Source organism: Panicum virgatum, chromosome 6K (assembly GCF_016808335.1).
Source record: "Panicum virgatum strain AP13 chromosome 6K, P.virgatum_v5, whole genome shotgun sequence".
NCBI classification, from domain to species: Eukaryota; Viridiplantae; Streptophyta; class Magnoliopsida; order Poales; family Poaceae; genus Panicum; species Panicum virgatum.
The window spans coordinates 7,023,339-7,167,517 of record NC_053141.1 but is presented as its reverse complement, the minus strand read 5'-3'; the positions used below and the strand labels follow the sequence as shown (position 1 = coordinate 7,167,517).

Genomic DNA, 144,179 nt, shown 5'->3' with positions numbered 1-144,179 from the left:
TACAACTGCGATCAAACAAGAATCCAATGGCAATTTCAAACCAAAATACAAGGCAAAAGAAGTCAGCTGCACACTTGAGTCAGTATATGCCAGAGGCACATCCTCGGGCAGCGGAGGCCTACTCTGATAGTTTTTGGGATTAATTTGCACGAAAGATACCAGATCAACTCGACTACTCGACAAAAAGTACTTGAACTACACTTCAGTCGACTACTCGAAAAAAGTACCTCCCGAGGACGCCTCCCTGCACTAAAACTCCCAGCAATATTGGTCGTCCCAGCCACGTTCTTCAGCAATCGCATCACCCGATCCTTCAGATCATCCTCAGTAATCTTGGATCGGCTATAACGGGAAGGATCTGTCCCTCCCGTATACTGAAAGCCCAAATGGATCTGCCGCTGTAACGGCTGGATCCTCCGCATTGACCAATGCGCAATCACAGAAGCACCGCAAATTCGGTGATCCGCCTTCACCCTCTAAAATTCTCCAAGGAGAAAATTGACCTGATCTACATTGCTGCCCCTGGAATTCCAACTAGGCTTCTTCATAGGGGGGCCAGGAGTGCGAAGGGGAAGAGAAGAAGAAAGGTTCCTAACATAGAACCACATCTCTTTCCAGTCAATGACCTTGTCACTCAACTCATTGGAGATGTATTGGGGTTTCTTCCCTTGACGGAACTGCAACCCAGCACCCCCAACCACATCTATCTTCGACTCACTAGGCTGGGGTTTCAGATGAAAAAAATACTGGAAAAGATCAAAGTGGGGCTCAATCCCCAGAAAGGCTTCACACAAATGAACAAAGATCGAGATGTGAAGAATAGAATTAGGGGTCAGGTGATGCACCTGAACCCCCCAATGATGAAGAAGACCTTGGAAGAAATCAGAAATGGGAAAACCGAGCCCACGAAGAACATGAGAAAGAAAAATGACGGATTCGTTTCCTCCCTCACGAGGAAAAGACTCCCCATCCGAACGCCTCCAATGGATCACATTCTGGGGCTGAAGAAGGTGACCTTCTACCAGATCCAGAAGATGCGAGTCGGTTCACTTACTTGACTTCCACCCATGGACCTCCACCTCGCCAAGGGCAGCGTCGTCCACCTTCTCCTTCGAAGCAGATCTCTTCGGCGCCATTGGAACAAATCTCTCTTACTTCACGCTCGGGGGCTAGCGGTGGCTAGTTTCTTGCGGCACTCGGAGGCAAGAGAAGATGAGTCTGGCGGCGGCGGAAGAGGGCTAAGGAAGCGTACTAAACCTAGATTTACTAGAGCAGTTAAATAAGCAGAGCCAGTGGCAGTAAGGTAAAATAACAAGAACCCCAAAGGTCACGCACCGGCTTCAGAGTTATTTCGGCCAACAAATCCAGACTCCTTCATGGAAAAAGAATCAGAGCAAAAAGCAGAGATTTCCATTCAGGGATTACATTCCAGTAAAGGAAAATACACAGATCTCAATAGTTTCACCACTCGAAACCACTCGATCTCAATTACAAAGCGGACAGCCCAAGGGCTGATACAAAGATACAAAGTTCGTTACTCCCAAAAGGGGAGTAACCCAGATACATTCAAGGAAAAAGGCTTGTTGCAAGAAGATATGGATGGATCCAGAACATCACAAATCCTCTTCTTGCATCTGCTCTTCTCCCTGATATGTTTTGCAACAAAAACAATGACATCTCTCCAGAGGCCATCAGGGGGGAGACAACCACAGTTCCCACCCAAAAGCTTCTGATACGGCTTCCACCAGCTCCCCACCTAGACAACTAGGATGGCTACGATGTGAGGAGCAAAGGCGGCGGCCTGAGAGAAAACAAGTGTTTGTGCTGCTCGCAAACACTCTTCTAGCACCTACAAGGACAAATCGAGTACTCCCATCAGGAGGTCGAGTACTCTCAAGCAAAGAACTCCACTTGGAACCCATTGCTACAATTGCAAAGACTAAGGAAACAAGTGCCAGAGTCACTGCTTAAATAGAAGAAGCAGGGAGGTTCACGGGCGAAACAGAAAAGATTCTACAGCAGTACTCGCCATGTGGACCCACAGGCAAACAGTACACCGCTCTGCCACCTTTTCAGAAGATTCGCTGCAGCACTGATGAGCTCAGAAAGATTGCGGAGGACACGATATTATCTCCTGGACCCTTAACCTCAAATCACGGATTCGAATCCAAGACTCGGGGGCTGCGGAATACGTGTCATAAATGGCAATTTTTTCAAAAAGTTCCAAACTCCAGACAGAAGATCAAAAAACCCAGAAGACCAAGTTGATCCTCAGCCCGATTCATCAAATCAAACTAAGGCTCGGGGGCTACTCCATATGGAGCGCGAGTACATCGCGCGCCATTTCAGAAGAAGAAATTTGGGGCTAGAGCACCTCATAGCCTCGATGCAGCCAGGGAAGTATTCGGAAGACTACTCGAGGCGCTCAAAGGACTCCAAGCCTAAGCAATGAATTCTAGAAGCACTCAATGGACGTCTTCAGAAGTACTCAACGCATGCAGGACTCGACTACGAAGAGCTTGGGGGATTGTCGGACCCAGGATAGTGGGACTGCCCACGGGCATATAACATTCTAGAGTAGGGAGTAGCACATGGTTATGACCTACCTCTTGTTATATCTACCCGAATAGGAGTAGAACTAGTCGACGGTCTCAGGAACTAGCCGATCCTCTCGGACTAGAGTCCTAACAGAACTCGACTAGGATTTCCATGTAACCCTGCTTCCCTCGGTCATATAAGGGCGAGCAGGGACACCTCCAAAGCATCGAACAATATCTGAGGGAATACAAACCACCACACAGGACGTAGGGTATTACGCTCCGGTGGCCCGAACCTGTCTAAATCCTTGTGTCCATTGCACCATCGCATTCTGATCTCGGCGAGTCCCTACTAATAACCACTCTCCTCGGGATAACCCTCGGAGAACCCGATGGTAAAACACCGACACCATGTTCGAGAGTTCCTTTGCCAGCATTTGTATCTCATGAGCCTGCTCTACTACAGATCGGTCATCGACCATCTTGTAGTCATAGAGCTGCTCCATCTTATATAGCTCAGTGCCAGCATCGGCAACCCCGAACTTAGCCTCAAGTGCATCCCACATGTCCTTGCCCGTAGGCATGTCCATGTACACCTGCAGCATGCTCTTTGCCAGTACATGTTGGCGGTCATTTTTAGTGATTTCTACCGCCAATATTCCTTCGGATTTCAGGCTCTCAGGACCATAATACATCAAATTTCACTAACATTAATGAGTTCCACGAGTTTTGGTGATTATTTGATTTAAGGAACACAACATATGAATTTGAGCCAAAATGGGAGAAAACCCAAGCCGGCCGGCCTACTCCTACACCATTTCATCATGCAACTCCTCGAAAGTGGTCCTAAGCACATTATAAAGCAAATCGCAAGTGTTCAACACAAGTACTTTCAATCAAGATCGAAAGGCATGCACCAAGTCTATTCGGGTCCACAATCAATGACAAACCATTCAACAAAGGCCCGAACCGACTTGAGAAGCATCACAAGACCCTGGATTAACATGACACAGCAACGGAGGACCGAGACGTGCCAGAGCCACGGAGACCGGCCTAGGTGAGGCCGGCCGGCCTAGGAACCACATGGAAAATGCCGAGCAGCTCACAACCGACTCCAGGAAACGATCCAAGCCATCCAGAGAAAGTCGGCGCCAGATGGCGCAATCCCCAGGCTGACCGGCCTAGGGGAGGCCGGCGGGCCCCACCTGTCAACCTCTGGAGCTCCCCCTTGGTGTGGAAGTTAATCTCAACCGCCTTACCGGCTTACAACCGACGCCAACCTCTGAACCGACCTTGAAGCACTATAAATAGAGCTCACTCTCTCACTTGTAACACACACCATCCATTAGAGAAAAGTGTTCACTCTTGAGCTCTCTTTGTATTAGAATAGGGAGAGAGTGAGGTGAGAAGCTTTGGTGCAAACCAAGCTTAAAGGAGCGGGCTCGAGTTCTCTCGGGTCTTACTCCATCTTTTGTACCCGCCTCGGAGGAATATATCTTTGAATAAGTTCTTCGTCTCAACTTCAGTTTCTCCCTAGCTTTACTTTCTGCATTAGTTACTTGTTTAATTACTTTCTTTGATTTGCGGGATCCTAAGTCTACGTAAGTAGCAAGTTCTACTTATCTGAGGTTACTTTCTATCTAAGTACACGGTAGGAGCAAGTAGCTCGATAGTTGTGGGCGTCGTGTCCAGGCTTGGCTAGCTATCTCAGGTTGTGTTCCACCCCATGGTACCGTTGTGGTAGGCGGCAGGTGGTGACAGCCCTGTCCGTCCCTCGTAGTCCACCATGTTTGGGTGTTTTCATAGCAGTAGTGCTGACTGCCGTTGGACTCCCTTCTCACCCCAGTCTGAGTCCTTTCCTAAGGCCGCCGAAGCAGATCGAGTCAGTAGTTAGCTTGTCACTAGGTAGAGTAGTAAGTTATCTAGAGTTATGCCCTCTTCCCTCTTACCTTTTCTCTTTTGGTGTGTCCGATTGAGTAGTTCTAGATTTGGTGAAGCTTTACCATTCCTTGGATTCGATATCCCAGGTATACTCCTTGGTGAAGGCTACATCGGTCTCTGTACGCTTGCGGAGTAATTCATTTAGGCTAAGGAGTGCCAACAGTACATTGAGAAGAGCCCCCTGATCAGGTTATCTGCCTCATCAAACCTCCTTTCTTCCTCAGCCGAGAGGGGAGGTTCGATGCGCTTTCCCCTGACCACGTGCTCACAGTGCATAGCAGTGAACCACAGCGTAGCCGCGTACGCCAGATCTTGTAATTTGCCCCACCATCTTGCAGGGGCAGCGGTTTCAATGACGCAGCAAAGCTAGCACTTGAAAATGACCTATCAAGTTTTTGGATTGTTGAATATCTAGCCATTTTGCAACATGCTTTAATCCATAAAAATGATGTAATAGATACTAACATGAACATGAGCATCTCAACATAAGCATAAGTATTCTCTATTGTACTACTAAACATCGGTGTCCACAGTTCTCCTCGTCTGCACCACGATGGCAGCGACGGTTGGAGAAGCGGCGTTTGTCGGCAAAGAGCGGAAGGAGCAGTCGTGCCTGAAGGGGCACTCCCCAAAAACTTGATCGTCTGCCTACCCGTGCAGGTACGCTGACGGACGGAGTTTCGAAGGCCTGCTCGCCGGAGTTCTCTGGCCGGAGATGCAGAAGCTTAGCACAAGTCTGAGAAGGGTGGAAGAAGAAATGGAGAGCACACTTCAGACATGAGCGCCAAAACTTGGCCCATCCAGGCAAGCAGCGGCACGGCCGGCCAAGCCAACGCCCATGGCCGGTCGCTCGCGCGCGGGCGGCTTGGCTCGGCGGCAGTGCGCGCGTGTGGATTCCCATGTCTTCCTTCAACTTCTCTTATGTGAGTATCTCACAACTCACTATTTAAGTTCAATACCTCATTAGTGTTAACACAATGTGGTACTAATCCTCTTGCCACTTAGCAACCATTGTGGGCCTTTGAAGTTCTTTGATTAATAGACTAATGGTGGGCCAAGCCCAATTAGTCCAACATTTGTCACCATCCGAGCATATGAAAGTCATGCATATACTTTGCATATACTTTGACGACAATATCCTTTGAAAAACCTAAAGAGGCTGCTATGGGGAGAGGGCTCTCCCTGTAGGACTCGGTCGAGAGCCTTCCACCCCCGAGCCAACGTTATCCCTTCCTCCGTCTGAGTGAAAAAAAACTAAATTACTCCCCTCAACTATAGCCAAAGTCTAGATAACCCCCTAAACTATAACTTAGTTCAGTTTACCCCCTAAACTATATCATTTAGTTCATTTTACCCCATAATACAATTTATCTTTTTTTTTTCTTTATAAATAAGTTGAATTTTAATTTCAAATTTTGCAGGATAGTAGTGGATATTGTTGGACTAATTGGGCTTAGCCCACCATTAGTCTAGTTTAATCAAAAGAACTTTAAAGGCCCACAATAGGTGCTAAGTGGAAAAGGGATTAGTACCACATGGTGTTACCACTAATGAGGTAATCAACTTAAATAGTGAGTTGTGAGAAACTCACATAAGAGAAGTTGAAAGGAGACATGGGAATCCACACGCGCGCGCCGCCGCCGAGCCGAGCCGCCCGTGGCGTGGGCGTGGGCGTGGGCTTGGCCTTGATGGGCCAAGTTTTGGCACTCAGCCCAATAGCTAAACCCTAGCCGCCAGCAGTCCCTGAAAAACCCTAACCGCCAACTCCTAACTCCCAACCACCCTGTCCATAAAGGGGGGGGCATGTCTGAAGTGTGCTCTCCACTTCCACCCTTCTCAGACTTGCGCTATACCTGCACGGGTAGGCGGGTGATCAAGTTTTTGGGGAGCGCCCGTTCAGGCGTGACTGCTCCTTCTGCTCTCCGTCGACAAACGCCACTTCCCCAACCGTCGCTGCCATGGCGCAGACCAGGAGAGCTGCTGCTGACGCCGGCGCCAGCGCTGGCCCAGACGATGAAAGTGGTTCTGGTGGAGCTCATACCGCGGGCACCGGTACTGGGTCCACCCAAGGGTATAAACTGATATCTTCTCTGTTTAAGCATTCGATTAGTACTATGCTACTTGTTGTTTTGTTCAGTAGTACAGTAGAGAATGCTTATGCTTATGTTGAGATGCTCAAGTACATGTTAGTATCTGTCACATCGTTTTTATGGATTAAAGCATGTTGCAAAATGGCTAGATATTCAACAGATATCACAATGAATATTTAAAAAATTGTTAGAATTTTTTCACTGTTAGTTTTCATATAGTTTTGAACTGTTAGTTTCCAGATGGTACATCATAGCCATTCTTTCTTAGCAGATAAAATCGCAGTGATACTAAATTCAGATCTTTAACATCATAACCAGAATTGTAAACAAAGTGCAAGTGCTCAGCGATTTCAGCCTCATAGTGATTATCCAGTCCGAGCCGCTGCAGTGTGAATATAAGATCCAATATTTTTGGTACTTCATTTGTGCCTTTTATAATCTTCCTGACTTCTTCCTTTAACACCTCAGCTCGCTCTTTCATGTATGCATGCTGCAAGAGACAAGCATCAATGCAATGCCATCGTTACTTGAGGTGCAGTTGGCGGCTGGTAAGTCAGGAAGAAATCACCCCACAGGCTCGGGTGAAAGGTAGGAGCCTTTGTCAGCCCCTCATCACGGTTGGAATGAAGTGCAGACATCTTCTCGGTATGAATATTAGTGTTGTTTTTCTTGATGATATCTGTTCTGCAGCTAGATTACTTGGTGATTCTCTATTACGTGCATACAGGTATTTATAGAGGCATGCATGAGTGTGACTGGGACGCCGTTCAGTGTTTTGTTTCTGTCTTTGACAGGGTGCCGTGTCTGGAACAGACATAAGGGGATCGCCTATGTTAAAGTAAACGAAATCCAGTTAATTACTGCAAATGACATGTCTGCTAGTGGTTCTGTTCACAACGACAACGAACCACAGGACCACTAGTTTTGGTTTTGATGGCATCTGGCGGCAAACCTTATCAGCTAAATCGAACGAAAGCAGAGTTTGAGGTGCAAAACTCGCAAGAGATATAAAGAGAGAAACGTGTCCACAGTTTGATGAGTCATGAAGCATATGCCAAAAGAAGAGTTTGAGGCATGAAACATGTATAAATGCCCTGGTTTAGGATTTCGAAAGAGCGAAATTGCCCATAATGTTATTTGCATGGTTCAAGTTTCATCAGTGGTCACTTTCAAGTACACAAAGGGAATGTACGCTTTCCAAGCAAGATATCTGCAGGCTTCCCTCATTAGATTTTTTTTTTTTGAAAGCACCCAGAGCACTGGGGAGTCATGTAAGAATTTTGGGCGCCCACGCTGACCGGACTCAGCGCAGACGAGACTGTCTGAGAAGTCTCAGAACGTGTCATACAAGGCTTACACACACCACCTCACACACACCACACCAATACACACCCACACCACCTCGGTACCCGGTGAGGCACGCAGGCTGCGATTCCCAGGAATCGAACCCGCGCCTGGCCACTCGCTCACCTAGCGAGCGGACCAACTGAGCTACACTCAGTCCTCTCCAAGAGGGAGAATCGAAATGGCAAAACTAGCGTAGTAGAAGATTCTCAATAGGAACTGGCCGGTGTAAAAGCCAGTAGGTGACCATTGGATTAGGTTTCAAATATTTTAGGGAATATGTCAATCTAATCTTAAAAAGATGTAATTTCTCAGTTTTCCACCTTCTCAATTCAATTATTAATTGTTATATACAAAAAATAATTAGTAGATATTTTTCAGCTAGCAATAAATAAGATCAAATATGAAAAAAAATAAGGGTAAAACTCTTTGGGCCGAATCTTAGGATGGGCCGGGTGAGAACCAGTCCACCCCCTAGGTTGGCCCCTGCTGAAGGGGGGTCTATACATCACGCTGGCTCCCGCCTCTCTCAGCTCCGGTGGCCTCCGCCCACAGGGACTATGCATCGCGCACGTGATAAAAGGGCTGGCCATCGCCTGAAGCACAAGAGCCATGCTAATTAATGATTCAGCCCATTATAATTTTCGGTGCACAAAAGATGAAATTGGATCTGGTCATTAGCTGCTATCTAGGGCCAGCTGCGTGGGAGGTTACACTTATGTATTGACTATTTTTTCTTTTATTTTTTATTTATTTCACATTTTTTTTCATTCATTCTTCCTCCTTTCATTTTCTTTTTGTTTTATTAACTATTCCTTTTTTAATACTTTTTATACCTACATGTTTCACAATATTTGTTCCATTAGTATTTTTTAGCCTCTTCTTTTTCTTGACACTTCATTTGATTTTCTAAATTATTTCCTATCTAATGTTTTTTTATTTTTTCTTTTATTTCCCATTGCATACTTATTTTCATCAATTCGTTCTATATCTATCCTTTTATTTCATTTCTACTTTTCTTTTCATTCTTCTCTTACTTCATATACATACATTTACCATTTTCTTTGTGAGTTCATATAATCCCCTCTAAATCTAGTTATTTTAATTTTGTGTATTTGTAGAATTTATTTCATATGTGTATATTTTATGTTCGGATGTTCACTTTGGAGTCTTAATTCATAGTGCTAGATTATTTATTTTTTATCATATTTATTTCTCTTGTTCTTTTCTTTATTTTTCTATATCTTTTCTTTCTTTTTTCAATCCTTTGTATCCATTTATTTATTTTCCCTGCTTGATTATGAACCTCATATACATAATCTTTATTCAAATTTGTAATTTATCTTTTTTATAATTCGTAACAATCTTAATTGTTAATTAATATATCGACACTTACATGTTAGAATACTATAATACTACTTACTTCTATTTAAGAGCGAGCAATGCCTAATGTATACTAATTTGTTTATATTGTAGATATTAGTTGGTGTACGAAATAATTTATTTATTTTATACAATAACTAGTTTAGCATGTGTATATATGCTTATAAGAATTTTTTTTGCAATGTAGAAGTACTTGTTTCTCATGCAAAATTATTTCTCTACATGTAACTAATTTGTTCATAATATTAAATTATTTGTTCGCTTTGTACACTAAATTATTCGGTGATATTGACTCATTTGTTAGCGATATTTATTTTATTATTTAGCCTATGTTAATTAAATGTCCGTGATGCTTAATTTTTTGTTCATAGTATATTAATATTTGTGTGTCATGTTTAATTTTTTTCTTATAAATAAATATTTCTTCATAGTAACTGAAATTAATTATTTAGTATTTAAAATATTTTTAAAAAATATCATGCGAATACATACAAGTGAGGTCTTATTTTGGAAGATCTTGTTATAAAAAAGATAATTGTGCAATCCAAGTTTATGACAAGGAAAATAATAGTGCAATTCAAATTTAATTTGGATGCATAGTTTAACAATTAAAATTTTCTTTTAGATTTGGATTTGCATGCATGTGGATGACATCATCTTCGTTGTCTTATTTTATATGCGTGTGCAGAACATATCTCCTATTTAACTGACAACTTGCATGTACCAAATTTTTGTTCGTGATGTTCAAATTTTGTTCGTTGTGTACTATTATTTGTTCGTGGTGTTCAATATTTTGTTCACAAAGAGATTTAAATTTGTTCGCAGTAGTCGTACTTCTGAGCTTTATCAAAAAAACTATTTGAAAAATAAAATTCTCAAAATATAGTTAAGTGTGGTCTTGTTTTAAAAATCTTGACACAAGAAATACAATGGTGCGGTCGGAATTTAATTTGGACATTAGCTCTACGATCTATGGATATTTTTTTGGTTTGAAACTTGTTTTGTGATGTCATTGTTTTTGTCCTTTCTATATGGATGCACATGTTCTTTCTCTATGTGCTACCGTAATAAATAGTGGACCGTACCTAACAAGTCCATTTAGTAAATTGGACTGTGTGCTTTGCAGATGATGGATTGGGATCCCTTCGGGTGATGGTTCACGGAACCGTCACCTGAAGCGATGGATAATCGCGCCCGCCTCCGCGGTCCATCACCACCGCCACACTAACTAATCTCGCCGCCGCGCCGTCCGTCCACTACCGCCGCCACCTTCTCTCGCTCTTGCCTCCGGCCACTGCCCACCAGTTGTCCGGCCCCGGCCGGCCGGCGGCGCTCCCGCGCCGTCTCGCCCTCCGCCGGCTGAACCGCCACCGCCCCCAGCCCCCTCCTCTTCTATAGCCGGAGGCCATGGAGCCGCCCCGGACCCCGACAACCTGAAACCTAAATGCCGCCGCTGCCCGCCACCACCCCGGCCACCAGTGATCTCACCGGCGGCCGCTCCCCCCACCTACCACCCCCGAACCCCGACCACCCCCCTCCCCCAACCCCGCGGCCATCACCATCGCGGGATCTAAAGGAAGAAGAAGCACAGTGCCACATGGGCCCACCTACAGCACCGCAACGCCTCTTCTGCGGCGCGTCGCGTCCCACTCGCACGCGCAATGAATAGAATCCCCGCTGCTGAAGCCTGTCTTTGCAGACGCCCCGCCAGCTTGGCCTCCGACAAGGCTGCTGCCGAGAGTCGTCGCGTTTGTCACCAGCGGAAGATTCTTGGTGAAATGCTGCACCAGCAGCCAGCAGATAAGAAATCGACCAAATTCTGCACAGCTGAGGGAAGCAACCAAGCATAGCGTCGACTGTCATAGCAGCAACTACACATGCCAATAGATGTACACTTCCAATGAAGAAGAATGCATAGAAATGACAACCCAGAACTTACATGTACTCTGCTAGTCTAAAGATACAGACATTGACTAGTCTAAAGACTTAACTCTGGAATCAGTGGAGGGCAGTGCGCTTGACAGATCGACACAAACTTTCCATTCATGTGTTGTGGACTCGGACACAATTCTCCTGTCAAGCTGATCGATGCATCTCACATTCTCTTGAGTATGGAATTCTGTAGGAAACCTGGAAGATACGTTCCTGATATCCAATCTCACTGGAAATTTTTCCTTCTATCTTTTGTTTCGCAAGGAATTCTAATATTTTAATTAGCACTTGATCTCGTTTTGTGTGATAAAAGATATTACTTTGGGGGCAGAAAGATATATTATTGACAGAATGAATGAAAGGATGAAATATGTTTTAAAAGTAGAACTAGGCATTGTCAGTTAGATGTTAGAACTCAGTCAGTCCAAGGGAGCTAAACATGAAAAATGGACAGCGATACAAACAATCCTGACGGCACGCCGTTAACGTCCCATACATGTGTTGTGGACTTGACAAAAAAGTTTCCTGTGCTATACCACTACTGGAAACGAGATTTCCCCTTTATATTAGGTCCTGAGGAAAAGCTTCCACAGAAATTCTCACTTGAACAAGGTTCTTTGGACTTTGAAAAATAGGGCACTCCGGAGATTTTGGATACAACTGATAAATTAGGCACGGCGGCCATTCCGGACAAAGAAAAATATATAATAGCACGGCAGTATTTATTGGGCTCAGAGGGAAATTTGGACGATTTCTAACCTGGCCCCAAATTTCATTGAAAAAGTTACTCTGACATTTCCTAAAAAAAAGTTACTACATCATAACTTAACGAGTAAAATACATAAGAGTTCTACCAACTTGTAAGGGTGTGTCATTTAGGTTCATAAACTCTAAAAGTGTATTTTAAGACCACGGAAATGTAATACGGTACACATGTTGTTGAGTCTCCCTGTGACATCCCCCACCTTTCCCAACCATCACCCCCTCCTCTCCACCCATATTACGAGGCCATATCTTGATCTAAGCTCCAGAACTCACCAATGGCATTCCGTAAGCTCCCCTCTAAATCCTGATACATGTCAATAACCTCTAAAATAAATCTTTCATCCCTCCTATCTCCTCTCCATATGCTCTCGATTCAAAATTGGGACTCAAATTTCACCTTTCTGGCGAAACTCTAGCAATGTGTGGACATCGTGTAGATTCATGTTGGTATGATATTAGTGCATGAAGGCTAGGTGGAGGAGTATGGACATAGGTGACACAAATTACAAGTTTATGGACCTAGAAATGGACTTTCAGAGTTTGTGGACCTAAATGACACAAATTACAAGTTGATGGACCCAAAAATACAATTTCGAAGTTGATGGACCTAAGAGACACCCTCGTACAAATTGATGGACCTTTGGTGCATTTTACGACATGACTGCATCGATGTCTTAAAAAGACACATTAGCATGCTCTACATGGTATACGATCTTGTCATTATCTGCAGGTGTTACACATGTTAAGCTTATTGGCCTCTTTTATTGCTGATGATGGAACGACTCACCATAGGCCCCAACTCGATTTGGGTATGCTAGGAAATCAAAAGACAAAAAATAACTTCAACAATTCCCTTTAGAACCAATAATTTTCAGAAACTTATATCCATCTCGCTAGGTTTGGAGTTTACACGCCTTCCTATGTTTGATATTAGTGCTAGATGGCTATAATTAAGTAGTGGAGCAAGCCAATCAGCTACTTCTGTTTTTCCTTCTTCGTATTTCGTTGGCATTATGCTGCAGATGCATGACTAAGAGCATCGGTCGTGGAGGGACCTTGATGCCCCACAGCAGGGGTGAATTAGGTTTCCTAGAAAGTAAGACTCAAGTTGCACATACGAAAACCTATATAGTTTTTAGCTAAATATGCACTAGATTTTCTACGAGGTGGTAACACAACCAAGGTGCTCTGTTCTTTCACTGTATCGTGGCTCCCGTGGATTATAGGATAATCACATCTTAGAGAAACTATCAGAATGTGTCACGACTGCAACGCTGTATTTATTGTTTTATATCTTGTGACCCTGAATTATGCCAAGCCACATATATTTTATTTTCAATTACCAAGAGTTCACACAAAACATGTGCATTATCCATATGCGCACGCGCACTCAGCTCTATAAATACATGTACGCAACCCACCTTAATCACCTTCGAGAGACTAGACCGTGAGGAACGAGAGTACTCTATCCTGCCTGTGATGAGTGAATTGTCAACCGTGCGGTGTGATCGTGCGCTTGGTCTTTGGATTGCAGGTACACGGGCGTCGAGTGTCGACGGGGAGCTGCCGTGGAGGTGCTGTGGCCGAAGGACCGTGCGGTGGACGGCGGTGAAGGGCGGCCGGGACCGGAGCTCGGACCGGGCGGCAGCTATGGCGTCCACTCCTGGATCGAGGGTGCAAGCGGCGACGGAAGGCGGGTTTCTTGGTTTGCGCCACAAAACCAAGGAGGCGAACGGCGGTTGAAGACACCAAGTCGTGGAGGCACGGGCGTCGGTCTCGGGACTGGCGGAGTCGACGGGCGTCGATGGCGTCTAGGGCCTCGCTACGGGCGAGGAGGTGACGGGCATCGGGCGGCGTCTAGGGCCGTCAGAAGGCCGAGGCGGGAACGGCGTCTAGGGCCACGGCGTGGAGGCGGGAATCTTCCCGCGCGTGAGGTTTTGGCGGTTTTCTCAAAACCGGCCACCTACCCGGGTTTCGCGGACCCTCCAAAACCGCGGACCAGATCTTCATCAAGATGGCAGCACATGGAGAAGACTTCGTTTCGAAGAAAGAACCTCAGCCGTAAGATGGGATCGTGTACAAGGGGATACTGCAGACCAACCGGTCTGACCGGTCCCTGGCACCGGTCTAACCGACCGGTCTGACCGGTCCATGGAACCGGTCTGACCGTTCTCTGTGGGCATAAATACCCCTTCACTTGTGTTAGGCTAATTGCGGCTTTGGTAATCTGTTCGTGGACTCCTCTGTTCTCCAGGCCGCCGCCCCTGCGTCTCCCTCCCCCTGTTCTTCTCTTTAGAGTAGGATTTGTTATGGATTTGTGAGACTTTGTATCGGATTTGATTGGAAAAGAAGGCCCCATCCTCCTTGTGCCCTCTGGGCTTTTGAATCAATCCAATTCCGTCCCTCTTGTGCTTTTTGTGATGGATTTTCGTTTCAATTTTGGTGCACTAGATTGCGACGGTTCGTAGAGCTCTTTGGAGTGATTCTCGTGCTTCTAACCTCGTGTCAAACCCTCTGGAATCACCAGTGCTTCAGAATTGATGTTCTTAAGCTTTTGAGAAAACCCCAATCCTTCTTGATCTCCCCTCGAATTCTCGAGTTTCTTTGATTTTTAGGTCGAGATCTCTTGGGGATATGTTCACGGGGTAGAGCGAAGCTATCCCCCAAGATTCATCGATTTTCGTGGTCGTTTGATCGAGATTCACAGTTTGAATCTATGTTTTCGGGGGGTTTTCTGGGTGCAACCGGTTAGACCGGTAGGCAAGACCGGACAGACCGGTCTGCTAGCTTTTGCACAGCCGCGACCGGTCAGACCGGTCCAGTGCACCGGTCAGACTGGTCCTGGCAGATCAGTTCTGCAATTTTTCGATTCGCTTCGGAATTGCTTCTGAGTCTTTGCTCGCTCGTTCTGGGCCTTTTGTGTTGGTTTAGCTTTTTAATAGCTATTCCAAACCTTGGTCAGAACTCTTGAGGGTTTGGGTAATTTTGGGATATAGGCCGACGGGTTGAATTTCGAAAGAAATTTTGATCGGCTCCCATTCACCCCCCTCTGGTCGCCAGTTTCGGTCCCTCAATTTATATCAGAGCTCGGTTGAGGTTTTCAGTACCTTAACCGGTTCGAAAACCACTCGGCGACCATGGCGAGTCTTGGTAAGATCCCGGTGTTTTCCGGCGAGGATTATGCCTACTGGAAGGTTCGCATGAGAGCCTTCCTGCAGAGCATGGGAGCCGATGTCTGGGAAATTACCACGAACCAGCTTTACGAGGTGCTTGCTGTTCGGACCATACCTCTCCAGGTGACCCAGCACGAGGCCAACACCAAGGCCGTCAATGCCTTATTCGCTGGCGTTTCTCGTGCGGAGTTCTCACGCGTCCAGGGTTTTCAGAAAGCAAACAAAATTTGGACGTGCCTTGAGAACTACCACGAGGGTACACCTCAGGTGAAGGCCAGACTGTTCGAGACTCACCGGTGTGAGTACGAGAACTTCACACAGGAGCCGGGTGAGAGCATTAACTTTATGTTCAGTCGTTTTCAGTCGATTGTGAACAAAGTCAATACGAACAGATCTGCTGGTGCCCTTGAGTACACAGAGCACGAGAAGGCTCTCAAGTTGCTCTACGCACTTGACCGCTCTGTGTTGGATCTCAAGGTTAACACGATCATTGAGTCTGCAGGCTATGAGACTCTGACGGTGAACGAGCTTTTCAGCAAGCTCAAGGCCACAGAGGTGGATAACCAGACACGAGCCAAGCTCAATGGTGCCCCTCCTTCCAAGAGCATCGCTCTTGTGACTGGCCCAGGTGGATCGAGCTCTAACGCTAACTCTGCTCTTGGCTTTTCTCTTGCCTCTTTGCCTTCTGTTACAGATGAGCAGCTGGAGACGCTGGGCAACGACGACTTGTGCCTCCTCATCAGCAAGTTCCAGCGCGTCTACCACAACAGGCAGAGGAAGAAGAACCCTGGGTGCTACAACTGCGGCGATTTGAACCACTTCATTGCCGATTGCCCCAAGAAGTCTGACGGTGGCCAGAACAACCACTTCGACTACTACCGCCACCGCGACCGCGACGAGGGAGGCTCCAACAAGGAGCATCGGCGCCACAAGCACCGCAGTCGTGACCGGGGAGGACGCTTCGACAAGGAGTCGCTCAAGAAGCGCTTCCAGTACAAGGCCAAGAAGCGGGAGAAGGCCTTCCTGGCGTAGCTCAGCGACCTCGACAAGAGCTCCGACACCGACCGCTCTTCTTCATAGGCCTCCGACGACGACGACAAGAAGAAGAAGAAGCGGGACAAGGAAGCCACCGGCTTCATCGGCCTTTGCTTGGCGGCCGGTCGGCGCAAGGGTTTCTGCACCATGGCGGGTGAAGCCGATGGTGCTCGTGCGTCTTCAGGTGGAAATGCTACACCAACGCACGCCGACTCTTCTCCTGGATCCGAGAGTGATTCAGAGGTAAACTCCACGATCGACCTGCTAGATACAGAGGTTAGGGAGTTGTACGCCGCTCTCGACAACCAGAAAAGGCTGCTTAAGGAAGCAGCTAGAGAGCGTAGAAAGCTTAGGGCTGAGCTGGCTTGTGCTAGGGAGAAATCTAGTGAGGATGAGTGCGCTGGCTGCATATCTCACATGAACGATCTTGTTGCTCTCCGTGCCAAGCATGATGAGAACGTCGCGAACTTAGATGTTGCTAAGACTTCGCTTTCTGACGTGTCTTATGAGCTCGCTAAGGCCAAGCATGAACTAGAACTGGTTAAGGACACTCCTATTGCTAGCGATGTGCTTGAATGTGATGAGTGTCCTATCTTTAAGTCCGATCTAGCTTCGTTGCAGTCCAAGTTTGCTACTGCTATGTGCGAGCTAGAGGAGATGAAGTCTAGGCCAGTTTTGCTTGGTGCTTGTAAGCTTTGTCCCACGCTTAGGTCGGAGCTAGATGAGAAGAACGCTTTGATCAAGTCTTTTGGGAAGACTAAGGTCGTAGAGTCTAGCCCACCTATTGACTGCTCTGTTTGCCCTGGTTTTATTGCTGATTTAGATAGTTTTGCGGTAAAGAAAGCCAACTTAGAGAATGAGAATACCTATCTTAGGGCGATTCTGAGTTGGGTTTCTAGCAGTGAGCCGCAGTTGGGCATGATGATTAAGCAGTTCAAGCGTGGTGATGGGTTTGCGGTCGGTTACTCATACAAAAAGTCAGACTTTGACAGGTTGTATGGTAAGATTGGCAAGGCTGCTGGAAACACTGCTAGCACGAGCACGCAGCCTACGCTTGTTGACCCCGCGGATGGTGTGCTTAAAGAACCACCGAAAGCACCTCCGCAGAAGCAGGTTTGGGTTCCAAAGCCCAATGAGCTGAGGAATCCCCTCGACACGCTCCCTGCTACTGCAGCCCAGGTTGCCCAGAAGAAGGGGGCTGCTCCTCCCCGTCCGCAGGCTAGGCCTCCACCTCCCAAGCGCGAGGCGAGGTATCACTGCGAGTTCTGTGACAGGGAAGGTCACCTGGAGGAGTTTTGCTTCAGGAGGAAGCGGGCTGTGAGGCGAGAGCAGGAGAGACGGAACACGGACATGTACTCTGCTCGGGTGCATGGTCCTCCTCGGCGTGGTGATAGGTAAGATGCTAGGGCGCGCCGTGTAGGTGGAGGACATGGAGACGGTGGTGGTTACCATGCTTCAGCGGGTGGTCGCTTTGCCGGCCGTGCTCCTAGTCGTTTTCAGTATGGCTATGGACCACGAGACCGAGGATTTGGAGGAGGTTTCGAGGCACCACGTTTTCCTCGCGGTGGTGTTCATCAGCCTCGCGGTAGACGGGACATGGGATATGCTTTGCCTGATTTTGCTTACCCTTCTGTAGAGCAAATGGCTCGTCAATGGTTTGCTTCTCACTTTGCTAACCCCAGTGTCGAGACGTTTGCTCCCCCTATGTCTCGTTGGTGATGCAGGTTGGTGGCTTGGAGAACAAGTGCTCCATGGATCTTGGTCTTATGCAGGTTTGATCAAGACTTGATGGTTCTCCAAGGCTGATGGATAGCCCATGATGGCTTTTGTATCCTATGTATATTTGAGTTTGTCCTTTGAGTTCTTTGTACATTCTCTGTTTGTGTAGCTTTTGCTCCTTATTTCTGGTGGCTAGTTCAAGTATCTCCTTCATATCGTCTTGCTACAGTGGTTCATACTGTTGAGTGCCTTAGGTTTGTTCTAGGGGTATTTTTGTCTTGGTATCTACCTAGATTTCCTATTGGTATCTCTATGCTTGTGTAGCCTGACTAACGCCTAACCATATGCTTGAGCTTGTTTTCTCTTGGTACTTGGCTTCTTCTTGTTGGTGTCTAGCTTTGTCTTGTGCTAGGTCCCAGTCTGTTGAGGGGGAGCTCTACCCCAAGTTGATGACCGTGATCCGGAGTTACTGCGCCGGCTGTAGGCTCCGGCCCCTTCTGCTTCGACTACCTCAGCTCAGGAGGACGATCCAGTACCACTACTTCCACTTCGATCGTTCACCTCTACAAGAACCTGTTCAAGCAGAAGGTGGATCCGCTGAGGACGCAGGGGAGGTGACCTCGAGCTTGCTATGCTCTAGGTCCAGCGGGATCTTCATCGAGGTATGTAAGTGTTTGAGTTGTACGATTTCTTCCTAGGATAGACTTGTGGTTTTTTGATTGTTACCTTTTTCATGGTACTCAGTTGGATCCATTTTGGTCTAGTCCTGTGTGTCTTTGAGCCTATGTGTTTGCTGAGTGCTTCATTTGCTTAGCTTTTGTCTTGTCTTTGTCTTTCTCTTAGTTTTAGCTTGGTTAGTTGCATTGTGCATATGCATTGTACATGTTTGCATTTTGCATTGCCTCACTTGCACTAGCATTCTTGTATACATTGCTATGATCTTCTAGTGGCTGCTAGTGTGAGTTGATAAATTTGATCATGTATAGCTTGCTCCACTGTGTATATGACATCATCTGAGTTATGCTATTTTGATTTGAAAATCTGAAAACATGATCACCCTATTTTGGCTACTAGCATGTTAGGGCGTGTTGATATGCTTTGCTATCTTATTCATGCTAGTATAGTCTTTCGTTCAGTAATTCATACTTGAAATGATCTAAATCTGATAAAATTACTTGAATTGTTCCTGAAATAGATTGAAAAGATCCAGGTGGGATTGCTTGTCGCACTGATCGAGCTTTCGGGACGGCTCACTTTGCACTTGTGAGAACCCGGGCAAGGCTGTGCATGACTGAAACGAGTGCCTTAAGCTTCTGATTGTCTTTGGCATAGGCTTGGCCTCGTTGCTAAGTAAAGCATGACAAGCTTTCAACCCCTGGCATTAAGAATTGCTTGATATAAATGTGATCGAAAAATGAATGTTTGCAACTTATTTTTGGTTGGTTTGGCTCACCTGTATGAATATGATTAGCACTGCTTTTTATTCCCTACTTGTTGGTGCTAGATCATGGGTGATGTTTTTATTTCTCCTAAACTGAATTTGCCTAGCTCTAGACTGATATGATATACCCTGTTGAGCTAGATGCAGGTCTTGTTTATGGATGCACACGTGCTTGTGACTAGATGTTGCTCATATCTTTATATCCCTGAATGCTTTCACTTACACCTCCTGCATTGCATTCATTGCATAGCATCTGTTCAGGGGAAGTCTCAGCTTCAGGGGGAGCTTTAGGTCTTTTTAGACTTGATGTGTGCATGTGCCAACAAGGGGGAGAATTTTGGGAGAAGTGATCGAACAAGGGGGAGACTTGTTTGATTTTTGAAAAACTTGTTGTGCACAGGGCTTTGTGAGTGCATCATTTTGGAAGAGTTGCACTTGTGAGAGAGAGGGAAAAACTTTGCTTGGGGAGTTTCTGTTTTGGTTTTGGCTCCTGTTTTCCTCGTTTTCCCTTCTCTTCCAGCATGACTGCGTCGAGCGTTACCTCTGTCTTTGAGGAGTCATGTTTTGGCTTTTGATCGATTGCGTCGAGCCGTTGCCCTTGTCTTAGGGGATCGATCTCTGCTTGAGTAAGTGACTGTTTCTGCTTTTCTGAGCTTTGTGTCACTTGCTTGAGTTCTTCACTTTCTTGCTTCTCTTTTTTATCACTTCTCTGCTTTCAGGTGGTGTGTTGACAATGCACTCATCAAGGGGGAGATTGAGGAATGAGAGTACTCTATCCTGCCTGTGATGAGTGAATTGTCAACCGTGCGGTGTGATCGTGCGCTTGGTCTTTGGATTGCAGGTACACGGGCGTCGAGTGTCGACGGGGAGCTGCCGTGGAGGTGCTGTGGCCGAAGGACCGTGCGGTGGACGGCGGTGAAGGGCGGCCGGGACCGGAGCTCGGACCGGGCGGCAGCTGTGGCGTCCACTCCTGGATCGAGAGCGTAAGCGGCGACGGAAGACGGGTTTCTTGGTTTGCGCCACAAAACCAAGGAGGCGAACGGCGGTTGAAGACGCCAAGTCGTGGAGGCACGGGCATCGGTCTCGGGACTGGCAGAGTCGACGGGCGTTGACGGCGTCTAGGGCCGTCAGAAGGCCGAGGCAGGAACGGCGTCTAGTGCCACGGCGTGGAGGCGGGAATCTTCCCGCGCGTGAGGTTTTGGCGGTTTTCTCAAAACCGGCCACCTACTCGGGTTTCGCGGCCCTCCAAAACCGCGGACCAGATCTTCATCAAGATGGCAACATCATGGAGACGACTTCGTTTCGAAGAAAGAACCTCAGCCGTCAGATGGGGTCGTGTACAAGGGGATACTGCAGACCAACCGGTCTGACCGGTCCCTGGCACCGGTCTGACCGGTCTCCGCGGGTATAAATACCCCTTCACTTGTGTTAGGTTAATTGCGGCTTTTGTAATCGGTTCGTGGACTCCTTTGTTCTCCAGGCCGCAGCCCCTGCGTCTCCCTCCCCTTGTACTTCTCTTTAGAGTAGGATTTGTTATGGATTTGTGAGACTTTGTATCGGATTTGATTGGGAAAGGAGGCCCCATCCTCCTTGTGCCCTCTGGCTTTTGAATCAATCCAATCCTGTCCCTCTTGTGCCTTTTGTGATGGATTTTCGTTTCGATTTTGGTGCACTAGATTGCGACGGTTCGTAGAGCTCTTTGGAGTGATTCCCGTGCTTCTAGCCTCGTGCCAAACCCTCTGGAATCACCAGTGCTTCAGAATTGAAGTTCTTGAGCTTTTGAGAAAACCCCAATCCTTCTTGATCTCCCCTCGAATTCTCGAGTTTCTTTGATTTTTAGGTCGAGATCTCTTTGGGATATGTTCAAGGGGTAGGGGCGAAGCTATCCCCCCAAGTTTCATCGATTTTCGTGGTCGTTTGATCGAGATTCACAGTTTGAATCTAAGTTTTCGGGGGGTTTTCTGGGTGCCACCGGTCAGACCGGTAGGCAAGACTGGTCAGACCGGTCTGCTAGCTTTTGCACATCCGCGACCGGTCAGACCGGTCCAGTGCACCGGTCAGACCGGTCCTGGCAGATCAGTTCTGTAATTTTTCGATTCGCTTCCGAATTGCTTCTGAGTCTTTGCTCGCTCGTTCTGGGCCTTTTGTGTTGGTTTAGATTTTCAATAGCTATTCCAAACCTTGGTCAGAATGCTTGAGGGTTTGGGTGATTTTGGGATATAGGCCGACGGGTTGAATTTCGAAAGAAATTTTGATCGGCTCCCATTCACCCTTCCTCTGGTCGCCAGTTTCGGTCCATCAGACCGATAGACATTGAGATTGTCGAAGTTGTGCCTCGTTGTTGATGGGCACATCACCTAGCACTGAAAAGAATAGTGCTGGTTAAATCATGAATACATTCAGGTGAGCTACAATTCGTAATTGCATTGATCTTAGAGACGGCAGAAAACGGAGAAAGAGAGGTCAACCGCGTGGCCCCGGAATTTCGTGCATAACAATATTTAGCATATCACTCGCAAGTTATTGAGTATCCTCCGCCTCTGCCACAAGCCTATAGTCCTGCCCATCTTACCCACCGATCCTTGGCTTACAAAGATATTTTTCTGTTAATTCAATTATTAATTGCTATATACAAGAAAATAATTAGTAGATATTTTTCTGTTAGCAATAAATAAGATCAAATATGAAAAAAAATGAGAGGGTAAAACTCTTTGGACCGAATCTTAGGATGGGCTGGGTGGGACCCGGTCCACCCCCTAGATCGGCCCCTGCTGAAGCCCTGCCTTTGCAGACGCCCCGCCAGCTTGGCCTCCGACGAGGCTGCCGCCGAGAGTCGTCGCGTTTGTCACCAGCGGAAGATTCTTGGTGAAATGCTGCACCAGCAGCCAGAAGATAAGAAATCGACCAAATTCTGCACTGCTGCGGGAAGCAACCGAGCACAACGTCGACTGTCGTAGCAGCAACTACACACGCCAATAGATGTACACTTCCAATGAAGAAGAATGCATAGAAATGACATCCCAGAACTTACATGTACTCTGCTAGTCTAAAGATACTGACATTGACTTGTCTAAAGACTTGACTCTAGAATCAGTGGAGGGCTGTGCGCTTGACAGATCGACACAGTTCTCCTGTCAAGCTGATCGATGCATCTCACATTCTCTTGAGTATGGAATTCTGTAGGAAACCTGGAAGATTCGTTCCTGATATCCAATCTCACTGGAAATTTTTCCTTCTATCTTTTGTTTCGCAAGGAATTCTAATATTTTAATTAGCACTTGATCTCGTTTTGTGTGATAAAAGATATTTCTTTGGGGGCAGAAAGATATATTATTGACAGAATGAATGAAAGGATGAAATATGTTTTAAAAGTAGAACTAGGCATTGTCAATTAGATGTTAGAACTCAGTCAGTCCAAGGGAGCTAAACATGAAAAATGGACAGCGATACAAACAATCCTGACGGCACGCCGTTAACGTCCCATACATGTGTTGTGGACTTGACAAAAAAGTTTCCTGTGCTATACCACTACTGGAAACGAGATTTCCCCTTTATATTAGGTCCTGAGGAAAAGCTTCCACAGAAATTCTCACTTGAACAAGGTTCTTTGGACATTGAAAAATAGGGCACTCCGGAGATTTTGGATCCAACTGATAAATTAGGCACGGCGGCCATTCCGGGCAAAGAAAAATATATAATAGCACGGCAGTATTTATTGGGCTCAGAGGGAAATTTGGACGATTTCTAACCTGGCCCCAAATTTCATTGAAAAAGTTACTCTGACATTTCCTAAAAAAAAAGTTACTACATCATAACTTAACGAGTAAAATACATCAGAGGTCTACCAACTTGTAAGAGTGTGTCATTTAGGTTCATGAACTCTAAAAGTGTATTTTAAGACCACAGAAATGTAATACAGTACACATGTTGTTGAGTCTCCCTGTGACATCCCCCACCTTTCCCAACCATCACCCCCTCCTCTCCACCCATATTACGGGGCCATATTTTGATCTAAGCTCCAGAACTCACCAATGGCATTCCGTAAGCTCCCCTCTAAATCCTGATACATGTCAATAACCTCTAAAATAAATCTTTCATCCCTCCTATCTCCTCTCCATATGCTCTCGATTCAAAATTGGGACTCAAATTTCACCTTTCTGGCGAAACTCTAGCAACGTGTGGACATCGTGTAGATTCATGTTGGTATGATATTAGTGCATGAAGGCTAGGTGGAGGGGTATGGAACTAGGTGACACAAATTACAAGTTTATGGACCTAGAAATGGACTTTCAGAGTTTGTGGACCTAAATGACACAAATTACAAATTTATTGACCCAAAAATGCAATTTCGAAGTTGATGGACCTAAGTGACACCCTCGTACAAATTGATGGACCTTTGGTGCATTTTACTCTAACTTAATTGCTAAAATAGCCTACTTATTCAGAAATTACAATTACTATGATAAACTACGACATGACTGCATCGATGTCTTAAAAAGACACATTAGCATGCTCTACATGGTATACGATCTTGTCATTATCTGCAGGTGTTACACATGTTAAGCTTATTGGCCTCTTTTATTGCTGATGATGGAACGACTCACCATAGGCCCCAACTCGATTTGGGTATGCTAGGAAATCAAAAGACAAAAAATAACTTCAACAATTCCCTTTAGAACCAATAATTTTCAGAAACTTATATCCATCTCGCTAGGTTTGGAGTTTACACGCCTTCCTATGTTTGATATTAGTGCTAGATGGCTATAATTAAGTAGTGGAGCAAGCCAATCAGCTACTTCTGTTTTTCCTTCTTCGTATTTCGTTGGCATTATGCTGCAGATGCATGACTAAGAGCATCGGTCGTGGAGGGACCTTGATGCCCCACAGCAGGGGTGAATTAGGTTTCCTAGAAAGTAAGACTCAAGTTGCACATACGAAAACCTATATAGTTTTTAGCTAAATATGCACTAGATTTTCTACGAGGTGGTAACACAACCAAGGTGCTCTGTTCTTTCACTGTATCGTGGCTCCCGTGGATTATAGGATAATCACATCTTAGAGAAACTATCAGAATGTGTCACGACTGCAACGCTGTATTTATTGTTTTATATCTTGTGACCCTGAATTATGCCAAGCCACATATATTTTATTTTCAATTACCAAGAGTTCACACAAAACATGTGCATTATCCATATGCGCACGCGCACTCAGCTCTATAAATACATGTACGCAACCCACCTTAATCACCTTCGAGAGACTAGACCGATAGACATTGAAATTGTCGAAGTTGTGCCTCGTTGTTGATGGGCACATCACCTAGCACTGCAAAGAATAGTGCTGGTTAAATCATGAATACATTCAGGTGAGCTACAATTCGTAATTGCATCGATCTTAGAGACGGCAGAAAACGGAGAAAGAGGGGTCAACCGCGTGGCCCCGGAATTTCGTGCATAACAATATTTAGCATATCACTCGCAAGTTATTGAGTATATCACCTGCATGTTAGGGTTTCTCACGTGCAACTTTTATTACGTAGTCTTACAAGTAGGGGAGTAGACAGTTTAATTTCTAAGGTAAAGAAAGTCTCCATTTTTGCTTTACAGGTGTCGGTTTCATTATAATTACCCAAGGCGAGCTCGCAGCCTCATCATCACTCATCAGTGAGGACACGCCCAAGGTGTCTGAGCTTGAGCAAAACAAGCGCCACATTTCAGGGGAGCATCCTCCCTTAAAGGGCGGCATGCCCCCATCTTGAGAATCACATCAAGATCTCATTCTTTGCAGTCCAACTTCAGTGAGAAGAATATGTGATCAGAAACTTTCAGCTGCCTAGCTAGAAGACACAAGCATAGCCCTTCAGATGATGTACCCACAGGATTCTATATGCATGCATGCAACATATGGGTACCCACTTCATTCCTATATATATGCATTTAGAATTGTTGGGCTCTTGGGGTGAGAGCAAGCTTACATACCTTAAACTAGGGGTTAGCAAGCTTGGTTTCCCATCTACAGGCAACTCTCTCCCCACCTGCAATGAGGAGTTCCATGGTGTTTGCCTCTGTCACCCTCCTACTTCTTGCTACTCTAGCTCATGGTAATGATGCTTATTTTTAGCTTCAGGATCATCCAGTGAGATGAGTATATTTTTGGTACCCGTTTACTGAGTTCAGCTTCATGAATTTGTACTAAACTGAGTATGTGCTGATTGTAATTCTATTCCATTTTCCTCTTTCTTTAGGACTTCGGGGGCTGGACATGCACGCAGCACCGAACAAGAAGGTCAGTAACCGTCAGGTTACTCTTTTAGCATTCTTCGTTCCTTGCTCTCCATACCATGTATACAGTACACACATTGAGAGTGACATCTTCCTCTAGCATGTCCTGTGACACTTGCATGATGTGTTGTCTGCGTGCTTGATGTGTGCCACAGGGGGAGATTCGAGCTGACTTCGAGTGGCCACGACCACCGTCGTCTTCCGGCGGTGGTCCGGCAGACAGCGCATCCGGCAGCCGCCACGGCACGACACCGCCGAGCACGGCTCCTGCTGCGGAGGAGGGGGACGGCGAGAGGAGGAAGAAGAAGATGAGGGCTCGCCGTGAGGTGGCGCCCAGGTTAATCCACGAAGACTACGCCGAGCCCAGCGGACATTCACCCAACCACCACCGCACCATACGATGCGGCCCAATGTTAGCGTTGAGCAGCTAGTGAAGTAGTGAGTGCGTTTCAGTTTTCTCTGATGGACATGCTGCTGCACGCAAGAGTGTCCAGTCCATGCATGTTGTAGGCGGAGAGTTCATCGATGCAATTTGCATGTAGAGAAGAGAGAAAGGGACCAAGCTGTTGAGTTTCCACCAATACTAATTGATCAAGCTTGAACTTCCAGAAAAAGAAAATGATTTGTTCTACTACTACTCCCTCCGTTGCAAATTATAGGTTGTTTGACTTTTTTCAACTCCAAGTTTGACCAATCATCACTACTAGAAAAACTGTCTTTGGCATCGGAGAATGCCTTTGGTACCGGTTTTCTGAACCGGTACCCCCAAAGTGGTAGCAAAGGATGAGCCTTTGGTACCGGGTAAAACAACCGGTGCCTAAGCCTTCAAAATTCACACAAAATATTCTCTTTGGGACTTGAACTCGCGACCTCTAGCCTCGCACGTTGCTCATTTACCATCTCAGCTACACAGTTGTTCTGATCGAGTAGGAGATATTTTCCTTTTAAAGTAACCAATGGATGAGACTAAGGTACCGGTTGGTAGCACCAACCGGTACCTAAGGTTCATCTATAGGTACCGGTTGGTGATACAACCCGGTACTAATATAAAAGTTACCACCCGGTACCTATGGAGAGCCTTAGGTACCAGTTGATAACATCAATCGGTACCTAAGGCTCATTCATAAATTCCATCCACCCCAAAAGTACCGGTATGAAGATGAACCGGTACCTATGCTAGCATAGGTACCGGTTCATCTCCATACCGGTACTTTTGGGGTGGACCTAAGACTTGTTTTCTAGTAGTGCATCCTACCCCCATAATACAAGCCAGCAGCCGAGGAGTAGGGGTATTATGTGTTTTGGCGGCCCCGAACCTCGTAAAATCTCGTGTCCCCCGCGTGCTTACACCATCGTGTTGCGATCCCGTCGACACCCCCGAACAAATCTACTACGTCGGTACCCCCGTCGTAGGCCGTTGAACATCCTTTTTCAACAGGCTCGGCTTTGCAGAAAGCCAAAAGTAACATGTATTGCTGTGGGGAAACCGGCTTACAATGATAACATGGCAACTTCCAGCTCTCTAACATTACTTTTAACACCTCCACACTCCAAGCCGGGCATCAACCCACGAGTAATCTCTACATCTCTAAAGTGAAAAGATTTCTAGAATTTTTTGGTTCTTTCGTCCTCCAATATGGGCCCACCTGTCAACCTCATGTTGTTGCATGTTGGACCCAACTCCCAAGCCAGAACTCGTCAGGCTCATGTATAATATATCTCGCTGACCACGTCAATCATTAACCTGATTACCCGTGGTGATCGATGTCGCTCTCGTTGGAAAGGAAACGTTGCTGATCGATCCGTCCTAATACCAGGCGCTCTCTAGCTCATCGGTCGAGAGCTTGATCAGCTTAGCTTGAAAGCGCACGCACACTGCCGCCCGCGTGAGCGCACGATCGAGTTCAATTCGCTGTGATGATGCGTCATACAATGTTTCTTAATTTTAATAGAGCTTCTTGATCGAGCTTGGCTTTTGAAAGGTGGGCGTTGGCCGTTGCTTGTCTGTACTCCATGTTTCTCTTCCTGAGTGTACTATAAATAGAAAAATAGTAAGTAGAAAGAATCGAAAGATCAATAATGTAAATGCACTTATGACTTCATTGATCGAATGGGTGTCACTACTACAGAAATGATCTTTGGTCCTTCACATTTGTCCCGACTGGTATTGGACCCGGGACTAAAGGGGTCTTTAGTCCCGGTTCCAACGGCTAGGGGACGAAATAGGTCTTTAATCCCGGTTGGAGCCACCAACCGGGACTAAAGACCCAACTCTTTAGTCCCGGGTGGTACCACCAACCCAGACCAAAGGGGTCTTTGGTCCCGGTTGGTGGCTCCAACCCGGACCAAAAGGGTCTTCATGTGTTAGTATAAAGGGAAAGCATCACATCCAAGCTCACATGTGATGTGTAGGTTGTGTGGTAAAGAAGCTACGCGCAAACCGAGACATCTCAGGTTCGAGTCCTAGGTTGCGCAGAATAGTTTTTACTTTGCCACATGATCCTTTGGTCCCGATTATTTGACCTGGGACCAAAGATCGGGGAGCTTTAGTCCCGGGCTCCCTGTCCCGGATAAAAAACCGGGACTAAAGGAAGTTGTTGCCCGGGATAAAAAGCAGTTTTTGTAGTAGTGTGTACCTTAATGGACCGGTTTTGAGTCTACTTGTAGAAAGGAAACCCAAACGAAAAAGTCCGTCGGTGACCCCTCGAAACCGTCCCATTAATGCGAGTTGATTCTGACATGGGCATGACGTGGGCGGCGTGGCTCAATGAGGCGCGGTGTCGAGACGACGCTAAGGCAGGCGGTCACAGCGGGGCACGGGGATGGGCACTACTAGAAAACGGGCCTTGGGCACTGGCTGAGAAAGGCCAAAGGCACCGGTTTCCCAACCGGTGCCCCGCAACCGCGACCATTGGCCTCTACTTAAGACACCGGGTTTTTCAACCGGTGCCTTAGGCCTCCATTGGTACCGGTTGGAAATACCAGCCGGTACCAAAGAGGCTGCTTCGCTGACGTAAGGTGGCAGCCCCTTTGGTACCGGTTGGTATTTCCAACCAGTACCAATGACATTTTCCCTTTTTTCCCAAATTCAGTTTTGTTTGTTCTATTTATTACTGTTTATTCTTTTATAATTGCTAAACGCACTCAAGCTCTATAGTACTCTACGTTCATTAGTTGTTCGTGTTCGTTTTCAGAGAATATTTGAAACTAACTAAAAGTGAAATGCGAGCATATAAATAAGCTAATTACATGAACTAATATATTTACAAATTTATAAACATCAAGGCATAATGTTTAAAAATATTTACAAATGTACAAGTCATGTTAGCCGTCCAACTACTAGTCCCCTCAGGATGTCGATGAAAGTCCTCTATCGATGTGACCGTCGTGGTAGAACTCGCCTCTAGGATCCAAGATCTCGTTCAAAATGAATCCGGCGAGCTGCTCGCACACGGCGTTGATCCGATCAGTAGAGTAACATTCATCCCCCATTTGAGACATCTATCATTTAGGAAAAAAGCATTAACATTCTGTGCGTTAGTACAATTATGAAAATATACTAGTGAACGGTTTGGACGTACTCTCGTTTCTTCAACAGTAGCCTTCCCGCATGGAGTCATGATGTGCAAGTAGTCGCATACGTAGTACCCGCACCAATCAGTTCCTTGTTGTTGTCTCGCACACTTAAGGAGAAACAAATAAATTACTCAATTTAGAACAATTTGGGATTATATACTTAACTAGACAAATCTTTATGAATGACCATACCGGATAATCCATGTTAACGTTCAGTTCGGGCCTCCATTGACCACGTCCTTTGTTATTTTTCACAAATTTTTTCCAAACCCTACGCTCAAAGTTAAGTTTGATATTCAGGAATTGTTATTAACAGAAAAAAGATTTGATTGTGCAAACTGAACTTACCTGTTCAAGAGGTCTATGATATGTTGGATTGCGGAATATGGATTTCTCATTGAGTCAAAGACTATAAGATTGCCGGTCTCTACAGAAAGTATGAGTAAAATCCAATGATAACTGCAGATATAGATAGGATATATACATAACTGTATTAGACAACTTAGTATTTATTTAGTAATATAACAGAGGTTTGAGTCGATCAAGGCTTACCCAAAGTTGTATGGTATGAATATATAGGATTTGTAACTTTGCCTAGTCAACGAATCGTACATGTTTTCGCACGTTTCCTTGTAACTTTCGTTGATCAATTTCTCGTTGACTAGCAAAGGAGACATGAAGCCGATCTGATGGTGCCATCCATGTTTTTGGCTTCTTTGGATCTCCGGTCTAAATGATGCAATACTAATTTTATAATGCACACATATAATTATGTTCTTGTTAACAAAAAGTATTAATGTAGAGGTAAGTGATTCTTACAAAACCCAAATGGTGATGATAGAGGCGTCGAGGGCTTGTCGATGGTAAATGTGATATAAATTTTGGAAGTACACCCAGAAGTCGTCCTCCCCGCGGAAGAAATCATGGTCACGATACTTGACTCCAAATATTTTTCCCTTCGTCTTTCGCCATTCGCAGGTACCATCTATGCAAATTGAACATCTGCGTGCCTAAACTTTTCTTCTCTTCCTCAGTGACAAACGGTTTTCCATGCTGGAATGGAGTAATAGTGCGAGCGACAAGGATTTTTGCCTCCACATGCCCCGTTGCCTCTTCTAGCGTTAATCTAGTTTCAGAAAGAAATATTGTGGCCTGTAGGTCCGCCTGGAGTTGTATGTCCGTCGGGTGTAGGAGTGGCAACCCTGGCACCCGGAGGGGCTCGAGTTCTTTTTGTTGTGTGCCAAGCTGAGGAATGGTCTTGCCACATTTTTTTCTTCAGATTTCTCACCTTGTGTGCCTTTGTCAGAGTACGATCATAGTCCCAGGGTAAGCTTTTCGGTTTTGGTGGGTTGTCTAGCTTTGCGAGAAGCTTTTTCCCTAGTTCTTGAGGTACCTTTTCCCTCGGCGGGGGACTTTAGGCTTCAATTGTTCTTTTATATATCGAGCAGTTTCTTCTTCCAACTCCTCAGTGGTTTTCTCGTAGGTTAATTGTCTTTTAACCGTTTTCTGCTTCTTCTTTGAGGGTCCAGCCGCTGGGAGGGATGCTGTCTTTTTCTTTCCCTTTTCTAGTGTAGGAGGAGTTGGAGTACTCGTGGCCCTTTGCGCCGGCGGAGACGGTGGTGAAGGAGGTGGTAGTGGGGACGGCGGTGAGGTAGGCCGCGGAGACGGGCGATCGGTCTGCACGGGAGCCGTTGTGCTTGCAGTAAGTTTGATGTCTGCCTTGCGCCATAGAACGACCCCGTGCAGTGCGTCTCCCAATGTCTTCTCTCCATCCCCTCCAACGAAGTCGAGCTCAAGATCCTCATTGTTTCCAACTATCTGCTCGACTGTGACGGAGGTGTAGCCAGGAGGTATTGGCCTTCCATGAATTGTAGTAGAAGGATTCAGGGGCAGGGCTGACCCGTATGCGACATGAATGGATATATTTCTTGCTCGCACATGAAGCTCGCACGGTGTCGGCATGGTGACATCATCCACTGGATACCTCTGGTCATCTACCGCCGTTGGCTCAATCTGGGGTTGCTGTTCCGCTTGTACGTCGGGCGCCGCCGTGGATACACAGCTGCTGCGTCGCTGAGAGGCCGGGCTTATCACAACATCCGGGTGCGACCCAGCAGTGCCCCTTTGGCTCAGAGCTAGCTACACCGCCTCATTGACCCTGGCGTCCATCTGAGATTCCAAGGACGCAACCTTCTCATTCATCTTTTCTTCTATGGCACGAAGTTTCTCTTCCTATTCGGCTTTGCTCTTTCGGTGAGTCTTGTAAGAGGGATCTCCGGCCCAAGCAACTTTCCATGGGACCACGCCGATGCCGCGGGCTCGTCCAGGGTGTTCCGGATTCTTTAATGCCCTTGTCAGCTCATCATTCTCCCTTTGAGGATGGAATGTTCCTTGTTGAGTCTCATCTATTGCAGCGACTAGATCGCGGGACACTTCTTGCATATGCTCGGGCACGACCAAACTTCCATCCAACTGGTTTAGTGTCACGCCATTAGAAAATAACCACCACTTGGATCTATCCGGCCAATCCCAAGTCGTCGGCCTGATGCCTCTATCTATAAGGTCCGGCTCCATCTTCTGCCATTTTTTAACTGACTTCTTGTACCCGCCAGCCCCAAGGTGGTGGCTGTACTTCTTATTTGCAGCATTCACCTTGGCTTGTTTGGATTTTTTTTTGGGCTTCCTCTGATAGTTTGTATTGTTTGAACTCCTCCCAGTATGGTTTAACCTGAGGAAGATCATCCCAGTTCGGCTCCTTATCCTTCCCTGAGGAAGATCATCCCAGTTCTGCTCCTTATCCTTCTTGATGTAATTGGTGTACAACTTCTTCTTGAAAGTTGCAAAGGCAAGGGCCATCTTTCTCAAGGCACATTTCTTCACAAGTTCTTGGTCAACTCCTTCAGAAAGAGTGAACATATCCTTGAGTTCTGCCCATAGCATTTCCTTCTGATGTGCAGGCACGGCGTGTTGCTATTCTTCGGGTTTGGTCGTTTTCCATAGTCTTGTGGTGATCGGAATTCTTGCCCGAACAATAACCCCACATTGGTTGACAAATTTTGTGCTAGCATCCTCTGGAGCACTTGGACAGCCCTCTGCGTCCACTTCTCTGACGACCTGTCTTCCCTCCATTTTCTTGGTTGGCCGGCGTCTCCCTTTTGACTGGCTTAACGAAGTCGATGCGGAGCTCGACTAAATTACAGAAAAGATATGTTAATCGCAAAACTAATCTACCGAAGTCACGATGCATATAGTTTTTAGATTCGTACTGGAACATGCTGCTGTTGATTGGGCGGCAGCGCAAAGTCATCATCTTCTTCATCGGCATCTCCAGACATATTCAGGAACGAATCAGCTGTCCGTGCATCTTCTTCAGCAATTGGCTGGGTGGTGTTAGCCCTCGTATCTTTGTTTATTGCGTCCAACATGTATTGCCCGGCAGCCTGCTCATCACCGAAGGGGTCCATCCTTAACTGAAACCGTAAATATGTGTTAGAGTATGTGTCCATCCTTAAATGAAGCAGGAGATCCTTAAATATGTGTTTGAGAGAGTGTGTGTGTATGTTAGAGGGACAGAGAAAGAGAGAGAGTTAGTGAGTGTGTGTGTGTGTGTGTGTGTCTGTGTGTGTTAGTGTGAGTGTGTGTGTTAGAGTGTATTAGATAGTGTGTGTGTGTGTGTGTGTGTGTGTCGTGGAACGGGGTCGAGGAACCGGGTCGAGGAACGGGGTTGCGAGTTAGAGAGCGAATACGAAATTACTCGTCGTCGTTACTCGTCGTTACTCGTCATCGTTACTCGTCGTCGTTACACATACGAGTTACATGAAAACAGCAACAAAAACTATGCTAGAACTATTCTACGCGTTACAACGATCGCGTGGACATAAAGAACGCCTAAAACGGAGCTATAACGCGAAAACTAGGCTTAAAACAAGATCTAGGGGCTTAACTGTAAGAAAAACAGAGTTTCTAGGGGTTTTTTGCAAAAAACTGAGGACCTAAACATAAATAACGCATAGATCTAGGGTCTAACTCGCAAAACTACAAGGGCTGGACGGCGGGTTCTATTACTGGAAAGTTCAGGGGGGTCCGTGCAAGATTTTGGGCTGAACTGCAAATACTTTTGAATAGGACAGGAGCGCAGGTTGATACTCAGAAAGTACAGGGGCTCTTTAGCAAAATTTCAAGGCCGAAGGGGTACGCGCGGATCTGATCCGTTGGATCACGATCCCGCGGCTCAGATTAGATCCGGATGTGATCTAATCTCGTTCGTGGGCTGAGGGTCGGGCGGCTGGGATCGACTGGGCGCGCGGGGCGGCGGCGGGGCTCGCCGGCGGCCTTCAATCGCGGCGGAGCGCGGCCGGAGTTGTTCGAACTCGGTGTTTCCGGGGTGAATCGAGCTGGGGTTTGGGTCGGGAAGGGACTACGCGACATGCGTAGTCCACTTGAGGCCTTTGCGGGCCTCGGGGTGGTCCGTGGCGGCGTGTGCTACGACGGCGACGGCCCTGCGCGGCGGGGTTCACCGACGTGTGGCGTGCAGGCTGCTGGGGTGCGCTACGGGCTAAAGCAATCTAGCGTAAAAGCATGGCGGGGACTAGAGGGTGCTCACTGAGGCTTGAAACGGTCGGGGGCGTGACGCAGCAGGGTTGGCGGCGAGCTCCGGCAGCGAGGATGGTGCGGAGCTCGGGAAAGGGGCGCTGCAGGGCTTGCTCCGGGCCTCCGGTCTCCTCGAATCGATGCGGTGTGTTGCTGCGGATGTGTACAAGGGGTCAGCGTGGCCGGGGGATCGCCAGCGGCGAGTAATCGCGGCGGCGCATAGAACTCACCAGCGCGGAGTTCCGGGGGAAATCTCGTGCGCGGTGCTCGTGGACGGGTCGATGCAGGGGTCCTCCGGGCCTCTGGACTCCACAGGGAACTTCGGGATCGAGCTGCGAAGCCGGTGGAGGGGTCAGGGAGGTCGGCTGTGCGCGCGCGGAGATGGAGGGCGGCGGCGGTCGACCGGAGGAATGGAGGAGCGGTGGAGAATTGGGAGGAAGAAGGCAACGGGTTTATACCCCTGGCCAAAGGTACCGGGTCAAAAATTCAGCCGGTACCTATGTAGGCCTTAGGTACCGGTTGTATCTCCAACCGGTGCCTTAGGCGAGACTTAGGTACCGGTTCTCCGCACACCCGGTGCCTTAGGGCCCAACGGGCGGGAAATGAAAAGCCCCTATGGTACCGGGTGGATTAACAAAACCGGTACCTTAGGCCTTTTGAAGTTCACTTTTCAATCTTCTTTGACCCCCTTTGAACGGAATTCGTCAGTGTCTCAATGGTAACTCATGGAAATTTGGGCTTCGCGGCCACGGTTCGACTCCCGCGCGACGCCCCACTTTTTTTTACCCAAATAGGACCTTAAGGTACCGGTTGGATTTTCCAACCGGTACCAAAGGTTATCTTTTCTTTTCCCCTTTCTTTTTCTCTTGTAAATCTATTAATTGCCTCATAATTCGTAATAAATCTGATATTTGCATAATAAATCTGATAATTGCCTAGAAAATCAGATAATTATCTAATAATTTAAATAATTGTCTAATAGTTAAAATAATTGTCTAATAAATTTGTTATTTGCTCAATAAATTTATTAACTGCCTAGTAAATCATTCAACTAAGAAAATATTAACTATGGTTCTAGGTGCACAATAATAAATCATTTAAATGTACAATAATTTTAATTACTACATAATAAATCATTTAGGTGCATAACTAATTATTTTAATTGCATAATAAATCAAATAATTGCATAAGAAATCTAATAATGTTCACAGAAAATATTACAAGACATAATCATTCAACTAAGGGAATATTAACGATGGTTCGCTTTACAATCGTCCCTTCATTATGATCATGACGTGCGTACGGAGCCTCCTCTTCGGCTAAAAGAATACTTGTGTCAACCTCCACTGCGAATGGAGTCATATCTTCAACCTTATTATATTCTTCTTCATTTGTGACATCGTCGACTCCCACAATTTTTTTTTCCTGCCAGAACAATATGGCGCTTTGCCTCATCTCCGGCACCTACAAAACTTGATTTATTCCTAGACTTGTCCTTTCTCGTTTTGCTAGACATGTCCTGCACATAGAAAACTTGAGTGACATCTTTAGCTAGGACGACTGGTTCGTCTCGATAGCCAATCTCTTTGAGGTCTACCGTTGTCATTCCGTACTCGTCGACATCGACACCTTTTCCTGTGAGTTTAACCCATTGACAACGAAATAGAGGTATCTTCAACGGCCCATAGTCGAGTTCCCAGATCTCTTCAATGTAACCAAAATATGAGTTCGTTTGGCCACTAGAGTCGGTGGCATCTATACGGACACCACTATTTTGATTGGTGCTCTTGTTATCTTGGGCTCTTGTATAAAATGTGTAACCATTAATTTCATATCCTTGGTACATCAGGATTGAATTTGCCAGACCCCTGGCCAGCCAAGCTAGCTGCTCATGAATTTGATCGTTGGCCATCACTTCCTTCTGCAACCAGGTGGCGAATGTATCGTTATGATGTTTTGTAATCCATGTCTCAGACTTCAAAGGGTATATACTTCGCACAATTTGCATGTGCTCCTCCATGTATGGAGCCACCAAGGCTGATTGTTGCAGAACTGTGAGATGTGCTTTGCTCAACGTGGCATGATCTGTGGCATTTATTGATTTTCTTCCAAGTGTGCCCTTTCCAATCAGCCGCCCCTCATGACGTGATACTGGAATCCCAATTGGGCAGAGTTCTTCCACATAGTCAACACAAAATTCAATGACCTCCTCTGTGACGTAACCCTTCGCAATGCTTCCTTCTGGACGAGCCCGATTACGAACGTATTTCTTTAGTACTGCAAAGTATCGTTCAAAAGGGAACATATTATGAAGGAAAACAGGACCGAGAATACCAATCTCTTTGACCAGGTGAACTAGAAGATGTGTCATAATATTGAAGAATGATGGAGGAAATATCATTTCAAGACTGACTAAACTTTGGACAACATCCTCTTGTAGCCTGCTTAAACTCGATGGATCGATTGCCTTCTAAGAAATTGTGTTGAGAAATGTGCATAGCTTTATGATTGTTGCTCGAACATTAGATGGTAGAATACCTCTAAGTGCAATTGGAATCAATTGCGTCATCAACACGTGACAGTCATGGGACTTTACGTGTGCGAATTTCTTCTCTTTCAAGTTCAGTAGCCTCTTTATATTCGAAGAGTAGCCTGATGGGACCTTGATACTGCTCAAATAGTCGAACATACTTTGCTTCTCTTCCTTACTAAGAGTGTAGCACGAAGGACCTAGATAATGACGTCCTTTATCCCTTTTTCTGGATGTAGGGCGGCCCGTTGTTTCATACGTTGAAGATCTTGCCGCGCTTCCAATGTATCCTTTGCCTTACCGTAGACACCAAGGAAACCTAGAAGGTTCACACAAAGATTTTTTGTTAGGTGCATCACATCAATTGCGTGGCGGACGTCTAAGACTTCCCAATAAGGTAACTCCCAAAAAATACTCTTCTTCTTCCACATAGGTGCACGCCCGTCATCACTCTGCACTGATTTGCTGTTGGGTCCTTTTCCGAATACTACTTTTATATCTTTGACAATTTCAAACACCATTTTCCCACAACGGTGCCTAGGCTTGGTACGATGATCTGCCTTTCCATCGTAGTGAGCATGCCTCCTCCTTAATGGGTGCTTGATCGAAAGAAATCGACGATGACCCATATACACGATCTTCCTACAGTGCTTGAGGTACATGCTGTCGGTTTCTTCTAAACAATGGGTGCATGCCCTATAACCCTTATTGGATTGCCCGGAGAGGTTACTTAGTGCTGGCCAATCGTTGGTGGTTACGAAAAGCAATGCACGCAGGTTAAAATGATCCTCTGCGTGCGCATCCCACATACGAACACCCTCATCTTTCCACAACAATAGAAGATCCTCAATCAGTGGTTTCAGATACACATCTATATCGTTACCGGGTTGCTTCGGGCTGGGGATAAGCACCGGCATCATAATGAATTTCCGCATCATACACAACTAGGGAGGAAGGTTGTATATACAGAGTGTTACAGGCCAGGTACTATGACCACTGCTCTGCTCACCGAAAGGATTCATGCCATCCGTACTTAAGCCGAACCTTATATTCCTCGCTTCATTTGCAAATGTTGGGAATGTTCTGTCCACTTTTCTCCACTACGACCCATCAGCGGGGTGTCTCAACATATTGTCTTGCTTACGTTCTTCTTTGTGCCATCGCATCAATTTAGCATTCATTTTGTTCATGAACAAATATTTCAGACGTGGTATTAGAGGAAAATACCACATCACCTTGGCAGGCACCCTCTTCTTGACACGCATCCCCTCAACGTCGCCTGGATCATCTCGAGGGATCTTATACCGGCATGCGTTGCGTACAGGGCATGAATCCAAATTTTCATACTCACCTCGATATAGGATGCAGTCATTAGGAAAGCATGTATCTTCTGTGCCTCTAATCCTAAAGGACAAACAACTTTTTTTGCCTCGTATGTTGTCTCCGGCAAGGTGTTACCCTCAGGGAGTAAGTTTTTAATAAGTTTCAGCAACTCCTCGAATCCCTTGTCAGACAAACCATTTGATGCCTTCCATTGCAATAATTTCAATGTGGTACCCAACTTCTTTTGGTCTTGTTTGCAACCAGGGTACAACAATGTTCTGTAGTCCTCCAACATACGCTTCAGATCTCTCGATTCCTTTTCTGTTTCGCAACCTTCCTCAGCTTCGCGCAGCATCTGACCAAGATCATCTTCTATAACGTATCCTTCAGTATCTTCTTCAGGCTCACCCATTGCAGTGTCGTTGAAAAAGGAATTATAATTGGCTGCAAAGTCAGGAATCGTATCCTCTTCTTCTACATTATTATCCAGCTCAATTCCTCTTTCACCATGCTTGGTCCAAACATAGTAGTTCGGCATGAAACCACTATTGAACAAGTGACTATGGATGGTTCTTGATGATGAGGAATCCTTCTCATTCTTACAGAATTTGCATGGACAACGAACGAAACCGTCATACTTGTGTTTCTCGGCCGCTTCTATGAATTCATGCACGCCATCAATGAACTCCTTTGAACGCCGATCGGCCATGTACATCCATTGCCGACTCATCTAGGTCCACAATACATTTATATACATCATTGTAGTGTACAAATAATACATTCATACTATATTAAATTTGAATTCAAATATATAATTGATAATGCTTATAACTATAATAAATAGATACTATTCACTTATCAAATAAATTAAATGATAACTGCTTCTAAAAACCAATTGCTAAGTTATGGAGAAAAATAACTAACCTTTTTTGAAAAAAAAAATCGCCTCCCCTCCCCTCACTCAGCTGCCATGAACAGTGAGTTCACGGCAGCTTGGAGGGGGGAGGGGTTGGGGTATTTATAGGCGTGGCTCAAAGGCACCGGTTGGTGCTCAACAACCGGTGCCAAACAAAAGGCATAGGCACCGGTTGATGTTACTAACCGGTGCCTTTGTTGTGGGCACGTGGCGGCACCGGGCCATGACAAAATCCGGTGCCATTGTCCACCCTTTAGGCACCGGTTGGTTCCACCAACCGGTACCTATTCCTCCTTGTGCTTTTGGTACCGGTTGGTGGCACTAACCGGTTCCTATATTGAAGTTTTGGTACCGGGTGATGCTTTAACCCGGTACCAAACACCTTACCTTTGATCGCCGCTGGCCAAAGGTACCGGCTGCTTTTGCAGCCGGTACTGATGCGTGGCATTAGTACCGGTTGCAACAGCAGCTGGTACATTTGGCCTGTTTTCTAGTAGTGGGGGACGCCTGGACCCATACGTGAGAGAGAGAAAGGTGAAAGAGGAGGGAGAAAGAAGAAGCTAACATGAGGATCTCACTGCCACATCAACCGAAACCACCATAAAATCAGCTCGAAGGGTCAAAATTGAATGATTTTGATAGTTGGAGGGTCATCTGTGTCTGGTTTTTTATTTCAGGGGCCAAATGTGGACTCCAGTGATAGTTGAGGGGCCACCGACGGACTGACATGTGAGCCCTACTGCCACGTCAGCTGAAACCGCCGTCAAAACCGCCTGGGGGCCAAATGTGAACGGTTTCGATAGTTAGAGGGCCACAGATTCCTGGTTTTCGAGTTCAAGGGCCATTTCCGGACTACACCAATAATTTAAGGGCCACCAACGGACTTTTTCCAAAAAAAAGCGCTAAGCACCTAGGTGAGGCCCAGCTAGGGCCCAGCTGGCCTGCCCTGGACATCTCCTGATGTGGGCGCACTGTACTGCATACAGAGTGTGTGTGGGACTCTACTTCAACACCTATGTGTCAGGGAAGAACCGCGGGCGACGCGAGCCTCCTTGCAGCTGGCGGTGCGAGGCGGCGGCGAGGCGACGTGCGGGCGGCTGATGATGGGACAGCGGAGCGGCGTGAGGCGGCAGCGACGGCATCCCTTCCTTCTTCCCCTTCGTCAAGATTCTCTCCGGTGATCACTTGTGTCCTCTTCTCTCCCCTCCTCTTGGATCCGCGGTGCAGTAGGGTTTTATGGATGGATGGATGCGTGTGCGCCGCTGATTTGTGACATGCTGAACCGCTTCGGCTGGATCGTGACATCCAGCGAGCCAACCACATCGCTTCAGCTTGTCTAGATTATCTTTACACGAATGTCATTAATGAGCTGCATCTCCATGTAGGCATTGAAATTTTTTCTGTCCACTAGTAAGATGCCCGTGCTAACGCCACGGATAAATTGCAGACTTACAAAATAAACACGGATTCCAAAATTTTCCAGCAGACCGTCCGCCATACACCGGCTGACCGTCCGCCATTCAAAAAGTTCGGGTGCATTTCAAATGTAAAAAAAACACATGATGCATAATCCAAAATGAACTATCATCAAACCATGTCATACATAGAATTTTGATGTATCATCTTAAGAAATGCTAGACAAAAAGCATAAACTATCTCAGAAGGACAGGCTCAAGGCTGTCGTTTCCCCTACTTTTTGGAAGCTAATCAGAGCTTGAAAATTGGTATTAGGAGTTCAAGACATGATAGGCTAATGCAATCCCATGCTCTCAGTTGGAGGAAGTCGAAGATTGAAGCCAACCTCTGGTTCTCAACAATTCAAGGTTACAAAGCCCTGCATCAAATTCACATTATCCTTAGAGACTCAAACAACCACAATATGAATTAATTGTACAGCGATGTTAAATGTGTTGCATGCCACTACCCACTATCCAATAACTGAAACTTTGCTAGTGCAGAAATTCTCTACACGAGCATTTAATAATCTCATATATATAGATATATATCATAAGATTTTTTTTCATGTGCACTTCAACATTAGACTTTACCTCTGCATGTTTTTTCTTGCGATGGAGAGCTGACCAACACCAATGTATTTCCAGCCCTGATAGTGCCATTTGAAAATCATAACCCGTCTGCCAGCAATGTTATAATTATTTACAAAGGTTGGAAGAACAAGAGCATAAACAGAATGAACACACAGGTACCCCCACTTCATGTTGAATTGAAAAAAATCTGGCCTGGGCTGGTCCACCGAACCTGCTTATCCACCGATCCAGACCAGCCACAACATGCAAGAACCAGCTGCGGCTGGGGTTCTTTCCCACCCAGTCGAACGGGGCGTTGATATTAGTTCATCTCACCAGGCTGCTGTTACCAAAGTGACTCATCGTCAGATCAACATACAGGAGTGACACATCACTCCTACTCTGCAAAGCATATTTTCCGCCTGAATAGATTAAACATCAAGGTAACCAATTTCCATAAGTAGTAGAAACGGTGGTGTTTTGACCAAAGGAAAAAAATTCATAGCAATATATATAGAGCATAGGCAACACAAGATATCCAGACTCTATGATATCCACAGGCAAACCTCTACATAATACTTTCAAAAAATAATTAAACCAAATGACGCCATGATATTGAATCCAGACAACTGACAACTCGCTTTCAAATGGTTTGCCTGAGATGTGGCCACCATTTTAACTATTTTGTGCAAGAACAAAAAAAAATGATTAGACTCTGAACCTACAGATTAGCATGCACACACTAAGTACCTATCTTCACATCTAAACAGATGCTATTAGCCTATTATTAGTCAGACAATCATTGGTTAGTATTCAGCTGAACTTAAACTACCACAACTGTGTCACGTACTAAATACAGACTATACATGTATACGCACAACAGGACCAAACAGGACTCGAACCAACCACCGCAAAACATGCTAGTTCCCAAAAATCTCTGAGCGTTATTTTGGCTTTTGGTTTTTACAGCACAAAATAATCCTCACAAGGTATGAAAATTGTCCCCTAAATGGTGTTGAGAAGACAACCACCAAATACCGAAGAGTTGAGTTTCTGTAAACCAGGAAAGATATTATGTAGCAAACAATTCTGAATTTGGACAGATCTGTAATTGGAATTCCAATTGGACAAGACTGAATTTTGTCAACATACATGAACTTTTTATAATTCAGTGCCTAATTTGGCCAGTCAATCAGCAACGCACCCTTGCAAGAATATGCATACTGCATATCAGAGGCTTGCACTGAAAGAAAAAAAAACTTGTATCAGTACTTGCGAGGTGCTTGTAATTGTGCAAAAAAATCTCAGTACTTGCAAAAGCTAGGTCATAGTTATTGCCAAAGCTCACAAAAATTAGCAAAATAGCACAGCATATCAATTAAATCTTCTCCACTTGAACCGTCCATCTAAAACACAATATTCAGTCTATTAGTATAGATGAAAGAAAAGACATAAACTGAGGGTTTTTAATGGTCACCTCGGCGTCATTTGCAAAGGAGCAAGTGGTCTTGAGGGAAAGGCCATTGTCCTCAGCATGCTCCAGTCAGACGGGAGAGGAGGCCTATTACTTTAGGTGAGACCTGTATGAAATACCATCGGAAAAGCAATTTCCAGAGGAACTATCAATATAACAGTACATGCTCATGAAGAGGAAATAATATGACTGAACCATAGCACAGCTTTGTACAACCTTAAAGTTAACAAGCTAATTTCAGTAGATATATTATGCACTGATGGTAAAATGGTTATACCATTATTATCAATAAAGTTACACAACAAGCAAGGGAACAAACAATAGTTTGAATGGCAGTAACAAACAGGAGGATTACATCAAGAAAAGAGAAATTATCTGTAAAATCGTACTGCAGTTTAATCCTTCAGAGAGCAAAATAAACAATAGAAGTTTGGGGGAGAAAATCCTTCAGCACCAGATGATCCGATGGGCGTCGGATGAAGGCGTTGGTGCCATGACGTAAGCAAAAGGTGACTTCGCAGAGCTATAGCCTAATAAGGAGTTTTCCTGAGCCATTTGACGTTGCTGGAGTTTAGGAGACGCATATAGACACAAAAGAGAACCTCCAAGGCCTTCAGAGTGCTAACTGATCATATCTAAATGTTAGGTCTAGAGAGTGAAAAAGCAAGGTGTTGCTGCCTTATGGTTGGTTCTAGAGTGCATCACTGTTGTAGTCTTGGTGTGCCGGCTTCTTGGAGTCTTGGTGGCTCACTGGCAAGTCATCGACCCTCCGGCTTGGTGTGGAGCGGTAACGTTGCCTTTATGAGGGGAATGTGGAGACCCCCTCCCTCAGTGGAGACGTCAGTAAGGTGATCGTGAACTTGGCGTGGCCTAGCCTTTGTGGCAAGTCAATGGACATCCTAGAACAGATTTAGTGATCGAGAAGCAATACTCTTAGTGAATGCTTAAACAATGTGGACTAGTGATGGCTTAGTGCCTATCGATACGACAAGATAAATCCTTGTTATGTTTTCACATTTTTTTACTTGCAATTTGTGTGGCTTTACTTTCTTAGCATCTTGCTAGAATTGGCTCTAGATTGCAAAACTTACTTTGGGATGAGAGTTTCACACTAGATAGTATGTTCTAGTTTATATTTTGTGCAAACTAGTTGGAGACCATATGTTAAGGTTTTAAGTTGTCTAATTTACCCCTCTTCCTCTTAAGCTACGAGCACCGATTATTTTCGTATAGTTTTACTATGCATCTATATTTGTGGAAACGACCTACACTTTGAAATTAAGGAGTACTACTCAAGCGTGCGACCCACAACCGTAAACATCTTACTAATCCTAGCACAATTCAGTTGAGAAAGCGTTTCATTGAAGATGAAGACCTGCACACGCATGATTTATCGGAAATCCAGTTCCGCGCGCGAGCGCTAGCAAGGATTCTGGCGCTCGGTCCTGATCAACAGCTCGCCTTCACGTGGGTGGGCCCATCAACGATTTTTTTTTCCGTCACGCGATCTCTCTTCTCTTTATCTTTATATTATCTGTTCACTCTCCTTCCCTTTCTCCATTTCCATTCTCTCATCTCTCTTCGGATCCCAGGGGAGGTGATCCCGGCGAGCACGTGGGGCGTCAGTTCTCTTGAAAAGTTGTTGTCCTGAAAAACTTATAAATATAACTTTTTTATAACAACTTATAAATATAACTTAGATAACTTTTCTAGTAGCAAAAATTTTCTATCCTTGTCTAGTAGCAAAACTTTTCTAACCTTTTCTTTTTGCTCAAGTTTTTGATCTTTCCTGCATAAGTTATATCAACAATTTTTTCGTTCAGTGTTGCATTTGCACAACTTTTTCTCCAATTTTACTTGTTATATTTTTTTCTCAAAAAAGTTAATTATACATTTTGTTTCTATAAAAGTTATGTATGTAAGCTTGCTATATAATTATGCTTAGTATTATTATTTTTACATAAGTTTGTTGTATAAATACTTTTTATTATAATATTTGTGCATATTTTTTTATAAATTTATGTATATAAATTATATATACAATTTAGATAGGCACGGTGGATGATCGGTCACAGTGGATCCACACTAGGCGCGGGAAGAAAAATAGGAAATGCATGGCCGCGGTGTGAGGAAAGCTGGAAAAGGAAATGATACTTACGTCACATATACATGCGCGGTTGACTAAAAAGGAAATATATACTTTGTCGGAAATCGTTTGCTACTTTGGCTGCTGGCGCGCGCGTCTTAGAGCAAGTTTAATAGTTTTCGCCGGCCGCCGGCTGGGAAGCGCGCGGGATGGTGGTGGCCCCTGCAGCCAGGTCGCTGCTCAACCAATCGCAAAACGCGCAGCGCATCTCTGCCGGTGTCAGTCGGCGTTTCGTTCCCCGCCCGCTTCACTCTCTCTCATCTGCCACGCAGGCTCCCCGCCAACCATTAAACTTGCTCTTAGCCGGCCCCATGATTTACTATACATCTTTAAATGAAGACTTTGACTTGCGAACATTGTGTAAAGAAATATCTGACCGATCCATATACCCTTCCTATTACCCTGCCAGATGATTTACTAAACATCCTGGAAAATACCGCATGCGTGCTTGTGGAATTTTTGCAAGGGTTAGGATGTAGGGAAACGGGTAGGCTACGCTAGCATCACTACCGCATAAACCCAAGATACTTGCGAGTAGAAGATCATAGATCGTTACCACTAGACGCGCAGCGCAGCGGAAGAAGTCGCGCGTCGATGTAGAGGAAGTAGTCGATCACGTCCCACGAACCGAGCTCCTCGTACTTGATCCCAGCAGCCGATCAGCGCAGCAGTCGCAGCAGCGCCTCCACGGAGTCCACACGTACGGGGATGAAACACCGGGCGTCGGTGTGCTAGCACCGCACGCACGGCAAGGGCGGCGGCCGAGAGAGAGGGAGGGCGGCGGCTAGGGAGGTGGCGCGGCTCAGGTCATCGCCCCCCTAGCCCCTCCCTCATATATATAGGGCGTACTAATGGGCTTCTATCTCATAGGCCCATTAGTAACCCTAATCCCTCTTGGATCAATATCCACTTGGGCCTTTAAACCGTATTGCGATGATGGGCTCTTGGGCATATCACCAACAATCTCCCACTTGCACTAGAGACAATCATACATGCAAGCTTTCCAACATTCCAAACCCCTTAAGTGTGTGACCCGTTAGGTTCATGTGTAGGTGGTCGTGATCGGAAATCATTTCCGAATCACAAGTCAATAGCGGCACCTAGCAGGGCATAGTGACTCACAAATACACATAAAAACCATATCGGCCGAACCATAGATATACTCATACACCGATCCCTTTGCCACACGATACCAGTCAAGCTCAAAGCGAGATGCGTGCCACCTTTGTGATAGCTCGACCATTCTCTCGATCTAATAGTGGATTCTATTCATAACTAACCTTTAGTCATCATGATTAACTCTTTAATCACTTTGGCATGGCCATGCACTTTCAAATCCAACTATCTCGAGGGGCCCAGAGATATCTCTCCCGTTATCTAGGAGGGGCAAATTCCATCTTGATCCGCTCACATCCCATTCCATGTTTCATGACATACATGTAAGCTGCTTTTGTAACTACCCAGTCACGGAGTAGCGTTTAGCAGCCCCAAGATGCACCACTACACACAGTGAGAAACAATGGCGATCTCAGGTCTAAGGATTCAGTAGGTATAACACTCAAGAACAACTGATGGCACATACAAAATAACAATCCCAACATTATCTTGGAGTGGGTCAATCCAACACCATGTTCACCAACATGTGTCCACATCATTAATCCGATATCTCCATATCCATGATCCGTGAAACATGATCATCAATTAATGCATGTGCTAGTCTCAACGTCGTTGTTGTCCCACATAACGACATAAACTAGGGATAATTTAGAATCATATCATTTTCAACAAAGAATTTCACGAACAAGTCACATACTTGATAATCAATGTAAAATAATCATCCATGGAACAAATAACAATTATTTATCATTACATAAACATACTCATGACACAAAATCTCCCACGCACACTAGAATCACTGATGTAAGTATCTAATACCCATAGATCTCATGTGCGCCTCATGCTTTGATTGTGGGAGAGGCTTCGTCAACGGATCAGCAACGTTTGAATCCGTGTGCACCTTGCAAACCTTCACATCACCTCTCTCAACAAAGTTACGGATGAGGTGATACTTTCGCAGTATATGTCTGGACTTCTTAGTTGTTCTAGGCTCCTTTGCTAGTGCAACGGCACCACTATTATCACAATAGAGGTCCACTGGACTGGACGCACTAGGAACAACACCCAAGTCAGAAACAAACTTTCTGATCCAAACAGCTTCTTTTGCAGCTTCGGAAGCTGCAATATACTCGGCCTCTGTCGTCGAATCAGCCACCGTATCTTGCTTGGAACTCTTCCAGCTCACTGCCCCACCATTGAGGCAGAAAACAAAACCGGATTGCGATTTGGAGTCATCTTTGTCTATTTGAAAACTAGCATCGGTGTAACCCTTTACAAGGAGCTCATCTTCGCCTCCAAATATTAGGAACATATCCTTAGTTCTTCTCAAGTACTTAAGGATACTCTTTACAATTGTCCAGTGAGGTTCACCGAAATCTGACTGATACCTGCTCGTAACACTTAGAGCAAAGGAAACATCTGGGCGCGTGCAAAGCATAGCATACATGATCGACCCTATGGCTGAAGATGAGGAATCGTACTCATCCTCTTTTGCTCATCAGGTGTCGTAGCACACTGACTCTTGCATAGAGTAATGCCATGTGACATTGGCAAGAAACCTTTCTTGGAATCTTGCATATTGAACCGATTCAGTATCTTGTCAATGTACGTGTCTTGGCTCAATCCAATTAGCCTTTTTGATCTATCTCTATAGATCCTAATACCCAGAATATAAGCCGCCTCTCCTAAATCCTTCATCGAAAAACTCTTTTTCAATGAGGTTTTAACGGCTTCAAGCATTAGAATATCATTTCCGATCAGTAATATGTCATCCACATATAGGACCAGAAACACAAGTGCGCTCCCACTAGCCTTTTTGTAAACACAAGGCTCATCTTCATTCTTGATGAAGCCAAACCCTTTGACTACTTCATCAAAACGAATATTCCAACTCCGAGATGCTTGCTTCAATCCATAGATGGACCTCTGAAGCTTACATATTTTCCCAGCATTTTTAGGATCGACAAAACCTTCAGGCTGTGTCATATACACATCCTCACTTAGATGTCCATTAAGGAAAGCGGTTTTGACATCCATTTGCCATATCTCATAGTCATAATATGCGGCAATTGCTAGGAGAATCCGAACAGACTTTAGCATTGCGACGGGTGAAAAGGTTTCCTCATAGTCAACACCTTGAATTTGTCGGAAACCTTTCGCCACCAATCGTGCCTTATAGATGTGAACATTTCCATCCATGTCTAATTTTTTCTTAAAAATCCACTTACAGTCGACAGGTCTTACACTGTCAATCTGATCGACCAAGTTCCAAACTTGATTATCATGCATGGATTTTAACTCGGATTCCATGGCTTCAAGCCATTTGTCGGAGTCGGGTCCCATCATTACTTCTTTGTAGGTCAAGGGCTCATCATTTTCCATCAATAATACATGGCGCTCCTCCGTAATAAGGAGGTTGAGCTTGTCAGTAGCGCGACGTGCCCTTATAGACCTTCGTGGGGCTGGTGCCTCAACTACGGGTTGTGCAACATCTTGCACATCCCGTGGATCTTCAGTGGGTGCTGAAACAGTTTCGGGTGTTTCCTGAATTTCTTCAAGTTGCACCTTGCTCCCACTAAATCCTTTTGAGAGAAACTCCTTTTCTAAGAAAACACCATTGCGAGCGACAAACACTTTACCTTCCGCCTTATTGTAAAAATAATATCCTTTGGTTTCCCTAGGATACCCCACAAAGAAACATTTGTCTGACTTTGGAGTGAGCTTATCTGACATCAAACGTTTGACATAAGCCTCACATCCCCAAACTTTGAGAAAAGATAATCCGGGACGCTTCCCAGTCCATATCTCATATGGTGTCTTCTCAACAGACTTACTTGGAACCCTATTCAGTGTGAACGCAGCAGTTTCAAGAGCATAACCCCAAAATGACAATGGAAGATCATCTTGGCTCATCATGGACCTAACCATGTCCAACAAGGTTCGGTTCCTCCGTTCGGATACCCCATTCCATTGAGGCGTTCCGGGCGGAGTTAGCTGCGGAATAATTCCACATTGCTTCAAATGATCACCAAATTCAAGGCTCAAATATTCTCCTCCACGATCAGATCGCAGAAATTTAATTGTCTTGCCTAATTGATTTTGTACTTCATTCTGAAATTCTTTGAACTTTTCAAACGATTCAGACTTGTGCCTCATTAAGTAGATATAGCCATATCTACTAAAGTCATCAGTGAAAGTAATGAAGTACTGAAAACCACCTCTGGCTATTGAGCTCATTGGTCCACATACATCGGTATGTACAAGTCCCAACAAGTCACTCGCCCTCTCACTCTGACCAGTGAAAGGCGCTTTGGTCATCTTTCCAAGCAAACAAGACTCACATGTGTCAAATGATTCAAAATCAAATGAGCTTAACAATCCATCTTTATGGAGTTGTTCAATGCGCTTCTCATTTATATGACCTAAGCGACAATGCCAAATAAAAGTGGGATTCAAATCATTTGGTCTAAGCCTCTTAGTATTGATGTTACAGACAGATTTATCCTCAAGATCAAGAACATATAATCCATTCACCAATGGACAATGAGCATAAAAAATACCATTGCAAAAGATAGAACAACGTTTGTTCTCAATTACAATCTTAAAATCACCAACTTCTTCCAAACATGAAGAAGAAATAATGTTCTTGCTCAAAGCAGGAATGCAATAACAATTATTTAATTCCAAAACTAATCCGGAGGGTAGAGACAAGTGGTAGGTGCCGACCGCCAACACCGCAACCTTTGCGCCATTGCCGACCCGAACGTCCAACTCGCCTCTTGCAAATCTTCTAGTCTCACTTAGACCCTGCAACGATTTGCAAGTGTGAATCATCGATCCAGTATCAAATACCCATGATTCACTAGAAGATAATGCAATATTTATTTCTATAACATTTATACCTGAAGTGGAAGTCTCACTTCCCTTCTTCTTCTTCTTTTCTTCCAAGTACTTCTTGCAGTTCCTAGACCAATGTCCCTTTTCATGACAGTGGAAGCATTCATCTTCAGAAGTAGGGCCAGATTTGGCCTTAGGTGCTGGCTTTAGCTTAGAGCCCGAGGACTCACCACCGGAACTCTTTTCCTTGCCTTTACCTTTGGGATTAGGAGGCGTCCAATGCTTCCTCATTTTGTTCCCCTTCTGAATCATCATCACATGATTGGGATTCTTCTTAATGCTCTCCTCTGCTGTTTTTAGCATCCCATGCAACTCACTCAATGTTTTATCCAAGCCATTCATCTGAAAGTTCATGATAAAAGGCTCATAGCTCGCCGGGAGCGACTGGAGAATAACATCAGTAGCCAAGTCTTGGTGAAGTTCAGAACCAAGTCTATCCAAAGTCTCAATGTAACCAATCATTTTGATCACATGAGGACTGACTGGGCTACCTTCTGCCAGCTTGCACGCAAACAAGGACTTTGAGATATTGAACCTCTCAGTCCTGGCTTGGTTCTGAAACATCCCACACAGCCCCTCGATCATGGTATGAGCATCTGCATGCTCATACTGCTTCTGCAGATCAGGGGACATGGTGGCGAGCATCAGACAGCTGACATCAAGTGAGTCATTGTAGTGCTTCTCATAAGCTCTGCGATCAGCAGCAGTTGCATTGTCAGGGAGATCATCAGGATATGGCTGCTCAAGAACATACTCCTTTTTCTCTTGTCTGAGAACAATTCTCAGATTGCGGTACCAATCAATAAAGTTTGTTCCATTCAACTTTTCTTTCTCAAGAACAGAACGCAAATTGAAAGCGGAATTGTTACTGGCAGACATGATCTACAACATTAAAGTAAAGCAAGATTTCAGCACTAAGTTTATGTAAAGACTTTCATTAACTGATTTAACAAAAGACAACCTACTATATCAAAGTCATCTTCCCTCTAATGACATATAGTAGTTCAAGATCCATAATCACTAAAATTCTAGTGAGCTTTAGCATCACGGCTAGAAAAGTAGTGATACAGGTAAGTAACAAATTACTAATCACATCTCTATGCGACTCTTGTTTGTTGGGTGGCATCCAATGCCCCGGCCCCAACCCTATGCCTTAAAGCCCAAAACTATTTTGATAGCTTTGCTGAGTAAACCAATACTATGCTTGTGAATGTCCGACATCCACCCTATACAAAAGTGATAGCTGAGGGTACTCTACTTTGGTAAAGCTACCACACAACGATCAAAATTTATAGGTGCAGCTATTGGTAAAAGGCATCAAAAACTCAAACTTTTCTGAGGGAAGCTATTCTATCATGATTAAAGCGTCCACCATATGTAAAAGCATGAAAGAATAGTATGACAGAAAAATAAACATCACAGGCATATAATCATATTATATTGTGAATAGTATGGCCTCTTGCATCACAATGGGCTCCATCGCCATGGCTCCAAGGTGACCTCCATTGCCATCCGTCTTGTCTTGTGGTGATCATCATCGCCATCATGATTGAAACCTCAATGAAAAGATACTAAGCTACTACATCTAATAGCTAGTGAAATAATTACATGAGGATTCAAACATCACAAGTCGACACGCAGGTCGTTATACAATAATGGTGCAACCTCAACCCGGTTGTGTTAACTTGCGACACGCAGGCCGCACAAATCATCACATACATCATCACATGACATTGAGGCCATACCATCCACATCACACCCTGCAAAAACAAGTTAGGCGTACGACGTGTTCTACCAAAGTAGCGCTTGGGAAGCCGCTACAGCGAGAAAGCAACGGCGGTCAGCGGGCGGGGGGTCGAGGGGGGGAGCCGCCCCCCGCGGGTCTCAGGGCAGCGCCCTGAAAACCTCACGGAATTACACAGATCGCATCTATGGAATCCCTATGAAAATCTCATCAGAGTGATCGCATCACCTCAAATCCGAGCCATTCATAATGCCTCAATTTTCACTAGGTCAATCACCTTGACCGTGCAAACTTTGCACTTGAGAAGATTGCATCTACACATGACCTTGATTTGTTGGTTCAATCTGCTGATTATGCACACAGTTAGTCCCGATGGTGATTCCAGCCGGTAGGGACATGTCGTATGCATAACAGAGAAAGAACACAAACTAATCTTTTGTCACATGCCGCGCAATCAACTCGCTCCAGTTTTAATCCCTTATGACCAATTGATCTAATCAAACCGTGCAAAAGTAATAGATCCAATCTACTACAACAACATATCACCTATATGCAAAAGATCCAGACCAAAAACTACGCAAGATGGCTCTGGTACCACTGTAGGGAAACGGGTAGGCTACGCTAGCATCACTACCGCATAAACCCAAGATACTTGCGAGTAGAAGATCATAGATCGTCACCACTGGACGCGCAGCGCAGCGGAAGAAGTCGCGCGTCGATGTAGAGGAAGTAGTCGATCACGTCCCACGAACCGAGCTCCTCGTACTTGATCCCAGCAGCCGATCAGCGCAGCAGTCGCAGCAGCGCCTCCACGGAGTCCACACGTACGGGGATGAAACACCGGGCGTCGGTGTGCTAGCACCGCACGCACGGCAAGGGCGGCGGCCGAGAGAGAGGGAGGGCGGCGGCTAGGGAGGTGGCGCGGCTCAGGTCATCGCCCCCCTAGCCCCTCCCTCATATATATAGGGCGTACTAATGGGCTTCTATCTCATAGGCCCATTAGTAACCCTAATCCCTCTTGGATCAATATCTACTTGGCCTTTAAACCGTATTGCGATGATGGGCTCTTGGGCATATCACCAACATAGGATAGTCAGAGAAACAGACTTTCACATCCGATGCAACTAAGTTTTCACTGAAGACGACTGAAGACTCAAGAGAGGCTGATTCGCCTGGTTGTCAGTTGTCACGGCAAGCTTTGGGAGTTTGAGGATGCACGGCACACACATGCCAATCGGGTGCAGTCCGCGGCACGCACGCTGGACCTTTGGTGCCGTATTGCCGTTGTACTTTCTTTTTATTAATTTTTCGTACGATTCAGAAATAATATTAATCCAAGCCAAGTTTTGAAATTTGCGTGTTTTTTCCCTCAAATACCCAGGCTGCGTACCAATATTACAAAGAAAAAGAGTTTAGACCCGCACAACATATTGCGTGTATGTGTATGTCGATGGGGTCTGCTCTTGTGTTGAAGGCTTCTCTGAGTGTACATCTTTAAAGTGAAAACTTATCTTATTTTTCTTCCGTCACTGTTGTAGGCCTATTCTCCGTCAAAAAAAAACATGTCTCTCTTTTCTTAAAGGCAACACAGACTTTATCTACGAGGAATAAACCCAGTTAAGAAAAAGGCTTGGAGGCTGGTTACAGGAGTTTCGGTAGCGCCTTAGGTTATAGGTTCGACTTCCTATTGTAACGAATATTTTAAAATTTAGGCGTTCTGGTTTCAGTGATAAGCGATGTTCCTGTTGATAGCGAGACACCTTTTACCGACTCGGTCTGCGAAGATGCTCATAGAAGGAATTGCGCTTGTGCGTTCATAGAGATAAATGTGTGTGTATTGTGATTGTCTAAGTTGTACTGTATAAATCTTAAAAAATGGAATTAAGTCATAACATTTGTCGATGACTAGCAATGACAAAATGTCTAATGTTGGGCTGGTGGGAGCCTTTTGTTGGGCTGAGCCTACTTGACTTCTAACAAAATGCCAGTCATGCTCCCAACAAAAATGCTCTCCCTGTACTTGACGACTTCACGGCCAGACATCTACAGCTAGCAGTGAAATAGCCAGGCCCAGCCCAACGAAATGCTCCCACCAGAAAGAACGCGAGTACGGCGAAGCCCCGGCGCCAGGCGGTTTGTCGAAGCGAGCAGAGTGCAGGACGCGAGTACGGCAGCGTCCGACGGCGGTGACTCCGCCCGGTGGACGGCGGTGACGCTCGCCGGAGAGGAGGCTGCACAAGGTCCTGGATGGTCTGCACAGCTAGCGTGCAAGCTACTGAGGAACAATACAACACCGTATCATATTTATAAATATGTAACTCTATATCGCCGAACCAAACCGTGGCCTCCGGAGGCCTAAGTGATATTTCTGCCAATTCCATGGCTCCACGTCTCTGCTGTCTGCCTTCAATTGTTTTGTGTCTTCTATGTGCTTGACGTGTGTTGCCGGCTTCTAGCTATGTTTGTGTCTCCTGCTTTTGCCTAGGCCACTTTTTGGTGCGCCGTCTCTTGCATCGTCCGTGTCTGCCTATTATTTTGGGCTTCTTTCGTTCTCGTGGTTGGATCGTGGCCTGCTTCAGGACTGCGTACTCCGCACGCCACATCGCCACGCCCTTCGTCGGTGGCGTCGCTTCCATCTCCCACCTATGCGTCATTTTTTTTTGACTGCGCCGCCGAGTGGAGGTCGTCCTCCGTGCCGCCGATTAGATGCATTCTCTTCTTTTCTTCTCCTCTCTGGTCACCTCTGAGATTTGCCAGCCTTTTCCCAGCTGCCCGCCTGGCATTTTCGTTACACTGCTCCACCGGATAGGCCTCATGGGTTCGGTCGCCGACTGCTCCTTTCCCTCTTCGTAAGTTCCTGTTCCTTTTTTCTTCAATTTATCTTTGCTGAGCACTAAGATTTCCTACCCATTTCCTGCCTGCTCGCCTTGCTTTCTTCTTCCACCTTTTCTATTGTTGTTTATTGTAGGTTTTTTTTTACTTATTTTCCCCTCTTCGGCTTCTTAGATTTGCTTTTTTTACTATTATTTCCAGTGCTGCTGTCAGTGTTGTCGCATTTCTTTTTTTTTACTTGTGTTTTTCTCTATACGAATAATATGATGATGGAATATTTTTCTTTCTTTGTGCCAAGATCCACCTCTGTGCTCTAGCCATTGTGGTTCCGGGGCCGGTGCCGCTTCTGTTGGTGTCTATCAATTTCAAAGTATAATGATCTTTTTTTCTGTGTTTATATTATTCTATTGTGCCTGTTCTCAGCTATAATATTTTCTTTTACTCCTCTGGCTGCTGCGACTATTTTCCCCTTCTGGCGATAGGCTCTGCAACGAATTTTGTTGTTATTTTAATCGTGTTGTATGCATGCGAATCTTATTTGCATCATATCATTGCCAGTCGTGTGCCCATTCTATGTAGTTTGTTTTTATCGGTACCCCAGGATTGGGGTACCCCGTCTTGCTGTGTCTAGGCAAGAAGAGCTTTATAGTTATCTTTAACTACGTCCAGCAGCCGAACCCCTGCGGTCCGGAAGCCCTGTTCACCCGACAACGGTCCCGGACCCGTCCTCTGGTTGGGAAAGGTCCGGGAGCTCCACGTGTTCCGGAAGAAGCAGGCGCTCAGCCCGAACAGCCGGAGGCTCCGGACCTCCCGTGGAGGTCCGGATCCCCGCGAAATCCCGAACCCCCTTTTTGGGGTCTCGGACCCCCGGTATCGTAACCAGACCCCTCGCCAAGGGAAGGAATCGACACTCCGCCTCGGGGTGGTCCAGAGCCGCCACGTGTCTGAAAGAACAGACACGTATATAAAGCCACTTGGTCTCCATATTAAGGTTCATCTACCACTGTATTCATTGCGGTAGGAGGACGTCCGCATTGATGTAGTAGAATCCGAGGCGATTCTTTAACCAGGGGGGCACTATTGATCGCGTATTACCAAGATGCATAGTGGGGCTGCTGGCGCCGCCCACGTCGCGCCTGTCAGTCTGCCATAACAGACGGATACGACGGCTCGGCTTCACCCATTATGACGCCTACATAATAGCCTCAACAGGTCACGCCGCAAGCTACGTTCCCCCAACGGGCACCTTGCTGACGGGACAAGAGAAGACCACCCTTTGTCAGAGGGTCAGCAGGGCATGGAAGCATATCAGAGGAAAGATTCATAACCACTGTAGCCATTTAAATACTCTGCGCAGTATGCTGCACAGTCATGTTGGGCCCACTTGTCGGGGGCCCAACGTCCTATGTATCCGCACCCCTTGATCTATAAAAGGGGCGCCCGCTAGAAGGAAAACTCAGGCTGGGTAAAAGCCAAGGCCCGGCAGAGGGTAGATTCATACACAACCAAGATCAATACCTCTCCCAGTGGATGTAGGGTATTACGCTCCGGCGGCCCGAACCACTCTAAATCGTGTGTTCTTGTGTGCTTGTCTCAGAGCTAGATCAGCCCAATCGCCTAGTACCTTCCCGAGTACTCCCTCTCTGGGAATAGGCGGGTGCGCTCCGCCACCCGGCAGTGGGTCCCCTAGAAATCCCACAACATTTGGCACCGTCCGTGGGGAGGTCAGGTGCTGGCTAGATCTTCAGGCTTCTGGGGCTGTGTTCATCCTCTGCAACAGCGAATGAGAAGATGAAGGAAGGCAGGGCGTCACCCACGCCACATGCCGTGGCACTAGGGCGCCAACGCCCACGGTACGGCGGCGCACGGCAGCGGCGTTTGTTGTGCGTCGCCACTGCGACACCTCAGAGCCGGCGCAGCAACGCACAGCGGAGGTGCCGCTGGGCGCTGCCGCCCCTACGTCGGCTCAAGGTTTTCTCTCAAGCAATGGCCATGCTTCCTCTGCGGCGGCATGGCGTCGGCTCAAGGCTTTCTCTCAACATGGAGCCTAGAGCCGACGGCCATCCCGGAGGAAGTTGGCCGTGTCATCGTACTGTCTCCGGCACCACCCGGGGTGCTTGGTACTGCTGCAGACAGGACCCCGCTAGGCGCGGGGGCCCCTGGCGCGAGCACCAAGGACAAGCCGGCGAACGACCGCCCTTCTCCACACTCCGTGCTCGTCCATACGAGCACACATTCTCCCACTGCGCCAGGCCGAAAAGCCAGTTCCTGCCGCAGCGAGTGGCGGGCGGGATGGCTCCCGGTGGCGGACGGCGGTGGCAGGGGGCCTCTTCCATTCAAAGCCAAAGAATTTGTCTCATGCTACCTAAGCATATGACAGCTCTTAGGCAAGGAGTAGCCCCCCGAGCTCCCGAGGTGATGCTGGATGATGCAGTTCAGGCACATCCAGGGCGCCTTCACCTCCGACGACCATGAAGAACCCAGGAATAGTGGTACCACTTCCAATCAGAGAAGGACATGCTGTATAGAATATAGCCGAAGGTTACTCCTAAAATAGGACTGAGGAAATTCCTCCTTTGTAATAACGTGGCGCCTACGTGTGAGTCCAGAGCGGTCAAGGCCCGACCTTGTAAACCCGACCTCTGGCCCTATCGCACAAACAGGCAAGCAACGGTCCGGAGCGGTAGAGGTCCGACCTCGTAATCCCAACCTCTGATATATACCGTGACAACCACAATAATAAAGGAGATTTTCTTTCTCAGTTTTATCTAGGCTCCACCTTGATTACATTTATTCGCCTTGGTTTAACTATTTCTTTCCTCTTAAGCAGAATCTTCCTTTTATTGCTAACAATCCAAGTTAAGTTGTTGGCTTGAGGCCAGGTGGGGACACCCCTTCAAGCTGGAAGGCAGTTCGGACCCCTAAGGACCTGTTCCGGAGAAGTAGTACTCGTATCCTGGGGTAGAGAAGCTCCACGTAGCTTAGCCTAGTAATGTACCATAAGTTTACGTACTTCACTACCCTGTTACAAAGTACTCTAGTATCCGAGACTGCTGTCTTTAGAGGTCCCGAGCTCCCTTCTAGTATAAGGCTTGGTTTCTCGCATCTTACTCTCAGATCCGGTGATATATTTCATCGGATCGTCAGCAATGACTCAAGTCCACTCCGGTGGCCCGCTCCGGCGGAGACCGCTCGCCACGGTCGACTCAAGTCCACTCCGGTGGCCCGCTCCGGCGGAGACCGCTCGCCACGGTCGACTCAAGTCCACCCCGGTGGCCCGCTCCGGCGGAGACCGCTCGCCACGGTCGACTCAAGTCCACTCCGGTGGCCCGCTCCGGCGGAGACCGCTCGCCACGGTCGACTCAAGTCCACTCCGGTGGCCCGCTCCGGCTGAGACCGCTCGCCACGGTCGACTCAAGTCCACTCCGGTGGCCCGCTCCGGCGGAGACTGCTCCCCACAGTCGCCAAGAGCCGGTTCCGGGAAGTGGTGCTTGCTCCCTGAGCGATCCGAGGTCCGTGTAGCCGCTTAGCTTGGTTCCGCACCCTAAGCATACACCTTCGTCGCCCTGCGGAGAGCGCTCTAGAACCTGAACCAGGCAACCGGTGTACCGGCCTCAGGGGTCCGGGGCACCCGCTCTTTGCATGAGCACACCGACGCAATCAAGTTTGTGTGGAAACACATCACGATAGTAGGACCCACCCGCGGGTTCGTACCTCTCCCGAGGTGGGCCCGGGGGCCACTGTCGGTACCCCAAGACTGGGGTACCCCCTCTTGCTGTGTCTAGGCAAGAAGAGCTTTGTAGTTATCTTTAACTACGTCCAGCAGCCGAACCCCTGCGGTCCGGAAGCCCTGTTCACCCGACAACGGTCCCGGACCCGTCCTCTGGTTGGGAAAGGTCCGGGAGCTCCACGTGTTCCGGAAGAAGCAAGCGCTCACCCCGAACAGCCGGAGGCTCCGAACCTCCCATGGAGGTCCGGATCCCCGCGAAATCCCGGACCCCCCTTTTTGGGGTCTCGGACCCCCGGTATAGTAACCGGACCCCTCGCCAAGGGAAGCAATCGACACTCCGCCTCGGGGTGGTCCGGAGCCGCCACGTGTCTGTAAGAACAGACACGTATATAAAGCCGTTTGGTCTCCATATTAAGGTTCACCTACCGCTGTATTCATTGCAGTAGGAGGACGTCCGCATTGATGTAGCAGAAGCCGAGGCGATTCTTTGACCAGGGGGCACTATTGATCACGTATTACCAAGATGCATAGTGGGGCTGCTGGCGCCGCCCACGCCGCGCCTGTCAGTCTGCCATAACAGACGGATACGACGGCTCGGCTTCACCCATTATGACGCCTACATAATAGCCTCAACAGGTCACGCCGCAAGCTACGTTCCCCCAACGGGCACCTTGCTGACGGGACAAGAGAAGACCACCCTTCGTCAGAGGGTCAGCAGGGCATGGAAGCATATCGGAGGAAAGATTCGTAACCACTGTAGCCATTTAAATACTCACCGCAGTATGCTGCACAGTCACATTGGGCCCACTTGTCGGGGCCCCAACATCCTATGTATCCGCACCCCTTGGTCTATAAAAGGGGGCGCCCGCTAGAAGGAAAACTCAGGCTGGGTAAAAGCCAAGGCCCGGCAGAGGGTAGATTCATACACAACCAAGATCAATACCTCTCCCAGTGGATGTAGGGTATTACGCTCCGGCGGCCCGAACCACTCTAAATCGTGTGTTCTTGTGTGCTTGTCTCAGAGCTAGATCAGCCCAATCGCCTAGTTACCTTCCCGAGTACTCCCTCTCTGGGAATAGGCGGATGCGCTCCGCCACCCGGCAGTGGGTCCCCTAGAAATCCCACAACAGTTTTCTTTCATTTTGTGATTGCTCTGGCTGATGCTCTTATCCTAACAGTACGAGGTGCTCTTTGTGGGTGTCTATATTTTGTTCCATTGCATGCGATCAGTTGTAAGGCCTTCGTTTTTGTCATTTTATTACTATAGTGATTAGTTTCAGCCTGCAATAGCTGTCGTGTTGGTAAATTATTGGCATGTGCTTCGCTCTTGCTGTTACTAGGTTCACAATTTAGTTTAACAATTTAGCACCGTGGCCTTCTTGCCTGGCAGAGTGCACATAGGTGGCAACAACATTGCACTGCCCGCTCAGGCAGCCCATCAACCAAAGCACTGTACAGTATATAACTGCACGAAACAGTATTGCCATACTACCATGGAGCAAGACCTGATTACCTTCTGTCACACTCACACAACAAACACATGTGCCCGTACTATTCCACACTTACCTTTCACAATTGATAAAATATGGACCCAATCTACCTCAGCTACACACAAGCTCACCATGGCCTCAAGCCCTCAACACATCGCCCTTAACTACATATAAATTTTCCCCAAACTTGCTCCAACACTGATGCTGAGGTAGAATCATCTTTGTCGTATTTGGCACCTCCTGCGTGCACTACAGCAAACGAGCGCATGCCACATGACCATATACACTCATCACCTGCAGGCGCGGCGTTAGCGCGCCAATTTTCCTAGTTCTCTACACCACTCGATCATTGTAGCAAGGATTAAAAACAGAGCACCGTATGTATGACACGCCTGCTGCTTCGCCCATGGTTAGTGAGCATTTCTTGCTCTGCCTTGATTAGCTGACTTTTATAATTTGGTTAACACACACACCGATCTTTTTTGATCTTTAGGCTAGTTGGTTATGTCTGTTGGCTGTTGCAGCTTCTAATAATAAAATATTTGCACGGATATTATTGACAATGTTTGAACTAATTCATGAGGGTTTTGATTTGCCTACAATTCGAAAGCCTAGTCAGTCCACAAGTCTGCTGTTTCTAAAATTGTATCCTTCCTGAAGAGGTTTTTTTTATCGAATACGCAAGAGAATTGCGCATCTTTGTATTAAGATAGAAGAAAGAGTTTTTACAGCGCGCTAGAGCGCACTCCATGCAATTTAGTTTTGTATTACACGTAACGAGAACAACAAAAAATGAGAGACTAGTGATAGTGAACTACTCTCCCCCGAGACAACCCAGTGTTGCTGCTCCTGCGGTGACCCAATTTTCGGCTTCAGCTTTTATCTTGGAGAGCAGTTGACTCTGTTGCAAGCACGCCATGCGGAAGATTCTTGCATTTCTATCTTTCCAAACTTCCCAAGTGACCAGTGCGAAGAGTGTGTCAAAACCTTTTATGTGTTCGTTTGCCCAAAGGAGGCGCACCTCCTCCCGGCGATCCTGGAGGGTTACTCCTGCTCTAGGATCAGGGCAAAGTTTGTCAAAATAAGCAAGAATGTTTACCCACAGTTGCTTGGTGAAGGAGCAATGTATGAAGAGGTGCTTGCATGTCTCCGGCTCCTGACCGCACAGCCGGCAATCAGCCACCGTCTCTGCGATCCCGTGCCTGTGCCGTCGGTCGTCGGCGGTCCAGTGTCTTCGCATGAACGCAAGCCAGAGAAAAAACTTAACCTTCAATGGGGCCCAAGTTTTCCAGATGAGCTTGTGACCGTGCAGGGTTGTCGAGCCTTGATGCAGCATCTTGTATGCTGATTTCGTTGTGTACTCTCCACTGGCGGTGCAACGCCAAACAAACTGATCAGAGACAGCATCTTGCAATTGTACTGATTCGAGTCTATGCCACAACTGCAGGTACTCCACGACAGCCTGAACTGCAAGGCCACCTTTGATTTCTTTAATCCATTTCTTTGCTGCGAGCGCTTGGGCGACTGTTTGCCTCTTTTTGACTCGCTTGGATACCGCCAGACACAGAGTGGGAGCCTCTTCCTAAAGAGGTTGGCTGGCACAGGATGCCGAAGCCACACACTTCACATCGTCTGACTATTAAACCTTTCACCGGTATCTCCAAGTCCAGGCATCTGAACTTTATGTAATCAACAAAATGAGAGCTCCAGGCTTGAAACTCACAAGAGAAGAAAAAAACGAGTGAAGAGGGGGTCGAAGCATATATATCCTGGTACAGATTTCGACAAAAGTGCAATTATATCTGGCTCAAGTTTTATCAATGGTCAGTTTCAAGGTTCGTTCACTCCTCGTCCAATGGAGGGAGTAAAAGATTCTTGCCAAATAGAAACTAGGCTGTGGACGTCAGTTCACATTAATGTTTGGACAGAACCGGACATGCCAGTCCGTGTCCACACCCCGGTCACCTTCAGAGGCTCAGAGCTCATGAACCACTAAACTATTAGTAGTACATTACATTACATTACATATGAGAATGTGTCCTTTTTCACATGTAAAAAAGATGCCTAACATACCCATCAATAGTGTTTGAAGTAAAGTCTACCTACACTACACCACAACACCGAAACAGGGACGGACGGTCCGTCGTTATAAGCCGTTATATCAATGGACGGTCCGTCGGTATAAACTTATACCTACGGACAGATCCCGTCGGCGCTAGTCCCATCAGTAAAAACTTTTACCGACGGACTCTACTTATACCGATAGACCAACCGTTCGAATAGCATTTACCGACGGACTGCATGTGACTAGTTATACCGACGGACAGTTTGATGTTAAAAATTTTATTACCGACTGACCATCCAACGCGATAATTTTAATTATAAAAAAATAAAAAATCCTTTAATTGTAATTTAATTAGTACAATGAGATCATTCATTGATAACAAGGTCTCAATATATTTCGAGACAACATTCAATTCCATGAGTTGTCCATACAACATAGTCATGTATTCCACATAATCAGACATATTCTTCATAGATGAATATATATATAGCAGCACATCATCCATACAAGCCATGAGTCAAGATAACAGCTAGCAGTTCATATATCTATAGTCTAGCTGCACAACCATTGGCATTTGTTCTACAAAAGACATCATATTCAGAGGTTCATCCTTCCACCAAAATCACAGCCCCAAAAGATCCACTGAAATCACCACAGCTTCCAAAAGATCATCTGAATTTCTGGCTTGATGTTGACAATTTTGCTACTTCCACTATATGTCAGCGTAGCAATAGCATGCTAGTTAACTAGCAGCGCCTAGTGGTTCCTGAAAATAAAGAACAATATGAAATAATAATCAGCCTGATACTAATTAATGAGTCAACAAATGAAGAAATAATCAAGATCCAACAATAGAGTTCAAGCTGCAGATAAATTGCTTAACAGTTTGGTTCAGTTTAGCAGGTTGAAATAGAGTACATCAATATCACTCTAGCAGCCAATGAGAATTTAGATAAATTGCTTGCAGAAGCCAACAGAAATAATCAACATGTTGTATCAGCCAACAGAAATAATCAAGCAATAGGTCAAAACTTTTATCAGTCCATCCTCCAAGAAGTTTGATATGAAGCAATCTAATGAGGAAACGAAGCTTTGTATAATTCTTGCATGTAGGGTACAACTCTTGACTATTTGCTTCTACCAACTTATGAATCTCTTGTAGTTCATCACTAGGCTGCTGAATAGAAGTGTTGTCTTCAAAATCCCCTCTATCATCTAATCCACAAGCTATTCCCATGATTCACATTAGAAGGGTTTGCTTCTCCATGTAAATTCAATGTTGTGTACCCTTTTACAAACCCATCACATATCAAGTGCTCGCGTACATCACTTGCATCTCTCCAAAATGAGTTAATACACTTTATGTAAGGGCATAATATTTTGCCTCCTACTGTAAATGCATAAGCTAAAAAACTGTTCACCCCTTGCAAATATGCCCTTGTGTGCCTACATGCAATTTATTAAGTTAAGTCACATATTAACTTGACACTACTTTCGCATCTGTGAAATAGTTGTGATGTACCTAGCCTCACTATTGATCCAAGTTTTATCCATCCGTCTTTATGGAGATCAAGCTACTTCCAAATTATATCTTTCAACACTAAACAATTGCACAACAGATAGCTCAACAATGTAACAAACAGTAAGCATAAAAGGCAATGCAACAAGCGGTAATAGGTACTAGAGAAAAAAAACTTACCTTAACACACAAGCTCCTTCACCTAATAACTCCTCAGCTACAAAGGTTGGCTACTATGAGTGTTGTAGATGCTCCAAAACGATGTGCAAGCTGCTGGCAATATTGTAGAGGCAACCCAATATAAGTGTACAAAAATTTAACAATGATAAAGAAAGATGGAAATTTGTAGTACATGGAATATTATATCTTACCTACAGAGCAAATCTTTTATGTTAATTTCTGTCCTGCAGAGTGAACACAGTCCTAAACAGTCTCCTGCTGAAGAGGAAATTTGTAAACTCCCAAAACTAAGTAGCAAAATTTGGTGCCTATTCTATAGATCTGTACTGTACTGACCTAAAGCAGTGTACTAGATTATCAAATAACATCGAATCTATTTCAAACAATTAATGTAGCATTTTATATAAAAAAGAACATAGCTTTATTACCTTAACTGGACTTCAGGAGGGCAGCAATGCTGCAGGTAGCTCCAGATAGCAGCATGGTTGGGGAGGCAGCGCTCAGTTGGGGGACAATGCCGAGAGCCTGATTTGGGGGGACAACACCGACAACCTGATTTGCATCTGGAATTGCAGGCACGGGATAGGGGCTCGATCCGTTGCGTCCGGAGCTCAGTTGGGGGATTTGGGCGGGATGCAGGCACGAGGACGGGGTGGACAGCGGCGAGGAGGGGGTTCTGAGGACGGGGCATGCTGCAGCGAGGAGGAGACGGGGCACACGCGTGCGTGAGGAGGAGGCAGGGTGGCGCTGTAGTGTGGTGGGCGGGTGGCGATGAGGAGGAGGTGCGCTGTGCGCGCAGACGAGTGGGCGAAGGCGGGCGGCGGCGAGGAGGTCCTGGTGGCGGCGCGGGCAGCCACGGGAAGGGCAGCCACGGCAGCGTATACAAGGACAGGCTGCGGGGAGGCGGCGGCGGCAGGACGGCCACCGTCGTCGCCGTGCTCTCCGCCACGCCGCGGCACCCGGGCTTCGTCGCCTTCGTCGGGGTCGTCGTGGCCCGGCCGGCAGCCGCCGCAGATGAGGGCGGGCGGCGGCGCTGGGTAGGGCGGGCGGCGGCGAGGAGGTCCTGGTGGCGGTGCGGGCGCGCGTGCGAGGTGGGCGGGTGGCGGCACTAGTTGTGTGCGGCGGGAGGCAGGAATCGGCTGAGGAGGTAGGGTTTTCTTCTTTCGTGTGTATGGCCAGATGGGCTAGAATTGGTGGGCGCGCGTGCACACGCAATATCAAAAGTTTAGAAATAACCGGCGCCAAAATGGATTTTACTTTTACCGACTGACGGTTCGATGTAGTACAAAGATTTGCCGACAGATCATTTACAGATAAATATGAATACATTTACCGACAGATAATGTATCTGTAAAACAAGAATCACCGACGGACCATTCATTGGTAAGTTTTACCTACGGATTGTCCATCGATAATATTGCACTTTTACCAACTGACTCCTGTCGTTAATTTGGTGTTGTGGTGTAGTGCTATCTACGGGCAGTACTCCAATGCCCCATCATCGCTGGTTTAAAATGCTCATCTCGGCTGGTGTGTGTGTGGGTGGTGGTGGTGGGCGGGGAGGGGGAGGCTGGATTTAGCTCGATGGTGATGGAGGGGACCATCACCGCCGGTTTTCGCCAGTTCCAAAACCGGCGGTGTTGCCTCCATCACAAAACAAAAAAAATAGGTTGTCGTCGCCGTGCTCCGTGCCTTCATCGTCCTGCTTCGCGCGCCACTGTTGCTCGGCTGCCGCTGTCGTGTGCTGGGGGCCGTGCTATATTCCGCATCCCGCACCGAGCACCGCAGCTCCGGATGTGGCCAGCACAACCTCCCCGAGCATCGCTGCTCCACACACGGCTCCACACTGTGGCCACGCGTGCTACTTCGTGCCGCCACCGTGTTGCTGTGGCCTCTCATCGAAGAGGGAGATAGGAGAGAGGAGAGGTGGAGGGGAGGCGGGCGAAGGGAGGGGAGCCGGCGGGAAGGGAGAGGTGGCAGACGAAGGGAGGGGAGCCGGCAGGAAGGGACAACCGGCGTGGTGGCGGCGGAGAAAGGGAGGTGCGTGTGGGAGTTGGCGGTGAGGGATGAGGAGGGGAGCCAGCTCCGCCCGACTGCGGCCACACGCACCTCTCCACATGGAAGGAGGCGCGGGGATAAGAGGGGTGGGGGAGGTAGGGAGCCAACAGGCATGGTGGATGAGGGGAACCAGCGACGACAGAGAATGGGAGGGGATCCGGAGGGAGAGAGGATGGGAGGGGATTGGAGTGAGAGAGGGGACCCAGGTAGAGAGAGAGGAACCGGTATAGGAAATGAGAGGAAGAGAAAAATAGGGGGGAATTGCATCACTGTCGACCGACAGTGATAGAATAGGTATCACCACCAGTCCGCAATACGACCTAGTGGTGATGTCTGCTATCACCGCCGATTCCATCTAGACCCGGCGGTGATCGATAGATTGTCACCACCAGTTGGTTCAAACCAGCAGTGCTAAGGCGTTTGCAATGACAAGTTTTGTAGTAGTGAGGGTGTTTGCAGATGGAATACAAGGTGTCTGCTTTTGGAAGGTTTTGAGAGAGTGACTTTTGCCCAATTTTGTTGGCAATGTAGTAGTCTAAGGGCATCCCACCCTGCATGTAGGATTATTTTGCATAGCATTAAGTATATTATCTTATAAGATTTTTAGCTTATGTGGTATCATAATAAATGGGAGAGAGAGTAGAGAGATGAAGAAATCAGGTCTCATGCTAGGTCTAGTGTCAACATGAAAATCGATTCGATAAACACTATCAAGTTGTGCATTGAGCTGGAGTGAGGTGGTGTCTTCATAATAAGTGGAGAAAAAATATGGTAAGTGGAGGAGAGAGAGCGTTAAATAGGAATCCACACCAAGTGTTGGTGTTTTTATTATCAACCTACCGAGGGGATACCCCGAGGTAGTAGATTGTAGGAAAGGTTTCGCTGAGATCAGAAACTCGAAGGTGCACACAACACAAGATTTAGACAAGTTCAGAAAATAGTGTAATACTCTATGCCATGTTTGGTGGTTTGCATTGCTTGATGTTGGAATATATTTTGGAGGTGTCCCTGTCATGTCTTATATAGTCTGGGCGGAGGGTTACAGGTATCCTAGCCTGGTATGAGCTTAGAGTCCTCCTCGGACTATACCCAAGTAGTTCTCTTTTATATCAACTAGTCCTACTAGTATCTGAGTATTTTAAAAGAAGGCATAAGGTAGAAAGATACATGCCACGTTAGTAGTCCCGTGGCTTCCGGTCCGACGAGCTTCCGAGCTCTTCGTAGTCGACTAATGCAGGCTTTCAAGTACTTCTGGAAACATTTACGAGTTCTTTGTTATGATATTTACCTTGGACCATGTCTTCCAAGTATTTCTCTTACTGTGACGAGGCTATGAGGTTCTCTTGCTCCGAATATCTTTCAATCATCAAGAAATAATCTTTTCGTGGGGTGCGATAAAAATCGCACTCTATATAGAGTAGCCCCGAGTCTCAGGTTGAACCGAAGAATTAGATTGAGAGTCAAACCAGTGTTTTCACCTTCCAAAATATTAAAAACATCTTCTAGATGGACACGTCACATAGCCCTCGAGCTTTTGAAGCAAATTCCCTATTTGGAAATAAGTGTCAAAATGCATCGCGGCTCTTTCTTTAGAAATATGAAATAATCTCTAATTTAATGGCTAGATTAGACCTCGAGTTTAAAATTTGAAAAATCCCTCATTTTGGGATAAAATCTCTAAAATAATGGTTAAATGATTAAACTCCGGTGAGAAACCCTCAAAAGCCGCTCAAATTGGATCTTATCCAAAAAAAATCCTGCTTACCATGAGCTATTAAGCCTATGCTAACAAAGGGTTATTGATGGTGGATGAGTACCGCAAGCAGGGATTCGGGGGGACCCCATTTAGAGATCCGACCAGAGGTGTAACATGTAGCAAGATTCGTTCGGTTGCAGAGATGGGTGACACAGGGATATAGATATATTCAAGTCGTCCGGAAGCGTAACACCCTACGTCCTATGAGTTCTTGGTTATCCGTAATCACTGTGTTCGGCTGGTGGATTGAGCCTCCAGCCCTCCAGCCTCCAGCCCTCCAGCCACCAGCCAGATAACAGTGTTTTTCTCTCATACCACTCCAGCTCCAGCCTACCGAACATGATGAATAGCCGTTCTCCTCTCCTGAGCTCTCTGGGTCTCAAAGGATGGGATCCCTTTACACATCGCCCTATTCTCCTATTCATAGTCTCCATCTCGTGTCGAGGAAGCCTCTCCTGCCGAGTGTGAATGCGGCGGGGCTGTGATGGACACCGCCTTGTAGGTGGTGCCTGTAGACCTTGTAGGTGGTGCCTTTTTTATTTTTACATTTTTCAAAAAAAAAATTTACAGAAATATATTTTTGGATTTAGGTTTTACAGATCTAGACCCCTACCGCCCGGCAGGGGGGCAGCAGGGGGCCTACCGCCCGGCAGGTGGGCGGTAGAGACCTATATGTAAATAAAAATAAATTTTTTTTGCGCAGAGGTCCTTGGAGGGAGCCTGCCGCCCCCCTGCCGGGCGGCAGGCCCCCTGCCGCCAACTGGTGGGGCGGCAGGGGGCCTGCCGCCCGGCAGGGGGGCGGCAGGCTCCCTCCTCAAATATAAAACTCCAACCCTTCCCTCTGCACCCTCATTTTCTGCCCACGAGATCCAGAGAGGGGAGAGGGAGAGAGGAGGGGTGAGGGAGGTAAAAAAAACCGGCGAAGCCCTGCAGGATTTTTGATCCGAACCGCAGGTAACCAATATTTCTCATCTTTGTCATTCCAGATTTTTTTTATTTAATTTTATGATTAGTATTTTTTATTGTTGTAAACTTAGGGTTCAGATTAGTGGTTATAATTGAAGGCATAGTATATTTTTAGATATTAGATTAATTAAAATGAAGTCTTTGCACTTCCAGATATGTCGAGCAAAGTGGCATTTCAAGTTCATTACGGTGACTTCTATAGAATTACTCATGATTCCTATGGAGTAAATCTATCAGCATTGGAAAGAAGACAGTGCAGTCTAGACAAACCCCTAGAGAGGAGTTTTGAGTCCATACGGAAATGTCTTCACAAGATGTTCAATGTGAATTCAAAGACCCATTTGCTTACGGTTCATACCTTGACTTCCTGGGAAGCTAATGGGGATTTCTGGGAGTTGACGCATATAAATAGTACGGAAGAATGGCAACATTACATGCACACAGCTCTTGAAAGTGGGTGGCCTCTCGCAATGGTAATTCAGAATCACCAGAAGACCGGTGATTTAGGTGAAGGGTCAACACACACAACATCTGACTGCAATGAAGAGATGGAAGAGGATAAAGAAGAAGAGAACGTGCAAGCTCCAGAACCAGAACCACAAGGTTTAGCAGATGAAGGCGAGCGGATACCTGGAATTGTGGAGGATATGGAGAAAGAAGACCAGGATGCACAAATAATAGAGCAATGTGGGGACTCATCAGACGATGAGGACGATGAGCGCTTCCCAGTGCTAGGTGAATGGCGTAAAGAGGGTTTTGGTAATCCAGTGGTACAAGATATTAGATGTCCGGAGTTTGAATACAGAGTGAATAAGGTCATACAAGGGGCAAAGTATCGTACCATTGAGGATGTGAAGGATGCTGTGAAGCTCTGGGCTATATCTCTGAGGAAGGAATTCAGAGTACTGAAGTCTAGCAGCAAAGAATACGAGGTGAGGTGTGCAGATAGAGACTGTACATGGCGAGTGCATGCATACAAGGGAAAGTTCAAGACACACTGGGAATGTTCAATTGTTACACCACATACTTGTAGAATGACAGGTGTAGTGGGACATCATCGTAATATCACATCAACTTTCGTGGCTAAGAAGATGTATGGGGTGATTCTTGACAAAATGGATTATGAGCCTGCATTGATAATTAGGGACATCGAACAGAATTTCCAGTATGTGATCAGCTATGCAAAGGCTTGGCGAGCTAAACAAAAAGTATTTGAGATGAGATTTGGCACTTATGAAGCATCATATGACAACCTACCTCGTATGCTTGAAGCAATTGTGCAAAGAAATCCTGGAAGTGTTTTTGATACATACAGTTTACCGTGCTTGTCAGGGGGGCCAAGCATTCTGCTGCGAGCTTTCTTCTGCATTGGAGCATGTGTGAGGGCATTCATTTACTGCCTTCTTGTTCTGTGTATTGACGGCACTTTCCTGACAGGGAAATATAAGGGAACAATATTGACGGCAATCGGAATTGATTGCAACAAGAAGATAGTTCCCATTGCCTTTGCCTTTGTTGAGAATGAGAACACAGAAAGCTGGTACTGGTTTCTTGAATGTCTGAAGATTCACGTTGTTGCTGGAAGGCCTAATGTTTGTCTTATCAGTGATAGGCATGCAGGTCTACTTGCAGCTATAAGGCAGCTCCAAGAAGGTAGTCAATTTTCACCTCCTATATGGCCAGATGTTGTCAATAGGTGGTGTGTGAGGCATATGGCTGCTAACTTTTATGAGCGGTTCAAGAATAAGGATCTGATGAATTTGTTCAAGCGATTGTGCACTCAGAATCAGCAGAGGAAGTTTGATGCTTTGTGGGTTATAATTGATGACATGAGTGCTGAATTGCTTAAGAGCCAGGCCTCATCATCCAGCAGGAGGCGTTCTACAGATTCATTAGTTGGACATGCTAAGCCATTTTCACAGTGGATTGATGGTGCACCTAAAGAGAAATGGTCACTTCTGTATGACACAGATGGGAGACGTTATGGGATCGAGACGACCAACCATGCTGAATGTTACAATATGGTAATGCGTCGTGTTCGTGGATTTCCTCTTGTTGGCATTGTTGAGTTCATCATGTATGGATGCATAAGGTATTTTCGGGAGCGATACACATCAGCCGCTCCCTTACTTAATGATCCAGGAGTGCATTTTTGCAGAAGGGTCAATGAGTACATGGAGAAAAAAGTTGAAAAGGCTCGATTTCACTCAGTCATATCGATGGGCACAAAGGAGCAAAGATTTGAGGTATCATGCAGGGACAGGACCGGACAGGGTGTCCGCAGACAAAGGGTAATTCAAGAAGTTTTGATAACCATTGACGGGAGGGTGTTCTGCCGATGTCAGAAGCCAAAGGTGCATCACTTACCATGCTCCCATGTCATCGCGGCTATTTCTGTATCTGGGTTAGATGTTGCGTCATATGTTTCTCAATATTTCACAAAAGAAGCCACAGCACAGACTTGATGTCATGAGATATACGGCATTGGTAGTCTAGGCCCATTCACTCAAAAAAATCTCCATCCAATTCTCATCCCTGATGCAGCTACGAAGCGGGGCATAGGCCGAAGGCAGACACGTCGTATCCGGAACGGAATGGACAAGGCCGAGGCTGGAAAGAAGAAAAAACATTGCAACTTGTGTGGAGCGGACGGTCACACTTACAAGAAGTGCCCACAGCTATCAGTACCCAATGCTACTGCCGAGGCTGGACCTTCCAGGAATCCGACGGATGGATCGGCTCCACCTACAAGAATTCGCCGCATCTAGTTGTGCATTTATTTGTGTGTACGAAATTAAGTATATTGTGTATGTACTATGTCTAAATGTCTTGTTTAACTAGTTGGCAGTGCGTATTTCTATAGAATTTGGTTGTAATGAACGTAACCTTTAATGTAATATCTTATGTGGTATCTTGTTTAACGTTATATTTATATATCGTTCATTGTATCAAATTGGCTAGCCCCAAATGCTTGGACACATAATGTGACACATAGAAGATAGCTAAATGAGTACACATCCATGATACTGAAGAATCCAAATTATTTCAGTACAATTTGCTTCACAATCTAGACCGATGAACAATATATGTTACACATTATTTCATGAAATCATCTAGGTAGTCACGCACAGGGGGAGGAACATCATCTCTTGGAGGCCATGGTTTGGGTGGCATGAAATCATCTAAGTCGTGATCCCAGTTAACAGAACTTGGTGCTGGAGGTGGTGCAGTTTGACTTGACGAACCTCTTGACTTTCCCTTTCTCTCTTTTATGGTTCTACTTTCATGTACAGGGGGAGGAACATCAGGTGTTCGAGGCCACGATTTGGGGGGCATAAAGTCATCCATATCGTCATCCTAATTAACACAACTAGGTGCTCGAGGTGGTGCAGCACGACTTGACGAACCTCCGGTCACGTGTTCTTGCGGAGGCCGAGAACTATGACCCGAAGATCTTTTCCACCTCCTTCGTCTAGTTTGCGGCATAACTCCACCGAAGATACATACCAATTTTTTGAAATTTGGTATCGATTTGTTAATCAACTCCGTGTCCTCGGGGTAATCCTAGCATATAATTACACAATAATTTTACTATTTCGTAAATATGGATTACAAATAACGGACGTGATTAGAACTGAATAAGAGTTACCTTAATGTGCATCTCATACACCTCTGGCCGCATCCATATCTTACGAGTAGTTTGTAAGAATCCAATAACATGTTGATGATTCGCTAGTTCACATACCCTCATGTATATCTTCCTACGTTCTAGCAGGTATTCCTTTAAATCTTGCATTGTAATACCTCGAAACAATATCAAATATTTAAACTCAACTAATTTGGACAACACCATCTCTATCGTACCATCCGCTAATGGATCCAACTTCTTACTGATTACAAGACGTGTCATGATCTCAAGAAATATACTGGATTTTTCTTCGGTCCATGAAAATCCAACAGAATTGGAGGCAGACATTGCCTTATGCTGCAATAGTTGAGAAATATTGGTTACCTGCGGTTCGGATCAAAAATCCTGCAGGGCTTCGCCAGTTTTTTTACCTCCCTCACCCCTCCTCTCTCCCTCTCCCCTCTCTGGATCTCGTGGGCAGAAAATGAGGGCGCAGAGGGAAGGGTTGCAGTTTTATATTTGAGAAGGGAGCCTGCCGCCCCCCTGCCGGGCGGCAGGCCCCCTGCCGCCCCACCAGTTGGCGGCAGGGGGCTTGCCGTCCGGCAGGGGGGCGGCAGGCTCCCTCCAAGGACCTCTGCGCAAAAAAAATTTATTTTTATTTACATATAGGTCCCTACCGCCCACCTGCCGGGCGGTAGGCCCCCTGCCGCCCCCCTGCCGGGCGGTTGGGGTCTAGATCTGTAAAACCTAAATCCAAAAATATATTTATGTAAATTTTTTTTTGAAAAATGTAAAAATAAAAAAGGCTAATTATGTGGGTTACTGTAGCACTTATGGCTAATTATGCACTAATTAGACTCAAAAGATTCGTCTACATTCAAACTGTGCAATTAGTTTTATTTTTTAACTATATTTAATACTACATGTATGTATTTAAAGGGGAGGTAAAAATTTTTGGGTGAAAATTTTTGTTAACTAAACGGGCTAACGCGCGGTGGCAGAGGTGGGCCCTATCCCCACCGTCCACCACCAGGTTGATGGCACGGGGCTCTGGGTCGTGTCCTCCGAGCCGGCTTCTACGCCGTCTGTGGGCACAGCTACTCCGTAATCACGTTGTTTTACGAGAAAACCACGCTGTTCTCGGACTACGCACCAAGGGTGATACTGAGGCACAGTAAATGGTCCCGATTGCGGTTGTGATGCGGTATGGTAAAAACATCTGCTGGGTTGGTTCCTTAGGCTTCCTCCAATAGTTCCCCCATCCAACTCCCCCTAAATGTACATTTTATTATTTTTTACTACCTCTCCTTAAAAGATTCCTCCCCCTATAACTCCTCCTCTCCAACCATTCTCTCTATACACTCCCCCTAAACCAACTACCATCTTTTTTTATTCATTTGAATTTCTCATTCGAACACAACGTATATGGACTATACGCGATGCGTATTTGTATAAATGAACAGTAACAATTTTAATTTCGGCATGCATTTTGATATTTGCTTTACAATTAATTTGTTATTAATTTTTAATTCATATTAAAATTTAATTATGTAATTCAGAGGCTTGTGGTGGAAGAATCGTACCCGTTCTGCTGTGCATTTGTCATGATACGGGAGTAACTTGTGTTGGAAGGAAGTCGGAGGCTTGTGACAGAAGCTTGGCTGAATCTTGCGGAGGAAGATTCTTCCATCGCAAGCTTGTAGCCGCTATATAATCGACGCTGGGCAACCCAAACGTATTGATCCACTCAGTTGATCCTATCTGTTGTGAACCACAAACACTATGGCAGATGACAACCTCACCGCCGCCGCGATCTTCCAGTGGGTGAGCAGCAGTAGAGCCAGGCTACTGATCGACGACGATGACGACACCGCCGTCGTCGGTCACATGAACCACGAAGAAGAAGCAAGGCGCCGGGAAGGCGGGAGGCGTGGTTCCGTTCCCGGTCACATCGTGATCGACCGGGAACATGGTTCTGGGCATGCAAGGATCATGGCGGACTACTTTGTAGAGAACCCGGTGTACACTAATGCTCATTTCCGTCGCCGGTACTTGTCATTTTTTGTTCTCGTTGTGCATAGGGGGAAAAGGTTTGTTTGCTGACTCATGCTATTTGTGTAGGTACCGAATGAGGCGTGCCTTGTTCCTTCGCATCATGGAAAGCGTGACGGCGAGGGACCCTTGGGTTCTCTTGCCAGCCTGATGCGACGGGGAAAATGGGTCTATCCCCGTTGCAGAAGTGCATCGCGCCATTACGCATCCTGGCGTACGGTGTTCCGGCCGATGCGGTTGACGAGTACATGCGCATCGCAGAGTCCACCTCGTTGGAGGCTCTGAACCGGTTTTGCGCAGCGGTGATTGAGCTCTTTGAGGAGCAGTACCTCCGCACACCTACTGCGACGGATGTCGCGGCTCTCCTTGCATTCAACAGCACTCGTGGGTTTTCGGGTATGTTGGGGAGCATAGATTGCATGCATTGGGAGTGGAAGAACTGTCCAACCGCTTGGAAGGGCATGTTCACTGGCCGTGGGAAGCAATCCTCGATGGTGCTAGAGGCAGTGGCTTCCCATGACCTATGGATATGGCATGCATATTTCGGGATGCCCGGTAGTAACAATGATATCAATGTGCTGCACAACAAGCATACAAAGCGGTGATGACAAAAAAAAGGATTGCAAAAATATTAGTCATGACAAAACCTGGCGCCCACAAGCTCTGCCATTAACAGATAGAAAAGGAACCAAGATATCTCACAGTAGACATATAGCAAGCATTGGAGTAAAGGAAAAAATAAGCAAAACCATGCAGCATTCATATTCATTAGGCACATATAAGATTGGACATTTATATCTCAGCCGAAATGAAACAGGATAATAAGGTGTAGCATGACACCCACACGAGTTCAGTTCATACAATATGATACTTGAAATATGTCAACATGCAACCATACTAATATATAACACGATCCGAGCCCATTGCAACTATATATGTCAACATACAACCATACTAATATATATGTCAACTTGAAAAGGGTAACCTTGACACCCTAATGAAGGCCATTGCAGGTGTTTCCATGTTCAGCAATATGGATTGCACAAAGCCCAGCAAAATCAATCCAAGGAGGTAAAGCTAAATCAATCCCTAGATCTACTATGTCCCCCACTACAACTATGAGCAAGTATTAAACTGCATGCACACCCTCTTGCTATGCATCCGGGCTAATTGTCATGATGAAGGATGATGATGCTGGTTTCTCTTGCTCCTTCCTTGGTATATATGTACTGCGTTCTTGCTATCTAGTACTACTCAACAACACATTTATATAGAGATTTGTCTTTCTGCAGCCAACCAGCCAGCCTAGTGAGCGAGTATATTCAGGAGAGGAAGCAGGAAGCAGGCAAGGATGAGAGCAGATCAAGCGATAGTACACGACCAATCGGGAAAGGGCAGGAATCAGGATCCCATCCCTTGCCAAGTGCCATGTTCTTCCACTTTGGACGCCCACAAGCAGAAGCCCCCATTCCACTCCGCTCCCCGAAATCTGGACGGCCAAGTGAACCCAGATGCAAGCAATGACATCTTCTCCAACAACGAGCTTCAGAATATTACCTCGCAGATCCGCGGTGCTTCTTGCGGGGAGGCTTCGGTGATGAGCTCTGCGAGCGCCGCCAGATCCCGCCGCGCCGCTTCTTCCCCCCTGAACTGGATCCGCTTCCCGCGCGCGGGGTGCTCGTGGATCTAGCCCCGCGCCGCCGACCCCCCACACCAGCAACGTCGCCGGAACGCCCGCCCCCGCTGCCAACCAGATCAATCGCCACCACCTCGCGCACCTCGCTCCCGGCCTCCAGCTTCAAAGAACCAGCAACTTCGCCGCCGCCTCCCTCGCTCCCGCTTTCGCTCCCGGCGCGTGAGAACGGTAGCAACCAACGGCCGGCGCATCCAGGGACGCCGAGATCCCCCCACATATGGGGATAGGAACGACCTCACCGGACGTGGGGGGGACGAAGCTCGGGGAACCGTTGGAGCACTCTCGGGGAATACTGTAGCCTCTACATAGGGGGAGGGGGGCTCTTTCGGGGAACCGTTGGAGCTCGCCTTAGAGGGGAAGGGAATTCCCCCTCTTGGTGGAAGGCACTGCGCAGACTGGTCGCCAGCCCCCCCTAGGGTGGGCCCCTAGGTTCAGAGCTTCTCCCTAGTCCATTTTTGAGCTGGAAAAGAGAGTCATGGCCCACGGGCCCTGATTTTGTCCAAGGTTAGGGATACCCCCATTCTCGTAACACTGATAATTATCCTTCACGCCTCCAATCTTAGGCCCTGTTTGTTTGAGGTTCACGGCAATTTTTCTGCATGAAAAGTCAGAAGCTTAAATAAACAACGAACTTCTCGCGCAGGTTCCGGAAAGCCAAGCTCAGAAAAGCTAAATTTATATGTAAAGCTGAAAAGCTCAGTTTTCTTAGCTTTTAGCTTTTTGAGTCTAAAAGGTTAAAAGCATCATCTAAAAGCTATTATTAGTTTTTCAGGGTGTGCCATATTATGAAGGAAAAAGTCCACTTTTGCCCCTTAACTATTGTGTTGGTCTAACTGTAACTCTCAACCACAAAACCATCTAGTACCAGTACCCCAACTACTAAAACTGTCCACTTTTAGCACCTGGGTCTGATTTTGGTGGTTTTCATCTGACGTGGCACATGTTGACCGGTATTGACCTGATGACATGGACAGAGAGGGCCACGTTGGTCGGCATATCGGCTTCTCCGCCTACCACCGCCATCGGCAACCCCTCCGACGCTGTTCCCCTCCGTCGGCGCTGCCTCCCCTCCCGCCTCCATCTCGGCCTGACCCCGACCCCGTACCCTGCCATACAGGCTGCAGCGGCGGCAACACATGCGCCCTTCCATAGGGGCTCGCCGAGCTCATGGCTGCGGTGGCTGTAACAGAACCGCCCAAATTAAACCGGCTTAAGTGTGCTAACAATCATCTTAATGGTTAATTAAGCTACCACGCACTTAAAATGATGTAATCCGGTTGTCTGTCTGGTTAAGGATCAAAAAACACTAGAAGTCTCGCACGAAGACGAGCACAGATGATTACAAGCAGACAAAAAATTGTATTATTTAATTTACAAAGCAGAGCTTTACGAAATGAGTTTTGAACAAATTATCAGAGTTCAACATGCAGCGGAATTTAAATAGAAGTTTAGTTTGAAAACAACAATAACTACGAAGGCATGAGGATGTCACAGCGAGCCCACTGGTGTGAATCCAGGTTAGCTCCAACCAGCAACAAACACCTGAAAACAGGATAACAACAAACCCTGAGTATACTAATACTCAGCAAGGCTTACCCGACTACGGGTATACTTAGCCCACTATCTAGACATATAAAGCTTTTTGGCTCTGGAGTTTATTTTGCTGGAAAGGCTACTAACAATGGATCCTTACTTTCAAATTTTAGCTCAAGTTAAGTATAAACCGTATCAGCGAGGTTTGCCTGAATTTCTAGAGCACACATGGTAGAACAGAGAAATCCTCTGGTAATATCACAATCTAGTTCTCTTCATTCCATTCTCATTTCAAGTTCTTACTATGATGTGACAAAGAGATCAAGGCTCTCATAATCGCGAGTCACGGCGAATCGATCCGATTTAACCTTGCAAGGTGGACCAAACTCACACGACACATGCAAACCACGCCGGGCCACACGCATCAACTGTTCTCGTCATTACCACGACACCTGAACCACGCCTGCCAAAACCCGGGTGAAGGGCCCCTCATGGTGAACTCCCAGAGAACCCGGAGGCGACATACACTCCAACACCCGCCATCATTCCTCTCCCAGAGTAGCAGGTCACAATTCAAGCTATCATTGTAAATCAGGTCTACAGCTTGCCGGTTTCGACTACCTCCTACTTCCGGCATGTGGTTAGTACTGTTCAATCCTCGATCAACACTGCCAACAATGGTACGGTCCTCAATCGACACAGGCGGAGGCTTAATTTCCATCCATTTCATAACCATAACCAAATCCATCTCCGCCCGGTCTCCATTTCTCTTTCCTCATTGATTCATTCTCAAGTACTTTGCCAGAAGTAACAAGGACCTATATCTCGCGAGTGACAGGAATCACTCGACTTCTACCGAGTCCTAATTAAGCATTGCAATACTAACGACCTGCACAATAGTAGAGTAATTGAGGAAACCTAGGGATCATGCATTTACGGTTCCAATCAACTCCTAGAAACGTAAATGCATAATAATTATATAATAAATGTTGAATACCGAAATTAAGGGTTATGCTCTGGGGCTTGCCTGAGAGTAACACTAAGTCAGTGTTGGTTAGATGATACTCGCTTGGCGAGCGTCTGCCTTCGGCCATGCACATCGGGATCCATCCATCTGTCTTCTGGATATGTCCACCAACATTGTCTTCGGTTTCAGCTCCAACATCACGTCCTTCATATGGTTCATCTATCGTATCTGAATGAGATGCGACAATGCATATGTATGAATGCATGAAAGTGCAACACGCAAGGCATTCATAAAAGTATAACATACTAGCATAAGCACCTAGAGCTATTTAACTTAACCATCACTCAAGCATCTCATAGGAGATGACAAGCACATCAAGCATGCCAGACAAATTGACTTAAATTAAACCATTGCAAGCATCCACCATTTAGGAATTAGCCAAACCTTCTAGCCAACAAAAGTTAACATGATTCACCCAAAAAGGACATACTTGATGTATTGAACCATGCAGAAAGAATTGCTTAGCAATATTTTTAGAAAGTGAAAGATATAGCTAGGAACTAAACAAATGCAAAAACTTAACTTGAGGACATGATCTAGTAACCAAAATTTACCAGCATGATGAGATATTGATAAAGCATTCAACAATATTTTTCCAACATTTATTGATAACAAAAAGTATTTAATTTAGCCTCAACAAGACAAACTGAACAAAAATAGATTTACAAACATTCACAAAGCTTCTGGTTCTGAAATTTTTACAGTGAATTAAACATGCAAATAGTAATCTACTCCATAAATTTCACAATTTTTTTACTTCTAGAACTGTAGATATTAAATAAACAAGCTAAAACAAGTATTAACCATGATTAAATCAAAACATCACAGAAACAACAAACAAACAGCAGGTTAAATATTTTCCCTAAGTTCTACATGCCAAAACAAAACTAACCCAATTGGTTTTACATTTTACCATTTTTCTACTATTTACTATGCATTTTCAAAGCTTGCAACCACTTAAACTAACCTTTAATCTAGAGCAAAAATTATTTAGAAACGGAAGATCAACCTGTAAGGAAAGTTGTATATCCTAGAACAAGGAATCCTACAAATTTTAGTTTGTATTTTTCTGATTTTTCTATGATTTACTATAATTTTCCAAAGTTTCAGCCAGTTTTTTGCAAAAAAGGCCTTCGCAGCACTATTCATATGAGTCTATATCTATGCAAAAAAAACCCTGGACTTGTGTCAATTGTTGCCCAAGGTCCCTAGTCGCAATTTGGAACAGAGGAGCGGACGTGGAGCTCGATTCCTGCGACGATGCTCACCGGCGGCGAGGGGAAAGAGGGGGAGGAGCAAGAGGAGGTCGAGCTCTACCCGTTGGTGGGTTCGGACGGGGTTGGGGCGGCCGGAGAGGGGCTCTCGCTATGAGGTGGGGGCGGCGGCGCTCCGGCGAGCAAGGGAGGGCGCGACTGGGTCGATGAACTTCCTTGGAAGGTGGGGAACGCGGCTGGGTGGTCATTTGGGGAGGAAGGAGGCCGAAGGTAGGGGCTCCATGGCGAGCTCCGCTCGGCGGCGACAATAGCGGGTGGCGGCGGCCCTATGCGCGCAGAGAAGCTCGGCCCAGCTCTAGGAGGAGTGGAGAGGGGAAAGGGAGGGAGAGCAAGCGCCTGGGCTTGAGGGAAGGGCCTGGGGTTTGAGGGGCGAGGGCATGACGCAGGGGTGGCGCTCGACCGGCGATGGCGTGCGAGCAGAGCTCGGCTCGGGGAGAGGGCAAGAGTGGAGAGGAGAAAGGCGAGTTGGCTTGGCAGATGGATAAGGACGGAGCGAGCGGAGGACGAGGTTCGCCGCGACGGCCGACGCGTGGCGGTCGCTGACGCTGTTGCCGTTGCCGGCATGGGCACGTACGGCGTTGCAGGCGAGCACAGGAAACTCGTTTGACTCGATTTTAACAAAATTTTGACCGCCCAAAACTCAAAATTTCATACTGGAACTTGAAATTTGGCCAAATTAGAAGTTGTAGAGGGTGAGAAGATCTACAACTTTAGTTTTGGGCAAAACTTGATTTGAGTCTTGGATTTGGGAGAAAATAGTGGTCAAAGCTCAGTCAAGATTTGAAATTAACTAAGCTAATGATCATGATTAAGTGATGATTAGTGACTAAGGCACAAAATTAACACCTGGGGTGTTACAGCCCTTCCCCCTTAAAAGCATCTCGTCTCGAGATTCGGAGCGAAAGACTTGCAAGGGAAAAGGAGCAGATTACCACCAAAGTCAGCAGGAAAGAGTCACCAGATAAGGTTGTGGCTGACGGTATCCCATGCAAATAAGGATTGAGAAGTCAGAGAAAGATTTAGAGAGCAAAGTGGTCTATCCAGAAACACAACATCTCCATCAATTTTTGTCTGACCAATAACTTGTCGCACTTTAAGTGTTGTATGCCCTCTTATTCCAACGATGATGGCACAAGTTGCTTTATCATCTCAGTAGTCTTCTAGCATTTTCGTCCATTAGCAGTTCTTTCAAAGATCATCCCCTTGGTAACTTCAGAAGAAAGACTCACTAGATTTAGGTCCGATATAGAGATCTCCAAACAGAACAACAAACGCTAGATGCGGGAAAGGCCCACGAAGAGATAGCATACTGACAAAATTGCATAAAGGACCCTAATTAACAAATTCGATACCAGCACGTGCTGAGCAGCACAACCATGTGTCGATCGCTCATCGGAGACCCTCGGTTTCATTACGGCGCCGTCAGGCATACTTCCAACGAGAAATCCCATGTAGCATAAATAGATCGTGCATGGATAAGCATTACGAGACAGAGGGATAGCAAGGAGGTGATCCAAAAATGGAGGCATAACATGAGAGCAACAGAGATTACCTAATTAATGATCAACATGCCATTTAGTCCGGTTGGCTATCAACACGAGGTCAAGGCTAATAACCATTCATATGCCTGAGGAAAGTAGAGATGAAATAGGCAGAACATGTGGAACAAAACTGATATACCATCCAGAGACCTGGCTGATAAAGCAATGACATGATTTGCAAGGGAAAGATTCTGAGACCAAGGCAGAAAAAGAGATTAACATTGCACCAGATCATCTTTAGGATAAGCAATAGAGAGGTTCAACAATGAATGCCAGGTACGGTTTTGACCAACAAGCCCCTGAACATACCACAGACATAGACAAGCACTTGGTGAAACTTGGCTAGGGTAAGCGGGTCAACGAAAAGGTCTACCGGATGCATAGATCTAGATTTTTGCAGCACAAACAACTGTAACTAGCACTGCATATAAGATTTTCTAGCTCCAAACCTTGATCAGGATCATTTATGGAACTCATAAGATTACGAACGCATTCCAGAACTAGGATTTTACCACTAAGGCGAAAGGAACTTCCTCTTTGCATGCAACCAGGGACGGCTCTTGCTGACGACAACGCTTTTAAGAAACATTGAACTCGATTCGTACACGACCTTTCAACTAGATAGGATAACTGAGTGATGTAAGGTTTTCCGATCAAGAAGAAAAGATCAAACAAAACAAAGAATGACGATGAGACAAGGTGATCAAGTTCTCATAGAGCTAAGATCACAACATGAGGAAAACAAATGTCGGCGAGATTCATCACAAGACTTATGGATAGCAAGTGAGGATAGTACGAGAGATTGATTTACGAGTGGTGTTTGGAACATTCCAGCTCAGAGTTTATTACCTGCATGATTTGCATGATGCTAGTTGTAAAACATGTTCATTTATGCTAATGTAATGTCATGATGGGATGTCCCATGCACAAAATAAAATGGCGCATGTGACATGATGCATTTGCCATGATGTCGACTCAATGATGCATACATCATGGCGCATGTGACATGATGCATTTGCCATGATGTCGACTCAATGATGCATACATCATGATGCATAATGACAATGCTCTTGAGTGATGCTCGCCATGAGATGCATGAGTATGATGCACGCACATATGAGTTGAGGATGCACCTGATTCACACCCCGTAACCGTCCTCGCAAGACTTCCACCTGGTTAGTTCTATATCCTTGAGGATCAAATGTTAGGACACTAGTAAGGTTGCATAAAAGGGGATTGCAGTAAGTTACGTCACATATACCTAGGCACCAGCGTGCTCCTAGTGGCTCAATCATGTGGCTGCAGCGCACATGAGGCCCTAGGTTCTGACACGGCATCAGGGTCATGTGATTTAACACTGCCACAAGAAAAAGAGGAATAGCAACCCAGTAGTGCCAGCAACGACAAAATAGGTTAAAAGGAACCGAAGACAACTCGAAGTTCTACTCGGAGCACACCATTAGTCAGCCCACATTTTACAAATGATGATGCGAATCCATGCACTGAGCGATGACATGAAATGATGTGGTGCATAACTATTGCAGTAATGAATGTATTCAAAAAGTTATTACTGTCATGAATCTTTTAATTTAACCAGAAATTAACTGAGTAAGAATGAAGGTACAAGTTTCGGATGTTGGAATCAGAATAGCCAGCAATATAAGGTACAACATCAAGAGAGGATAGAACGATCACTGAATGATAGATTGAAGGGTTTGCTGACAATATCAAGGTTTAGCCATTAAAGGAAAAGCTCAAAGCTTTGCCGGAACAGATTCAAGGCATTCAGCGAGGGTTTGATTTGAATGACAAGATAAGATTTACAATAAGGTTCGCACATGATCTAAAGGCTCTGATTTCCGAAAGATCTTCTCAACCCATGATTAGGCTTAGCAGATTACGTTAGCTCCCCTACTACAACACAAAATCTAGGCGGACATTTAGGTAAAAGCAACACATTTTAGTAAAACAAAGCAACAAGCAAGGTGATCACCCAAACTAAGACGACATGATGCATGCACGTTCTATTCATTACTCACCCAAACAATTGCCAATAACTAGGCATACGGGAACAACTGGTGGCACAATACATATTCTCCCTATATATACTAGCCGTTCTTACGATCATAACTTATGTAACATGGTTAGTGTACCTGCAGAAGAACACAAGATATAACCACTTCTAGACCCTTCGTGCCAGCACACACGAACGGCCCCCATGTGTCCTACGCCACACGGGTAACGCATATGCAGTTTCCCACATATTCACACATACATTACCATCCACTATAGAAATGGCACCCAAACATTCGACTCTGAATGGACAGCGCTGCATATGTCATAATAACGTATTCACTTCCCGTACACTCGTCTTACGGGACATCCAAGGGCAGATGTGTCCCAAGGGTCACGGTCATGGCCAACCACATGACAGGTCTACATCTCGTAACATTGCCTTACGAGATGGCTGTGGTTACAATCACACGGTAAGAAATCCGCACTCCATATCAGGCGGCAGATAGCGACAGGCTCGTTTGAATGGAGCCTCATCACCTCCTCGTATGCTCATCATACGGGACCCGCGCACGTATGAAACACGTGGGCTATTCTAAAGGACTACCAAGAATGCTTATCTTGCTTACCTTAGCGTAGGTGCGTCGTTACAGATATTAAATATCGGTTGTGCCAGAAAGTAAGTTTTAACAGAAAGTAAAGTGCTGGAAGTGTTGGAATAAAATAGATACATAGATGCCACCATGACTAAATAAACTTAGGTAGGGCATACGAGCTATCTATCTTATTCCTTAGCGTAACTAGCATCAAATTTTCAAAACCAACAATTTTGCAAACTAAAAATTAGTTTTAAACTTAATTAAGCATGCAAGTAATCATCCCTAGTGTGTTTCGGCTCTGATACCAGCTGTAACAGAACCGCCCAAATTAAACCGGCATAAGTGCGCTAACTATCATCTTAATGGTTAATCAAGTTATCACGTACTTAAAATGGTGTAATCCGGTCATCTGTCTGGTTAAGGATCGAAAAACACTAGAAGTCTCGCACGAAGACGAGCACAGATGATTACAAGTAGACAAAAATTTCTCAAATTTAATTTACAAAGCAGAGCTTTATGAAATGAGTTTTAAACAAATTATCAGAGTTCAACATGTAGCAGAATTTAAATAGATGTTTAGTTTGAAAACAATGAGAACTACGAAGGCGTGAGGATGTCACAGCGAGCCCACTGGTGTGAATCCTGGTTAGCTCCAACCAGCAACAAACACCTGAAAACAGGATAACAACAAACCCTGAGTATACTAATACTCAGCAAGGCTTACCCGACTATGGGTATACTTAGCCCACTATCTAGATATGCAAAGCTTTTTGGCTCTGGAGTTTATTTTGCTGGAAAAACTACTAACAATGGATCCTTACTTTCAAATTTTAGCTCAAGTTTAGTATAAACTGTATCAGCGAGGTTTGCCTGAATTTCTAGAGCACACATGGTAGAACAGAGAAATCCTCTAGTAATATCACAATCCAGTTCTCTTCATTCCATTCTCATTTCAAGTTCTTACTAAGATGTGACAAAGAGATCAAGGTTCTCATAACCGCGAGTCACGGCGAATCGATCCGATTTAACCTTGCAAGGTGGACCTAACTCACACGACACATGCAAACCACGCCGGGCCACACGCATCAACTGTTCTCGTCATTACCACGACACCTGAACCACGCCTGCCAAAACCCGGGTGAAGAGCCCCTCACGGCGAACTCCCAGAGAACCCGCAGGCGACATATACTCCAACACCCTCAATCATTCCACTCCCAGAGTACCAGGTCACAATTCAAGCTATCATTGTAAATCAGGTCTACAGCTTGCCGGTTTCGACTACCATCTACTTCCGGCATGTGGTTAGTACTGTTCAATCCTCGATCAACACTGCCAACAATGGTACGGTACTCAGTCGACACAGGCGGAGGCTTACTTTCCATCCATTTCATAACCATAACCAAATCCATCTCCGCCCGGTCTCCATTTCTCTTTCCTCATTGATTCATTCTCAAGTACTTTGCCAGAAGTAACAAGGACCTATATCTCGCGAGTGACAGAAATCACTCGACTTCTACCGAGTCCTAATTAAGCATTGCAATACTAACAACCTGCACACTAGTAGAGTAACTGAGAAAACCTAGGGATCATGCATCTATGGTTCCAATTAACTCCTAGAAATGTAAATGCATAATAATTATATAATAAATATTGAATACCGAAATTAAGAGTTATGCTCCGGGGCATGTCTAAGAGTAACACTAAGTCAGTGTTGGTTAGATGATACTCGCTTGGCGAGCATCTGCCTTTGGCCATGCACATCGGGATCCATCCATCTGTCTTCTGGATATGTCCACCAACATCGTCTTCGGTTTCGGCTCCAACCATCACTGAAGCATCTCATAGGAGATGACAAGCACATCAAGCATGCCACACAAATTGACTTAAATTAAACCATTGCAAGCATCCACCATTCAGGAATTAGCCAAACCTTCTAGCCAACAAAAGTTAACATGATTCACCCAAAAAGGACATACTTGATGTATTGAACCGTGCAGAAAGAATTGCTTAGCAATACTTTTAGAAAGTGAAAGATATAGCTAGGAACTAAACAAATGCAAAAACTTATCTTGAGGACATGATCTAGTAACCAAAATTTACCAGCATGATGACCTATTGATAAAGCATTCAACAATATTTTGCCAACATTTATTGATAACAAAAAGTATTTAATTTAGCCTCAACAAGACAAGCTGAACAAAAATATATTTACAAACATGCACATAGCTTCTGGTTCTGAAATTTTTACAGTGAATTATACATGCAAATAGAAAGCTACTGCATAAATTTCACAATTTTTGGACTTCTAGAACTGCAGATATTAAATAAACAAGCTAAAACAAGTATTAACCATGATTAAATCAAAACATCACAGAAACAATAAACAAACAGCAAGTTAAATATTTTTCCTAAGTTCTACATGCCAAAAAAAACTAACCCAATGGGTTTTACATTTTTACCATTTTTCTACTATTTACTATGCATTTTCAAAGCTTGCAACCACTTAAAACAACCTTTAATCTAGAGTAAAAACTATTTAGAAACTGAAGATCAACCTGTAAGGAAAGTTGTAGATCCTAGAACAAGGAATCCAACAAATTTTAGCCAATTTATTGCAAAAAGAACCCTTCGCAACACTATTCATATGAGTCTATATCTGTGCAGAAAACCCCCTGGACTTGTGTCAATTGTTGCCCGAGGTCTCTGGTCGCGATTTGGAACAGAGGAGCGCACGGGGAGCACGATTCCGGCGACGATGCTCACCGGCGGCGAGCGGAAAGAGGGGGAGGAGCAAGAGGTCGAGCTCTACCCGTTGGTGGGTTCGGACAGGGTTGGGGGCGGTCGGAGAGGGGCTCTTCGCTGCGAGGTCGGGGTAGCGGTGATGGTGCTCCGCGGCGGCGGCTCTCCGGCGAGCTAGGGAGGGCGCGGCTGGGTCGATGAACTTCCTTGGAAGGGAGGGAACGCAGCTGGGTGGTCGTTTGGGGAGGAAAGAGGCCGAAGGTAGGTGCTCCATGGCGAGCTCCGCTCGGCGATGACAATAGCGGGTGGCGGCGGCCCTGTGCGCGCAGAGAAGCTCGACCCGGCTCTGGGTGGAGTGGAGAGGGGAAAGGGAGGGAGAGCGTGCGCCTGGGCTCGAGGGAAGGGCCTAGGGTTTGAGGGGCGAGGGCATGACGCAGGGGTGGCGCTCGGCCGGCGATGGCGTGCGAGCAGAGCTCGGCTTGGGGAGAGGGCGAGAGTGGAGCGGAGAAAGGCGAGTTGGCTTCGCAGATGGATAAGGACGGAGCGAGCGGAGGATGAGGTTCGCCGCGACGGTCGACGTGTGGCGGTCGCCGGCGCTGTTGCCGTCGCCGGCATGGGCGCGTACGGCGTCGCAGGCGAGCACAGGAAACTCGTTTGACTCGATTTTAACAAAATTTTGACCGCCCAAAACTCAAAATTTCATACTGGAACTTGAAATTTGGCCAAATTAGAAGTTGTAGAGGGTGAGAAGATCTACAACTTTAGTTTTTGGCAAAACTTGATTTGAGTCTTGGATTTGGGAGAAAATAGTGGTCAAAGCTCAGTCAAGATTTGAAATTAACTAAGCTTACATGATTTACACTAATGATCATGATTATGTGATGATTAGTGACTAAGGCACAAAATTAACACCTGGGGTGTTACAGTGGCGGCTTGCCATACAAGCTGCAGCCACGCGGGAGGGCAAGCAGCAGAGCACCTGTGACATATCGGCGCACCCCGAGTGGGAGGGGGTGAGCGTGGTCCATGAACCCCCATGGAGGTGTGGCTGGATGTGAGCGTGGCGTGGTGCGGACGTCCTAAAGTCCGGCGACGGGCACGGCAGTGGAGGGGCAGGGTGGCGCGGCGGCCAGCAGGGCCAGGCAAAGCTGGCATGACCGGCGGCGCGGCACAGGCCCACGCGGGTAGGGCCTGTTGCGTGCGGCGGCGGGAACAGGGTGGGCCGGCGGCGGCGTTGCGGTGTTCCGAGCGGCTCGGCGCCGGAATTGAAGGGAAAGGGACCAGGGAGGCCGAGGGGCTCACAACGAACTCATTTTGGGGGTTGATTTGGGCAGAGGAGGGCCGGAGAAGCGGATCGATGTGGGGGGCAGGGCTTGGTGGTGCTCCAATGGCGTGCGGCGGCAGGGCTACTAATTCCAGCGGATTCAACTGAGGAGCTTGGGTAAGTAGCGGGGAAGGTGGAGAGGGTGGTGAGGAAGCTCGGAGCACGAGAAATCAAAAGGGGATGGAGCGTGGTCGGCGAATTTTGGCCGGCAATGAAGTTCTACTTGACTCGGCTGTTTCTGAGGAAGAAGGAAGAAGAAGAGATAGGGAGAGCAAGGGGAGATCGGCCGGCCTGGGCAGAAATAGGGCGGGGAGGGCGGCAACGTGGAGGAGGCCGAGGAGGGAGGGAGTCGGCCATGGACGCGGCAGCTGCTCCGCCCCTACTCCGGGCCCTGCTCGTCGGAGAGAGAGCATCGCGCCTCTGCAGGGTTCATCGACCGGCCAATATCTGCTCCGCCGCTGCGGCGCGGCGGCCTCCTCTCGGCGTCCTCGGGCCCCAGCGCGCTCCCCTTCGCCTCCCGTGGCATGGCGAGCAGAGGCGGCAGTGCTGCTTCCCCCTCAGTGCCAGAGGCCGACCTCAACGCAGCGGCGGTGGTAATGGCCGGGCGCTTTGGGGCCATGGGGGCGGCGAGTGCGGAGGGGAGGTACGGGCGCGGCGCCAGCGGCTCAGCCCGGGCAGCGCGGCAGCAGCGTCGCAGGCAGTGCAGCGGCTATCGGGCGTCGCGGGCACGGCGGCGGCGTCACGAGCAGCCTTTCTCTTTCTCTGGGCTGCCACATCAGCGCCATGTGGCATTTGACCGCCGAAAACTGGCGCCACGTCAGCCGAAAACCACCTAAAACGACCACAGGTGCCAAAGTTGCGTGATATTGGAAGTTAGGGTGTCCATTGTATCTAGTTTCGTAGTTGGGGCTTAAAGTTGGACAAATTCAATAGTTGAGGGGTTTAAAAATGGACTTTTTCCTATTATGAACTGCCACTATTAGGGATAGTTCATAAAGTGGCTCATCCCAATAAATTGACATATTTTTTGGAGCTGTTTATTATGCCATGGACAGCCCCTGAAATATTGATTTTTGGGGATGGTCCATGTTTCGGTCCACCCATGAAAATAAGGCAATTTTTCAAGAGCGCATCATAGCATGAATTCTCCCCTAAAGATCAACTTTGAGGAGTGTGCAGTTGTACATATAGGTAGTAGGGGTGGATAAACCTTTCATCCACTCCTTAAAAAGGTAATGCTCCTAAAAATTATATTTGTAGTAGTGCACCTAGTGTTGGCTGATTTCGTCCAAATTTTGAACAAGCAAACAACTACATAGCCAAAGGTTGAAGTAAATGCATGGCCTGCCATGTCATCTTCTTCTGCACCCCTGCCCTTTCTTCTTTCTCCTTCCTGCATGTGCCTTGGCCCTACTATGACGTAGGGTCGAACCATTACATACTCTTATCATAATGAGCACATACTCATAAAATAATTTTTTAACACACTGTTGATATTGTATCATCTTTTTTTAATCGATCAGTAATAACTATAACAAGGATTAGTAACATGGCAACGTATAGAGAGGTGCATAATATTGCTTGACAAGGTAACACAGTACATGTAATTACTTCATAACATGTTTATACTTTACTCATTACAACATTTTTACTCTACCTTTAAACATTTGACTTTTGTAATTTGTAAACACAAGTCCTGTGGATGCTACTTTATTCAATATACAACTGAAGGGATTTTGGAGTATAATAGATGGGAAAAGGGTGCATTTTCACTTTTTTGGTCTTCAAAATAATGTTGGCTCCACATAGAGCATTGTGATCATATCTTTAATAGTGTGGGAAAAAGTGAATGCATCTGTTTTCTTGTATATGTAGTCCACAGTCCTTGCAAAATCAACAACTGTTTTTGCGATGAGCTTTGGCTGTCCTGTTGGTGTAAGGAAGAGTTTCATCATATCCTTCCATGCATCTTCAATTAAATCTTTTATCCTCTCATATGCATCATTCATTGTTGTCCTATGCTGTAGCATATAACATTCTACAGTAGATGCATGGTGCGCCCCAATTTGCTCCCGCTGCAACACAAAAGAAAGTTATTATATAGAATTATTGTACACTCAAGTTACGCCTTTCTCGGCTAAGATACGGTGCTAATTTTCTGTTATATCATATACTGTTTGGTTACAACATTAACTTTGTGCTGCATTCAATTTTATACTAAGATAATGTAGTAGTAATATGGTGCATAACAAATACACATAAAGGTTCTTTCACATGTATAAATTAGAGAGAGAGAGAGAGAGAGAGAGAGAGCAGACCTCTGTTGATTTAATATCATTGGACAGTCGTGCTATTGTTGAGAAACACTTGAGAAGTTCTGGATATGTCAAAAGCCAGTCAAGAATTTCCTTCGTTATGATGTCACCCATCCCAACAAATGAAGAACATGCTACTTGGAAACCTCCAACCGTTGCTCTTGATATTTCTAAATGTTCATTGATTGTTTTTGGAACATAATGTTCGTCACGCCATTTTATCTCTTGAGAGTTTGCTCGGACCAACAACTTTAACTGCATTAAAACACAGATATGTGATTTCCATATTGTATGTTCACATGATTGTGAAGTCAAATTTAATTCTTGAACACGATCTACAATGAGTATCATAAATTCATGAAGTGTGCTATGCAAGTAAGCTAATTTATGAATTCTTCATGCATAACATGTGGAATGTTTGCTAATAAAATTCTTAGCATATAGTCATGGAAAATTATAATGGTAGTTTACTGTTTGCTTTTATCTAGCAGTTATGTGTGTAGTAGAGATGTTCATGTTTCTTTCGACTTGTGGTCATAAGGATAGACTACCAAAAAGACTATATTCATGAAGAGGTAATGAGTGTGTCGATCACAGAAAAGTTGTCAAAAGTCGATTAAGATGATTTGGACACATATCCAATGAAGTCCTACAAAGAGACCACCATGGCGTAGCAACATCTTAGGGTGTGCCAATAATGTAAGAAGATGTTGGAGTAGATCAATCCTGACATGGGATTGGAAGAGTTAGTAAAGAGAGACCTAAGAGGATGAAATATACCCAAAGAACTATCTTTGGATAGGAGTATGTTGGAATCATCAATCAGGCCACATACATTAACCATGTGGCTATGGGTCCTCCGTTTACTATTATTATTGTTACTATTATTATTGTTACTATTATTATTGTTACTATTATTACTATTATGCCTTTTATCCACGAAAAAATCATGGCTATTGAAAATAGTGTTTGGCCTTTTCTGGATGCTATTGGCGCTATAGTGCCGCTCCGCGCTATAGCGCCGCTATGGCGGCGCTATGGCCGTGCTATAGTGGCAGCTAAGCGGAGTAGCGTTAGCTGATTGCTGCCACTATAGCGCGCTATTTGTTTACAAGTGATAGGAAAAAATAAAAATCTTTGATATGTTGATAACATAATAACAGCCAACATAATTCATGAGTTTCCAACATAATTGATGATAAGTTGATACTTGATAAAATAAGTCATAAAGGCAATAAAAGCTAGATAAGTTCATAGTTTCAGACACAAACAACAAACACTAAACACTAAACAGCCATAAAGGCAAATGAAGTAACGGGCCGCGCATGCTATTTTTGGCCTGGTAGCAATAGCGGGAAAATAGCGGCCCTATGGCGCTATTCGCGTTTAGCGGCGCAATAGCGCCAATAGCGCGAAAATTAGCAATAGCGTCGCGGCACTTGCGAAAATAGCGCGCTATTTTTTCGTGGCTTTTTATTCTCTGACAATACGGCTTTTGTTTGATTTCACCTCTAGCCTAACTGATTAAGGCTAAACGACTTTGTTTCTATAATTTTAGAAGCAATTATAAATTTTAGAATAACTACGGTATGCAAATTATAATAATACTTTACAACAATTAAACATTATGAAAATAGAATATTCTTCCTTTTTCTATATGGATGCAAAATAGTTGTTACTTTCGCCACATGCATTTGTCATTTGTAATTAAGTGAGATCAAATACAACAGTTACCAATTCTTTAAGGTAAAACACTCGGAAGCTTTTATTTGGTCCTAGTTCGTCCTCACAAGAATTGAATGTCTTCAATAAGTGCAAGTACAAATCCTTCACGTACTCTGGAAGTAGTTCTGATGCATTCTCTTCCCATCTGCATTTTTACAATACATTAGTTGAAATATTTAATATTTTGAATAGTCATAGTGCATCTCATGCATAAAGTACTGATCAAATTTCACATTATTCGGTTGTAGTGAGAATAACTGTGTATTCAATACACTTGACTAACCTATCCCCTAAGACTTTGTTTACAACATTTTAATCTAAATAAAACAATTTCTAGAGATAAAATCCTAAACTAATCGAAACTAGCAATTCCCATTAGGATTCTAGAGCCAAGGTAACTCTCAACTCCCAATAAGGTGGTATTGGAAGAACCCCAATACTATTGTTTTCAAGATTGTTTGGAGAGGTGCTGCAACAGTATCACAATCATGTACCCCCCCCCCCTCCCCAACCAAAAAAAATGACAAATGGAACGTCCAAAACTCAAACGGATGGAGGGGGAGGGGAGGTGTTGGGGTTATCCCCTTCTTTTGTGAAGGGCCTGATTGTTGGGTGCCTCCCCAAAAAATATTGGGATAGGTGGTCTATTGGAGACTGAGCTTTCTAAACCAATAATTATAGTTTTTTTAAGGATTGGGAGGGCTATATATGCTCTTTACTAGACTAATAAATTAATTAGCGCAATTCAATCTGCTGCTCCTTCATGCTTCGAACCCATTATGTGTGTTAGCTACTGCGTAATGGAGATAGCGCTTACCATGGCAGGATTTTTGCATATTTGCAATCTATTGAAAATACACACATAAATTTGTGGTGGGGTTGGACTATATGATAAAGCTACAGTATCAATCAATATGTTGTAAGGGATACTACTTGTACCTGTATATTGCTTCGGCAAGCAGTATGGCCTCCTCAGTTGTACTGTAGGTATCCATTATATCATCTAGTATGGTGATATAAGCTGTCATCTTTGTAGTTATCACTCGTGTAAGAGAATACTGTGGCTCGGAGCATGCTCCTGTCATCCAGAAATGCATTTCTACTATTCTATCTCGAATAAAGCATAAGTTTGTCTCCACATTAAGCTGCTTCCACCACCTGTAATGATGTAAAGAATATAAACACACAACATGCAATGTAATTTCTTTAAATAAAACTGTGTAGTTGAATTAGTAATGATTATTAAAAATCTACAAATAAATTTGAATAAACTTACAGTGTGACGGTTTTTAACTCCTCACAGTAAAGAAGTTGAAGAAGGTTGAAATTCAATTTTGCAAACTCTAATATGACTTCATTTCGTGCAGCCTCCTTTTCGTAAATTGGGATATAGGTTCTTGTTTCTAGTATTCTAATCCTTCGGAAGAGAGGTGTTTGAAGGGCATGGGATACTTCATCTGCTAATGTTGATTCCAAAGAATCTAATACAGCTTCAAGTTGGCTTTTAGTGAATATAATGGCTTCATCAAGTACTTTGTCCCCATGGGTCCTAAGGTGTGCTGCATTATATAAACTCAAGAGAGTTTTTGTATTATCCGCAACAAATTTTCCTTCATTATCTTTGAAACTTTTGAAGACATCTGCAAAGACAATCAAATGAAAAAAATTTAGATGTTTTATCTTCAAAAGTATCCAAATTAAATACAACATTCAAAGTATCTATATATCAGTTTGGGAATATTAACAAGATCAGTTCAATTTAACTTGCATGATTTATATAGTTTGGGAATGTTTAGTAGTTAATAGTAGCTGATATCGATGTACATACATGGAGATATATGTATTGATAACAAAAGCAGTTTACTATTTGTAGTAATTGTCCTAAAAAAGTACGAAATGGAGTCAGATGAAACATGGTCAGCACGGATATCAAAATAACATGATCACATTGATGGTTTTCGTTAGTAAGATCGATAGTGCTTATTAGTATAAATTTCAGTGTGCTTGTTTGTTGTTTGATATAGTTCCTGGATACGTTCTATGATTGTCTATTTAACGTTTTCATACTAAACATGAGGCCTTACCAGATGGCACATCATAACCATTTTTCCGTAGAAGATAAAATCGTAGTGAGACTAAATTCAGATCTTTGTCATCGTACTCAGAATCATAAACAAAGAGCAACTTATCATCAATCTCATTCTCGTAGTAATTATCCAGTCCAAGCCGCTGTAGCGTGATTATTAGATCTAAGATATCTGGTATTTCGTTTGCACCCTTCACCATCTTCCTAACTTCTTCTTTTAACACTTCTGCCCTTTCTGTCATGTATGCACGCTGCACCGGATCGACAAATAAATAGTAGTTAGTTTTTGCGATCCAAGAATGTCAATGCACCTTCACTCTGATGTTACCTTAGGTGCAGTTGGCGGCTGGTATGTCAGGAAAAAATCACCCCACAGACTCGGATGGAAGGTCGGCCGATCCTTCCGCTGCCCGTGATGAACATCATTGACAGAGCAAACTGGAGGCGTCAGCGCCATCTTCTCGCCGTCTGCCTTATTAACTTGTATTATTTCTCTTGCTGATCTTTGGTTCTGCTGCTTGTAGGTTTGTTGGTGGACATCTCTGTTCCATACTTCCATTGCAGCAGTACTTATAGGGTCCGGCAGACCAGGAACTAACGTCGTTCCTATACACATCGCCAGAGGAATCTACACAGCCTAAGCATGTACGTCGTAGGTACAAAGCATACAAGTCAAATGACGCTTGCATGCAAGCAAATAGTGACAGCTGAACTGTACAAGTTTGCCGTTACTTGTGTTCCTAGTTTTGCATGATAAACGTTTGATGTAGATGGAGGATGGATACGACAAAACAAGAGCAAAATATTATTGCCGAATAGAAGCTAGGCTGGACGCTAGTATGTGCCCGCATCTCTGTCACCATCTGAGCTCATGAACCACTAAATTAAATAAGCCTAGTCACTTCTGACAATGTGCCCTTTTTCATATGTAAAGCCTAGTCACTCTACAATTTCATATGGTGGTTGCCCTTTCCAGACATGTCATTTGCAGTGATATACGAGGTGGATAGGAACTTATATAACAACGTAATTAACCGTATTTCGTTTACTTTAACATAGGCAACTGATTCTCTTGTGCCTGTTCCACCAAGAAGTCGATCTGTCGAGCATCTCAATCGCGTGCTGCTTGTTCCATGTGTTTCTCAATCGAAGTCGTTTTTTGGCATTTCAGTAAAAAAAAAACAAGTTTCTTCTGCTGTCGGGCTATGCCAATGAAGTTGTATCCTGAAGACGTCACATAGATGCAGCAAATATGACGTCGGGGGTGTCGTACATTTCGCTAGTGGTTCTGTTCACAACTCAACCCAAAGCCCAGGTCGGTCTGCTCTGTTCACAACGGCAACGACGACGAACCACACGACCACTAGTTTGGTTTTGATTTGATGGCATCTGGCACGTGGCACGTGGCAGCAACCTTATCAGTTAAATCGAACGAAAGAAGAGTTTGAGGTGCTAGATGTTGGGTTTGATCTCCACGATTCGATCCAAAGAATCGAGTCGGACCCTTGATCACGCTCTGATCGGGGGCGCCCAACCCGTTCTGGCTCGTGGCCCCCGTCGCCCGCGCTATAAAGAAGAGGGAGAGGGCCCGGGGTACGGTACCCCAAGTTCGCCGCCGCCACAACCCTCTCCCACATCCCGATCCGATCTGCGGGAAGCGCGAGGCCGACGGGAAGCGCACCAGCACCCCGCGCCGACCACGACTTCGCTACAACGCTGACCACGACGACTTCCGTCCTTGGGCAGTGCCGGTGGAGGCCGGAGGGGTACCCCTACCCGCGCCGAACACCGCCGTCGCCGGAACGCCGCTCTCCCTAACCGCCGGACGCGCGCCTCGCCGACCCCGACTTCCTCGTCTCCATCCTTGACTCGATTGACGCGATGGCGCCCGCCGGCACCAGCTCGTCCGCCCCACCAACGACCGACGGTCTGCGCCCTCCTCTCTCCCTCTTTCCTTTGTACTAGTCTAGGTCATGAATCTTTCGTTTATCTACTCAGAACTTGTACTCCAGTACCCGATTTGTACCTAGAACATGATCCAGTGTAGAACGCCAGATAAGTAGAACCTAACATTGGTATCAGATGCCCGATCTAGTGTGTAGATCGGGTCTTTTGGAGTACACGCACCCAGAACACAAAAGGAGAGGAAATCGATCTCGGATCAACCAAGAACCCTAACCATAAGAAAATCCCCAAATCAGAAACACCAAACCCTAGAAACCAAAGAAGAATCCGAGAAAAAGGGGGGGCTTACCTTCCACCTTCCTCGGCCGCCGCCGTTCACCAGCGTGCGGAGCAGAACCAGCCGTCGCCGCTCGCGCTCCTGTGCGCAGTTCGACGGCCACAAGAAGATGGCGAAGGCGCCACCCACGGCCACCTCGACGGCCGCGCGCTGTTGGGCGAGCGTCGCATGCCGGCGAGGGAGCCGCGGCGGCGCCACCATCCTTCCCTGGCGCCGGCCGCCGTCGGCGTCGCCTCGGACGAGAGAAGAAGGGAGGGGAGAAAGAAATGAGCTAGGGTTTGGAAGGGGGGCGACCGCCGGCGGTTTTGTTCTGCCGGAACGGACGGACGGCCGTCGGATTTGATCCGACGACCAGGCGCGGTCGGCCGGCGAGCGGGCCGAAATTGGTCCAGGCGGGCGCCACGCGCGGGGTGAATTCCCGGCCCAGGCCCAGGTTGCGGCCTGGGCGCGGGGACGGGCTCGATGAACAGTACATGAAACAAATTTTTCTTTTATTTCAGAAGTATTTTGAATATGAATTTTGGATGAATTTGTTTATAATTGATTCTCTACAAATAATTGCACCAACGTGTATTATTTTTTTAGCAGAATTTCACAGAATTATGCTTCTAGAATTTTTTAGAAGTTTTCATGTTTCCGCTACAAAGAATTTGCTTTGTCTCTATGTTAATTTGAACCAACGAGATAATTAATATAGAGGCATATAGAATTTATTTTTTAGAATTTTCAGTATATTGTGATATTGTAATTTCTGAACAAAGTTGATATTGCAATATTATGATTTTGTTGAGAATTTTGTATACATTATATCTTTTTCTGCCCAACGGTGATTTAGATTTAATGTACAGAATATCGCATGCTTTAATTTTGACCAAAGTTAAATTGATGCATGCATATTATTGTTGTCCTCACAAATTTTTGAATCTGATTTTCAGGTTCGAATGCTATGAACCTTTTGAATGACATCCCAGAATTAGATAGCAGGAACTATGGGAAGTGGTACCAGAAGCTAGAAATCGCTCTGGCGATGGCCAACATAGATTCGGCCATCAATACGCCTCAGCCAAAAGAACCAGAAAAGCCCGTGAGGGCTCAGAATGAAACTGACGCTGCATTCGCTGTTCGTCAGAAGAAATATGATGAAGAAAAGACCTTGTATGACATTGAGATGGCACCGTGGGCGGATTCAAACCGCAAGTGCTTAATGATCATTAAAGGTTCTATCTCAGACGCCATCAGAATGGCAATCACTGATTGCCCATCCGCTGTAGAATACCTCCAGAAAATAAAGGGTCAGTTCACTGGCTCTTCCAAGGCTTATGCGGCTACTCTTGCAGAGCAGCTAATTACAAAGAAATACAGTGGTGGTGGAATCAGAGAACACATCCTAGAGATGAGCCACATGGCTAACAAACTAAAGACAATGGACATGCCTTTGCCAGAACCGTTCCATGTCTAGGTTGTTTTCAAGTCCCTTCCAAAGGAGTTTGCGAAATTTCATGTCAACTACAACAACTTTCCAGAAAACTGGGACATTGAGAAGCTAATTGCCATGTGGGTTCAGGAAGAAAAAAGGCTGAAAAACGCCAATGGTGGTGGTGAATTTGTCTTCCAAGTCCAGCACCAGAAGAAAAAGAACCCCCCAAAAGAATTACCAGAACTACAAGAAGCCCTTCCCGCTAAGCAAGAATCAGCATGAAAGTGGTCCTTTCAAACCACCTCCACGCGAAATTAATTGGTCAACATTCCCAGCTGATAAAGACCTGTGCCTCAAATGCAAAAAAAAGGGCACTACAAGAGGGAATGCCCAGAGTTTCTGAAGGAGCTGTTAAGAAACGGTGAGGACACAATTACTTTTGTAGATGAATTCTTGTTTTTGAATTATGATAAATCGAATTGGTGGATTGATTCTAGAACAACTGCTCATGTTGCTAATTCATTACAGGGGACAAGTATGAGCCGGACCCTACCAAGAAGAGGAAGAAGAATTAAAGTGACAAACGGTGTAGAAGCTGAAGTTGAAGCCATCGCAGAATTTCATTTAGAATTACATAATGGCTTTGTACTTCATTTGAAAGATGTTCTTTATGTACCGTCGTTGCAAAGAAACTTAATTAGTGTGTCTAAGTTGGATGATGATTTGATTGCTTGTCATTTTGGAGACGGCAAGTGTGAGATACACTTTAATAAAGAATGTGTTGGTCTTGCCTTCCGACAAGACAAGTTGTACTTACTTTCATTATCTGAGAATGTTAATGTTGTAAGTTCTAAGAATGAGAATTCCTCCTCATGCGGGAATGGCACTAAAAAACGTAAAAGAATTGATGCAATCTCATCGAAATTATGGCACTATCGTTTAGGCCATATTTCGAGGGGGAGAATAGAGCGCTTAGTAAAAGCATCAATTCTTCCACCGTTAGAATTTTCAGATTTAGAACAATGTATCGATTGCATTAAAGGAAAATATGTCAAGAACATAAAGAAAGGCGACAAACGAAGTGAGGGAATTTTAGAAATAATCCACACAAATATTTGTGGACCGTTCCCTGTCACTACTGTAGATGGCTATGATTCATTCATAACATTTACAGATGATTATTCGTGTTATGGCTATATTTATCCAATAAAAGAACGATTAGAAACATTGGATAAATTTAAGATATTTAAAGCAGAAGTAGAAAATCAATATGATTTAAAGATAAAGATTGTCACATCTGACCGTGGGGGAGAATACTACGGTCGGCATACCCCGTATGACCAAGTTTCTGGACCTTTTGCGAGGTTCCTACAGGAGAATGGCATAGTTACCCAGTATTCCACACCGGGTGAGCATCAGTAGAACAGAGTAGCAGAAAGAAGAAACCGTACCATGATGGATATGGTAAGAAGCATGATGAGCTACTCCACGCTACCAATTAACTTGTGGATGGAGTCGTTAAAAACCGTCATCCACATACTTAATCGCGTGCCAACTAAATCAGTGCCAAAAATACCATATGAATTATGGACAGGAAGAGAACCATCACTTAATCATTTACGAGTGTGAGGCTGTCCGGCTGAGGCCAAAGTGTTTAATCCAAACATTGGGAAACTAGATTCCAAGACAGTCAGTTGCCATTTTATTGGCTATCCAAAAAAAATCGAAAGCGTGTCGTTTCTACTACCCTGACAGACACACGAAATTTGTAGAAATAAGACACGCTGCCTTTCTAAAAGATCAGATGATCAGGGGGAGCATGGTAGCCAGAAAAATTGATCTTGCGGAGAAGCAGGTATTCATCCCTACTCCAATGACTCAAGAGCCTTATTTTTGCTTACCTGTGGCTGTGGCACCAGTAGTGCAGAGAACTGCAATGCCAACGCCTGTTGTTAGTTCTCCCAACGTGGCAGCAAATGAGAATGAGGACCCCATCCCACATGATCAAACAGAACCCATTGTCGCGGATGAGGGGGAGCAACTGCAACCTCCTGTACAAGAAATATCAGTTGCAATGGCCCCACAAAGGCCACAAAGAACTAGAAGATCTACTATTCCTGACGATTATGAAGTCTATAATAGCGAAGAAATACAAATTGAGGGTTATCCCACCTCATTTGAAGAAGCTATGAAAAGCACAAATTCATCCAAGTGGTTTGCAGCCATGGAAGATGAAATGAAATCAATGAGTACCAATAAAGTTTGGGACTTAGAAGAAATTCCCAAAGGAGCCAAAACATTAGGCTGCAAGTGGGTCTACAAAATGAAGTGTGACTCCAAAGGAAATATAGAAAGATATAAGGCGCGACTCGTGGCAAAAGGCTTCACACAGAGAGAAGGAATAGATTACAATGATACCTTTTCTCCGATCTCATGTAAATATTCCTTCAGAATAATAATGACCTTAGTGGCTCATTATGACTTAGAATTATATCAGATGGATTCGAAGACGACATTCCTAAACGGGGATCTATACGAAGACGTCTACATGGCACAACCGTAAGGTTTTGTTGTGAAAGGCCAAGAAAATTTAGGATGCCACCTAAATAAATCAATTTATGGCTTAAAGCAAGCCTCAAGGCAATGGTACTTGAAATTTGATGAAACAATCAGAGAGTTTGGATTTAAAGAAAATGAAGAGGACAATTGCATTTATGCAAAGTTTAAGAATGGGAGGTTTATCTTCCTCATCCTGTATGTGGATGACATTCTGCTAGCTAGCAGTGATATTAATCTACTACTGGAGACTAAGAAATTTTTGTCCTCGAACTTTGATATGAAAGATTTTTGTGAAGTCTCATTTGTTTTAGGAATCGAGATTCACCGAGATAGAAGAAAGGGGTATTAGCATTGTCGCAGAAAGCATACTTAGAAAAAATAGTAAAGAAATATGGTATGCATGCAAGCAGGTCTACACCTGCTCCAATAGTCAAGGGCGACAATTTCGGGAAACATCAGTGTCCCAAGAATCAGTATGAGCTCGAGCAAATGAAGGCAGTGCCTTATGCTTCAGCTGTCAGAAGCTTACGGTATGCACAAGTGTGCACTCGCCCTGACTTAAGTTTTGTTACCGGGGTACTTGGCAGATATCAAAGTAATCCAGGCATAGAGCACTAAAAAATGGTAAAGAAACCTTTACGCTATGTGAGGGGCACTACTGTCCTCATGTTAACATACAGAAAATCAGAATCTTTAGAAATAGAAGGATATTCAGATTCAGACTTTGCAGGAGATGTAGATGACAGAAAATTCATGTCTGGATACATCTTCACTCTTGCAAAGGGACAGCATAGAAAAACCACTGAAATTATACTGCGATAATGAACTAGCAGTATTTTACGCTCATAACAACAAGTCGAGTGGTGCTGCCAAACACATCGACATAAAGTTTTATGTTGTTAAGGAGCAAGTCCAAGATCAAATAATTTGTTTAAAACATATCAGAACGAACAAGATGTTAGCGGATCCGCTTACAAAAGGCCTACCACCCAATGTGTTCAGAGAACACTTAGCCGGAATGGGTTTAAGAGAAAGCCTATGATTCCTGGACGAAGAATGGGCCAAAGAAAAGAATTTCGTTTCAGACCGGAAAGGTAATTGTGGCTGTTAATTTGACAGTAATAATTGTCATGATGAGGCATGCCCTATACACTGATCTGTGATGGGATGATTCAGATGAAGAATAAGAATAAGAAACAAAAAGAGATCAATGGGGAGAATGTTGGATTTGATCTCCATGACTCGATCCAAAGATCGAGTCGGACCCTTGACCGCGCCCTGATCGGGGGCGCCCAACCCGTTCTGGCTGGTGGGCCCCCGTCGCTTGCGCTATAAAAAAAAGGGAGAGTGCCCGGGGCACGGTACCCCAAGTTCGCCGCCGCCACAACCCTCTCCCACATCCCGATCCGATCTGCGGGAAGCGTGAGGCCGACGGGAAGCGCACCAGCACCCCGCGCCGACCACGACTTCGCTGCAACGCCGACCACGACGACTTCCGTCCCTGGGCAGTGCCGGTGGAGGCCGGAGGGGTACCGCTACCTGCACCGAACACCGCCGTCGCCGGAACGCCGCCCTCCCTCACTGCCGGATGCGCGCCTTGCCGACCCCGACTTCCTCGCCTCCATCCTTGACGCGATGGCGCCCGCCGGCACCAGCTAATCCGCCCCGCCAACGACCGACGGTCTGCGCCCTCCTCTCTCCCTCTTTTCTTTGTACTAGTCTAGGTCATGAATCTTTTGTTTATCTACTCAGAACTTGTACTCTAGTACCCGATTTGTACCTAGAACATGATCCAGTGTAGAACCCCAGAGAAGAAGAACCTAACACTAGACTCGCAAGAGATAAAGAGAGAAACGTGTCCACAGATTGATGAGGCTTGAAGCATATGACAAAAGAAGAAGTTTGAGGCTTGAACAATATCCTGGTTTGAGATTTCGACAAAGCAAAAATGCCAATTATGTTATTTGGTTCTAATTTTCTTCAGTGGTCACTTTCAAGTACTACTGTAGTCCAAGCGAGAATGGAAACGACAAAAACTAGCGTAAAAGATTCTCATATAGGAACTGGTGTAAAAGCCCGTACTTGATGACCAACTAGACTCTGTCACCATCCGAGCATATGAAAGTCATGCATATACTTTTAAAAGAAAAATCAATAGACAGCAAAGGATGAAGCTAACGTATGGCCTGCCACGTATCTCCCTCCTCACCTTCCCTTCTTCCTTCCTGCCGGCATCTATCTCTGCCTTGCTTTGCTGCCAGCCCCAACCTTATACCGGCCGGCCCTCAGAGCTCCGAAAAATCTTTGCTCCATCAAACATGGGTATACAGGTAAAAGACTCACATAAGGGTGCCGTTCTGGCAAGTCATGGTGGAGGGCCGGATCGCAGCAGCGAATTTTGCTAAAGATCGAAGATTGTAAAATCACCACCCGCATATAAATGTATAGCCCCTCATTTGGATCACAATTATTAATTGGGATCCGATTATTTGCATATTGACTACTATTTATTAACATATGCCCCTAGCATTTTGTATATAACCTTCTGGTTTGGATGGATTCCTCCTCTCACCCATTCGGCGCCTCTGCAGCCGCCACCGCGCCATCCTCCGCATCTGCCACAAGCCTATAGTCCCGCCCATCTTACCCACCGATCCTTGGCTTACAAAGATCAGTACTCATTTGCATCCCACGTGCAGCGCCATATCTAACGCGCGAACGTGAGGGTTGCGCCTCGCCGTGCTGGCTGACCTGAAGCCCAGCGGCGAATCTAGAATTTTAGGTTGCGGTGGTCTAATAAAATAATATTTCTGAACCAATAAAATAATATTTTCAAATATTTTAGGGAATATGTCAATCTAATCTTAAAAAATGTAATTTCTCAGTTTTCACCTTCTCAATTCAATTATTAATTGCTATATACAAGAAAATAATTAGTAGATATTTTTCTGTTAGCAATAAATAAGATCAAATATGAAAAAAAATGAGAGGGTAAAACTCTTTGGACCGAATCTTAGGACGGACTGGGTGGGACCCGGTCCACCCCCTAGATCGGCCCCTGCTGAAGCCCTGCCTTTGCCGACGCCCCGCCAGCTTGGCCTCCGACGAGGCTGCCGCCGATAGTCGTCGCGTTTGTCACCAGCGGAAGATTCTTGGTGAAATGCTGCACCAGCAGCCAGCAGATAAGAAATCGACCAAATTCTGCACGGCTGCGGGAAGCAACCAAGCATAGCGTCGACTGTCATAGCAGCAACTACACACGCCAATAGATGTACACTTCCAATGAAGAAGAATGCATAGAAATGACATCCCAGAACTTACATGTACTCTGCTAGTCTAAAGATACTGACATTGACTTGTCTAAAGACTTGACTCTCGAATCAGTGGAGGGCAGTGCGCTTGACAGATCGACACAAACTTTCCATTCATGTGTTATGGACTCGGCCACAATTCTCCTGTCAAGCTGATCGATGCATCTCACATTCTCTTGAGTATGGAATTCTGTAGTAAACCCGGAAGATTCGTTCCTGATATCCAATCTCACTGGAAATTTTTCCTTCTATCTTTTGTTTCGCAAGGAATTCTAATATTTTAATTAGCACTTAATCTCGTTTTGTGTGATAAAAGATGTTTCTTTGGGGGCAGAAAGATATATTATTTTTTTTCGCGAAACGCAGAAAGATATATTATTGACAGAATGAAAGGATGAAATACGTTTTAAAAGTAGAACTAGGCATTGTCAGTTAGATGTTAGAACTCAGTCAGTCCAAGGGAGCTAAACCTGAAAAATGGACAGCGATACAAACAATCTTGACGGCACGCCGTTAACGTCCCATACATGTGTTGTGGACTTGACAAAAAGTTTCCTGCTACCACTACTCGAAACGAGATTTCCCCTTTATATTAGGTCCTGAGGAAAAGCTTCAACAGAAATTCTCACTTGAACAAGGTTATTTGGACTTTGAAAAATAGGGCACTCCTGATATTTTTTATTTAAAAAAAGACCGGATCCAACTGATAAATTAGGCACGGCGGCCATTCCGGACAAAGAAAAATATATAATAGCACGGCAGTATTTATTGGGCTCCGAGGGAAATTTGGACGATTTCTAACCTGGCCTCAAATTTCATTCACTCTGTTCGGCAGCTCCAGCAGCCTCCAGCCCAACAGTGTTTTCCTCTCACACCGCTCCAGCACCAGCTTTCAGCCACCAGCCAGCCAACAGTATTTTTCTCTCACACCACTCCAGCCCAGCGAACAGAGTGATTGAAAAAGTTACTCGTTCATTTCCTCAAAAAAAAAGTTACTCCATCATAACTTAATTGATAAAAAGTTACTCCATCATAACTTAGATAGATGGATGGCTATAATTAAGTATTGGAACAAGCCAATCAGCTACTTCTGTTTTTCCTTCTTCGTATTTTGTTGGCATTATGCTGCAGATACATGACTATCTGCAGGCTCTGAGCCTCAGGCCCTGTTTGGTTTGAGGAACTTTTGTAGAAGTCCCTAGGACTTTAGGTACTTTTAACCCAAACAGGGTGGGACTTTTAGGGACTTTTTTTTGGGGTAAAGACTTTTTTGGAGAAGACCCTCTTGAGGAGCTTTTTTGAGGCTTTTGGGCTATATTCCCACCTACTGCCCCTACCCTACCCCTGGTCGGCCCCTCACCCACCCCGACGCGCCCTCCCCCCATCCACATCCTCTGGCTCTCTCGCCCTCTCCCCTACCCGTGCCCTTCTCCGCCGCCCTAGATCTTCGCCACCGCCGCCGCCCCCGCCGCCCGCTGTAGCCCCCACCGGCAGCGCAGCGCATCCCTCTGCCGCCTGCGCGTTCCTAGGCCACCCGCTCTAGCCCCCGCCGGCGCCCGCGCAAGGCCCCGCCGCCGCCCACGCATCCCCCGCCGGGTCCGACCATGAAGCTGCCGAGCTCGGCGTAGCAGAGGCCCAGCGCCGCGCGGAACACGCCTTTGATGATGTCCTCCTTGCGCCTCTCCACCTCCTGCGCCGCACGCAACGCTCACGGCAACAAGGACGCGCACGGCGGCGGAGAGGCGGCCATGGGGCTGGTCGAACGGGAGGGAAGGGAGTGGGGGGCGGAGGGGACGACGACCTACAGTCGTCATGGTCCGTGAGCGCCGCGTGCGCGCCCGTCGGCCGCCGCAGACGAGAGCAGGTGCAGCGTGAAGCGGGCGTGGAGGCGGCGGCGGAGGCGCTCGAGGCGCGCATTGACGGCGTTCTAGGCGTGGAGGAGTGCGACGCCGACGGGTGTGCCGCGACGGCGGCCGCGTCCCCATTGCCGGCGAGCGCGAGGAGGTCAGCGAGCCGCGCGAGCGCCGCGAGTGAGGAGTAGGCGCCGGACCCGGCAGCAGGCCTTGGAGGCGCGCGGCCAGCAAATGCCCTTCATTTACTGTGCATGCAGGGGTATTTTTGTACTTTGTCAACTTATTATATGACCTTTAGTCCCTCTAGTCTCTAAAACCAAACAAGGTGGGACTTAAGTTTAAGCTCCAAAGACTTTCAGAGAGTCTAGAGACTTTTGGAAACAGGGTCTCAGGCTCCCGTTTCGTCTCCCCCGCGTCACCCCTCTCGGGCAACACGGGTGGAACCAAGCCGCTAGCGCCGCTCAAGCCTCCCGTTTCCTCTTCCCGGCCACGCCGCTACCAGAGCCGGCAGCTGGAAGTCCATGCGGCGGCAAGGATGGTGGCGGTGAGGCAGCTTCACTCCATCCTTGGCTCTAGATCTAGATCAGGTTTCATGGACGGCGGCGGTGGCGGCACGGACGTCGGCTACGGCGGGCGGCGGCTCCAGTGGCTGGTCCGGTGGCCTACGACCGGCAGCATGGAGCGGCTCCTTGGCGGGGCTCGGGGGCCGGCGGCCTGATGCGGCCCCTCGGCGGGGCTCGGTGGCCGGCGGCTTGGAGCAGCCCTCATGGAGGGGCTTGATGGCCGACGGTCTGATGCGGCCCCTCGGCGGGGCTCAGTGGCCGGCGGCCTGATGCGGCCCCTCGGCGGAGCTCGGTCAGCGGCCGGGAGCGGCCCTCATGGAGGGTCACGACGGCCGGCGGCCGGCGGTGCGGCGCGGCGCGTCTGGGCTGTGGAGGTCCGGCAGTGCCTCCCCTTGCGCGTCACCGGCGATGGAAACTCCAGCAGCTCTTGGTGGCGACAGCGCGAGCGGAACCAACTGGACTAAGTTTCAGTTTCAGGTGGAGAACTTTGCTGCCGGTGGTCGCCGCCTTGGAGGGCATCCATGCTGGTGCTGCTAGGGGTAGCCGGTCGCCATGCATCATATTGCTTCTTGGTGTGCAGGTTTTCGGGCGAAAGCTTAGTTTAGTCCTCGACTACTTGTGATAATGGTGCTATAGGCATCAATTTCTTTGTCGAAGGTATTACCGTGAGAACCTCAGCCTATACAAGGACAGATCCAGATGAAAACCTAAGAACCGTCGCACTGGTTTGGGCGGCGGTGGCATCTTGATGTTGCTCTCTTCTTGAGGCGTCATCTTGGAGTCCTTGTTGGTGACACCTTGATCAGCTTGGAGCAATAGCGATGTCTAATCTATTTGCTTTGTAGAGACTGACTCAGTGTGGTTTGTAGATCACAGGGTGACCGGGCGGCCCAGGACTATTGACGATTCTTACATCATGAGTTTCTAAGTAGACGGTTGATGTGAGATTTCTGTTACTACATGAGGACCAAAGCAAGATTGAAGGAAGAATGTAGAAGAAGTTCGAAGCTTAGTCTTTTACACTTTCTTTCTTATTTCTTCCTTTTCTTGTGTTTTGTATTTCACAGTTAGAGATTTGGAGCCTAAGTACTCCTGTAAGCTTCTAGCTTTGTGGCTGGATGTATTTTCTAATGGTCGTAGGCATTCATTTGTGAATGTTCGAGACCGGGATTTTCCCTTTAACCTAAAAAAAAGATACATGACTAAGAGCATCGGTCGTGGAGAGACCTTGATGCCCCACACCAGGGTTGAATTAGGTTTCCTAGAAACTAAGACTCAAGTTGCACATACGAAAACCTATATAATTTCTATCTAAATATGCACTAGATTTTCTAGGAGGTGGTAAACAACCAAGGTGCTCTGTTCTTTCACTGTATCGTGGCTACCGTGGATTATATGATAATCACATCTTAGAGAAACTATCATAATGTGTCACAACTGCAACGCTGTATTTATTGTTTTATATCATCTGGCCCTGAATTATGCCTAGCCACATATATTTTATCTTCAATTACCAAAACTTCACACAAAACGTGAATGCGCACGTGCACTCTGCTCTATAAATACATGTACGCAACGCAACCCACCTTATAATCACCTTCGAGAGACTAGACCGATAGACATTGAGATTGTTGAAGTTATGCCTCGTTGTCGATGGGCACATCACCTAGCACTGAAAAGAATAGTGCTGGTTAAATCATGAATACATTCAGAAAAAAGTGTGCATCAAGCCATTCACATGCCAAGTCAAGAACGAACTCGAATCTGGATAGGCAAATTCCACCAAAAAATTAACCTTTTTACGAGCTGAGCTACAATAATTCATAATTGCGTTTGATCATAGATGTTAGAAGTAAAAGTGAATGGAATGGTTGATTGTATTGATTGATGGTATAGACCACTTCTTTTATATGTACAAGAGGGAAAGGGTGTCTATTCCCTTCGTGAATGACCCTTTCGGGATGGCCCCTTCGTGAGTTGGTCCTTTCATGGATTGGTCCTTTCATGAAAGGTAACCATCTAATGACTAATCTAATTAACTGTTACAGAAATTGATCACTAATTCTAATTTCTTCATAACACTCCCTCTTGATCAATTTTCTTCTTTTTATGGTCTTGTAATCAATTTGATCTTCTTGTGGTCTTGTAATCAATCGAATAACTCCTTGAAAACCCTATGGGAAAAAATCAGGAGATGCGATATATATAACTCCCCCAAAACCCTTTCAAGAAAAATGTGAGGAGAATCTTTGAAAAACCCTGTGGGAAAAACAAAAGTAATTCTGGTATACTAGGCAAAACTCCTTCAAACCCAGTGGGAAAAATAAAGAGAAACATCGTAATATACAATTATCAATGTTAGTAGACCCCTGAGACAAACCCAAAGTCTTAGTCTAATAACACCTTGACCCTATGGTCAATATGCTTCAAATATCATCTTCCAAAAAACCCTGTGGGGAAAATAGATGATATAGCATATACCTTTGCGCTGGCATTGCCTCATTAAAAATTTTATATGAGAAACCTCAAAAGGAAAACTCACATAAAGAAAAGAGTACAATGCATGTTATGTCCGAGTATCATCCACCAAAAACTCCATGGGAAAAATAGATGATATGACATGACCTTGTGTTGATATTGCCTCATTAAAAATTTTATATGAGAAACCTAAAGGAAAAACTCATAGAAAGAAAAGAGTGCAATATGATGTTTGCAACAAGTTACTATTCAGAGAGACTCTCCCCCTGATACTTGCAAATATTAAATTAAATTCATACCAATGTACTCAAGACATAAGAAATGTTGAGTATGGTAGACTCCGTGAATATCTCAACAAGATTATCACATCACTTATTTTGCAAATGTTCGTATGTCCATATTACTTATGGAGCAGAACCATCTTAGTGTAGAAATATTGCACTAAGTGTAACTTGTCTTCATCTACACAACACAAGTTGCATTACCTTTATAGGTAATGACTATTGATTCAATAGAATCAACACCACATAACTTCAATATGTGATCTATCATTCTGTCAAGCTATACACATTCATGTGAAGCCTTGTGCAATACAATATCAGAATGATTAGTGGAATTGACCATTAATGTGTAGTTAAAGACTATCACAAAATGATCTTTCCAAATGTATTTTAAGCCTTCCAATGATCTGGATTTTGGGATCTTAAATATAACCAGAATCATTATATCCACATGATCGTATCATGGATTATACCAAGATCACATGTGCTATTTGAGATATCAAAAGATACTCTTAATTCCAATCTATCAATATTTGGTTGGACTAGCGCCGCTACTAGATAGCAAATCTTTGCAAAAAATAATATCCGGCCGGAAACTTTTGCAAGATATATTAGCGCATCAATAGCACAGAGATAATGAACCATATGTCCTATTATCTCATCTCAATCACTATGGCATACAATAATCTTTCTCCTTTTTAGAGATGGAACAACCATAGGATACCTTCATATTGAATAGCTCAATATGATCTTAATATAGAAGCTTAATTTGTACAAAATCTTGAGAGAAGATGCTTAGATCATAAGTACAAATTAAATATTAGTTTAGTCTGTATCTTCCAACGTAAACTACGTCTTTGATTATCATGCGCTATCAATGTGTGTTCATTACTAATGGTGTCAAATTTATTGACCATCATATAAGACTATAAAGTCCAATCAAGGACATAAAAAATGAACACCCACATGTAATCAACCTTGTATCCCTTAAGTTTAAGGAATACACACAAAGTCGATTGTACCAAATTCGACTTAACTGCTTTAAGCCATATATTGACTTAAGTTATACACAATATATGTTGCAATTTTATGTATGAGGTTTGGGTATGTGAACTCCTTCTCGGAAGTTTCACAAATATACCAAATCAAGTGATCATATAAATATATGCAATCACTACATCTATCAACTATCAACTGCAAAGATAGATGCTTTTGTACTGCCAATCAAAAGATAGTATCGGAAATTTATAACAATTATTTAGGAGAATAATTTGCATTGAAAATCAATGCCAGGGCTTTGCGTAAACCCCTTGTGCTACTAGTCTTGCTTTGTATCTCACCACCATATTGTTCTCAATCCATTCTAGGATGAAAACACTTATGTATCCCACAGTAAAGATACCTTGAGATGTTAACTCCATAGGCTAAACCATCTCTTTCTTGGTGAGCAAGACTATCTCTGTATGTACTGCTTCATTCTACATGTTCCAATAAGAGTGTTCAATAACACTCTGCCATGGTCTTATTAATTGGATGACTTGGAATGTTGTGTACAATTTATTTAGAGAAATATATGTCGACACGTTTAGCCTTTGTTTCATATAATTCTCCAGTCTATCAAGACTCAAAAATACCATTAACGACTCATCGTGACTTCCTGAAACGAGAATCATGGCTTTCCGATATCCTAGCATTAATATTTAGGTGCACCTCTGAGTTAGATTTGTGGATGACATTCATCCACTGGGTAATAACCAATATTTACCCACAAGGTATCGCCAACCATAGGTTGACCTACATTTACTATCTTAGAAGGAAAATCTTCTATTGCTAGCAATGAATAATCCTGCTTTATAGCCATACTTATCCCCCTCTTATTTACAATTGAGAGTTGAGTGGATTTATTTAATACCTCCACTCTTTCTGGCACATACTTGCAAAGGATTAACAAATTTAAAAGATACCTTAGTAATAAGTAAATGCATTTGGCAGTTTTAGTTGCAATACTTTGCAAATGAACAATTCTTTGAACTCAAAATTCAGTTCATTTAGTACGTGATCCAGAGCTTGAAATGCCTTAAGCACTCCAAATATTTTCTTGGCATTTTATATGGTACGTCAAATCTCCCCCTAATGCCTGGAAATGCTCGTTATTAAAATAAACCCAGCGTACGGGCTGTAAATAGGTCCTCCTTGAGAGGTTCTAGATACTTAACGATTGACGGAGATTGAAATCTTATGTTTCCCAAATTGTGTGTGTACCCATCAATGTACGCTGTGGTGGTGAGATTAGTACGTATACAACGTAACCCAATCTTATATACGCAAATAGGAAATTTTCATGGATTCCCACGTACTCAATGCATATAGGGGATATGCAGTTAATCATAAGTCAGGAGTGTGTAAATCTATCTAACCCCAACACCAAGTTGGCAAATAGCAATTCTCTAATAGTGGTCATTTATTATTTTGATGTATTTCTCATAGATTCTATTTATCCTTTTGGATGTTTAACTGAATTTTAATGCCAAAACAATCGTTTTGAGGCATATAAATCCAGTAGTGTTCAGGATAATGAGCTCACAACTTGAGCTATTATCTACCAAATGCATGGCTAAGTGTGGATACTTCACACACTCTAGATCATCTTATAGATGAATCTTTACAACCATGAAATGTCTGAACTGTCCATACAATATTTGTATCGGACCAAAAAATATTCTCTTTAATCTAAGATATTTAAATATTATTTTAAGATAAGAGGGTCTTCAAAATTTATCTGTGGCACTTGTCGTAACCACACTTTTGAAAAACAAAATATGACCAATAGAATTGCTAATAATTTTTCAACTAATCCCATAGGATGTGCAAGTTGATCATTCCAAATTTGGAATGCATCAACAGTGTGAAAAATTATCTTATACGCAATATTTTGTACCGGAATGATTGTATGCATAATACAATCAAAATGAGACTTATCTCATTGGTTATATGCCATATCCAATATTTTCTTTTTGTGTTTCCAAACAAAAAAATATTTGGATATCTCTATAATTTGGTAAGATATGAGTCGAATTAGGATATAATTAAATATCCGCAATTGTTAACTCATATCCATAAGAAGAATGATAGTGGTAGAATAAATCAAACTATCATTGCATCGCATCAATGATGGCCAAAAATATTCCCTCTTCTTATCATAAGAACTAGGAACATTTTGCTTCCTCAATTATAGAGTTTGTGGTAAAAAAAAATCCACTAGGCACATACCATTCCCACATTGGAATGATTCCCGTACGATTTATATCCATATATGACAAGAATTCAATGAAATTCTCATCTAATATATAGAAATCCATAAATATTGTCTAAGTATCAAATTTATCAATATGATACCTACAATACTTATGCATTGACAATAAGTATTATAACATCTATAATGTATAACAAACAACCCCTAATTGAGGTTCATGAAATTCTTCCCTTAGTCAATGGGATAAAACCAATGCTATTTCCAACTATCCATGGGGGATAATGATACCATCTAGAGCGAGTTCATCAAACTCCTCTGAAGTCAATATCCACACATGTGACAGCCCATTGATTTAATTAATTTACACCTAAGGTAATTAAAAATTATTATGGTGATGTTGTAATCTCCAATGCAAAATTTAGGGGAATCCATATCTTCACTTTGTTTTGGATAGTTAGAGGTAGTCAACAAAACTTTAAACCTCACACCAATTAGAGGTAGTCACAAGGTGAGTAGACCTCACAAACAATCATTATTAATATAGCACACACATAGTAGATAATCTCTATGTCTGAAACATAGAGTAGATCTCTCAGTAGTAGGCAAATAAATTGCTGCTATAGGCACGGTCTCTGGGCTGATATATTCACATGAATATACCACAGCCAATGCCTAAGGCTCTACTATCTTTGTGTAACCTTTAATAATGAATGATGGTAGTCACCATAAAAGTGTACCATTCGTATATCCAAAACACTTATTTGGGAGAACACTTATTTTCATTACACTTATTATGTTAGCCTTACTAGCGAAAATAGTTTGGCTGCCATTTTGCCTTTCTAGACTGGGCCAATATGAGCCCAAATACAACCGTCATTAATTAAGCATCACTTAATTAAGAGGATCCAATTTTATTGCAATTAAAATAATTGCCAACCAACAAAATCGATAAACTCAATGAAGACTTCCCGCCTCTCTTCTTGGGAATAACTCGGCGAGTTCTCCCTGTAATCGAGAGTCAGTGGAGAGGCTAACGTGCGTGATAACATGTTAGAAGTAAAAGTGAATGGAATGGTTGATTGTATTGATTAATGGTTTAGACCACTTCTTTAATATGTACAAGAGAGAAAGGGTGTCTATTCCCTTCGTGAATGGCCCTTTCGGGATGGCCCCTTCGTGAGTTGGCCCTTTCGGGGATTGGTCCTTTCATGAAAGGTAACCGCCTAATGACTAATCTAATTAACTCTCACAGAAATTGATCACTAATTCTAATTTCTTCGTAACAGTAGAGACGGCAGAAAACGAAGAAAGAGAGGTCAACGGCCTCGGAATTTCGTGCATAACAATATTTAGCATTTCACTCGCAAGTTATTGATATCTCAGTATATCACCTGCATGTTAGGGTTTCTCATGTGCAACTTTTATTACGTAGTCTTACAAGTAGGGGAGTAGACACAGTTTCTAAGGTAAAGAAATTCTCCATTGTTGCTTTACAGGTGTCGGTTTCATTATAATTACCCAAGGCGAGCTCGCAGCCTCATCACTCATCAGTGAGGACACGCACAAGGTGTCTGAGCTTCAGCAAAACAAGCGCCACATTTCAGGGGAGCATCCTCCCTTAAAGGGCGGCATGCACCCATCTTGAGAATCACATCAAGATCTCATAGTCTTTATTCTTCGTTTTATGCTCTGTAGTTATAGAAATTTGTGACTTTTAGAAATAGTGAGGATGCTCTGTAGTTAGAGAAATTTGTGACTTTTAGAAATAGTGAGGATGAGTATGATTTCTTTGATTTATGCAATGATTTGAGATATATAGAACCGATGACTTGAATGTGGGAGTAGGTTTATTGGCTAGGTTGAATATGAAAAATTTATAGACATATTTTTCAATCATTTTCTATATATTACAAATGATCGTAGGACATTTTTTATTTTTAGATTCAGATAAGCATGTAGATAGTAGAAATTTTTAGAATGAGTGTAGATAAAACATGTGATTGTAGTAGATATAACCATAATGTGGATAGTTAATTTTTTTATAATGAACTAACGAAAGAATTATAATAGATTTTTTTATTATGAATTGATTATTTTGACACTCTAGTGATGTATTTATTCAGGCTCACATTGAAACTATCTATAAGCTAAAAAAATCTTTATTTCGAAACAAGTATACGTCGTTAATCTCCATCCAATAGTGATGACACTACCTTTCGGGGAAACACTATGCGCTATATGGACGTCGCGAATCGGTTGGTCGCATCACCAGCACTTCCGATTGATACGAAGACAGCATTTGACGCAGTCAGCGTGGTCGTTGTTGCACTGAGAGCATATCAACGAGCACGCTGCTTGTGCCAAGTGCTGTGTTCCTATTAACCGGAAATGTTGGTGCTGCGACTGGCCGATTGGTGACATCCTTGTACCGCACCGTGTCCCCCCGAAAGGCATTGTCATCACCGCAGGGTCGAGGTTACCGACATATACATTTTCCGAAATAAAGTTTTTTTTTCTTCTAGATGGTTTCTGGATATTGAAAAGAGTGTTCTCCTGGAACTGAAGGGTGTCAAAATAATTTTGAGTTATAGAGATTTATTTCAATTAATTAGAGATTTCTCTCAATTAGTTGTATTATTTTGGCACTCTAATGATGTATTTATTGGGGCTCATATGGAAACGATCGAAAAGATTAAAAAATGTATGTTTCAGATCATGAATATGTCGTTAACCTTGATCCTTCGGTGAAAACTCTGATATTTGGGGCTAGAATCGATATCCACAATGCGGTGCGGTATATATGAGGACGCGGTGAAGGAGTACGGTCTTGGTCTCAATAATGAAATCCTCGATGGTTTTAGAGGAAGTGACCCTAAAACAAAGCCTTTGCAACATGTATTTATTAATTTGGACTTCTATTAATTTTGTATGTCAATGTTAAATTCGCAAAAATAGCTTTTGTATTTCATTATGTTATGTGCCAATTTAAATGATATGAATACAAGTAAAATAATGTTGTTACTTAATTCAAAATTGTAGATCGATGGACCGACAATGGATGTACGGCGACCGGTGCACCATGGCGTGGATTAATGGTCTAAAGTATTTTCTCGATGCGGTAGAGACCCACAAGTCATCGAAAGATTTTATGTGTTGTCCGTGCCGCGTTTGCCAAAATAATAAGGAATACTCTAAGATGAGCACTCTACACGCCCACATTTATGAAAAGGGTTTCATGGATAACTATACTCTTTGGACCAAGCACGGTGAACCTGGAGTTGTGATGCAAGATGGTGAAGAAGATGATAATCATAATATTGTAGACTGGGCTCATCTATATGAAGCAGGAGCCTTTGAAGATGAACCCATGGACGATGCTGAAGAAATGGACGAGGCTGGAGAAAATGCAGCAGAAGACCAACCACCTGATGAATTAGGTCAGGTTCTAGTGGATTCACAAAGAGACTGTGAAACTTTAAAGGAGTCAAAGAAGTTTGAGAAGATGTTGGAGGATCACAAAAAATTATTGTATCCAGATTGCAAGCAAAGGCTTAAAAAGTTGGGTACCACACTTAAAATGCTGCAGTGGAAGGTAACTAATGGTGTCACCGATAAGGGATTTGAGGAGCTACTTGGAATCATAAAGAACATGCTTCCAGAGGGAAATGAACTGCCCTCTACAACATACGAAGCAAAGAAAGTTGTTTGCCCTCTTGGATTGGAGGTACAGAAAATTCACGCATGTCCTAACGATTGTATTCTCTATTGAGGCGAAGAATATGAGAAACTGGATGCTTGTCCTGTCTGTGATGCAAAATGGTACAAGATCAGGCAAAATGATCCTGGTGAGGTCGACGGGGAGGACGTCAAGAAAAAAGTTCCCGCTAAGGTGATGTGGTATTTCCCAGTAATACCACGTTTGAAGCGCTTTTTCAGAAATAAATCCAATGCTAAATTGATGCGGTGGCACAAACAAGAGCGTAAGCAAGATCAGATGCACAAGCACAATCCTTTGAGCCTTTTGCACAACAAAGGTACTCTTTACACAAAACTAGATCATGTAATAGCATATTCAAAACCCTTGTCTGCTGCAAAATAGTCGGCCATATTCATTATTACTTTTTCTGCCATATGTTAGGAATGCCGGCCAAATTGACACATCAAGAATAAATTCACTTGGGTAATTTTTCCTCAGTCAAATTGAAACTAGTATTCGTTAAACCAATTCTCACTTAACTAGGTGAAAATACCTAAACCTCTTTTATAAAACTTTCCCAACATCCCTCCTGCGCACAGATATCACATCAACAACATTTCCTTTCTATAAGGGGAAGAACCAAAAACATAACTTATTGAAAAAAGTATGCCTAACATTAACATCTTTTCAACCTGAGGAATTGGCATTTGAAGTTGGTCCTGACATTGTAACTGCAGGTGCAGTGTCCATCTTCGTTATGGTTTGATTTGGGGCCATGTTCCCAGGTAAAGGACGACTTAGAGCAGTCCGCGCCTCCATGAAATTCTCAGATAGAAGAACAAGGAAGTGTGGGTTTTTTGCATGATCGACTGATGGATCAGCAGCTCGAGGATTTCGCTTGCCCTGTAGCAGAATATGGAGTAAGGATCATGTCCATGCTCATCACAATTGTTGAAGGCCTTACAAGGTCCAATTGTATCACATAAGTTTAAAGGAATAGTCAATGTCAACTGGGAAAATCAGAGTTGGTGAAAGGTCATAACTTTCAATTTTAGCTAGTATACTACTCCCTCCAGTCATTAATATATTATATTTTTAGTGTAATTTAGAACTAAAAAACGTCATATATTAATGACCGGAGGGAGCAATGAATTTAATGCCTCCGCTGCAATATAAACGTCACAAAAGCTTAGTCTAGACTTGATAATCAATTTCATTCAGTTTTTGAGACCATTTTTCACCAAAGACATTATCAGGGGACTATAAGTACTTGTGCACAGATGTGGGCATAGACATATTTTTTTTCCAAAAATCAATGTATTAACCACTCCCACATCCATGAAGTTAAAATGAGAAGTCAGATTGAAAGTACATTAAAGTGAGTGATATCGACGTATCATACTCTAGAAGTATGTTTTTATTACTTGAATGTACTCCTTGGTTCTTTTTATTTGACATCCAAGAATCCATGCAGTCAAAAGTTCATACAGTACATCAATAGATTAATGAAAGAACTAAAAGAATCAGAGAAAGGGAATAGACGAAGGTTCAAGTCCAACACAAGTGACAAAATTACCGCATTATATATAGCCTTTAATGTCGGAACCTGTTTTGGAGATATCACTGACAATGAGACAGAGCACTGCATCCAAAATATTAAATAAAATAAACCAAATGTTACTGACATTCCACTGAGAATTTGAGACACAGGAAATAAATAATAACAAGCTATGGCAGAACTTGTGCAGCACCTGAGCAAATGATTTCGCAACAGTCTCAGCATCAGCAATAGAAGGCTCTTTTGATGACTCAATGTTCTCTTTGTGATCAACGCTTTGAGTAGGAAGACGATAGACAGGTGTAGGCAAAGGATATGGATTACTTGCCGTGACAAGTATGCAATGCTTTTGTGCTTCATGGTTTTGATGACTTTGGGTTGTTGTATTAGGACTGCCTTGAAGTATCTAGTTGCACATAAGAAAATGACCATTATGACATCAATAAAATTGTGGACATTGCACATGAGCTAATTTAATGTTCCAACGAAAGAAAGATCAATGCTGTGTAACCAAAGATTTCATCACGTAAGTTTCATCCCTGCGAACAAAATGGCATGATGCCCTCCAAAAAATGTAGCAGACTATCATGCTTATTTCACTCCATTCTTATCTCTGGGTAATGCAAATATATTACCAGTAATAGTAATAACTAATTATTACTGATCCATACTATGGCTCCGTTATTTTGAGTAGCACTGTCTGCGGTCAGCTACGGCAGGTAGGATCAAAAGCAATCTGCTCCATTCATTTAAAGAATCAAATGTCTAGAGGCATCCGTAGCAAACCAGTTTTAGCAGAAAACAGATACACCACCGAAAAGAACGGTGCCTATATACACTAAGAAAAGAAAGGCAGTGTTTTGATCAAGGCATTTACTAAACTGTCCATGATTCAAAACAGTGTGAACACAATATTCAAACTTTATCAGTCAAATAATAGCCTGTGCAAATCATATTGTGGCCTATATTTGAAATAATCATCATTCGTGTGCAATATTATTCCCAACTACAAAAGTAATTAAACAACAATATTAGAAAAAAAACACCTGCAAGGAGAGCTACGAATCGATGTTTGTCGTCAAGTGGAACTATAAAACATCTTTATTCATAGAGAACTGGTTAACAACAAAACAAGGCAACGGAATCATAGGCAACAATGGCAAAAGAAAGCATATTGTGCTAACTGCAGGCATCATTCTCTCTTAACAACACAACTTGGAAGATACACAATGTTGAGATCTTATAAAGGGTGAAAGAAAAGTTCCTAACTGCTAATTTCTGGCCATGAGGAACTCATCATTTGCAACAAAATTTTAAACAGCGTCAACATGTCAATACCGTCAGTGCTTCAGCGAGACCTTCACAAGTAGAAGCTTCGCTAAATCCTCCACCACTGAATGATATTCCTAACAACCATGATAGGAAAGCATCGGTATCTTTCGTCCATCCACTGCACTGCACACCAAAAGCTGCATTGGAAAATGATGTTAATAACTTACTACCTCCATCCCAAAAAGAATGTGATCCTAGCTTCATCCTAAGTCAAACAATTATAATTTTTGACCAAGTTTATATATAAAAAAGGGGCAGCCCCAGTGCATGAGCTCCCGCTTGTGTAGGGTCCAGGATATTTATGGTGCCAAATAAGTATAATTCAATTCATCATGAAACATATTTTCATATTATACATTCTTGGTGCCATAAATGGTAATACTATTATTATCTATAATTTTGGCCAAACCTATGATAGTTTGACTTAGGCCAAAATTAGAATTGCATTCTTTTTGGGACAGATATAGTACTTGTTTGATAGTGTAAATTAGCTGACATGGTGATGGACATGGACGAAATATAGGCATACCACTGTACGGTCCATGGGTATGAAAAACAACTAAGGCAAGCTCAGGTGGTGCTCCTGCAAGCTTCTGCACACATGAAGAACAAGTTATACATTGACACAATTCTTGGAATAGCATACACAAACTGAGAACACATACAATTAACAAATCATTAGGACAGAATTACCTGCCCTGGCAGTTCACTTGCACAGAAGTTCCTGCACATATTTGAATTTCCTCCACAAATAAGTCACTCCACAAATAAGTCAAAAAAAGTAAAAATCACATAGCAGAGTCGTGTGAAAAATGAATTATGACATGTTGTTTAAACACTACTCACTAGTTAACTGTGTTCGTCGTGCCGGCCATTTAATCTATATCATCACATTTAATCTGTTTTTAGCCCATATAATCAGCCATGTAGTCTGACTATTCGCTAAACAAAGGGTGACCGAATGTTTAGCGTTTATGCTAACACTGTTCAAAACACTGACCAAGATTTTTGGCATGCCAATCAGATTATTATTTTTTTAAAAAAAATTGTGTATAGTTGTGACAAGACAGAAGATTGAAGGCATGGGTACTACAGATAAATAAAATAGATGATAACTCCACAAGGGAAGTTCCAAAAAATGGTTTGCAAAGCCAACAACCTGCTAGTGGTAGGTAACACCCTTCCACCTAGCTCCTAGATCCTAATAGTCGCTTGGTCTGTCTGATCGCCAGTTAGTAACTCGGTGCTCCAGCGTATTAATTTATTTATTAAACACTAGCAAAAGAGATCATTCCCTCCTTTCCGACAAGCAATGATCAAAAACCAAATCAGGAATCATCAAACAATCCAACCCCAATCTCTGGAAGCTTAATTTGTTTTAGAATTTCCCCAAAAGCTTAAAATAGTCCTCACAGGCTCCCACGATATGATCCAGCGATAGAGACGGCGAACACTCTGGGCGACTAGCCCTCCCCCCTGAACCCTAGCAAAGAGGCAACAAGAAATTTCCCCACAAGCACCTCCGCATCCAAGCCTCCCCGCTTGTCTTGCGCACTAGAATCTGAAGCATGAGCTATGCCGGGAACAGAACAGAACAGGACAGAAAAGGGGCATACCGCATGATCTTCTCGACGTAGTCCGCCACAATGGTGGACCAGTAGGGCCCAATCGCCGCCGTCCCCTCGACGGCAACCACCAGCTGCCTCTCCACGGCCGCCATCTGCCGCCCTCGGCGGCGAACCCACTCCCTCCCAGAACTCTAGCTAATCCAACCTCCCCGCCCGCTTGGCTTGCCCCCAAATCAGTTCGCGATTCTCCTCTTCGTCGCCGTCGTCTCCGTCTCCGCCTCAAACAACACGGGTTTGGATTTATTATAGAGGGCCCAAGCCCAAAGGCCTATCGATCAAGTCCCGAAGCCCATTCACCTCTTGTGGGCTCGGCCCCCCCCCCCCCCCCCCCCCCCGCGTAAAAGGCCGTGCGTGTGTTGACCACGAACCCACTGATTTCCGTAGAGTATTACTTATTACCTTCCGCTTATGGATGGCAATGGGTACAAATTACCCGCGTTCCCGCGGGTAAAAACCCACTAGGGCTAGAATCTGGGTTTGGATTTGTACCCACGGGTACGGGTGCGGGTTTGCATTTGAACCCGACAGGTAAAATTTTGCGGGTTTAAAAAAGTTGTACCCATACCTGCCTACCCACGAACCCGCAAAATTAACTGACACGTGGGCCCCATATACAACTATATAACCACTTGTTCTAGGGTTTCCATTCATTCCTTCCATCCCCCTCCCCGTTCCCCTCCCTGCCTCCCTTTCACAGCCGCCGCCCCTGCTCCCGTCCCCCGTCCCCCGCCGCCGCCGCTAGCCAGCCCGCGCCAGCGCAGCAGCGCTCCTCCAAGCCGCCGCCGCCAGCCCGCTCCTCCAAGCGGCGGCACCGCCAGCCCTCCCTCTAACGAGTCCCGCTCGGGCACTCGCCGAGACCCCGACGGCCCGACCCTGACCCCCGGCGCTGCCGCTGCAAGCCAGTCCACTCCTCCAAGCCGCCGCCGCCAGCCCGCTCGCCGGCGTCCACTCCTCCAAGCCGCCGCCGCTAGCCCGCTCGCCGGCGTCCGCTCCTCCAAGCTGCCGCCGCCAGTCCGCTCCGGCTCGGGCGCGTGCCCGCCCCCCAGGCCCCCTGAAGGAGGCAAGCAGGGAGTGCCGGCGTCCGACGGCTCGAGCCCCAGCGACCCGCATCCGCCGTCCGCCGGCCTGATCTCCAAGGTTCGCGGCGGGTTCGCGGGCGTACCCGCGGGTGACGGGTACGGGCGTAGCTTTCCATCCGTCGCGGGTCGCGGGTGCGGGTCTGTATCCTTCATACCTGCGGGTAATGTGCCCGTTGCCATCCATACTTCCGCCTCCCCTCAAACAAAAAAAAACTTATTACCTCCCGCGAGCGGCGGGACCTCGATTTACGCCCTTGGCAGCTCGAGTTCGAGTCGAAACCGAGAGCGCAGGCGACGCGGAATTGAGAGATTTAGATAGACGAGAATAGAAGAGACTAGGAATTGAGAGATCTAAAGGATTGGGTAGGGTAGATTAGAGGAGACTCAAGCACACAAAGACTCGCCGCGCCCACGCAGACCGAGGCAGTTGTGTCATGGGGATGCTGTCGCTAAATCACCTCATGCTCAAGCAGAAGCGGTGGAGCCGCCGGCGAACCCAAGCTCTCACGCTCAAGCAGAAGCGGTGGAGCCGCCGGCGAACCCAACCTCGCAGTAAGTCGTCTCCTAGTCCCCTCGACCTCTCTGTTATTCTTCTCTTTGAAATCTATTGTGTCTGCTTTGCGTAGTATTGCTCCATTGCCCTAGGTATGCGCTTCCTCGTAGAAAAAGATTAGCCTTTTATAGCGGTTCATGTTTACTCACATTACTTCATGGGGTAATCTGTCCTTTCGAGGGAGAACCAAACTTTACATCTACATTGATCTATACTAAGCAACGAAACACCAAGGTTGCCCCTTTTTTCTAGGACTTAGAGCCATGCTCTTTTTTGGGTTAATCAGATACACACCACTATAAGATGTCACGGTTTTTAGATCTGTCATTACTATTCACGATGTTAGGCTAGGCTCACCAGGACGCCCATCCACTGTTCCAACTACCACCCTCTCTGTCTACAGCTCCGCACAGTGTATGAGCGCTCTTTTTTAGGCACACAGGATATTATACAGGTGCCTGGAAATACTTCACAATCAAGGCGAACTAACAGTATCAAGGCGAGCTAACAGTATCATACATGGTGAAACCGTTACCATGCGTTGAAGTTATTTGGTATTGGAGTTCAAGGATTAAGAGGAGAGTCTCATGATAGTTCAAAGGTCAAAAATGGGCTTACTCCAAATGTTTATGACCTATGTAGTTTTTTTATTGAATCAAAACAACTTTTTTATTAGATATATTTTATTACTACCTCCTCCTGATTACATATTTATATATGATGTCTGGACATATATTTTGTACTGCAGTTATTTTTTTAATCTGGACGTCCTATATTAGCGATTGGAGGGATTTGTTTGCAACAATTTTGTGGTAGAAACAAACTGGATTGTTCTGCTTCCATCCATATGCTTGCGTTGCTAAAGTTAGGGCATGTTTGGTGCTCGGGCGTGGGTTGCCTCGCGTCGCTGGCACAAGCCCTGATATCCTTGCCCATCCCGGCGAGCTAAAACGTCTCTCCGCCAGATTCTAGACAAAGCTTGCTCGCACGAACTCCGAGATGCATCAGCGAAGCTACCAAATGCACAAGTTCATTGGCTATCCTCGATGGTCAAGGCGAAATAGTACTGAGCAAGGCTACCAAACAGCACCTTAATATCTGTCTGATTACCATGCATGGTGTGCTGCAGATGGATCTACTATTACTCTAGTACCACAGAAGGACTTGCTCTGCCAAGAAGGTGGTGAAAGATCCACATATTTGGGGCCAAACCTTCCTGAGGTATGTCATAACATGTTGATAATGAAAAGCTTATATTACAAGTAAAACATCTCTATGGTTGCTCTAAATGATGGGACTATACTAGCTACGTAAAAAATTGTGAACAGATCTTCTAGTATTTACTTTGTTGCTGCTGTGACAGTGAAGGCTAAGCTCTAGCCTCCTCTAGCTATAGAAAGATGAAAACATTACAGAAAATGCTATTTGAAATACACAGCCTGCATAAACATAGCCCCCCTATAGAAAAGATGAAGGCAAAAGATGAAACATATGGCGAAATATTGTCCTTCTGTAACCTGAAGCAGACTGTTTCAAATTTTTAATAGCTATCTTGGCAGCATTTTGGCACTCCTCGTTACAGTAGCTTCAACTAAACTGCTGCTTCATCTAACAACTTAATTAGCAAGGATTTGTTTCAGTCAAGAACTCAGTCATAGGTGGTCATTGCCTCTGTCAGCCATCCCTGCCCTCTGCCACTGTGTATCATTGTGATGCTGCACATTTGTGCAAACATGGAGAGATAACCTTGGAGCCTGGGATAGTATGCCCATGTAATCCTGTTGCTTAAAGACTGAAAAAATATGTTGCCTTTACAACTTCACTGTTACACTATTCTTTCATGCTTTTGCAGGATATCTGGTGCCGTATACTTTCCCTAATGTCACTACAAGATGCTGCTCAATCTGCCAGCATATCTCACACATTTTTACGTTCTTGGAGATGCTACCCCTATCTAAATTTCACTAAGGAAACACTGAAACAAATGCAAGTGGAAAGGATTATATAGCAAGGCGTTTAATCATGACAGTTGACCAAATTCTTACAAATCACTCAGGCATCGGCGTGAAGACACTTAGGCTTTCTTTCCCTTATTATTGTGAAGTTGATGCTTGTCAACTTAATCGTTGGCTTCAGATTGCTATCACACCTGGGATTGAAGAAGTCACACTTTTTCTGCCTCCAAATTACAAGAAAAAATACAGCTTCCCGTGCTCGCTTTTATTTGGTGGGTGTGGAAACTCAATTAAATACATCCGCCTCACCGAGTGTGCCTTCCATCCCCCAGTTGGATTTGTTTGCTTGAGAAGCTTGACAAAGCTGCATTTGTATCAAGTGCGTATTACAGGTGATGAGTTAGGGTCTCTTGTTTCCAATTGTTTTGCTTTGGAGAAGTTGGAACTCAAATGTTGCGATCGGCTAATCTTCCTGAAAATACCATTGTGGCTAGAGCGGCTCAGCTTCCTTGTGGTGTCTGAGTGCTACAAGCTACAAGTTATAGAGAGCAAAGCTCCAAACCTCTTCACTTTTAGATTTTTTGGTGGCCCAGTACGCCTCTCGCTTGGAGAATCTTCACATGTGAAGAATCTAGATATTCAACTTGCTTATAGGCCTAACTCTCTTCTTTATGCTATTACCGAGCTTCCTTCTGCTGCGCCAAATCTTGAAACTCTTACAGTAACTTCGGTTAATGAGGTATACTCTAAAACTTCAGATTACCAGTGTTATGGCGTATAGTCATGCCCTGAAGTATTAGTAACCTGATGTATCTTAACGCAGATCGTTAATACACCTATGGCAGCTGACAAGTTTCTCAATCTGAAGTACTTAAGGATTCATCTTACTGGTTTTTCTAAGGCTTTTTGCCCAGACTATGACTATCTGTCTTTGGTTTCGTTTCTGGATGCTTCACCTACCTTGGAGACTTTCATCCTGAGTGTAAGTTGTTCTTCATGCAATTCCATCTTTTTTTAGAAAAAAAAAGCTTTTATATCTGTGGTTAATCTTAAGTGACATTAATCTTATCCTGTGCAGGTAAAGCAGAATGACATGAAGCATGATTCAGTTTTTGGGAATGCCTTGCATGTGGGGTGGATTCCTGCACACAAGCATAGCAGGCTTAGGAAGGTGCAGATCATTGGCTTCTGCTCTGCAAAGAGCATGGTTGAGCTCACTTGTCATATTCTCGAGAATGCAACATCCCTTGAAAGCCTTGCATTGGACACCATATTTGATCAGTTTGATCAGGGTACAGTGGTTGAGCATGGCGATTGTAGGAGGCGTTGTGTCCAAAAATACAGTGGATGCGGTCTGATTTCAAGGGAGATGATATTGGAAGCACATGAAGCTCTCAGGGTTGTCAGTATATACATCATAGGAAGAGTACCCCCTGCAGTTCAGTTAAATGTTAGGGGGCCTTGCAGCCAGTGTCATAAGTTACCGTAGTTATCCTATAACGTTGTATTTGTTTCCAGCATTGTTTTTAGGTTGACTCTTCCTTTTTGGTGCTCGTGAGGGTCGGGTCCAATAAAAACATATACAGTAAAAACATATACATTACTGTATATGTTTTCATACTGCTAATTTTGGTTGACTGTGATTTTACATTCGTGTACTTTGTTTCTGAAGGTATTAGAATATTTCAATCTTGTCGTTTCTATGTGTGTCTGCAACAATTCAAGTGTGTTAGAGCATCTTTAGCAATTGCATGTGCATCAAATCAAGGTCCTTTGGCCCTGTTTGCAACTCTCTCAGCAGTCAGCAGTTTCTTCTACATGCAACTACAAAAATAAGCAGGAAGGCTGCTCTTGTGGCTGCTAGCAACAGCGCTTCCCACGCTTATCTCTACCTAATCTCCATTTCTCTAATATTAAAATAAATAAATATAAATAAATAATAATATTAAAATAACACATACCTCACGGGTGGGACCGATTATGCATTTTTTCATCCGTGCGTCCCTTGCTATCTACAGTATATATCATGGACCCATGTGTGGTTAAATTTCTTGTCTAATTATCATCTCCGGTGTCTGCTGCGCTATGACTTCACCATGGCGCCCCCTTGCATGCCCTCATAAATTCAGCCGCGGCCCCAGCAACGCCTGCTTCCCTTCCGATCCATGCGTTCTGTATTCATCGCCATGTTTGACGACGCTGAATCGTATAACAAGCGGAAGGGGACAAGATGCTGGAGAGGACACCGAGGCATATGGGATCTGAGCCTGCACGGCATTAGATGAGAACGAACCAGTGGTACATACTCCCTCCGGGTCCAAATTAAGTCTCCCTGTTTGCTTGAGCTGAAAAGCGCTGAAAATACTGTTCCATGGCTGAATGATTGTGAGAGGAAAACACTGTTCTACGGCTGAAAATAAGCTGAAAGTAGCTCAACCGAACAGTCCGAGTGTCGTTTTGGACAGCGAAACGGTCTCGAAGATGTATCTTTGACTAACATTTTCTACTAAAACATAAATGAACATTATAATAAATTCGTTCAGACTTAGTAGGACCAAGACCGAGTACATGATGTGCGATTTCAGCGCGACTAGGCATGAGGGGGGAGACGTTAGTCTAGATGGGCAAGTGGTGGTCCAGAAGGATACGTTTCGGTATTTAGGATCGGTGTTACAAAAGGATGGCGACATTGATGAAGATGTTAGGCATAGAATTTCAGCTGGCTGGTTGAAATGGCGGCAAGCTTCTGGCATCCTTTGTGACAAGAGGGTGCCACAAAAGCTAAAAGGCAAATTCTATAGGACAGCAATTCGTCCGGCGATATTATACGGTGCTGAATGTTGGCCTACAAAAAGACGACATATGCAGCAACTGAGTGTAGCAGAGATGCGGATGTTGCGGTGGTTTTGCGGGCACACAAGGAGGGATAGAGTCCGGAACGAAGTTATTCGGGATAGGGTCGGGGTGGCACCAATTGAGGAGAAACTTACTCAGCATCGGCTGAGATGGTTTGGACATGTCCAACGAAGGCCTCCTGAGGCGCCGGTGCGTAATGGGATCCTCGAGCTAGTCGATAATGTAAAGAGGGGTAGAGGTAGACCTAAACTGACGTGGGATGAGTCGGTTAAGAGAGACCTTAAGGATTGGAACATCTCTAAAGAGATAGCTTTGGATAGGAGCGCTTGGAGACTAGCTATCAATGTGCCTGAACCTTGAACTTATTTCTTTCGGGTTTCATCTCTAGCCTACCCCAACTTGCTTGGGAAAAAAGGCTATGTTGTTGTTGTTGTTGTTATTGTTTTTTTTATAAAAGTGCTCTTTAAAAAAAATCTAAACATGTGACTTTCAACTTTCAAAACTAAATAATTTATAAATTACTCACAATCAAAGTTTAAATTTTTTAACTTAGATCATGTCTAAAATGACACTTAATTATTTGGGACCCGGAGGAAGTAGCTGCCGAGCAGGCGGCGAGTATGCAGAATCGTCGAGCTCCACAAAAATGAAGATATGTGGCTACCCATATCATCAAAACTGCCAATCGACCTGCAACCTGCCCTCAGGTATGTGATGCACAGCCCGGTGAGCTCAAGTCTGGCACTAGTGGCGGTGCCCAAGGGGTTGTACATATATGCCACGGCATACCCTAAGAACACAAAACACTACTTATCCTAGTGGTTAGTCACCATTGCTTGGATCTGAAAGATCTGCCTTCAAATCCTGAGAAGGCTATTTTTGCTATCTTTTTTGCCCTGGCATACCCTTAGCATGGAAGCTGGGTCCGCCACTGCTGCCACGCGCAGTCGGTGAGTAGCCAACGAGCAAAGTTGTACCCAACCATTGTTTTGATATTTTTTCTATATTTTGCTTTGGCGTATTTTTTCTATATTTTGCTTTGGCGTATTTTTTCCATATTAATTGATGTTACTTACCTAGCTAGTTTGGTCTAATAATGGCATGGAACTACGTTCGTCCTTCTATTTTTTTACCATCATTTGTGTTCAGTTTATGGTCCATGCATTTGTGGTTATAAATGTGTTTTTCCTAACTACTAGACATGTTCTCATGATGAGTCGCTAAATACGTCCAGTCGTATATCATGAGCCGGGGCGGACGGGCCACTAGGGCCATGGCCCTAGTCTTTGGCCTGACAACAAGGTCATCACTCATCACCCATCAGCAGTCTGACTCCGTCTTCAGAGCGCTCTCTCTCTCTCTGCTCCGGCGCTCCGCGCACTTGGACCTGTGGTGCCCGGCGGCCAGGCAGGCTGGTGCCTCTCGCACGGCCGCACGGGGCTCCAGATCAGCAGCTCTTGCCGGCTTGCCGCAGCTGCTTGGCTGGTTCAAGTTTCAATTATCTGAACAATTCAATCTGAAATCTATTTTAGCCCTTGTTTAGTTACAAAATTCAAAATTCCAAATCTATCACATCGAACGGGAATCTTACATGCATGGAGTATTAAATCTAGACAAAATAAAAAACTAATTGCATAGTTAGCTTGTAAATCATGAGACGAATCTGATGAGCCTAATTAGATCATGATTAGACACTAAATTGATACAGTAACTGCTACAGTAACCATATGCTAATGACGAATTAGTTAGTCTTAATAAATTCGTCTCGAAGTTTACAGACGAGTTCTGTAATTAGTTCTATAACTAGTCTATGTTTAATACTTTAAATGTGAAAATATTCCATTTCAAAAAGTTTACGGAGGTAACTAAACAAGGGCTTAATCTCTTATTCCATATGAACTTGTTTATATTTTACGTTACCCGGTGTTAGCTAGTGTTACGTGATAATGTTATAAAATAATAACTAATTCGGATTACCAATATAAACTTAAATCATTAATTTTAGTTTGTGTCCTTATGACCTTGTTTAATTTTTATTTCCAACTTATTCATATGTTTTGACGCCAAATGTATTGTTGTTGTCCATGCCGATGAAGGCATGAGACGGACGCAGCGAAATTACGGCCGTAATTTAAATGTTCCGCACGGCCGTACCACTTTTGGCAAGTCAACACTCGATAGCATCCGTTCTTTCCACTTTTAGTAGCAAGCTGTTTTCTTTGTGCTTCGGAGGCAGAAAACACGAATATCATCAGGCATATACAAATACCAGGCATCTTTACAAACACACAGTATTGGTACATTTCTCCTCCGCTTCTTGACTTTCTAATTGGAATGGAGATACAGCGAGTGGGTTCTTAATCTTAGAGATCAAACTCAGCTAAGGCTATCCTTTGGAGAGGAATGATACAATAACTCACCAATTCTACTGCTATATAGCATCACCACTAGTTTGGAACATATCTGCATCACATTAGTAAGAATAAAATGGTTAGCAATGGATAGTGCAAACACAACATAACATTCCATATCTCTCCATGTGCCAAGTTTATCTAAAAATGGCCTAGATTGCCAGATCAGATAGGCCACAATTTCAGATATATACACCGGTGGAACTTCCTGTATAATGGTCGAGCATCGACCTAGTTTAGGACAACACACTAAATAACAAACAACTAGATAAACTAGCAATTATTCAGAGAGGTAGCGTTATGAACAACAAACTAGAGCAGCGCATCACCTGAAACCAACAATTTAGGACACCATGGCCACCATTCGACTTCTAAAAAAACACTAAACAAATTCTCAGTAATATTAGCCAAATGGTGCTTTGTGGCATAGCATTTAATATATCTATCCCACCACCCCAACTCTTCACATTAAGTTTGCCTACTAGAAACATTGCATTGTCTAATCATAAACAAAATTTTGCCTAGTCAAAATAACATTTTTGCCTAACTGAATCAGAATATTATGGCAAATCAATTGGGAAATTATTTTGCCTAACTAAAACATTAAATTGCCTAGCCAATACAATACTTTGCCTAGTTAAAATAGCATTTTTGACTAATTAAGTCACAATATTATACCAAATTAATTGAATAACTATTTTTCCTAAGTAAAACATTAACTATTCACATCATTTTACTCACATAGAGTATGGACTAAAAATACATACAGACTAAAGAGCTAGCTTATCTGAAGGCAATTGTAGACCTAGTACTAAAGGGAAACAATAAAAATGGGAATATGAGATGCTAAAAAATCCCTACCAAATGAAATGCATTATTCTTCGATTTCAAAACCATATTATTGCCTAAACAAAATCATATTATTGCATAACTAAAACCATATGAGTGCCTAATGAAGTGTATCATTTTGTCTAATAAATAAACGTATTGTTTGGCACACAGTCATATCATAAAATTCATATTAACTGTAATACTAATTATTAGAATCCAATTGATTAGCATACATCAATAGTAAATCATACTAGATAGGGATAAAGTATTTTAGCTGGGTTATCAATAGCCCCAGTTAAGCTTTTCAGTTCTATTTGAGTCATCAAACTGAATGGAAGCTGCAGGTAAATAGAAGCACAAAGAAAGTACATCCTAAGGAAAAAACACTCCCATGATTAAACTATTCAGCATGTCATTTGGCCCACCACCACAGCAGCACTAGAGGTAGCAATCTTTCAGTTTGATCACTGATAAAGAAATATGGTTCAATTGGATCTAAATTTTAAATAGCTAACAACGATGAACATGGAAATGCACTCTCTAATTTCAATGTTGATTGCATATAATGGTTAAATGGAAAATTATATAAAATTCCTCATTACTTTTGACATTCTTTATATAACAATAATGTTGTACTAAATCAGCTAATTAGCTTGCCTAATTATAATCATACTATTGCTTAATGAAGTGGATTGTAGGGAACCAGAAAAAGTAACAGTTAAGTGCATGCAAAAAAAGAGAAAAGGCTAAGGTCTAAGGGGGTGAATGTTGAACCAAAGAGGAAGACAAATGCAAAATTTGCAGGTCACCAACTCATAATGATGCATGGTGTCTAGAAAAGAGGGGAAGGAAATCTAGAGCCAGCAGCTGCAATTGTTGGGCAGCTACAATAGTTTATGTATGATGGAACTGAATTAGCCAACAACTAACTAAAGATTTTGAAAACAATAGATCATGCATGTACACATAAACGGAGGAGATAAAAAATAACAGTAGGATAACTATTGATTTTTAGGACAATTTAAAAAATAACAGTAGGATAACTATTGCTTTTAGGACAATTATCATTGCCTATCTAATAGCACATTCTTACCTAATCATATCTATATTATTGCCTAATGCAGAACCACGTATAAAATGTGAAGAACCGAACAAGCTACCTACAATCAAAATGTGAACATGAAGAACTGTATTATTGCACAACCTATTATATAGGTAAAAATCATCAATTAAAACTAACAATGAAAAATTCTATATCATTAGTACAAAGAAAAATTATAAATTCTTTTCCTTTCCTCTAATCCCCATCGTGGCGCCATCTTTGAGTCGAGATGGATTTCTTTATTTTAGTTTTATCCCAATTCAACACCCACAAACCCCAGTCTCATTCTCCATCCCTCTAATCAAGCAAATATGTTAGCAACTCTTCCTTTTCCTCTCAAATCAGGGCTTAGGCTTACTTTAAATTAGAAAGAGCAGCTAAAGCATTGTTTAATGCCCAAAACATGCTAGACAACACCAATTTAAGCTCTAAAAATGAATCATATTATTTCAAACCCATATTATTGCCTAATTAGGTTTGGAGCAATTTTGCAACTCTAAATTAGAAACTCATATTGCAATGCGAAATCGGCATTGGGGGTCAGTACATTGTAGAACATTTGGTGACTATCTACTATTACATTTGAAGATTGCGCACATTACTCACACAATCATGTGGAATAAGAGAACACAAACAACCATGTTCATGTAGATCCATTCAACATTGAAAGAAAAAGGGAAATGATGCTACAAGCATTGCATGAACATTGAACAAAACAAATGCAAGAGATACGTACAGTGGAAAATCAGCCACGGTCCAAACTACATATGCAAGAGAAGTAATCAGCAATAGATTAATCACAACCATATTATCTAGTACTCCGCACGCACAGGAATCCACGGTCCCAAAAAGCCAAATTGAGTACGTACTTGAGCGACCTCCGTGCAGGCACCAGCACCGCAGGCTTCGCACAATCTGCCCAACAGACCTCGGCTCCACCTCCACGGGTCTACGGCACGAAGCAACAGACTATAAACGAGGATCTAGACGAGGATTGAGGACACGAGGTCGATGATAACAAGCTTTTGCTTGCTTCCACTCCATTTCTCCCAGATCCTCGCAGCCTCTCCTGCTCGTACTCCCCTCGAGCGTGATCCACATACGCCGCTGCAAGCAGATACATCAGAATACTCGGCACTTACCCGGCGGCTGGCGGTGAGGTTATTTGCCGGCCGGCCCTGGCGTCAGTGGCCGGGGAGGAGGGGAGGTCACCCTCCACACGCCAAATCTTCACACTTATGCAACAGAGTTGGGGGAGCCGCCGAGCGATGTGACGAGGATGGCGGAGACGTAGAAATCTACCAGGGAGGTGAAGAGGATGCGAGCAGTGAAGTTGCCTAGGAGGATCTGAGGAGGAGAGAGAGGAACCCTAGAGAGAGAAGGAAAGGAGACGGAATGATTTTGAAGAGTGAGGGAGCAGCCGAGCGGGGCTGGCCGGTGGCCTGGAAAAGAACTCTTGCGCTTCGAGTCTTTTTGATGAAAATCGATGGTGGAAACGAGTGGCCGTGCGAAAAGACCAAAATACGCCGGCCGCAGTAAAGTCATTACCTTTAAGGGCGACCATATATAGTTGAACTATCACCGGAAATATAAGAGATTTTCATCTACTTTTGGAATTTCTTCATATGGCTTGTATTATGGATCGTATGTGTAGTTTTTTTTTAACTACACCAGGAGCACTGGTACATCATTTAAGAACTTAGATTGGGCACCTACGCCGACCGCGCGCTCAAACACAGGTGAGGCTGCCTGGTTGATCCAGGACGCGCCTACTGAACAACTCACACCTAACACACACCTACACACATTCAGTCCCCTCAGGGGAAAATCCCCGGTGGGACACCCGGGTTGCTCCAGACGGGAGTCGAACCCGGGCGGGCAGGCAGCGCTCCGGCTGGCCTTGCCAACCGAGCTGTGCTCGGTTCCCCGTATGTGTAGTTTTACGAGGTTAAATTTTGGCCCTAGTCTTCTGGAAACGCTAGGTCCGCCACTGATCATGAGGTGGATTCAAAACTCTATTAACACGCTGGTCTTTATACAGATCGACATAAAGGAGTGGTTCCACTGTCCATCCATTGCTAAAAAACTTCATCATACTAATTCTGTTAGGACAGGAGCCACTAATCCTGTTAACACAAGTCTTTAATTATGTTAGTCTTTATTTCTTAATTTGAAATCAATATAAGATAAGACATTGATTTAAATCTTTAAAAAATTAGGTTACATATATACCTGATGACTAATTGTCAAATACAAGTCCAGGTTCTTTTGACGCATATTTATGGATATAAAACATATTTAATATGATAAAATATGTTTTTTCTTCCGTTGTAACGCATGGTCATTTTTTCAGTAAACTGTAAAACTGACAAGTGAACGATGAGAAGCCACATGTGAGCCACCAAAGCAGGCCCATCATACTATGGGCCAGCCAAACCTGGCGTACACTCTTCACCTACGAGATCCATTGCTTAGAGACCATAATGATTCATAATCTATCTATCTATCTATATCTATATACCCTATATAAGTGCAACCCACTACATGTCATCAACTACTAATTCTCCCAAACCTATTGTCTGAGCCGTTGATCTTCACCGGACATCCGTAATAGCCATCTGATATTCGTTACAGCATACGCCGGTCATCACATCCTCACACGTCAAACGTAACCTTCCGCGCCTGCCCACCTCCTCGCCCAGACGCATGCCGCCTCGCCAACGCACTCCACACGTCCCTGAGCCTCCATCTTTTGCCGCTGCACAGCAGCCCAACAGGCGTGCCTCCGTTCCAAAATTGATGCCACCAGTGTGCAATGAAGAGCAATTACGAGCCGTTCACTAATGCCACAGATTTACTTCCAATTATTAATCTGTTTGTTCTTCTTCCAATATATGCTGATGTGCATCCCTTCCTTCACCGGTGTTGTTCAGAACCAACTCGCTAACCATGGTGGCTACCCACAAGAGGTAAAAAAACATACGCTTATTCATGTGTTTGATCATTGAAACCTTTCTTTACTTCATATTTATCTCTGTGTTACGCCCCCAGAATGTTCTGCTTCTAGCCTTTACATCCTGCCGATGGATGAAGGCCTCCCCTGCTCTTGAATCCGACCGATCGACGATCGTTACCATTTCTTTGTACCTTTTCATGCCTAATCTCTGATTTATAGTATTTTATTGTTATTTATCTTTTCTTTTCTGTTTCTAATTTCAACCTCCAATTCGTTTGGGAATTGGGATCAACATACCCTTGACTGACATCAATTCAACACCCCCAGATTGAAGTCCCCTCGCTTAGATTGCTGCTACGTGGGTTGTTATTTTGCCCAACATTGATGTAGTTAATCAAGATCGCTGCAATCATCCTCGCCGCCAAGTCCAGTCCGTTGAGCGTTATCAGGTTCATCATCGATGCCCACCAGCAAACATATTTGCCATATATTTCATTCAGGTCTGGTTGATCCATCATTCAGTCCCCTTCATTTGTATTATTGATTGATTGGTTTTTAGGTATCACTTATTAAGATAAATTCAAATTTCATATACTACAAGTTATCACGCATTCAAGGTTTTCATTTTGAGAAACTTTGATTCTTACATTTTTCTTTTGTTTTCTTGCCAATTATGTTACCGTCGTTATGGTGTTCTCATCCCTCTGTTTCTTTTTTTTTTTGCCCTTAATCAGAGGTTGGTGTTCGGATCTCCAGTTGCCAACATGTTAAACAATTACACGCAGTCCGCCTTAGGATACCACGTACAAAACTTTTTAGAATATTTTACGTGCACAAGAGCAAAATACTTGGTGTACCCAAATACTCTCAGCAGCTAAACTTTGATTCTGTGTTGATTATACAGGTTAGTAGGTCGACTAATTTAATACTTTTGCTACCTCCATATATTTCAAATTGGATTATATTGATCAAGCTTTACATCTCAAATTTCTTTTAACTTTCATATCGTGATGTAACCCCTAATTGGTCTTCCCCCCATGAGGTCATCGACTTATGCCCCCATGTATGCATCATGTATTGGTTCTGCTAATTTTTATCAAACTTTTTTAGTTTGTTTTCTTAGAAAAGCAATAAAAAATTATTAAAGCCATATCCTGAGTTATTGACTGTTGAACAATCTACATGAGTTGGCTGCATTCAACTATTGTAAAGATAAGAAGTGTGCTGGTTTTGGGAACTCTGTTTATTATGCCACTCAATTGTTTACAGTTAGAACATATACAATTCTATATGGATTAGCTGCATTCAGATGTATGTGAACACAAGAGGTACGTTGGCTTCTTGAACTATTATTATGCCATGTTCAGTTAGAACAATTTACATAAATTAACTGCATTCGGCTGTTTGCAAACTCAGTTATGTTGGGTTCATTAACTCTGCTGCTCATTTGCTCTCTTAATCATACTATGTTTTTTGTTCCTAATCTCTCTCAACAATCAGTTAGGTGCTGTTTATCTCCCACCAATTCTCTATGACTTTGTTTGCCAAAAGGGTAATCTGAATTCATGTCAATGCTATATTATTTTTTTATAATATTATTTCGATGACTGTCTTTAGAGTACATATCATACAACATTTCAGTATGTTTGTATGGGATCATAACATGTCAGCACTGATGAGGACATGACCAATACGCATACAACCACTTGATGGGGACACTGCTAGAAAAACGCACATTCGTCCGTGGCCGTTAGTACCGGTCACGGTTTCGGCCGATACTAACATGCAAATTTAGTACTAGGTCAAAGAAACAGTGCCCTTGGGAGCCGTTTAGTACCGGCTGGTGGCTCCAGCCGGCACTACCAGCCGGTACTAAATTGGCGCCAGGAAACTTAGTACCAGCTGGTGGCTCCAGCCGGTACTAAATGGGGAGCTTTAGTACCGGCTGTAGCCACCAGCCGGTACTAATGCTCCCACTATAAATTAGGGCTTCTTCCTCCCCGAGCCGAGCCAGCGCCCATTTCACCAGAGAGCTAGCTCGAGCTCGGTTTCTTGTCTCATATTAGAGTTGCGCCCCCATTATTTGATCCATTTTTTGTGTGATTTGGACTCATTCAAGTGCGCCAAAGGTTTGCAACTTCATCCTCTCTTCATTGATAGTCTTTATTCTTCGTTTTATGCTCTATAGTTGGAGAAATTTGTGACTTTTAGAAATAGTGAGGATGAGTATGATTTCTTTGATTTATACAATGATTTGAGATATATAGAACCGATGACTTGAATGTGGGAGTAGGTTTATTGGCTAGGTTGAATATGAAAAATTTATAGACATATTTTTCAATCATTTTCTATATATTACAAATGACCGTAGCACATTTTTTATTTTTAGATTCAGATGAGCATGTGGATAGTAGAAATTTTTAGAATGAGTGTAGACAAAACATGTTATTGTAGTAGATATAACCATAATGTGGATAGTTAATTTTTTTATAATGAACTAATGAAAGAATTATAATAGATTTTTTATTATGAATTGATTATTTTGACACTCTAGTGATGTATTTATTCATGCTCACATTGAAACTATCTATAAGCTAAAAAAAATCTTTATTTCGAAACAAGTATACGTCGTTAATCTCCATCCAATAGTGATGACACTACCTTTCGGGGAAACACTATGCGCTATATGGACGTCGCGAATCGGTTGGTCGCATCACCAGCACTTTCGATTGATACGAAGACAGCATTTGACACAGTCAGCGTGGCCGTTGTTGCACTGAGAGCATATCAACGAGCACGCTGCCTGTGCCTAGTGTTGTGTTCCTATTAACCAGAAATGTTGGTGCTGCGACTGGCCGATTGGTGACATCGTTGTACCGCACCGTGTCCCCCCGAAAGGCATTGTCATCACCGCAGGGTCGAGGTTACCGACATATACATTTTCCGAAATAAAGTTTTTTTTTCTTCTAGATGGTTTGTGGATATTGAAAAGAGTGTTCTCCTGGAACTGAAGGGTGTCAAAATAATTAGGAGTTATAGAGATTTATTTCAATTAATTAGAAATTTCTCTCAATTAATTTATTCAGGTTTTTTGATTGGGAATTAATGTGATTTTGCAATATTCAAGTGGCATGGTTAATTAGTTTGGTATTTGTTATGTATTTAGTTGCATTATTTTGGCACTCTAATGATGTATTTATTCAGGCTCATATGGAAACCATCGAGAAGTTTAAAAAATATATGTTTCGGATCATGAATATGTCGTTAACCTTGATCCTACAGTGAAAACACTGCTATTCGGGGCTAGCATCGATATCCACGATACGGTGCGGTATATATGAGGACGCGATGAAGGAGTACGGTTTTGGTCTCAATTATGAAATCCACACCTTTTGAGCCAGTTAAGAATGAAATTATCCGGACCAAGGCCGTACTCTTTCATCTGGTCCTATTGTACCGCACTGTGTCGTGGATGTCAATAGTAGCCCCGAATGTCAGTGTTATCACTGCAGGGTCAAGGTTGGCGACATAGACATGTTTCGAAACAAATATTTTTTCTTCTCGATGGTTTTAGAGAAAGTGAGCTTGAAACAAAGCCGCGAACATTGATTGCGCATCCCTTATGGCGTGGAACGACGTGTTCGCATTGAACTGAAGAGTGTCAAAATAATTATGGTTTACAATTTATGTTTTCATTTTAAGAAAGCTTGAGTTCCACCCTGCAGAGCGTGTTGGTCTTGTTAGCGGTCGTATTCGTCATTTGATTATGAAAGCTTTTTATATATTCTCCCTTGGCAAAGAAAGCCATAAATTTTGTCGTGAATTTAATGTCGAGTTGCATGGTACTGATGATGATCGTGAGTTGATGGCTCTATATAATGCAAGACGTGAAGAGTCGGGGCTGGCGGAATATGACCGTTCTGTGTCAAGACTTCGCGAGGCAGTTCACGAGGCATTAATTGGTCCAAAGATCTCATGATGAGTAGTTTGTATTAGGTAGCTAGCATGTAGTGTAATGTATATATTAATTTGGACTTCTATTTATTATGTTCTATAATTTAAGCATGTAGTGTAATGTATCTGTTAATTTGCACTTCTATTAATTTTGTATTTCAATGTTAAATTCGCAAAAATGGCTTTTGTATTTCATTATGTTATGTGCCAATTTAAATGATATGAAAACAAGTAAAATAATGTTGTTACTTAATTCAAAAATGTAGATCGATGGACCGACAATGGATGTACGGCGACCGGTGCACCATGGCGTGGATTAATGGTCTAAAGTCTTTTCTCGATGCGGCGGAGGCCCACAAGTCATCGAAAGGTTTTATGTGTTGTCCGTGCCACGTTTGCCAAAATAATAAGGAATACTCTAAGAGGAGCACTCTACATGCCCACATTTATGAAAAGGGTTTCATGGATAACTATACTCTTTGGACCAAGCAAGGTGAACCTGGAGTTGTGATGCAAGATGGTGAAGAAGATGATGATCATAATATTGCAGACTGGGCTCGTCTATATGAAGCAGGAGCCTTTGAAGATGAACCCATGGACGATGCCGAAGAAATGGACGAGGCTGGAGAAAATGCAATAGAAGACCAACCACCTGATGAATTAGGTCAGGTTCTAGTGGATTCACAAAGAGACTGTGAAACTTTAAAGGAGTCAAAGAAGTTTGAGAAGATGTTGGAGGATCACAAAAAAATATTGTATCCAGATTGCAAGCAGGGGCTTAAAAAGTTGGGTACCACACTTGAAATGTTGCAGTGGAAGGCAGCTAATGGTGTCACCGATAAGGAATTTGAGGAGCTACTTGGAATCGTAAAGAACATGCTTCCAGAGGGAAATGAACTGCCCTCTACAACATACAAAACAAAGAAGGTTGTTTGCCCTCTTGGATTGGAGGTACAGAAAATTCACACATGTCCTAACGATTGTATTCTCTATCGAGACGAAGAATATGAGAAACTGGATGCTTGTCCTGTCTGTGATGCAAAACGGTACAAGATCAGGCAAAATGATCCTGGTGAGGTCGACGGGGAGGCCGTCAAGAAAAAAGTTCCCACTAAGGTGATGTAGTATTTCCCAGTAATACCACGTTTGAAGCGCTTTTTCAGAAATAAATCCAATGCTAAATTGATGCGGTGGCACAAAGAAGAGCGTAAGCAAGATCAGATGCTGAGACACCCTGCGGATGGGTCCCAGTAGAGAAACGTGGATAGAGATTTCCCAGATTTTGATAACGACCCAAGGAACATAAGGTTCGGTTTAAGTACAGACGGAATGAATCCATTCAGCGAGTGGGGCAGCAGTCACAGTACATGGCCTGTGACCCTCTGTATGTTCAATCTTCCTTCTTGGCTATGCATGAAGCGGAAGTACATGATGATGCCGGTGCTTATCCAAGTCCCAAAACAACCGGGCAATGATATTGACGTGTACCTAAGACCGTTGGTTGATGAACTTTTGCTGCTGTGGAAGAAGGAAGGTGTACGTGTTTAGGATGAGTACAAACAGGAGAATTTTGACATGTGAGCATTGCTTTTTGTTACCATCAACGATTGGCCTGCACTTAGCAATCTGTCCGGACAGTCGAATAAGGGATACTAGGCATGCACTCATTGTCTAGAAGAAACCGACAGCTTGTATCTAAAAAATTGTAGGAAGGTCGTGTATATGGGTCATCGTGGATTCCTTCCCCTCAACCACCCCTTAAGAAGAAAAGGAAAACATTTCAAAGGGGAACCAGAAACTCGTGCTAAGCCTATATTCCGAAACGGGAAGCGTGTTTTCTCGATGGTGAAGGATGTCCATGTCGTGTTTGGAAAGGGCCGTGGAAGCCAACAAGTTCCGAATGATGAAAACGGCCATGCCCCAATGTGGAAGAAGAAGTCCATACTGGTGTATGTGGGTGGTGGTGGTGGGCGGGGAGGGGGGGGTTGGATTTAGCTCGATGGTGATGGAGGGGACCATCACCGCCAGTTCCAAACCAGCGATGTTGCCTCCATCACAAAACAAAAAAAAGAAAAGAAAAATAGGTTGTCGTCGCCGTGCTCCGTGCCTTCATCGTCCTGCTTCGCGCGCCACCGTTGCTCGGCTACCGCTGTCATGCGCTGGGGGCCGTGCTATATTCCGCATCCCGCACCGAGCACCACAGCTCCGGATGTGGCCAGCACCACCTCCCCGAGCATCACTGCTCCACACACGGCCCCACACTGTGGCCACGCGCGCTACTTCGTGCCGCCACCGTGTTGCTGTGGCCTCTCATCGGAGAGGGAGATAGGAGAGAGGAGAGGTGGAGGGGAGGCGGGCGAAGGGAGGGGAGCCGGCGGGAAGGGAGAGGTGGCAGGCGAAGGGAGGGGAGCCGGCAGGAAGGGACAACCGGCGTGGTGGCGGCGGAGAAAGGGAGTTGCCTGTGGGAGTTGGCGGTGGGGGATGAGGAGGGGAGCCAGCTCCGCCCGACCACTGCCACACGCACCTCTCCACATGGAAGGAGGGTGGGGATAAGAGGGGTGGGGGAGGTAGGGAGCCAACAGGCATGGTGGATGAGGGGAACCAGCGACGACAGAGAATGGGAGGGGATCCGGAGGGAGAGAGGATGGGAGGGGATTGGAGTGAGAGAGGGGACCCAGGTGGAGAGAGAGGGACCGGTATAGGAAATGAGAGGAAGAGAAAAATAGGGGGGATTGCATCACTGTCGACCGACGGTGATAGAATAGGTATCACCACCAGTCCGCAATACGACCTAGTGGTGATGTCTGCTATCACCGCCGATTCCATCTAGACCCGGCAGTCTAGTGTCAACATGAAAATCGATTCGATAAACACTATCAAGTTGTGCATTGAGCTGGAGTGAGGTGGTGTCTTCGTAATAAGTGGAGAAAAAATATGGTAGGTGGAGGAGAGAGAGCGTTAAATAGGAATCCACACCAAGTGTTGGTGTTTTTATTTTCAACCTACCGAGGGGATACCCAGAGGTAGTAGATTGTAGGAAAGGTTTCGCTGAGATCAGAAACTCGAAGGTGCACACAACACAAGATTTAGACAAGTTCAGAAAATAGTGTAATACTCTATGTCTTGTTTGGTGGTTTGCATTGCGTGATGTTGGAATATATTTTGGAGGTGTCCCTGTCATGTCTTATATAGTCTGGGCGGAGGGTTACAGGTATCCTAGCCTGGTATGAGCTTAGAGTCCTACTCGGACTATACCCAAGTAGTTCTCTTTTATATCAACTAGTCCTACTAGTATCTGAGTATTTTAAAAGAAGGCATAAGGTAGAAAGATACATGCCACGTTAGTAGTCCCGTGGCTTCCGGTCCGACAAGCTTCCGAGCTCTTCGTAGTCGACTAATGCAGACTTTCAAGTACTTCTGGAAACATTTACGAGTTCTTTGTTATGATATTTACCTTGAACCATGTCTTCCAAGTATTTCCCTTACTGTGACGAGGCTATGAGGTTCTCTTGCTCCGAATATCTTTCAATCATCAAGAAATAATCTTTTCATGGGGTGCGATAAAAATCGCACTCTATATGGAGTAGCCCCGAGTCTCAGGTTGAACCGAAGAATCAGATTGAGAGTCAAACCAGTGTTTTCACCTTCCAAAATTTTAAAAACATCTTCTAGATGGACACATGTCACATAGCCCTCGAGCTTTTGAACCAAATTCCCTATTTGGAAATAAGTGTCAAAATGCATCGTGGCTCTTTCTTTAGAAATATGAAATAATCTCTAATTTAATGGCTAGATTAGACCTCGAGTTTAAAATTTGAAAAATCCCTCATTTTGGGATAAAATCTCTAAAATAATGGTTAAATGATTAATCTCCCGTGAGAAACCCTCAAAAGCCGCTCAAATTGGATCTTATCCACACACAAAAATCCTGCTTACCATGAGCTATTAAGCCTACGCTAACAAAGGGTTATTGATGGTGGGTGAGTACCGCAAGCAGGGATTCGGAGGGACCCCATTTAAAGATCCGACCAGAGGTGTAACATGTAGCAAGATTCGTTCAGTCGCAGAGATGGGTGACACAGGGATATAGACAGATTCAAGCCATTCGGAGGCATAACAATCTACGTCCTATGAGTTCTTGGTTATGCTTAATAGCCGTTCTCCTCCCCTGAGCTCTCTGGGTCTCAAAGGATTGGATCCCTTTAGGCTTGCTCCAACGGAGCCCTGGAAATCGCCCCCCACCCTATGTAGGGGGAGCTTTGGGGGAAATTCCCTCCAATGGTTCCCCCCAAAGCTCACTCCCCCATATATATAGGGGAGTTTCAATTCCCCCTATATTCTAATCACATCGTTTCTTTATGATATTAATCTCGTTTGAGTCCCGTAACATGATGATAATGCGTATTATGACAGTATAAATACTGTATGATTTTTTTAAATTCAAAAACGATAAATAAATAGTTAGTTAATGAGTGATAGTATATAGAGGGAATAGATATGAGGGGAATGATTGGAGAGGAGTTATAGGGGGAGAAATTTTTTGGAGGGAGATAGTAAAATATAATAAATAGTACGTTTGGGGGGAGTTGGATGGGAGAAATTGTTGGAGATAGCCTTACACATCGCCCTATTCTCCTATTTATAGTCTCCATCTCGTGTCGAGGAAGCCTCTCCTGCCGAGTGTGAATGCGGCGGGGCTGTCATGGACGCCGCCTTAGGCGAGCTCCAACGGAGCCCCCTAAAATGCCCCCCACCCTACTTAGGGGGAGTTTTGGGGGGAGCGAGCGCTCCAACAGCTCCCCCCACAGCTCCCCCTACGTAGGGAGAGAGATGAATCTCCCCCCATGTATGGAGGGAGATCACATCTCCCCCTATACTCTAATCACATTATTTTTTCATGATATTAATCTCGTTTGAGTCCCGTAACATGATGATAATGCGTATTATGACAGTACAAATATTGTATGATTTTTTTTAAATTCAAAAATGATAAATAAATAGTTAGTTAATGAGTGATAGTATATAGAGAGAATAGATATGGGGGGAATGGTTGGAGAGAAGGAGTTATAGGGGGAGGAATCTTTTGGAGTGGGTAATAAAATATAGTAAATAATATGTTTAGGGGGAGTTGGATGGGGGAATGGTTGGAGAAAGCCTTAGGTGGTGCCTATAGACCTTTCAGGGGTAGCATGGTGGGTCCGGGCTGACATTTCTCGGGGTGCCACTCGAGACGTCCCGGGGTAGCCTTGCCCTGCAGGTGGCGCAAGCAGGCTTATCGGAGTAGCTGGGAGGGCCCAGCCTGCCTGTCCCCAAGCGCCACTTGAGGCATCCCGGGGTGACGCCCGTACTTGCTTGGGGCCCGCATGATCCGGGAGGCCGCTCAAGCCCGGCTCGGGACGCAGCTCGGAGCGTCTCAGGCCGGTCTTGGTCTAACGCGAGCTGGCAGAGGTGGGCCCTATCCCCACCGTCCACCACCAGGTTGATGGCACGGGGCTCGGGGTCGTGTCCCTCCAAGCCGGCTTCTGCGCCGTCTGTGGTCACGGCTTGTCCGTAATCATGTTATTTTACGAGAAAACCACACTGTCCTCGGGCTACGCACCAAGGGTGATACTGAGGCACAGTAAATGGCTCCGACTGCGGTTGTGATGCCGTAAGGTAAAAACGGTTTTGTTTGGTTTTGTAAGAATCCTAGCGCACACATTTTTCGAGAAGAAAATCTCACATGCATGTTGTACTAAATGAAGTCAATTTGTAAATTTTTTTTAAGGATGGGTGTAACTTTTCACGACGAATCTAATGACGGTAATTAATCGATAATTATCTACAGTGATGCTATAATAATCATACTCTAATCGCGCGGTCAAAGGCCTCATTAGATTCTTCAGGGTCACTAGCGCGGAGGTTCTGAAGTTGGTTTTGTAAACTGACTTTATTTGACACTATAATTAGTGGTCAAAATTGTTACGATTTCTAACGTGCTACAATTGTAACATAACTAAATAAGACCAACATCTGCTGGGTTGGTTCCTTAGAGGGGAAGGGAATTCCCCCTCTTGGTGGAAGGCACTGCGCAGACTGGTCGCCAACCCCCCTAGAGCGGTCCCCTAGGTTCAGAGCTTCTCCCTAGTCCATTTTTGAGCTGGAAAATAGAGTCATGGCCCACGGGCCCTGATTTTGTCCAAGGTTAGGAATACCCCATTCTCGTAACACTGATAATTATCCTTCACGCCTCCAATCTTAGGCCTGTTTGTTTGAGGTTCTCGGCAATTTTTCAACATGAAAAGTCAGAAGCTTAAATAAACAACGAACTTTTCGTGCAGGTTCCGGAAAGCCAAGCTCAGAAGAGCTGAATTTATATGTAAAGCTGAAAACCTCAGTTTTCTTAGCTTTTAGCTTTTTGAGTCTAAAGAGTTAAAAGCATCATCTAAAAACTGTTATTAGTTTTTTCAGAGTGTGCCATATTATGAAGGAAAAAGTCCGCTTTTGCCCCTTAACTATTGTGTTGGTCTAACTGTAACTCTCAACCACAAAACCGTCTAGTACCAGTACCCCAACTACTAAAACCGTCCACTTTTAGCACCTGAGTCTGATTTTGGTAGTTTTCATCTGACGTGGCACATGTTGATCGGTATTGACCTGATGACATGGACAGAGAGGACCACGTTGGTCGGCATATCGGCTTTTCCGCCTACCACCGCCATCGGCACCCCCTCCGGCCCCGTTCCCCTCCGTCGGCGCTGCCTCCCCTCCCGCCTCCATCTCGGCCTGACCCCGACCCCGCCTCCTGCCATACAGGCTGCAGCGGCGGCAACACATGCGCCCTTCCATAGGGGCTCGCCGAGCTCATGGCAGCGGTGGCTGTAACAGAACCGCCCAAATTAAACCGGCTTAAGTGCGCTAACTATCATCTTAATGGTTAACCAAGTTACCACGCACTTAAAACGATGTAATCCGGTCGTCTGTCTAGTTAATGATCGAAAAACAATGGAAGTCTCGCACGAAGACGAGCACAGATGATTACAAGCAGACAAAAAATTCTTAAATTTAATTTACAAAGCAGAGCTTTACGAAATGAGTTTTAAACAAATTATTAGAGTTCAACATACAGCAAAATTTAAATAGAAGTTTAGTTTGAAAACAACGATAACTACGAAGGCATGAGGATGTCACAGCGAGCCCACTAGT

General features: G+C 44.7%; 2 protein-coding genes, 4 long non-coding RNA genes and 1 pseudogene across 8 annotated transcripts; 3 read left to right on the top strand and 4 right to left on the bottom strand.

Moving 5' to 3' along the window:
- The first annotated feature begins 6,316 nt into the window (after positions 1 to 6,316).
- On the top strand, positions 6,317 to 7,724 carry LOC120711517. 2 transcript variants are annotated; one of them, XR_005690312.1, is made up of 3 exons: positions 6,317 to 6,549; positions 7,037 to 7,213; positions 7,296 to 7,724. It is a non-coding gene; the product is annotated as an uncharacterized LOC120711517 (long non-coding RNA). The 2 variants fall into 2 exon arrangements; XR_005690311.1 differs by having other exon boundaries at positions 6,317 to 7,213.
- A 32,946-nt stretch (positions 7,725 to 40,670) lies between these two features.
- LOC120711514 lies at positions 40,671 to 42,452 on the bottom strand. The gene is made up of 3 exons (XR_005690304.1): positions 42,078 to 42,452; positions 41,753 to 41,843; positions 40,671 to 41,022 (listed from the first exon to the last, which is right to left on the bottom strand). It is a non-coding gene; the product is annotated as an uncharacterized LOC120711514 (long non-coding RNA).
- Positions 42,453 to 54,265: 11,813 nt separating this feature from the next.
- LOC120713883 lies at positions 54,266 to 58,724 on the top strand. Its single transcript, XR_005691313.1, has 3 exons — positions 54,266 to 54,391; positions 56,674 to 56,675; positions 58,670 to 58,724. It is a non-coding gene; the product is annotated as an uncharacterized LOC120713883 (long non-coding RNA).
- A 2,716-nt stretch (positions 58,725 to 61,440) lies between these two features.
- LOC120711513 lies at positions 61,441 to 63,790 on the bottom strand. 2 transcript variants are annotated; one of them, XR_005690302.1, is made up of 4 exons: positions 63,222 to 63,790; positions 62,985 to 63,048; positions 62,794 to 62,886; positions 61,441 to 61,860 (listed from the first exon to the last, which is right to left on the bottom strand). It is a non-coding gene; the product is annotated as an uncharacterized LOC120711513 (long non-coding RNA). The 2 variants fall into 2 exon arrangements; XR_005690303.1 differs by having other exon boundaries at positions 62,794 to 62,883.
- A 24,790-nt stretch (positions 63,791 to 88,580) lies between these two features.
- On the bottom strand, positions 88,581 to 93,699 carry LOC120711512 (beta-sesquiphellandrene synthase-like). Its single transcript, XM_039997072.1, has 7 exons — positions 93,454 to 93,699; positions 93,124 to 93,376; positions 92,316 to 92,679; positions 91,979 to 92,197; positions 91,049 to 91,184; positions 89,318 to 89,569; positions 88,581 to 89,074 (listed from the first exon to the last, which is right to left on the bottom strand). The coding sequence occupies exons 1-7, from the start codon at positions 93,682 to 93,684 to the stop codon at positions 88,784 to 88,786; spliced, it is 1,746 nt and encodes a 581-aa protein (XP_039853006.1). The 5' UTR covers positions 93,685 to 93,699; the 3' UTR covers positions 88,581 to 88,783.
- Positions 93,700 to 115,168: 21,469 nt separating this feature from the next.
- Positions 115,169 to 119,528, bottom strand: LOC120711511 (mediator of RNA polymerase II transcription subunit 25-like). The gene is made up of 7 exons (XM_039997071.1): positions 119,286 to 119,528; positions 118,363 to 118,393; positions 118,199 to 118,262; positions 117,676 to 117,806; positions 116,531 to 116,743; positions 116,356 to 116,421; positions 115,169 to 115,682 (listed from the first exon to the last, which is right to left on the bottom strand). The coding sequence occupies exons 1-7, from the start codon at positions 119,387 to 119,389 to the stop codon at positions 115,467 to 115,469; spliced, it is 825 nt and encodes a 274-aa protein (XP_039853005.1). The 5' UTR covers positions 119,390 to 119,528; the 3' UTR covers positions 115,169 to 115,466.
- Positions 119,529 to 120,745: 1,217 nt separating this feature from the next.
- On the top strand, positions 120,746 to 124,463 carry LOC120711510 (annotated as a pseudogene).
- The last annotated feature ends 19,716 nt before the right edge of the window (positions 124,464 to 144,179 follow it).

What these genes read in the sequence shown, in the direction of transcription:
- LOC120711511 (XM_039997071.1), bottom strand. Translation starts at nt 119,389, where the DNA reads ATGGCGGCCGTGGAGAGGCAGCTGGTGGTTGCCGTCGAGGGGACGGCG. An exon ending in CAAGTGAACTGCCAGGGCAG is followed by an intron (nt 118,263 to 118,362) that starts GTAATTCTGTCC and finishes TCATGTGTGCAG; the next exon opens with AAGCTTGCAGGAGCACCACC. An exon ending in TAAAGGCTATATATAATGCG is followed by an intron (nt 115,683 to 116,355) that starts GTAATTTTGTCA and finishes ATTCTGCTACAG; the next exon opens with GGCAAGCGAAATCCTCGAGC.
- LOC120711512 (XM_039997072.1), bottom strand. Translation starts at nt 93,684, where the DNA reads ATGGAAGTATGGAACAGAGATGTCCACCAACAAACCTACAAGCAGCAG. An exon ending in AGCCGCCAACTGCACCTAAG is followed by an intron (nt 93,377 to 93,453) that starts GTAACATCAGAG and finishes GATCCGGTGCAG; the next exon opens with CGTGCATACATGACAGAAAG. An exon ending in TGGTTATGATGTGCCATCTG is followed by an intron (nt 92,680 to 93,123) that starts GTAAGGCCTCAT and finishes TTGTCTTTGCAG; the next exon opens with ATGTCTTCAAAAGTTTCAAA.